Source organism: Vicugna pacos, chromosome 11, assembly GCF_048564905.1.
Source record: "Vicugna pacos chromosome 11, VicPac4, whole genome shotgun sequence".
Taxonomy (NCBI): Eukaryota; Metazoa; Chordata; class Mammalia; order Artiodactyla; family Camelidae; genus Vicugna; species Vicugna pacos.
This window is the reverse complement of record NC_132997.1, coordinates 35,824,848-35,964,196: the sequence shown is the minus strand read 5'-3', so window position 1 is coordinate 35,964,196 and position 139,349 is coordinate 35,824,848. Positions and strand designations below refer to the sequence as shown.

At 51.3% G+C, this 139,349-nt stretch overlaps 6 protein-coding genes and 2 long non-coding RNA genes across 10 annotated transcripts in view; 3 read left to right on the top strand and 5 right to left on the bottom strand.

The window, feature by feature from the left end:
- Nucleotides 1–19,286: 19,286 nt before the first annotated feature.
- LOC140699748 (ral guanine nucleotide dissociation stimulator-like) lies at nucleotides 19,287–23,794 on the bottom strand. Its single transcript, XM_072972291.1, has 8 exons — nucleotides 23,614–23,794; nucleotides 23,103–23,213; nucleotides 22,273–22,466; nucleotides 21,579–21,638; nucleotides 20,435–20,628; nucleotides 20,099–20,234; nucleotides 19,737–19,830; nucleotides 19,287–19,412 (listed from the first exon to the last, which is right to left on the bottom strand). Exons 1-8 carry the CDS (start codon nucleotides 23,749–23,751, stop codon nucleotides 19,407–19,409), a joined length of 933 nt encoding a protein of 310 aa, XP_072828392.1. The 5' UTR covers nucleotides 23,752–23,794; the 3' UTR covers nucleotides 19,287–19,406.
- Nucleotides 23,795–41,471: 17,677 nt separating this feature from the next.
- Nucleotides 41,472–52,466, top strand: LOC140699276 (uncharacterized). Its single transcript, XR_012077321.1, has 3 exons — nucleotides 41,472–41,840; nucleotides 43,307–43,415; nucleotides 52,163–52,466. It is a non-coding gene; the product is annotated as an uncharacterized lncRNA (long non-coding RNA).
- On the bottom strand, nucleotides 43,569–48,187 carry LOC140699747 (ral guanine nucleotide dissociation stimulator-like). The gene is made up of 8 exons (XM_072972290.1): nucleotides 47,955–48,187; nucleotides 47,444–47,554; nucleotides 46,614–46,807; nucleotides 45,920–45,979; nucleotides 44,776–44,969; nucleotides 44,446–44,575; nucleotides 44,084–44,177; nucleotides 43,569–43,726 (listed from the first exon to the last, which is right to left on the bottom strand). The coding sequence occupies exons 1-8, from the start codon at nucleotides 48,090–48,092 to the stop codon at nucleotides 43,712–43,714; spliced, it is 936 nt and encodes a 311-aa protein (XP_072828391.1). The 5' UTR covers nucleotides 48,093–48,187; the 3' UTR covers nucleotides 43,569–43,711.
- A 5,551-nt stretch (nucleotides 52,467–58,017) lies between the features above and the next one.
- Nucleotides 58,018–62,598, bottom strand: ZNF22 (zinc finger protein 22). Of its 2 annotated transcripts, XM_072971118.1 has the most exons (3): nucleotides 62,465–62,598; nucleotides 61,768–62,029; nucleotides 58,018–60,027 (listed from the first exon to the last, which is right to left on the bottom strand). In XM_072971118.1, the coding sequence occupies exon 3, from the start codon at nucleotides 59,936–59,938 to the stop codon at nucleotides 59,261–59,263; it is 678 nt and encodes a 225-aa protein (XP_072827219.1). In that variant the 5' UTR covers nucleotides 59,939–60,027; nucleotides 61,768–62,029; nucleotides 62,465–62,598; the 3' UTR covers nucleotides 58,018–59,260. The 2 variants fall into 2 exon arrangements, with proteins under 2 accessions (XP_072827219.1, XP_072827218.1); XM_072971117.1 differs by lacking the exon at nucleotides 61,768–62,029.
- Nucleotides 62,599–62,683: 85 nt separating this feature from the next.
- LOC140699275 (uncharacterized) lies at nucleotides 62,684–65,209 on the top strand. The gene is made up of 2 exons (XR_012077320.1): nucleotides 62,684–62,850; nucleotides 63,107–65,209. It is a non-coding gene; the product is annotated as an uncharacterized lncRNA (long non-coding RNA).
- A 4,123-nt stretch (nucleotides 65,210–69,332) lies between these two features.
- On the bottom strand, nucleotides 69,333–102,677 carry RASSF4 (Ras association domain family member 4). Of its 2 annotated transcripts, XM_006217638.4 has the most exons (11): nucleotides 102,552–102,677; nucleotides 93,378–93,471; nucleotides 91,159–91,234; nucleotides 80,042–80,184; nucleotides 78,574–78,665; nucleotides 77,748–77,905; nucleotides 74,096–74,197; nucleotides 73,776–73,827; nucleotides 73,036–73,157; nucleotides 72,080–72,177; nucleotides 69,333–70,858 (listed from the first exon to the last, which is right to left on the bottom strand). In XM_006217638.4, exons 2-11 carry the CDS (start codon nucleotides 93,437–93,439, stop codon nucleotides 70,798–70,800), a joined length of 966 nt encoding a protein of 321 aa, XP_006217700.1. In that variant the 5' UTR covers nucleotides 93,440–93,471; nucleotides 102,552–102,677; the 3' UTR covers nucleotides 69,333–70,797. The 2 variants fall into 2 exon arrangements, with proteins under 2 accessions (XP_006217700.1, XP_015106172.1); XM_015250686.3 differs by lacking the exon at nucleotides 72,080–72,177.
- Nucleotides 83,836–86,817, top strand: DEPP1 (DEPP autophagy regulator 1). The gene is made up of 2 exons (XM_006217637.4): nucleotides 83,836–84,364; nucleotides 84,888–86,817. The coding sequence occupies exon 2, from the start codon at nucleotides 84,915–84,917 to the stop codon at nucleotides 85,539–85,541; it is 627 nt and encodes a 208-aa protein (XP_006217699.1). The 5' UTR covers nucleotides 83,836–84,364; nucleotides 84,888–84,914; the 3' UTR covers nucleotides 85,542–86,817.
- Nucleotides 102,678–127,202: 24,525 nt separating the features above from the next.
- Nucleotides 127,203–139,349, bottom strand: part of TMEM72 (transmembrane protein 72) — a 23,454-nt gene continuing 11,307 nt past the window's right edge. The window contains exons 2-5 of the mRNA XM_006217636.4: nucleotides 135,300–135,366; nucleotides 130,830–130,901; nucleotides 129,122–129,261; nucleotides 127,203–127,681 (exon numbers count right to left, since the gene is read on the bottom strand). Of these exons, the coding sequence (XP_006217698.1) occupies nucleotides 127,203–127,681; nucleotides 129,122–129,261; nucleotides 130,830–130,901; nucleotides 135,300–135,366 (758 nt within the window). The remainder of the gene's footprint in view (nucleotides 127,682–129,121; nucleotides 129,262–130,829; nucleotides 130,902–135,299; nucleotides 135,367–139,349) is intronic.

The following is a 139,349-nucleotide window of genomic DNA, read 5'->3' as shown; positions in this document are numbered from 1 at the left end:
TGTGTGTGTGTGTGTGTGTGTGTGTGTGTGTGTGTCTTTGTAAACCAGTGCTCACACTCTGTGTCGCCAGCAGGAAACTGTCCCCACACAGGAGAAATGGGCAATAGCATCCTGAGGTCTGAGGGTTTCGGTTTTCTAAAGCAAACCGAGTGAGAAAGTCTGAGGCCCTTGCTGGAAGGTTAGAGCTCATGAGTCAAGGCCACGCAGGTAGCAGGGCTGGAACTGGGATCAGAGACAGCCTGTGTCCACTGTGCACACTCAGTAGCACAGTCCTGGGAGCAGGAAAACTGTCCGCTTCTCTGATTACACAGTCTGGCAGGCTGAACTTCTCCAGCTGGATATGCAGTGACCCAGGGACAGATGGGCAGATGGTGGCTGACATCGGTAGAGTGACGTGACCATCTCATAGGCTGCTTCCCTGCATTCAGGGAGCTTCCGTCCAGGTAGGAGGAAGGCCAGCGAGTAAACTGAACGACAAGGAAGGATGTGATCAGGAAGTAATCTTTGTTCTGATGGACTACAATGGGGACGTGAGAGAGAGCAAGGCCACGGGCAGCATGGCATGGAGGAAATGACAGTAGGGGCCTCATGACCGGGGGGCCCAAGATTCTCAACTCGGCATCAGAGATAGCAAGGTCAGGGCGAGAGGGTGCCCACCCACAGGGAGCTGGCCTCTACCTCTAGCTCCGTGTGGCGGTCTGGCCTAGCTGCTTACCAAGGTCACTTCCTCCTGTTCGTGGGCACAGATGCGGCTGGACTCCATTTCCCGGCCTCCCTCACAGTCGGGCACGCTCAGCTGTTGAGGTCTGACGGTGGCATGTGAACTTCAGCACAGCCCATAAAAACCTCCTACACGTTCTCCTTCACGTCCTTGAGACCTGAGAAGCCATACGTCGAAATGATAGATTCAGTGGATAAAAAGAACCTGGATCCCTGAACTCTGGCTAGGAGAAGAGCTACCCACCAAGGAAGATAAGCCCCTTTTGGACGTTACGCAAGTGAAGAAAAGCCCGGGATTGTATTAAGCCACTGAGATATTGGGGGTTCCATGTTCAGGCAGCTCCCACGAGACCGATTCACTGAAGTCACTGTGTCATTGCCACGGCTGCTCATTTGGCCCTTTCTCAGCCTTATCATATTACCACTTACCTTTTGACTTTCAGGTCACTTTTCCTTCCTATAGGTCCCACTCCCTCAAGTGGGATGGCAACAGGGCAGTCAGAGGTCTGCCCTTGTAAGGTGAGTGCTTTCTCTGTTCTCTGCTCCTTAAAGTGGATTCTGCCTTCACTGCTGTAGCATGTCAATGGATGCTCTTAGGGCCCTTGAAGCCATTTGTACTCTTAGGTGCTTTCTCTTTCAGTTCGCTTAGACGACATGCTTTCTGGACTAGCACGAATACAGTCCTTATCTCAGGCCTTCCCCAAATTGTGATCATGTCTGAACTAGCGGGGCCCGGCTGAGTAGGACAGAACTGCCCAGACGCTGCTGTAGCTGCTTATTTCCATGTCCGACTGTATGCTTTTTCAGGACAAGGAGTATTTCTTGGGCACCAGGCACAGTATCAGGCACACAGGAGGCGTTCAACGAACGCTCGCTGAAGGAACGAATAGGGTCACTCCATGTCGTCAAACACACCGGGATGCTATGGAAAGAATCCGCAGCTTTTGTTTTCCCCCTCCACTTTTTGGTATTTTACTTAAAAAGGTTGATTTATATAGACAGGCATTTGGGCAATTGATTAATCTTTCTTCATCATTTTGTCAATTTCCCGTGGAGAGCACAACTTGTCAGTGATACGTGAACATGCATTTATTCTTTGGAACAATGTCTTTGGCTGTGAGCTACCACAAGATCTCGTATGTATTTCCCTGTGCCATACAGTATAATCTTGTTCATCTATTCTGCATCTGCCTGTCAGTATCTGCACATTTCCAACTCCCAGTCTGTCCCGTCCCACGCCCCTGCCCCTTGGCAACCACAAGTTTGTTTTCTATTTCTATGAGTGTGTCTGTTTTGTATTTATGTTCTTTTCTGTTTTTCCTTTTTTTCCCCTTCAAAACCATCTTTAAAGCAGCAGCCTAGGGAAGCCTGCTTCCAAGATGTCGAAGGCGTGGCCTGGGCCGCGCGCAGAATTGGGGCGGGGAGAGTGGCGGTATGGGCTGTGCGGGAAGGGCCAGAACAGGACGGGAGAAATCTGCGGAGCAGGGGCAGGGGAAGGGCTGGGCCAGGAGCGGAGAGCCCGGTTGGGGCGGTCTCGGCTGGGCGGGGTGAGCCGGGGCTGGGGGCGGCGTCGGCTGCGCGGGGAGAGCCGGGGCGGGGGTCGTTCTCGGCCGCGCCGGGAAAGCCGGGGCTTAGGGCGGGGGGCGATCTCGGCTGCGCCGGGACAGCTGGGGTGGGGGGCGTCCTCGGGCGCGCGGGGAGAGCCGGGGTCGGGGTCGGTCTAGGCCTCGCCGGTAAAGCCGGGGCATGTGGCGTGGGGCGATCTCGGCTGCGGCGTGACAGCTGTGGTGGGGGGCGGCCTTGGCCGCGCGGGGAAAGCCGGGGCGCGGGGAGAGCCGGGGCGGGGGTCGGTCTCGGCCGCGCCGGGAAAGCCGTGGTTGGGGCGTGGCGCGATCACGGCTGCGGCTGGACGGTCTGGTCCGGAGGCGTCCTTTGCCGTGTGAGGAGAGCCGCGGCGCTGGGAGAGCCGGGGTCGGGGTCGGTCTAGGCCTCGCCGGTAAAGCCGGGGCATGGGGCGTGGGGCGATCTCCGCTGCGGCGGGACAGCTGGGGTGTGGCGCGAACTTGGCGTGGCGGGGAGAGATGGGGCGGGGAGAGCCGGGGCGGGGGTCGTTCTCGGCCGCGGCGGGAAAGCCGGGTTTGGGGCAGGGCGCGATCTCGGCTGTGGCTGGACAGTCTGGTCCGGAGGTGGCCTCTGCCGCGCGGGCAGAGCCGGGGCGCGGGGAGAGCCGGGGCGGGGGTCGGTCTCCGCTGCGCAGATCATGGCGGGTGGGGCCTGCGGGCGGGCGGGATCCTGTGGACAGCGCTGAGACGCCTGCCGAGACTGTTGAGAGGCGCGCGCCTCCCGGATGCTTGGCCTGAGGTGGCGGCTGGGGGCTCGGTGCCTGCCTGGAGGCCGCAGGGTGAAGGCGGGCCTGGGGCTGGGGCTGGGGCTGGCGTCCCTCCAGCTCTGAGAAGGGACCCGCGCCCGCGCACTACCAGCTAGTCATCACCTGCAATGTCTCTGGGACTAGGTCCTCCAAGCATATCTCCAAGCTTGCCTATCACCAGGGTGTGGTCATTGTGACCTGTCCTGGCTGCCAGACACACCACACCATCCCCGACAACCTAGGGTGGTTCTCGGACCTGGATGGGAAGAGGAATATTAAAGAAATGCTGGCAGCCAGAAGGGAGAAGGTATGCCAAGTGGCTGGCAAGGGGGTCCAGGAGCTTCTTTTAGAGGCTGCGGGGTCCCCCAAACCCACCAGTGCTGTGGCAGGGGCTGAGGACCAGGATCCCACCCTACCTGGCAGGAAGGAGGCCAGCTGACCCACCTTCTGCCTTCAAGGAGGATACTCTGGCCCTGGGACGCTCTGGACGTGACTTGTTGTTGTTGTTGTTGTTGTTGTTGTTGTTGTTGTTGTTGTTGTTGTTGTTGTTGTTATCAATAGCTATCAGTTGCAGATGTGGGGCCTGGGAGTCTCCTGCTTTCCCTGGCTCTGGAGTCAAAATGACTCCCGAGAACACTCTGAGGGCTGCAGCTGGGGCCTTCTGCAGCTGCAGGCCATGTCCCAGTGGGAAGGGGCTGGACATGGAGTCTGAGCCCCTCCTGGCTGCGGCTGTGTGGCCTTGGGCAGGTCACTTTGCCCCTGTGAGACTCTGTCTTCCTGTCTCGAGATGAAAATGCTCAGAGCGCCACCTTGTCAGGAGGACAGGCAGAAAGACAAGACTCAGAAGAGACATGGGGTGGCTCAGTCCTGTCCCAAATGTCAAGGCGCCCATCTTGCTGGCTCTCAGGGATTCCAGGAAAGGATGGCCAGTTAGCCAGTGAACTTCCTGGGTGCAGGACCAGCACCCCCACAACCCTCTGCAGATCTTGTCCCTCTGGCCAGACGCAAGGAGGCCCCACAGATCCTTCTGTGGCACCTGCTGTCCCCTGGACAGCCCTGGTGAACAAGTGCCAACCTCAGCCCTGACTTTTGGCCACTGGGCAAGCGGTCAGGAAACCAGGCCTCTCGCTGTCTCCACTGACAGGCCAGGCAGCCGTGGTGACAAAGGGAGTGGGTGCGAGGGGTGCTGTCTGATGGGCGGTGGGCCGCGTGCCCTGCATTTGTCTCCCAGCCTTGTTTGACTGTCTTCTCAGGATGTTCCTGTGTTTATGAGAGCGTGTTTACTTCCAGAAGCCTTCTGGGCAGTGTGAGCTTCAGCATTAAACAGCAGCCACCATCTTACAGGGTCCTGGCAGGATGCGCGCTCCCGGTTGCCGACCCCGTCGGCCCTGGGCCTCAGCATGGTTCTCCAGGCACTGGCAGTCTGTGCTCTGACCCGGTTACCCCTGTCCTTCCCCTTGACGAACAAGCCTGCATTATTCCAGCCCAGAGCCCCCCGTTCCATTTGTGAAGTCCAACCTGGAAGCTGAGCCAGCAGCCCCACCACGGCCTGCTCTCCCACAGAGGCCCCAGGCGACCCACTGGCCTTGAAATGCCTGAGCTGCAGGGCTGGGTAGTGGCTTGGCTGCCTAGCTGACCCCAGACGCTTAGGACCAGAATTTGGGGAGGTCCTGGGAGCTGGCTGGACTCTGAGAGTGCAGGGCTGGGCCTTGGAGGGCCACTGAGACCAATCCCGCCCTCCACGGATGTGGAAACGGAGGCCTGTGGTTTGGATAGGTATGCTAGCTGTTTTTTATTGTCTGTTTTCTGACACTTTGACACCTGGGTCCCACTGAGCCTGGAGGGGCTGCCCCTCCCAGCGCTAGTCAGTTCCTAGAGACAGTAGAAGATGCCAGTGAGCACACCCGGGGGGGGGGACAGACAAGTAGGGGCAGCCCCTCCACCCAGAGATGCTGATTCCTCCCACCTGCTAGTCCTGCCTCCCTGTTGCTCCCCATGGAAACCACAGGAGAGGCTCTTGCCACTGTTTCACCTCCCCTGCCTCCTGACCCGCGAGGACCCTGCTGATGCCCCTCCAAGGACAATGCCCCATCTGCACGGATGCTTCTCAGCCCAGCCAGGGCCCAGTGGTCCAAGTGAGCCTACTTTGTGCGAGGCCAGGCTGCCACTGATTTCAAGACTTCAGAAGGACATCTCGGATGCGAAGGGACACATCACAGGAAGGTCCATATATTTTTCCTTCTAAGCCATGACTCAGGAGTAAAAGCAAAATAACATTGTGTTCAGATCCAAGAGACTCAGAGAGTTTGCCGCTCTCAGGCTGTCACTGAGAGTGAGGACGGGTGGTTTGAAGGAAGAAGTGAATGAATCCGAGAAGGAACGAGTGGAGAGTGAGACATGAGGGTGGGAAATGGGTGAGTGCAGGTCTGTCTGACAGTCATGACTGTGTAAATCAAGCATCGGGGGTTAGTAAGAACAATTATCATGACTAATGAGAAGGCAAAAACCTCTGTGGTTCAGTGTTGTGTCCTGGCCATCACCGGCCACCCTACCAGGGCTCAGGAAGCCTGAGCTGAGGTAGAAAGGGCAGAAAAAGTCTATACACTAGTCATTCCTATCCATCTGTGTAAGAAGAATTGCACACCATGAGCAAGTGGGAATGATTCCTGGAATGCAGGATGGCTTCACCCTAGCAAAATGCATGACAGTGTGAGGAGAAAAAACAGGATCATCTCAATGAATGCTGAGAAAGGAATGGATGAATTCACCAGCATCTTCTGAATTTCATGGAAACATGAGAAATTTAAAGGGTCATATTCACACAATGTTTTTTTTTTTCAATAACTCTAGCCCAACTGGATAATAACAATTTTTAGAAGTATCACAGCATTCTATACCACGTTATAGCACAATATCACTTCACTCTGTTCCTCATGCTATGGGTCGGTCTTTTAGAGCCTCATCAGAGAAATGGCTCAATTTAGTAGGGATGCTCATTGCAAGAAAAACATGCTTCTTTTATGCCATCGACTTAACATGGATTGTTGAAGAGAAACCCCCACCCCCATTATGACAGTCATGCAGAGCGGTATTTCTGCATGTGGTGACTGATTCATAAATTCAGTCCCATCGTGAAACTTCAGGTCCGTAGGATCTAATATTCTGACTTTGGATCCCTGAGGGAGTCAGAGGTGTCCCCTGAGACCTAGAGAGCAGAGCCACACAGTAGGAGAGTCAAGGGGGCCAAAATGAGAACAGAAGTGAGAGCAGATGGCGAGATGTGATGTGGGAGAGCCCTGGGATCATGTGGGTCCTGGCTGAGGGGCTCTGTGGGAAGGTCTTCAGGAGTAAAGGGCCTGGCAGGGGAGGAAGGTGCCTAGGTATGATGACCTCCTGTCAGGAAAGCTCCAGGAGAGCCCGCATTTCAAATACATTCCCCTGGCCTGTCCTATCTTCCCTCCCAACTCTATACATTCAGCAATACACGTCCATCTTCTTGGCCAAGTGCTGGGCTAGAGACCTGTAATTTGCTCAAGTCCAAGGTGTAGACTCTGCTCCCAGGTGGCTGAGCGTTCCTTATAATAAAGTCAAGGGTAAGCCATTGTAGGTAGAGGAGCAGGTAATTAAAATCAAAACCTGTCCCTCTCCCACAGTTCTTATCATCACTGTTCTTTCTTCTGACACTTTAGGATACACGGGATTGTAGCAAAGCTCCCCAGGGGAAAGCAGATTCAGTGCTCTGGGGATAGAAGTCGATGAGGACCCACCTTGGCTGTGCTGAGCAGGAGAACTTCCCTGGTGAGTGACTCCCACTGAGACCTACTGCCCCGCTTCAACTGTCTCCTAGGGATTCAGGGACAACCCCACTGTCCTGTGAGCAGACCGCTTTCTACCCAAGTCTACATCACACGCACACAAGGCAACATGAATTACAATATCTCTTGTACATTGCACTGATTGTCAAAGTCTTTTATTTAAGTAGATATTTACAAACGCAGACGGTTGGAGGGAGAGAGGAAGGGACAGAGGTGGACACAGATGGGGGCTGGACACAGAAGAACACACGTCTGTGTATCCCAAGTGACGACTTCCACTCAGTGGCTCAATTTCTGTTTGTGAATTAAAGTGTATTGAGATTAGAGCTGAAACGAGATTGAAGAAAAAAACCAAACCTCTATAGCTTAAAGAAATCCTCACTTTCTAAAACATGTTCTGAGGAGGGCTAAATTGGGAAGGAGCACTTTGGAATGGAACAGTGTTTCTCAGAAGCAGTGACATCCCTCCCTCTGGTGGCCGTACGGGGAATGGCATGTGAGCTGCTGGCTCCATGGATGTCGGACAAACAGGCAACATTCACACAAACACAAAATCAGTCTCACTGCTGGAAGAAAACAAATCCTCTAAGGTCAAAATTTGGGCTTGCCTTCTAAGTCCTTGTCTTGATCATGCCATGAGCGGCCACTTACCAAGGGTGGGGTCTCAGGGAGTGTTGATGGAGGCCCTGAGCTGGGCCCTGGGTCCACAGCAGACAAGAGGGAGGAGGCCGCTGCCTCACAGGACCTGCAGGGAGAGGGTGGGAACGTGTTGGGGCCACTTGTCCACATCCCCGCCCTGTGTGTCTGGTGCAGAGAAGTGAGTCTATCCAAACAGAGACATGTAGGGCACTTTGAAGTTTCTATTAACCATAAAACACAGACACAACAGGCCGCAAGGAATATGTTATCACCTCTAAGAATAATCCGGAATTGTAAATCACAGACACCTCAGGAAGAGTGGGCGGCCCGGCCCTGAAGGCGGCGGGAGGCAGCCGAGCCAGACGGATACTTACAGCGCGTCCCTCTGCTCTGGCTCTGGCTCTGGCTCTGGCTCTGGCTCTGGCTCTGGCTCTGGCTCTGGTGCTGTCGCAGGCAGGAGAGCTGGAGCTGGCGCTCCACCCAGAGGGGTTTCCCCAGCGGGTTCTGGAGCTGGTGCTGTAGCTCCAAGAAGGGAAACTCTCATCAATAGGACTGCTTTCCCACGTGTCTCCCAAAGCCAGGGGAGCCCTCACTGCTACTCAATCAAATCTCACTCCAGGATTCCACCCCCAGGGAGTCTTCCCAGGCTCTGCTCTGTGGGGTCCAGTGCCGTCCCCTCCCCACCCACCAGATCCCCCACCCTGCATCCTCCTCACCATCACTGTCTGCCTCTGGGAGTTCCAGTTGCTCCAGCTGTGCCAGGAGGAGGTGGGCCTGCTGCTCCAGGTCTGAGCCAGGCATGCTGAGCTCTACGTAAGCTACAACGGTCTTCAGGCATGGGAATTCTGGAGGCTGGTGGAAGTCGTCTGGGTACTGGAACAGCCAGGTGCCCAGGATGGAGGCCATGGCCCTGGGTGCAGTCAGGGGGACACCAGAGTCAGAGGCTTAGCCTTTCCTACCACATTGGGCTCCCAGGGTAGCCCTGCAGGGACCGGGGACTTTTTGCCTTTGGCTCCTGCCCATCCAGAGGCCGGCTCTGCTCCATGTCCCATCTCAGCTGGCAGTGTGGGCAGAGGCGGGCTTGGACACAGAGGAGGGGCTGCTACAAGCCTTCTGAAGGGACAGCACTGGCTCAATGGCGTGACCACCTGTCCACTGCTTCAGGGACACCTGTCACACTGCTATGTCCCTCTCCCTGCCCCTCCCCACTGGATGGCACGTCTGTGAGGACAGGCAGGCTGTGTGCTCTGCGCACTGCCCTCTAAGGGACACAGGAGCTGCTCTATGAGTGCCTGAGCCAGGAGGGAACAGACAGGCTGTGTCGGCCATCCAGGCTGCCCACGGGCCTCCTCACTCCTCAGACTTTAGCTCCTGCACCTGCTGGCTGCACAATCCTCCAGGGACCCTGCCTGGGTCTCCTTCTGCCCCTGCCACTCAGCATCATCAGGATGGGCTCAGCTGTCCCCTGAGGCTCCCTGGGTCCCCTGAGCACCAGCTGAGTCCCCACCATTGAGGCTACACTAGTTGGTGGGCACGATGCTCTCTACCCCTTGTGGTCTGTGTCTCCCAAAGGGCGTGTGGGCAGGGATGGGATGGATAGGGGATGCTTGTGGGTTTTCTTCACTTTTGACTCTGTCCTCTGACCTCCCAGATGCCCCTCACAGTGCCACAGTCGCATCCACAGCTCTCTGGGTCTTGTCTCTTCTTTGCCAGGGGAAGCCCTAGGACTTCTGCTCTCAAGCCAGACTCACAGGATATGCGGGATCCAGGATCCCGCCCACCTCTGCCCAACCAGAGAGCCCATAGCTTCACACACTATTTGGGGAAGGAGTCCTTCCCGCTTCAATCCAAGAGACTCACTGCTTCAGCTGGTGCAGGGGTCCCCCGTCCTCTTCCGTAACAGGGAGGACGCATCCGTATCTAGAGGAGAGCAGGAAGGCGTCACATGGACTGTCCCGAACACACTAGCTGGATGTGCTGTCTAGTGTGACAGTGTGACACCCGAGAGAATGGAAGCCCTGGAGGGCAGAGCTGATGTCTGCTCGATGTATTAAATGATGGTTGTTCCTAGAAAAGCCCCTGTCCCTGGGGGCCCTTTCTATACATTTGAGGAATGAGTGAGTGAGCCCACCTGGCCCCAAGGCGCACATCTCAGTGGGCCTGGGACCCCACTTGTCCCTCCCAGGGATCACTGTTCTCACTCTCCCAGGACAGGGACAGCTAATGGCGTCACCGATCCCCTTTGAAATGGGAAAACAGTTCCACCCGTGGCCAAAGTCCCAGTGACACAGGAGGCAGACGCTAGCTCTTGGGCAGGAGGACAATGAAATTCGCACAACCACAGCCCCGCCAGCTGCCCTTTCCGTGAGCCAGGTCCCCGGAGAGCACCTTCCATGAAGATCTCCCTCTGTTCCTACCCTCCTAGGGCCTGATCCTCTCTTGACCCCAGCGTGCAGGGGGGACACTGAGGCTCAGAGAGGTAGAGGAACAATGCCTCATGGCTCTGATGGTAGGTGGCCAGGTCCCCAATGTCCCATGAAGACACAGTGCTCACCTTTGGAACAGATGGTCCAGCACCTGCTGGGCGGTGGCAAGAGCTCGATAATTGCCCAGAAATGTGTTCACGTAAGAGGGGTGCCCGCCCAGGACGGCAGGCACCAGCTTTGCCACCAGCTTCTCCAGCCTGTGTCGCTGGAGGCTCCAAGCCCTGTAGGCCTCATCCCCGCTCCCTGATGGTCCAGCTCCCCCCTGGGGTGGAAAGAGGAAAGACATGGATCAGAGGCAGCACCGGGGACCCCCAGGCACTTGGGGCTGGAGATTAGACCGAATCCTCAAGCCTCAAGCTCTTGTGCCTGAGGTGGAACAGGGGAGCCCTGAAGCAGATCCTAGGTTCTCGGCATCACCAGTACCTGGGGCGAAGGGCGATGATGAAATGCATCAGTGTCTCAGATCCCTGTGTCGGCACCACAGTGCCGGCCCCTCCCTGCATGGACCACATCATCCCCGTGACTGCTGTCACAGCATCCCATTCTAGGGATGAGAACACAGCGGCTGAGCCTGGGGTGGGAGGGCTCAGGATCTTCAGGTTAATGTGGACACGTGGGGATGGAGAAGAAACAGGACAACGTGTAGAAAAATGCAGAAATACCCTTGACTTCACATAGACTGAAGTTCTGTCCGAGTCTCTTTCTGAGATTCGGACTCATATGTGGGCACTGACTTTGCGTCTGGCCAAGGCAGGGCCTGGGTTGTGACGGCAGATGGGGGAGACGGGGCATCAGATGCCTTTGCCAGCAGCTCTCTTAAGAGGCAGCCCAGGGGAGTAGCGGGGCAGCAGCGGGGCCCGGGGCTTCCTGGGTGTGGAGTCTCCTCGCTCGCACTCACCCTGAGCGCGTCCTGGGCTCTGCTGCTCTCGTGGGGCACCTGCGCCTCCTGCAGGGAGGTGGAGCGGGGATCTCCGTGGACCAGGTCCTGTCCCGTCCCGTGTGTGGAGTCCTGTAAATACAGTGCCCAGAGGCCAGGCAGGAGCCTCAGAGCCCTGTCTGGTTCTCCGACCCACTAGACATCTCCAGTCCTGACACACATCCACCACTGTCTGCACAGACCTCCTTCAGGGGCAGAAAAGCTGACAAAGTGGGTGCCTTGTATTCCCGTTGACCCAGAGATGATGCCCCTCAGGAGTCCTCTTTCCCCCTTATCAGCCCTGTCCTTGGGTGCGGCCATGACAGGACCACCGGGTCACCAAGTGTTCAACAAGCCATTCCTGCCCAGAGGGGACACCTCCTCTCAAGTCCCCCTTCAGCGACATGGAGATGAGGGAAAGTGGGCCTGCCCAGGGAGGGCCCCCCATGGAGGCCGGTCCCAGACTGGCCTTCTCCAGGCCACCCAGCGTTACCTTAGGTGACCTCCTCAAAATAGGCCACAGGCGCCTGGGTGGAGGGTTCCACAGACGCCTACAGCCACCGAAGAACCTCGCAGTCCAGGGTTTCCTGGCGGAGAAGCCCCGGGAGACCGGGAAACAAGAGGAGAACATCCTGTGTCTTCAACTGTCTCCAGCCAAGTGCGCTGGCTCTGGAGCTGTTGTCCAAATGTGGGTGCCTGGTAACCAGGTTCCATTTCGGTTGGGGTCTGTTAAGGAGGTGATGTCACTTCCTGGGGTCCACTTCCTGGAACCCCCTCCTCAGAAGACACCTCCACATGAGCCCTCTGGGCTGCTTGCCTGCTCACGCCCTTCTCCACGCAAACCCGCACCTTGCACAGTTAGAGCAGCCCCGCCGTCTCTATAGCTGCCGGGGGAGGTTCTGCAGGCAGCTTTGAGGAGACGCCCTGGCTTCCAGAATCCACTCCTCATCCTTACCTGTTCTCCATCCTGGGGAAGTCCTGGTGTGTGTCCAGGCCGGTGTGTCTCCCCAGCTGCCCAGTGGGAATGATTCTAGAAAGTACTTCTAGGGATGTCCTCAGGTGCAAGTGGAATAAGGCCTAAAAAATTGGAGAGTCATGTCACCTGTAGGTGTTGCCTGCAACCCAAGTTATCTTCCTCTGACTTCCTCCTCCACGTCTGTTCCTCTTATGATGGGATGCGATAATTCTTATTCAATGTCATTGTACACGGGTGTCTATGTGTGTGTCTTTGTATATGTGTGTGTGTGTGTGTGTGTGTGTGTGTGTGTGTGTGTCTTTGTAAACCAGTGCTCACACTCTGTGTCGCCAGCAGGAAACTGTCCCCACACAGGAGAAATGGGCAATAGCATCCTGAGGTCTGAGGGTTTCGGTTTTCTAAAGCAAACCGAGTGAGAAAGTCTGAGGCCCTTGCTGGAAGGTTAGAGCTCATGAGTCAAGGCCACGCAGGTAGCAGGGCTGGAACTGGGATCAGAGACAGCCTGTGTCCACTGTGCACACTCAGTAGCACAGTCCTGGGAGCAGGAAAACTGTCCGCTTCTCTGATTACACAGTCTGGCAGGCTGAACTTCTCCAGCTGGATATGCAGTGACCCAGGGACAGATGGGCAGATGGTGGCTGACATCGGTAGAGTGACGTGACCATCTCATAGGCTGCTTCCCTGCATTCAGGGAGCTTCCGTCCAGGTAGGAGGAAGGCCAGCGAGTAAACTGAACGACAAGGAAGGATGTGATCAGGAAGTAATCTTTGTTCTGATGGACTACAATGGGGACGTGAGAGAGAGCAAGGCCACGGGCAGCATGGCATGGAGGAAATGACAGTAGGGGCCTCATGACCGGGGGGCCCAAGATTCTCAACTCGGCATCAGAGATAGCAAGGTCAGGGCGAGAGGGTGCCCACCCACAGGGAGCTGGCCTCTACCTCTAGCTCCGTGTGGCGGTCTGGCCTAGCTGCTTACCAAGGTCACTTCCTCCTGTTCGTGGGCACAGATGCGGCTGGACTCCATTTCCCGGCCTCCCTCGCAGTCGGGCACGCTCAGCTGTTGAGGTCTGACGGTGGCATGTGAACTTCAGCACAGCCCATAAAAACCTCCTACACGTTCTCCTTCACGTCCTTGAGACCTGAGAAGCCATACGTCGAAATGATAGATTCAGTGGATAAAAAGAACCTGGATCCCTGAACTCTGGCTAGGAGAAGAGCTACCCACCAAGGAAGATAAGCCCCTTTTGGACGTTACGCAAGTGAAGAAAAGCCCGGGATTGTATTAAGCCACTGAGATATTGGGGGTTCCATGTTCAGGCAGCTCCCACGAGACCGATTCACTGAAGTCACTGTGTCATTGCCACGGCTGCTCATTTGGCCCTTTCTCAGCCTTATCATATTACCACTTACCTTTTGACTTTCAGGTCACTTTTCCTTCCTATAGGTCCCACTCCCTCAAGTGGGATGGCAACAGGGCAGTCAGAGGTCTGCCCTTGTAAGGTGAGTGCTTTCTCTGTTCTCTGCTCCTTAAAGTGGATTCTGCCTTCACTGCTGTAGCATGTCAATGGATGCTCTTAGGGCCCTTGAAGCCATTTGTACTCTTAGGTGCTTTCTCTTTCAGTTCGCTTAGACGACATGCTTTCTGGACTAGCACGAATACAGTCCTTATCTCAGGCCTTCCCCAAATTGTGATCATGTCTGAACTAGCGGGGCCCGGCTGAGTAGGACAGAACTGCCCAGACGCTGCTGTAGCTGCTTATTTCCATGTCCGACTGTATGCTTTTTCAGGACAAGGAGTATTTCTTGGGCACCAGGCACAGTATCAGGCACACAGGAGGCGTTCAACGAACGCTCGCTGAAGGAACGAATAGGGTCACTCCATGTCGTCAAACACACCGGGATGCTATGGAAAGAATCCGCAGCTTTTGTTTTCCCCCTCCACTTTTTGGTATTTTACTTAAAAAGGTTGATTTATATAGACAGGCATTTGGGCAATTGATTAATCTTTCTTCATCATTTTGTCAATTTCCCGTGGAGAGCACAACTTGTCAGTGATACGTGAACATGCATTTATTCTTTGGAACAATGTCTTTGGCTGTGAGCTACCACAAGATCTCGTATGTATTTCCCTGTGCCATACAGTATAATCTTGTTCATCTATTCTGCATCTGCCTGTCAGTATCTGCACATTTCCAACTCCCAGTCTGTCCCGTCCCACGCCCCTGCCCCTTGGCAACCACAAGTTTGTTTTCTATTTCTATGAGTGTGTCTGTTTTGTATTTATGTTCTTTTCTGTTTTTCCTTTTTTTCCCCTTCAAAACCATCTTTAAAGCAGCAGCCTAGGGAAGCCTGCTTCCAAGATGTCGAAGGCGTGGCCTGGGCCGCGCGCAGAATTGGGGCGGGGAGAGTGGCGGTATGGGCTGTGCGGGAAGGGCCAGAACAGGACGGGAGAAATCTGCGGAGCAGGGGCAGGGGAAGGGCTGGGCCAGGAGCGGAGAGCCCGGTTGGGGCGGTCTCGGCTGGGCGGGGTGAGCCGGGGCTGGGGGCGGCGTCGGCTGCGCGGGGAGAGCCGGGGCGGGGGTCGTTCTCGGCCGCGCCGGGAAAGCCGGGGCTTAGGGCGGGGGGCGATCTCGGCTGCGCCGGGACAGCTGGGGTGGGGGGCGTCCTCGGGCGCGCGGGGAGAGCCGGGGTCGGGGTCGGTCTAGGCCTCGCCGGTAAAGCCGGGGCATGTGGCGTGGGGCGATCTCGGCTGCGGCGTGACAGCTGTGGTGGGGGGCGGCCTTGGCCGCGCGGGGAAAGCCGGGGCGCGGGGAGAGCCGGGGCGGGGGTCGGTCTCGGCCGCGCCGGGAAAGCCGTGGTTGGGGCGTGGCGCGATCACGGCTGCGGCTGGACGGTCTGGTCCGGAGGCGTCCTTTGCCGTGTGAGGAGAGCCGCGGCGCTGGGAGAGCCGGGGTCGGGGTCGGTCTAGGCCTCGCCGGTAAAGCCGGGGCATGGGGCGTGGGGCGATCTCCGCTGCGGCGGGACAGCTGGGGTGTGGCGCGAACTTGGCGTGGCGGGGAGAGATGGGGCGGGGAGAGCCGGGGCGGGGGTCGTTCTCGGCCGCGGCGGGAAAGCCGGGTTTGGGGCAGGGCGCGATCTCGGCTGTGGCTGGACAGTCTGGTCCGGAGGTGGCCTCTGCCGCGCGGGCAGAGCCGGGGCGCGGGGAGAGCCGGGGCGGGGGTCGGTCTCCGCTGCGCAGATCATGGCGGGTGGGGCCTGCGGGCGGGCGGGATCCTGTGGACAGCGCTGAGACGCCTGCCGAGACTGTTGAGAGGCGCGCGCCTCCCGGATGCTTGGCCTGAGGTGGCGGCTGGGGGCTCGGTGCCTGCCTGGAGGCCGCAGGGTGAAGGCGGGCCTGGGGCTGGGGCTGGGGCTGGCGTCCCTCCAGCTCTGAGAAGGGACCCGCGCCCGCGCACTACCAGCTAGTCATCACCTGCAATGTCTCTGGGACTAGGTCCTCCAAGCATATCTCCAAGCTTGCCTATCACCAGGGTGTGGTCATTGTGACCTGTCCTGGCTGCCAGACACACCACACCATCCCCGACAACCTAGGGTGGTTCTCGGACCTGGATGGGAAGAGGAATATTAAAGAAATGCTGGCAGCCAGAAGGGAGAAGGTATGCCAAGTGGCTGGCAAGGGGGTCCAGGAGCTTCTTTTAGAGGCTGCGGGGTCCCCCAAACCCACCAGTGCTGTGGCAGGGGCTGAGGACCAGGATCCCACCCTACCTGGCAGGAAGGAGGCCAGCTGACCCACCTTCTGCCTTCAAGGAGGATACTCTGGCCCTGGGACGCTCTGGACGTGACTTGTTGTTGTTGTTGTTGTTGTTGTTGTTGTTGTTGTTGTTGTTGTTGTTGTTGTTATCAATAGCTATCAGTTGCAGATGTGGGGCCTGGGAGTCTCCTGCTTTCCCTGGCTCTGGAGTCAAAATGACTCCCGAGAACACTCTGAGGGCTGCAGCTGGGGCCTTCTGCAGCTGCAGGCCATGTCCCAGTGGGAAGGGGCTGGACATGGAGTCTGAGCCCCTCCTGGCTGCGGCTGTGTGGCCTTGGGCAGGTCACTTTGCCCCTGTGAGACTCTGTCTTCCTGTCTCGAGATGAAAATGCTCAGAGCGCCACCTTGTCAGGAGGACAGGCAGAAAGACAAGACTCAGAAGAGACATGGGGTGGCTCAGTCCTGTCCCAAATGTCAAGGCGCCCATCTTGCTGGCTCTCAGGGATTCCAGGAAAGGATGGCCAGTTAGCCAGTGAACTTCCTGGGTGCAGGACCAGCACCCCCACAACCCTCTGCAGATCTTGTCCCTCTGGCCAGACGCAAGGAGGCCCCACAGATCCTTCTGTGGCACCTGCTGTCCCCTGGACAGCCCTGGTGAACAAGTGCCAACCTCAGCCCTGACTTTTGGCCACTGGGCAAGCGGTCAGGAAACCAGGCCTCTCGCTGTCTCCACTGACAGGCCAGGCAGCCGTGGTGACAAAGGGAGTGGGTGCGAGGGGTGCTGTCTGATGGGCGGTGGGCCGCGTGCCCTGCATTTGTCTCCCAGCCTTGTTTGACTGTCTTCTCAGGATGTTCCTGTGTTTATGAGAGCGTGTTTACTTCCAGAAGCCTTCTGGGCAGTGTGAGCTTCAGCATTAAACAGCAGCCACCATCTTACAGGGTCCTGGCAGGATGCGCGCTCCCGGTTGCCGACCCCGTCGGCCCTGGGCCTCAGCATGGTTCTCCAGGCACTGGCAGTCTGTGCTCTGACCCGGTTACCCCTGTCCTTCCCCTTGACGAACAAGCCTGCATTATTCCAGCCCAGAGCCCCCCGTTCCATTTGTGAAGTCCAACCTGGAAGCTGAGCCAGCAGCCCCACCACGGCCTGCTCTCCCACAGAGGCCCCAGGCGACCCACTGGCCTTGAAATGCCTGAGCTGCAGGGCTGGGTAGTGGCTTGGCTGCCTAGCTGACCCCAGACGCTTAGGACCAGAATTTGGGGAGGTCCTGGGAGCTGGCTGGACTCTGAGAGTGCAGGGCTGGGCCTTGGAGGGCCACTGAGACCAATCCCGCCCTCCACGGATGTGGAAACGGAGGCCTGTGGTTTGGATAGGTATGCTAGCTGTTTTTTATTGTCTGTTTTCTGACACTTTGACACCTGGGTCCCACTGAGCCTGGAGGGGCTGCCCCTCCCAGCGCTAGTCAGTTCCTAGAGACAGTAGAAGATGCCAGTGAGCACACCCGGGGGGGGGGGGACAGACAAGTAGGGGCAGCCCCTCCACCCAGAGATGCTGATTCCTCCCACCTGCTAGTCCTGCCTCCCTGTTGCTCCCCATGGAAACCACAGGAGAGGCTCTTGCCACTGTTTCACCTCCCCTGCCTCCTGACCCGCGAGGACCCTGCTGATGCCCCTCCAAGGACAATGCCCCATCTGCACGGATGCTTCTCAGCCCAGCCAGGGCCCAGTGGTCCAAGTGAGCCTACTTTGTGCGAGGCCAGGCTGCCACTGATTTCAAGACTTCAGAAGGACATCTCGGATGCGAAGGGACACATCACAGGAAGGTCCATATATTTTTCCTTCTAAGCCATGACTCAGGAGTAAAAGCAAAATAACATTGTGTTCAGATCCAAGAGACTCAGAGAGTTTGCCGCTCTCAGGCTGTCACTGAGAGTGAGGACGGGTGGTTTGAAGGAAGAAGTGAATGAATCCGAGAAGGAACGAGTGGAGAGTGAGACATGAGGGTGGGAAATGGGTGAGTGCAGGTCTGTCTGACAGTCATGACTGTGTAAATCAAGCATCGGGGGTTAGTAAGAACAATTATCATGACTAATGAGAAGGCAAAAACCTCTGTGGTTCAGTGTTGTGTCCTGGCCATCACCGGCCACCCTACCAGGGCTCAGGAAGCCTGAGCTGAGGTAGAAAGGGCAGAAAAAGTCTATACACTAGTCATTCCTATCCATCTGTGTAAGAAGAATTGCACACCATGAGCAAGTGGGAATGATTCCTGGAATGCAGGATGGCTTCACCCTAGCAAAATGCATGACAGTGTGAGGAGAAAAAACAGGATCATCTCAATGAATGCTGAGAAAGGAATGGATGAATTCACCAGCATCTTCTGAATTTCATGGAAACATGAGAAATTTAAAGGGTCATATTCACACAATGTTTTTTTTTTTCAATAACTCTAGCCCAACTGGATAATAACAATTTTTAGAAGTATCACAGCATTCTATACCACGTTATAGCACAATATCACTTCACTCTGTTCCTCATGCTATGGGTCGGTCTTTTAGAGCCTCATCAGAGAAATGGCTCAATTTAGTAGGGATGCTCATTGCAAGAAAAACATGCTTCTTTTATGCCATCGACTTAACATGGATTGTTGAAGAGAAACCCCCACCCCCATTATGACAGTCATGCAGAGCGGTATTTCTGCATGTGGTGACTGATTCATAAATTCAGTCCCATCGTGAAACTTCAGGTCCGTAGGATCTAATATTCTGACTTTGGATCCCTGAGGGAGTCAGAGGTGTCCCCTGAGACCTAGAGAGCAGAGCCACACAGTAGGAGAGTCAAGGGGGCCAAAATGAGAACAGAAGTGAGAGCAGATGGCGAGATGTGATGTGGGAGAGCCCTGGGATCATGTGGGTCCTGGCTGAGGGGCTCTGTGGGAAGGTCTTCAGGAGTAAAGGGCCTGGCAGGGGAGGAAGGTGCCTAGGTATGATGACCTCCTGTCAGGAAAGCTCCAGGAGAGCCCGCATTTCAAATACATTCCCCTGGCCTGTCCTATCTTCCCTCCCAACTCTATACATTCAGCAATACACGTCCATCTTCTTGGCCAAGTGCTGGGCTAGAGACCTGTAATTTGCTCAAGTCCAAGGTGTAGACTCTGCTCCCAGGTGGCTGAGCGTTCCTTATAATAAAGTCAAGGGTAAGCCATTGTAGGTAGAGGAGCAGGTAATTAAAATCAAAACCTGTCCCTCTCCCACAGTTCTTATCATCACTGTTCTTTCTTCTGACACTTTAGGATACACGGGATTGTAGCAAAGCTCCCCAGGGGAAAGCAGATTCAGTGCTCTGGGGATAGAAGTCGATGAGGACCCACCTTGGCTGTGCTGAGCAGGAGAACTTCCCTGGTGAGTGACTCCCACTGAGACCTACTGCCCCGCTTCAACTGTCTCCTAGGGATTCAGGGACAACCCCACTGTCCTGTGAGCAGACCGCTTTCTACCCAAGTCTACATCACACGCACACAAGGCAACATGAATTACAATATCTCTTGTACATTGCACTGATTGTCAAAGTCTTTTATTTAAGTAGATATTTACAAACGCAGACGGTTGGAGGGAGAGAGGAAGGGACAGAGGTGGACACAGATGGGGGCTGGACACAGAAGAACACACGTCTGTGTATCCCAAGTGACGACTTCCACTCAGTGGCTCAATTTCTGTTTGTGAATTAAAGTGTATTGAGATTAGAGCTGAAACGAGATTGAAGAAAAAAACCAAACCTCTATAGCTTAAAGAAATCCTCACTTTCTAAAACATGTTCTGAGGAGGGCTAAATTGGGAAGGAGCACTTTGGAATGGAACAGTGTTTCTCAGAAGCAGTGACATCCCTCCCTCTGGTGGCCGTACGGGGAATGGCATGTGAGCTGCTGGCTCCATGGATGTCGGACAAACAGGCAACATTCACACAAACACAAAATCAGTCTCACTGCTGGAAGAAAACAAATCCTCTAAGGTCAAAATTTGGGCTTGCCTTCTAAGTCCTTGTCTTGATCATGCCATGAGCGGCCACTTACCAAGGGTGGGGTCTCAGGGAGTGTTGATGGAGGCCCTGAGCTGGGCCCTGGGTCCACAGCAGACAAGAGGGAGGAGGCCGCTGCCTCACAGGACCTGCAGGGAGAGGGTGGGAACGTGTTGGGGCCACTTGTCCACATCCCCGCCCTGTGTGTCTGGTGCAGAGAAGTGAGTCTATCCAAACAGAGACATGTAGGGCACTTTGAAGTTTCTATTAACCATAAAACACAGACACAACAGGCCGCAAGGAATATGTTATCACCTCTAAGAATAATCCGGAATTGTAAATCACAGACACCTCAGGAAGAGTGGGCGGCCCGGCCCTGAAGGCGGCGGGAGGCAGCCGAGCCAGACGGATACTTACAGCGCGTCCCTCTGCTCTGGCTCTGGCTCTGGCTCTGGCTCTGGCTCTGGCTCTGGCTCTGGTGCTGTCGCAGGCAGGAGAGCTGGAGCTGGCGCTCCACCCAGAGGGGTTTCCCCAGCGGGTTCTGGAGCTGGTGCTGTAGCTCCAAGAAGGGAAACTCTCATCAATAGGACTGCTTTCCCACGTGTCTCCCAAAGCCAGGGGAGCCCTCACTGCTACTCAATCAAATCTCACTCCAGGATTCCACCCCCAGGGAGTCTTCCCAGGCTCTGCTCTGTGGGGTCCAGTGCCGTCCCCTCCCCACCCACCAGATCCCCCACCCTGCATCCTCCTCACCATCACTGTCTGCCTCTGGGAGTTCCAGTTGCTCCAGCTGTGCCAGGAGGAGGTGGGCCTGCTGCTCCAGGTCTGAGCCAGGCATGCTGAGCTCTACGTAAGCTACAACGGTCTTCAGGCATGGGAATTCTGGAGGCTGGTGGAAGTCGTCTGGGTACTGGAACAGCCAGGTGCCCAGGATGGAGGCCATGGCCCTGGGTGCAGTCAGGGGGACACCAGAGTCAGAGGCTTAGCCTTTCCTACCACATTGGGCTCCCAGGGTAGCCCTGCAGGGACCGGGGACTTTTTGCCTTTGGCTCCTGCCCATCCAGAGGCCGGCTCTGCTCCATGTCCCATCTCAGCTGGCAGTGTGGGCAGAGGCGGGCTTGGACACAGAGGAGGGGCTGCTACAAGCCTTCTGAAGGGACAGCACTGGCTCAATGGCGTGACCACCTGTCCACTGCTTCAGGGACACCTGTCACACTGCTATGTCCCTCTCCCTGCCCCTCCCCACTGGATGGCACGTCTGTGAGGACAGGCAGGCTGTGTGCTCTGCGCACTGCCCTCTAAGGGACACAGGAGCTGCTCTATGAGTGCCTGAGCCAGGAGGGAACAGACAGGCTGTGTCGGCCATCCAGGCTGCCCACGGGCCTCCTCACTCCTCAGACTTTAGCTCCTGCACCTGCTGGCTGCACAATCCTCCAGGGACCCTGCCTGGGTCTCCTTCTGCCCCTGCCACTCAGCATCATCAGGATGGGCTCAGCTGTCCCCTGAGGCTCCCTGGGTCCCCTGAGCACCAGCTGAGTCCCCACCATTGAGGCTACACTAGTTGGTGGGCACGATGCTCTCTACCCCTTGTGGTCTGTGTCTCCCAAAGGGCGTGTGGGCAGGGATGGGATGGATAGGGGATGCTTGTGGGTTTTCTTCACTTTTGACTCTGTCCTCTGACCTCCCAGATGCCCCTCACAGTGCCACAGTCGCATCCACAGCTCTCTGGGTCTTGTCTCTTCTTTGCCAGGGGAAGCCCTAGGACTTCTGCTCTCAAGCCAGACTCACAGGATATGCGGGATCCAGGATCCCGCCCACCTCTGCCCAACCAGAGAGCCCATAGCTTCACACACTATTTGGGGAAGGAGTCCTTCCCGCTTCAATCCAAGAGACTCACTGCTTCAGCTGGTGCAGGGGTCCCCCGTCCTCTTCCGTAACAGGGAGGACGCATCCGTATCTAGAGGAGAGCAGGAAGGCGTCACATGGACTGTCCCGAACACACTAGCTGGATGTGCTGTCTAGTGTGACAGTGTGACACCCGAGAGAATGGAAGCCCTGGAGGGCAGAGCTGATGTCTGCTCGATGTATTAAATGATGGTTGTTCCTAGAAAAGCCCCTGTCCCTGGGGGCCCTTTCTATACATTTGAGGAATGAGTGAGTGAGCCCACCTGGCCCCAAGGCGCACATCTCAGTGGGCCTGGGACCCCACTTGTCCCTCCCAGGGATCACTGTTCTCACTCTCCCAGGACAGGGACAGCTAATGGCGTCACCGATCCCCTTTGAAATGGGAAAACAGTTCCACCCGTGGCCAAAGTCCCAGTGACACAGGAGGCAGACGCTAGCTCTTGGGCAGGAGGACAATGAAATTCGCACAACCACAGCCCCGCCAGCTGCCCTTTCCGTGAGCCAGGTCCCCGGAGAGCACCTTCCATGAAGATCTCCCTCTGTTCCTACCCTCCTAGGGCCTGATCCTCTCTTGACCCCAGCGTGCAGGGGGGACACTGAGGCTCAGAGAGGTAGAGGAACAATGCCTCATGGCTCTGATGGTAGGTGGCCAGGTCCCCAATGTCCCATGAAGACACAGTGCTCACCTTTGGAACAGATGGTCCAGCACCTGCTGGGCGGTGGCAAGAGCTCGATAATTGCCCAGAAATGTGTTCACGTAAGAGGGGTGCCCGCCCAGGACGGCAGGCACCAGCTTTGCCACCAGCTTCTCCAGCCTGTGTCGCTGGAGGCTCCAAGCCCTGTAGGCCTCATCCCCGCTCCCTGATGGTCCAGCTCCCCCCTGGGGTGGAAAGAGGAAAGACATGGATCAGAGGCAGCACCGGGGACCCCCAGGCACTTGGGGCTGGAGATTAGACCGAATCCTCAAGCCTCAAGCTCTTGTGCCTGAGGTGGAACAGGGGAGCCCTGAAGCAGATCCTAGGTTCTCGGCATCACCAGTACCTGGGGCGAAGGGCGATGATGAAATGCATCAGTGTCTCAGATCCCTGTGTCGGCACCACAGTGCCGGCCCCTCCCTGCATGGACCACATCATCCCCGTGACTGCTGTCACAGCATCCCATTCTAGGGATGAGAACACAGCGGCTGAGCCTGGGGTGGGAGGGCTCAGGATCTTCAGGTTAATGTGGACACGTGGGGATGGAGAAGAAACAGGACAACGTGTAGAAAAATGCAGAAATACCCTTGACTTCACATAGACTGAAGTTCTGTCCGAGTCTCTTTCTGAGATTCGGACTCATATGTGGGCACTGACTTTGCGTCTGGCCAAGGCAGGGCCTGGGTTGTGACGGCAGATGGGGGAGACGGGGCATCAGATGCCTTTGCCAGCAGCTCTCTTAAGAGGCAGCCCAGGGGAGTAGCGGGGCAGCAGCGGGGCCCGGGGCTTCCTGGGTGTGGAGTCTCCTCGCTCGCACTCACCCTGAGCGCGTCCTGGGCTCTGCTGCTCTCGTGGGGCACCTGCGCCTCCTGCAGGGAGGTGGAGCGGGGATCTCCGTGGACCAGGTCCTGTCCCGTCCCGTGTGTGGAGTCCTGTAAATACAGTGCCCAGAGGCCAGGCAGGAGCCTCAGAGCCCTGTCTGGTTCTCCGACCCACTAGACATCTCCAGTCCTGACACACATCCACCACTGTCTGCACAGACCTCCTTCAGGGGCAGAAAAGCTGACAAAGTGGGTGCCTTGTATTCCCGTTGACCCAGAGATGATGCCCCTCAGGAGTCCTCTTTCCCCCTTATCAGCCCTGTCCTTGGGTGCGGCCATGACAGGACCACCGGGTCACCAAGTGTTCAACAAGCCATTCCTGCCCAGAGGGGACACCTCCTCTCAAGTCCCCCTTCAGCGACATGGAGATGAGGGAAAGTGGGCCTGCCCAGGGAGGGCCCCCCATGGAGGCCGGTCCCAGACTGGCCTTCTCCAGGCCACCCAGCGTTACCTTAGGTGACCTCCTCAAAATAGGCCACAGGCGCCTGGGTGGAGGGTTCCACAGACGCCTACAGCCACCGAAGAACCTCGCAGTCCAGGGTTTCCTGGCGGAGAAGCCCCGGGAGACCGGGAAACAAGAGGAGAACATCCTGTGTCTTCAACTGTCTCCAGCCAAGTGCGCTGGCTCTGGAGCTGTTGTCCAAATGTGGGTGCCTGGTAACCAGGTTCCATTTCGGTTGGGGTCTGTTAAGGAGGTGATGTCACTTCCTGGGGTCCACTTCCTGGAACCCCCTCCTCAGAAGACACCTCCACATGAGCCCTCTGGGCTGCTTGCCTGCTCACGCCCTTCTCCACGCAAACCCGCACCTTGCACAGTTAGAGCAGCCCCGCCGTCTCTATAGCTGCCGGGGGAGGTTCTGCAGGCAGCTTTGAGGAGACGCCCTGGCTTCCAGAATCCACTCCTCATCCTTACCTGTTCTCCATCCTGGGGAAGTCCTGGTGTGTGTCCAGGCCGGTGTGTCTCCCCAGCTGCCCAGTGGGAATGATTCTAGAAAGTACTTCTAGGGATGTCCTCAGGTGCAAGTGGAATAAGGCCTAAAAAATTGGAGAGTCATGTCACCTGTAGGTGTTGCCTGCAACCCAAGTTATCTTCCTCTGACTTCCTCCTCCACGTCTGTTCCTCTTATGATGGGATGCGATAATTCTTATTCAATGTCATTGTACACGGGTGTCTATGTGTGTGTCTTTGTATATGTGTGTGTGTGTGTGTGTGTGTGTGTGTGTGTGTGTGTGTGTGTGTGTCTTTGTAAACCAGTGCTCACACTCTGTGTCGCCAGCAGGAAACTGTCCCCACACAGGAGAAATGGGCAATAGCATCCTGAGGTCTGAGGGTTTCGGTTTTCTAAAGCAAACCGAGTGAGAAAGTCTGAGGCCCTTGCTGGAAGGTTAGAGCTCATGAGTCAAGGCCACGCAGGTAGCAGGGCTGGAACTGGGATCAGAGACAGCCTGTGTCCACTGTGCACACTCAGTAGCACAGTCCTGGGAGCAGGAAAACTGTCCGCTTCTCTGATTACACAGTCTGGCAGGCTGAACTTCTCCAGCTGGATATGCAGTGACCCAGGGACAGATGGGCAGGTGGTGGCTGACATCGGTAGAGTGACGTGACCATCTCATAGGCTGCTTCCCTGCATTCAGGGAGCTTCCGTCCAGGTAGGAGGAAGGCCAGCGAGTAAACTGAACGACAAGGAAGGATGTGATCAGGAAGTAATCTTTGTTCTGATGGACTACAATGGGGACGTGAGAGAGAGCAAGGCCACGGGCAGCATGGCATGGAGGAAATGACAGTAGGGGCCTCATGACCGGGGGGCCCAAGATTCTCAACTCGGCATCAGAGATAGCAAGGTCAGGGCGAGAGGGTGCCCACCCACAGGGAGCTGGCCTCTACCTCTAGCTCCGTGTGGCGGTCTGGCCTAGCTGCTTACCAAGGTCACTTCCTCCTGTTCGTGGGCACAGATGCGGCTGGACTCCATTTCCCGGCCTCCCTCACAGTCGGGCACGCTCAGCTGTTGAGGTCTGACGGTGGCATGTGAACTTCAGCACAGCCCATAAAAACCTCCTACACGTTCTCCTTCACGTCCTTGAGACCTGAGAAGCCATACGTCGAAATGATAGATTCAGTGGATAAAAAGAACCTGGATCCCTGAACTCTGGCTAGGAGAAGAGCTACCCACCAAGGAAGATAAGCCCCTTTTGGACGTTACGCAAGTGAAGAAAAGCCCGGGATTGTATTAAGCCACTGAGATATTGGGGGTTCCATGTTCAGGCAGCTCCCACGAGACCGATTCACTGAAGTCACTGTGTCATTGCCACGGCTGCTCATTTGGCCCTTTCTCAGCCTTATCATATTACCACTTACCTTTTGACTTTCAGGTCACTTTTCCTTCCTATAGGTCCCACTCCCTCAAGTGGGATGGCAACAGGGCAGTCAGAGGTCTGCCCTTGTAAGGTGAGTGCTTTCTCTGTTCTCTGCTCCTTAAAGTGGATTCTGCCTTCACTGCTGTAGCATGTCAATGGATGCTCTTAGGGCCCTTGAAGCCATTTGTACTCTTAGGTGCTTTCTCTTTCAGTTCGCTTAGACGACATGCTTTCTGGACTAGCACGAATACAGTCCTTATCTCAGGCCTTCCCCAAATTGTGATCATGTCTGAACTAGCGGGGCCCGGCTGAGTAGGACAGAACTGCCCAGACGCTGCTGTAGCTGCTTATTTCCATGTCCGACTGTATGCTTTTTCAGGACAAGGAGTATTTCTTGGGCACCAGGCACAGTATCAGGCACACAGGAGGCGTTCAACGAACGCTCGCTGAAGGAACGAATAGGGTCACTCCATGTCGTCAAACACACCGGGATGCTATGGAAAGAATCCGCAGCTTTTGTTTTCCCCCTCCACTTTTTGGTATTTTACTTAAAAAGGTTGATTTATATAGACAGGCATTTGGGCAATTGATTAATCTTTCTTCATCATTTTGTCAATTTCCCGTGGAGAGCACAACTTGTCAGTGATACGTGAACATGCATTTATTCTTTGGAACAATGTCTTTGGCTGTGAGCTACCACAAGATCTCGTATGTATTTCCCTGTGCCATACAGTATAATCTTGTTCATCTATTCTGCATCTGCCTGTCAGTATCTGCACATTTCCAACTCCCAGTCTGTCCCGTCCCACGCCCCTGCCCCTTGGCAACCACAAGTTTGTTTTCTATTTCTATGAGTGTGTCTGTTTTGTATTTATGTTCTTTTCTGTTTTTCCTTTTTTTCCCCTTCAAAACCATCTTTAAAGCAGCAGCCTAGGGAAGCCTGCTTCCAAGATGTCGAAGGCGTGGCCTGGGCCGCGCGCAGAATTGGGGCGGGGAGAGTGGCGGTATGGGCTGTGCGGGAAGGGCCAGAACAGGACGGGAGAAATCTGCGGAGCAGGGGCAGGGGAAGGGCTGGGCCAGGAGCGGAGAGCCCGGTTGGGGCGGTCTCGGCTGGGCGGGGTGAGCCGGGGCTGGGGGCGGCGTCGGCTGCGCGGGGAGAGCCGGGGCGGGGGTCGTTCTCGGCCGCGCCGGGAAAGCCGGGGCTTAGGGCGGGGGGCGATCTCGGCTGCGCCGGGACAGCTGGGGTGGGGGGCGTCCTCGGGCGCGCGGGGAGAGCCGGGGTCGGGGTCGGTCTAGGCCTCGCCGGTAAAGCCGGGGCATGTGGCGTGGGGCGATCTCGGCTGCGGCGTGACAGCTGTGGTGGGGGGCGGCCTTGGCCGCGCGGGGAAAGCCGGGGCGCGGGGAGAGCCGGGGCGGGGGTCGGTCTCGGCCGCGCCGGGAAAGCCGTGGTTGGGGCGTGGCGCGATCACGGCTGCGGCTGGACGGTCTGGTCCGGAGGCGTCCTTTGCCGTGTGAGGAGAGCCGCGGCGCGGGGAGAGCCGGGGTCGGGGTCGGTCTCGGCCGCGCCGGGCGAGCCGGGGCATGGGGCGTGGGGCGATCTCCGCTGCGGCGGGACAGCTGGGGTGTGGCGCGAACTTGGCGTGGCGGGGAGAGATGGGGCGGGGAGAGCCGGGGCGGGGGTCGTTCTCGGCCGCGGCGGGAAAGCCGGGTTTGGGGCAGGGCGCGATCTCGGCTGTGGCTGGACAGTCTGGTCCGGAGGTGGCCTCTGCCGCGCGGGCAGAGCCGGGGCGCGGGGAGAGCCGGGGCGGGGGTCGGTCTCCGCTGCGCAGATCATGGCGGGTGGGGCCTGCGGGCGGGCGGGATCCTGTGGACAGCGCTGAGACGCCTGCCGAGACTGTTGAGAGGCGCGCGCCTCCCGGATGCTTGGCCTGAGGTGGCGGCTGGGGGCTCGGTGCCTGCCTGGAGGCCGCAGGGTGAAGGCGGGCCTGGGGCTGGGGCTGGGGCTGGCGTCCCTCCAGCTCTGAGAAGGGACCCGCGCCCGCGCACTACCAGCTAGTCATCACCTGCAATGTCTCTGGGACTAGGTCCTCCAAGCATATCTCCAAGCTTGCCTATCACCAGGGTGTGGTCATTGTGACCTGTCCTGGCTGCCAGACACACCACACCATCCCCGACAACCTAGGGTGGTTCTCGGACCTGGATGGGAAGAGGAATATTAAAGAAATGCTGGCAGCCAGAAGGGAGAAGGTATGCCAAGTGGCTGGCAAGGGGGTCCAGGAGCTTCTTTTAGAGGCTGCGGGGTCCCCCAAACCCACCAGTGCTGTGGCAGGGGCTGAGGACCAGGATCCCACCCTACCTGGCAGGAAGGAGGCCAGCTGACCCACCTTCTGCCTTCAAGGAGGATACTCTGGCCCTGGGACGCTCTGGACGTGACTTGTTGTTGTTGTTGTTGTTGTTGTTGTTGTTGTTGTTGTTGTTATCAATAGCTATCAGTTGCAGATGTGGGGCCTGGGAGTCTCCTGCTTTCCCTGGCTCTGGAGTCAAAATGACTCCCGAGAACACTCTGAGGGCTGCAGCTGGGGCCTTCTGCAGCTGCAGGCCATGTCCCAGTGGGAAGGGGCTGGACATGGAGTCTGAGCCCCTCCTGGCTGCGGCTGTGTGGCCTTGGGCAGGTCACTTTGCCCCTGTGAGACTCTGTCTTCCTGTCTCGAGATGAAAATGCTCAGAGCGCCACCTTGTCAGGAGGACAGGCAGAAAGACAAGACTCAGAAGAGACATGGGGTGGCTCAGTCCTGTCCCAAATGTCAAGGCGCCCATCTTGCTGGCTCTCAGGGATTCCAGGAAAGGATGGCCAGTTAGCCAGTGAACTTCCTGGGTGCAGGACCAGCACCCCCACAACCCTCTGCAGATCTTGTCCCTCTGGCCAGACGCAAGGAGGCCCCACAGATCCTTCTGTGGCACCTGCTGTCCCCTGGACAGCCCTGGTGAACAAGTGCCAACCTCAGCCCTGACTTTTGGCCACTGGGCAAGCGGTCAGGAAACCAGGCCTCTCGCTGTCTCCACTGACAGGCCAGGCAGCCGTGGTGACAAAGGGAGTGGGTGCGAGGGGTGCTGTCTGATGGGCGGTGGGCCGCGTGCCCTGCATTTGTCTCCCAGCCTTGTTTGACTGTCTTCTCAGGATGTTCCTGTGTTTATGAGAGCGTGTTTACTTCCAGAAGCCTTCTGGGCAGTGTGAGCTTCAGCATTAAACAGCAGCCACCATCTTACAGGGTCCTGGCAGGATGCGCGCTCCCGGTTGCCGACCCCGTCGGCCCTGGGCCTCAGCATGGTTCTCCAGGCACTGGCAGTCTGTGCTCTGACCCGGTTACCCCTGTCCTTCCCCTTGACGAACAAGCCTGCATTATTCCAGCCCAGAGCCCCCCGTTCCATTTGTGAAGTCCAACCTGGAAGCTGAGCCAGCAGCCCCACCACGGCCTGCTCTCCCACAGAGGCCCCAGGCGACCCACTGGCCTTGAAATGCCTGAGCTGCAGGGCTGGGTAGTGGCTTGGCTGCCTAGCTGACCCCAGACGCTTAGGACCAGAATTTGGGGAGGTCCTGGGAGCTGGCTGGACTCTGAGAGTGCAGGGCTGGGCCTTGGAGGGCCACTGAGACCAATCCCGCCCTCCACGGATGTGGAAACGGAGGCCTGTGGTTTGGATAGGTATGCTAGCTGTTTTTTATTGTCTGTTTTCTGACACTTTGACACCTGGGTCCCACTGAGCCTGGAGGGGCTGCCCCTCCCAGCGCTAGTCAGTTCCTAGAGACAGTAGAAGATGCCAGTGAGCACACCCGGGGGGGGGGGACAGACAAGTAGGGGCAGCCCCTCCACCCAGAGATGCTGATTCCTCCCACCTGCTAGTCCTGCCTCCCTGTTGCTCCCCATGGAAACCACAGGAGAGGCTCTTGCCACTGTTTCACCTCCCCTGCCTCCTGACCCGCGAGGACCCTGCTGATGCCCCTCCAAGGACAATGCCCCATCTGCACGGATGCTTCTCAGCCCAGCCAGGGCCCAGTGGTCCAAGTGAGCCTACTTTGTGCGAGGCCAGGCTGCCACTGATTTCAAGACTTCAGAAGGACATCTCGGATGCGAAGGGACACATCACAGGAAGGTCCATATATTTTTCCTTCTAAGCCATGACTCAGGAGTAAAAGCAAAATAACATTGTGTTCAGATCCAAGAGACTCAGAGAGTTTGCCGCTCTCAGGCTGTCACTGAGAGTGAGGACGGGTGGTTTGAAGGAAGAAGTGAATGAATCCGAGAAGGAACGAGTGGAGAGTGAGACATGAGGGTGGGAAATGGGTGAGTGCAGGTCTGTCTGACAGTCATGACTGTGTAAATCAAGCATCGGGGGTTAGTAAGAACAATTATCATGACTAATGAGAAGGCAAAAACCTCTGTGGTTCAGTGTTGTGTCCTGGCCATCACCGGCCACCCTACCAGGGCTCAGGAAGCCTGAGCTGAGGTAGAAAGGGCAGAAAAAGTCTATACACTAGTCATTCCTATCCATCTGTGTAAGAAGAATTGCACACCATGAGCAAGTGGGAATGATTCCTGGAATGCAGGATGGCTTCACCCTAGCAAAATGCATGACAGTGTGAGGAGAAAAAACAGGATCATCTCAATGAATGCTGAGAAAGGAATGGATGAATTCACCAGCATCTTCTGAATTTCATGGAAACATGAGAAATTTAAAGGGTCATATTCACACAATGTTTTTTTTTTTCAATAACTCTAGCCCAACTGGATAATAACAATTTTTAGAAGTATCACAGCATTCTATACCACGTTATAGCACAATATCACTTCACTCTGTTCCTCATGCTATGGGTCGGTCTTTTAGAGCCTCATCAGAGAAATGGCTCAATTTAGTAGGGATGCTCATTGCAAGAAAAACATGCTTCTTTTATGCCATCGACTTAACATGGATTGTTGAAGAGAAACCCCCACCCCCATTATGACAGTCATGCAGAGCGGTATTTCTGCATGTGGTGACTGATTCATAAATTCAGTCCCATCGTGAAACTTCAGGTCCGTAGGATCTAATATTCTGACTTTGGATCCCTGAGGGAGTCAGAGGTGTCCCCTGAGACCTAGAGAGCAGAGCCACACAGTAGGAGAGTCAAGGGGGCCAAAATGAGAACAGAAGTGAGAGCAGATGGCGAGATGTGATGTGGGAGAGCCCTGGGATCATGTGGGTCCTGGCTGAGGGGCTCTGTGGGAAGGTCTTCAGGAGTAAAGGGCCTGGCAGGGGAGGAAGGTGCCTAGGTATGATGACCTCCTGTCAGGAAAGCTCCAGGAGAGCCCGCATTTCAAATACATTCCCCTGGCCTGTCCTATCTTCCCTCCCAACTCTATACATTCAGCAATACACGTCCATCTTCTTGGCCAAGTGCTGGGCTAGAGACCTGTAATTTGCTCAAGTCCAAGGTGTAGACTCTGCTCCCAGGTGGCTGAGCGTTCCTTATAATAAAGTCAAGGGTAAGCCATTGTAGGTAGAGGAGCAGGTAATTAAAATCAAAACCTGTCCCTCTCCCACAGTTCTTATCATCACTGTTCTTTCTTCTGACACTTTAGGATACACGGGATTGTAGCAAAGCTCCCCAGGGGAAAGCAGATTCAGTGCTCTGGGGATAGAAGTCGATGAGGACCCACCTTGGCTGTGCTGAGCAGGAGAACTTCCCTGGTGAGTGACTCCCACTGAGACCTACTGCCCCGCTTCAACTGTCTCCTAGGGATTCAGGGACAACCCCACTGTCCTGTGAGCAGACCGCTTTCTACCCAAGTCTACATCACACGCACACAAGGCAACATGAATTACAATATCTCTTGTACATTGCACTGATTGTCAAAGTCTTTTATTTAAGTAGATATTTACAAACGCAGACGGTTGGAGGGAGAGAGGAAGGGACAGAGGTGGACACAGATGGGGGCTGGACACAGAAGAACACACGTCTGTGTATCCCAAGTGACGACTTCCACTCAGTGGCTCAATTTCTGTTTGTGAATTAAAGTGTATTGAGATTAGAGCTGAAACGAGATTGAAGAAAAAAACCAAACCTCTATAGCTTAAAGAAATCCTCACTTTCTAAAACATGTTCTGAGGAGGGCTAAATTGGGAAGGAGCACTTTGGAATGGAACAGTGTTTCTCAGAAGCAGTGACATCCCTCCCTCTGGTGGCCGTACGGGGAATGGCATGTGAGCTGCTGGCTCCATGGATGTCGGACAAACAGGCAACATTCACACAAACACAAAATCAGTCTCACTGCTGGAAGAAAACAAATCCTCTAAGGTCAAAATTTGGGCTTGCCTTCTAAGTCCTTGTCTTGATCATGCCATGAGCGGCCACTTACCAAGGGTGGGGTCTCAGGGAGTGTTGATGGAGGCCCTGAGCTGGGCCCTGGGTCCACAGCAGACAAGAGGGAGGAGGCCGCTGCCTCACAGGACCTGCAGGGAGAGGGTGGGAACGTGTTGGGGCCACTTGTCCACATCCCCGCCCTGTGTGTCTGGTGCAGAGAAGTGAGTCTATCCAAACAGAGACATGTAGGGCACTTTGAAGTTTCTATTAACCATAAAACACAGACACAACAGGCCGCAAGGAATATGTTATCACCTCTAAGAATAATCCGGAATTGTAAATCACAGACACCTCAGGAAGAGTGGGCGGCCCGGCCCTGAAGGCGGCGGGAGGCAGCCGAGCCAGACGGATACTTACAGCGCGTCCCTCTGCTCTGGCTCTGGCTCTGGCTCTGGCTCTGGCTCTGGCTCTGGCTCTGGCTCTGGTGCTGTCGCAGGCAGGAGAGCTGGAGCTGGCGCTCCACCCAGAGGGGTTTCCCCAGCGGGTTCTGGAGCTGGTGCTGTAGCTCCAAGAAGGGAAACTCTCATCAATAGGACTGCTTTCCCACGTGTCTCCCAAAGCCAGGGGAGCCCTCACTGCTACTCAATCAAATCTCACTCCAGGATTCCACCCCCAGGGAGTCTTCCCAGGCTCTGCTCTGTGGGGTCCAGTGCCGTCCCCTCCCCACCCACCAGATCCCCCACCCTGCATCCTCCTCACCATCACTGTCTGCCTCTGGGAGTTCCAGTTGCTCCAGCTGTGCCAGGAGGAGGTGGGCCTGCTGCTCCAGGTCTGAGCCAGGCATGCTGAGCTCTACGTAAGCTACAACGGTCTTCAGGCATGGGAATTCTGGAGGCTGGTGGAAGTCGTCTGGGTACTGGAACAGCCAGGTGCCCAGGATGGAGGCCATGGCCCTGGGTGCAGTCAGGGGGACACCAGAGTCAGAGGCTTAGCCTTTCCTACCACATTGGGCTCCCAGGGTAGCCCTGCAGGGACCGGGGACTTTTTGCCTTTGGCTCCTGCCCATCCAGAGGCCGGCTCTGCTCCATGTCCCATCTCAGCTGGCAGTGTGGGCAGAGGCGGGCTTGGACACAGAGGAGGGGCTGCTACAAGCCTTCTGAAGGGACAGCACTGGCTCAATGGCGTGACCACCTGTCCACTGCTTCAGGGACACCTGTCACACTGCTATGTCCCTCTCCCTGCCCCTCCCCACTGGATGGCACGTCTGTGAGGACAGGCAGGCTGTGTGCTCTGCGCACTGCCCTCTAAGGGACACAGGAGCTGCTCTATGAGTGCCTGAGCCAGGAGGGAACAGACAGGCTGTGTCGGCCATCCAGGCTGCCCACGGGCCTCCTCACTCCTCAGACTTTAGCTCCTGCACCTGCTGGCTGCACAATCCTCCAGGGACCCTGCCTGGGTCTCCTTCTGCCCCTGCCACTCAGCATCATCAGGATGGGCTCAGCTGTCCCCTGAGGCTCCCTGGGTCCCCTGAGCACCAGCTGAGTCCCCACCATTGAGGCTACACTAGTTGGTGGGCACGATGCTCTCTACCCCTTGTGGTCTGTGTCTCCCAAAGGGCGTGTGGGCAGGGATGGGATGGATAGGGGATGCTTGTGGGTTTTCTTCACTTTTGACTCTGTCCTCTGACCTCCCAGATGCCCCTCACAGTGCCACAGTCGCATCCACAGCTCTCTGGGTCTTGTCTCTTCTTTGCCAGGGGAAGCCCTAGGACTTCTGCTCTCAAGCCAGACTCACAGGATATGCGGGATCCAGGATTCCGCCCACCTCTGCCCAACCAGAGAGCCCATAGCTTCACACACTATTTGGGGAAGGAGTCCTTCCCGCTTCAATCCAAGAGACTCACTGCTTCAGCTGGTGCAGGGGTCCCCCGTCCTCTTCCGTAACAGGGAGGACGCATCCGTATCTAGAGGAGAGCAGGAAGGCGTCACATGGACTGTCCCGAACACACTAGCTGGATGTGCTGTCTAGTGTGACAGTGTGACACCCGAGAGAATGGAAGCCCTGGAGGGCAGAGCTGATGTCTGCTCGATGTATTAAATGATGGTTGTTCCTAGAAAAGCCCCTGTCCCTGGGGGCCCTTTCTATACATTTGAGGAATGAGTGAGTGAGCCCACCTGGCCCCAAGGCGCACATCTCAGTGGGCCTGGGACCCCACTTGTCCCTCCCAGGGATCACTGTTCTCACTCTCCCAGGACAGGGACAGCTAATGGCGTCACCGATCCCCTTTGAAATGGGAAAACAGTTCCACCCGTGGCCAAAGTCCCAGTGACACAGGAGGCAGACGCTAGCTCTTGGGCAGGAGGACAATGAAATTCGCACAACCACAGCCCCGCCAGCTGCCCTTTCCGTGAGCCAGGTCCCCGGAGAGCACCTTCCATGAAGGTCTCCCTCTGTTCCTACCCTCCTAGGGCCTGATCCTCTCTTGACCCCAGCGTGCAGGGGGGACACTGAGGCTCAGAGAGGTAGAGGAACAATGCCTCATGGCTCTGATGGTAGGTGGCCAGGTCCCCAATGTCCCATGAAGACACAGTGCTCACCTTTGGAACAGATGGTCCAGCACCTGCTGGGCGGTGGCAAGAGCTCGATAATTGCCCAGAAATGTGTTCACGTAAGAGGGGTGCCCGCCCAGGACGGCAGGCACCAGCTTTGCCACCAGCTTCTCCAGCCTGTGTCGCTGGAGGCTCCAAGCCCTGTAGGCCTCATCCCCGCTCCCTGATGGTCCAGCTCCCCCCTGGGGTGGAAAGAGGAAAGACATGGATCAGAGGCAGCACCGGGGACCCCCAGGCACTTGGGGCTGGAGATTAGACCGAATCCTCAAGCCTCAAGCTCTTGTGCCTGAGGTGGAACAGGGGAGCCCTGAAGCAGATCCTAGGTTCTCGGCATCACCAGTACCTGGGGCGAAGGGCGATGATGAAATGCATCAGTGTCTCAGATCCCTGTGTCGGCACCACAGTGCCGGCCCCTCCCTGCATGGACCACATCATCCCCGTGACTGCTGTCACAGCATCCCATTCTAGGGATGAGAACACAGCGGCTGAGCCTGGGGTGGGAGGGCTCAGGATCTTCAGGTTAATGTGGACACGTGGGGATGGAGAAGAAACAGGACAACGTGTAGAAAAATGCAGAAATACCCTTGACTTCACATAGACTGAAGTTCTGTCCGAGTCTCTTTCTGAGATTCGGACTCATATGTGGGCACTGACTTTGCGTCTGGCCAAGGCAGGGCCTGGGTTGTGACGGCAGATGGGGGAGACGGGGCATCAGATGCCTTTGCCAGCAGCTCTCTTAAGAGGCAGCCCAGGGGAGTAGCGGGGCAGCAGCGGGGCCCGGGGCTTCCTGGGTGTGGAGTCTCCTCGCTCGCACTCACCCTGAGCGCGTCCTGGGCTCTGCTGCTCTCGTGGGGCACCTGCGCCTCCTGCAGGGAGGTGGAGCGGGGATCTCCGTGGACCAGGTCCTGTCCCGTCCCGTGTGTGGAGTCCTGTAAATACAGTGCCCAGAGGCCAGGCAGGAGCCTCAGAGCCCTGTCTGGTTCTCCGACCCACTAGACATCTCCAGTCCTGACACACATCCACCACTGTCTGCACAGACCTCCTTCAGGGGCAGAAAAGCTGACAAAGTGGGTGCCTTGTATTCCCGTTGACCCAGAGATGATGCCCCTCAGGAGTCCTCTTTCCCCCTTATCAGCCCTGTCCTTGGGTGCGGCCATGACAGGACCACCGGGTCACCAAGTGTTCAACAAGCCATTCCTGCCCAGAGGGGACACCTCCTCTCAAGTCCCCCTTCAGCGACATGGAGATGAGGGAAAGTGGGCCTGCCCAGGGAGGGCCCCCCATGGAGGCCGGTCCCAGACTGGCCTTCTCCAGGCCACCCAGCGTTACCTTAGGTGACCTCCTCAAAATAGGCCACAGGCGCCTGGGTGGAGGGTTCCACAGACGCCTACAGCCACCGAAGAACCTCGCAGTCCAGGGTTTCCTGGCGGAGAAGCCCCGGGAGACCGGGAAACAAGAGGAGAACATCCTGTGTCTTCAACTGTCTCCAGCCAAGTGCGCTGGCTCTGGAGCTGTTGTCCAAATGTGGGTGCCTGGTAACCAGGTTCCATTTCGGTTGGGGTCTGTTAAGGAGGTGATGTCACTTCCTGGGGTCCACTTCCTGGAACCCCCTCCTCAGAAGACACCTCCACATGAGCCCTCTGGGCTGCTTGCCTGCTCACGCCCTTCTCCACACAAACCCGCACCTTGCACAGTTAGAGCAGCCCCGCCGTCTCTATAGCTGCCGGGGGAGGTTCTGCAGGCAGCTTTGAGGAGACGCCCTGGCTTCCAGAATCCACTCCTCATCCTTACCTGTTCTCCATCCTGGGGAAGTCCTGGTGTGTGTCCAGGCCGGTGTGTCTCCCCAGCTGCCCAGTGGGAATGATTCTAGAAAGTACTTCTAGGGATGTCCTCAGGTGCAAGTGGAATAAGGCCTAAAAAATTGGAGAGTCATGTCACCTGTAGGTGTTGCCTGCAACCCAAGTTATCTTCCTCTGACTTCCTCCTCCACGTCTGTTCCTCTTATGATGGGATGCGATAATTCTTATTCAATGTCATTGTACACGGGTGTCTATGTGTGTGTCTTTGTATATGTGTGTGTGTGTGTGTGTGTGTGTGTGTGTGTGTGTGTGTGTGTCTTTGTAAACCAGTGCTCACACTCTGTGTCGCCAGCAGGAAACTGTCCCCACACAGGAGAAATGGGCAATAGCATCCTGAGGTCTGAGGGTTTCGGTTTTCTAAAGCAAACCGAGTGAGAAAGTCTGAGGCCCTTGCTGGAAGGTTAGAGCTCATGAGTCAAGGCCACGCAGGTAGCAGGGCTGGAACTGGGATCAGAGACAGCCTGTGTCCACTGTGCACACTCAGTAGCACAGTCCTGGGAGCAGGAAAACTGTCCGCTTCTCTGATTACACAGTCTGGCAGGCTGAACTTCTCCAGCTGGATATGCAGTGACCCAGGGACAGATGGGCAGATGGTGGCTGACATCGGTAGAGTGACGTGACCATCTCATAGGCTGCTTCCCTGCATTCAGGGAGCTTCCGTCCAGGTAGGAGGAAGGCCAGCGAGTAAACTGAACGACAAGGAAGGATGTGATCAGGAAGTAATCTTTGTTCTGATGGACTACAATGGGGACGTGAGAGAGAGCAAGGCCACGGGCAGCATGGCATGGAGGAAATGACAGTAGGGGCCTCATGACCGGGGGGCCCAAGATTCTCAACTCGGCATCAGAGATAGCAAGGTCAGGGCGAGAGGGTGCCCACCCACAGGGAGCTGGCCTCTACCTCTAGCTCCGTGTGGCGGTCTGGCCTAGCTGCTTACCAAGGTCACTTCCTCCTGTTCGTGGGCACAGATGCGGCTGGACTCCATTTCCCGGCCTCCCTCGCAGTCGGGCACGCTCAGCTGTTGAGGTCTGACGGTGGCATGTGAACTTCAGCACAGCCCATAAAAACCTCCTACACGTTCTCCTTCACGTCCTTGAGACCTGAGAAGCCATACGTCGAAATGATAGATTCAGTGGATAAAAAGAACCTGGATCCCTGAACTCTGGCTAGGAGAAGAGCTACCCACCAAGGAAGATAAGCCCCTTTTGGACGTTACGCAAGTGAAGAAAAGCCCGGGATTGTATTAAGCCACTGAGATATTGGGGGTTCCATGTTCAGGCAGCTCCCACGAGACCGATTCACTGAAGTCACTGTGTCATTGCCACGGCTGCTCATTTGGCCCTTTCTCAGCCTTATCATATTACCACTTACCTTTTGACTTTCAGGTCACTTTTCCTTCCTATAGGTCCCACTCCCTCAAGTGGGATGGCAACAGGGCAGTCAGAGGTCTGCCCTTGTAAGGTGAGTGCTTTCTCTGTTCTCTGCTCCTTAAAGTGGATTCTGCCTTCACTGCTGTAGCATGTCAATGGATGCTCTTAGGGCCCTTGAAGCCATTTGTACTCTTAGGTGCTTTCTCTTTCAGTTCGCTTAGACGACATGCTTTCTGGACTAGCACGAATACAGTCCTTATCTCAGGCCTTCCCCAAATTGTGATCATGTCTGAACTAGCGGGGCCCGGCTGAGTAGGACAGAACTGCCCAGACGCTGCTGTAGCTGCTTATTTCCATGTCCGACTGTATGCTTTTTCAGGACAAGGAGTATTTCTTGGGCACCAGGCACAGTATCAGGCACACAGGAGGCGTTCAACGAACGCTCGCTGAAGGAACGAATAGGGTCACTCCATGTCGTCAAACACACCGGGATGCTATGGAAAGAATCCGCAGCTTTTGTTTTCCCCCTCCACTTTTTGGTATTTTACTTAAAAAGGTTGATTTATATAGACAGGCATTTGGGCAATTGATTAATCTTTCTTCATCATTTTGTCAATTTCCCGTGGAGAGCACAACTTGTCAGTGATACGTGAACATGCATTTATTCTTTGGAACAATGTCTTTGGCTGTGAGCTACCACAAGATCTCGTATGTATTTCCCTGTGCCATACAGTATAATCTTGTTCATCTATTCTGCATCTGCCTGTCAGTATCTGCACATTTCCAACTCCCAGTCTGTCCCGTCCCACGCCCCTGCCCCTTGGCAACCACAAGTTTGTTTTCTATTTCTATGAGTGTGTCTGTTTTGTATTTATGTTCTTTTCTGTTTTTCCTTTTTTTCCCCTTCAAAACCATCTTTAAAGCAGCAGCCTAGGGAAGCCTGCTTCCAAGATGTCGAAGGCGTGGCCTGGGCCGCGCGCAGAATTGGGGCGGGGAGAGTGGCGGTATGGGCTGTGCGGGAAGGGCCAGAACAGGACGGGAGAAATCTGCGGAGCAGGGGCAGGGGAAGGGCTGGGCCAGGAGCGGAGAGCCCGGTTGGGGCGGTCTCGGCTGGGCGGGGTGAGCCGGGGCTGGGGGCGGCGTCGGCTGCGCGGGGAGAGCCGGGGCGGGGGTCGTTCTCGGCCGCGCCGGGAAAGCCGGGGCTTAGGGCGGGGGGCGATCTCGGCTGCGCCGGGACAGCTGGGGTGGGGGGCGTCCTCGGGCGCGCGGGGAGAGCCGGGGTCGGGGTCGGTCTAGGCCTCGCCGGTAAAGCCGGGGCATGTGGCGTGGGGCGATCTCGGCTGCGGCGTGACAGCTGTGGTGGGGGGCGGCCTTGGCCGCGCGGGGAAAGCCGGGGCGCGGGGAGAGCCGGGGCGGGGGTCGGTCTCGGCCGCGCCGGGAAAGCCGTGGTTGGGGCGTGGCGCGATCACGGCTGCGGCTGGACGGTCTGGTCCGGAGGCGTCCTTTGCCGTGTGAGGAGAGCCGCGGCGCGGGGAGAGCCGGGCGTGGGTCGGTCTCGGCCGCGCCGGGCGAGCCGGGGCATGGGGCGTGGGGCGATCTCCGCTGTGGCGGGACAGCTGGGGTGTGGCGCGAACTTGGCGTGGCGGGGAGAGATGGGGCGGGGAGAGCCGGGGCGGGGGTCGTTCTCGGCCGCGGCGGGAAAGCCGGGTTTGGGGCAGGGCGCGATCTCGGCTGTGGCTGGACAGTCTGGTCCGGAGGTGGCCTCTGCCGCGCGGGCAGAGCCGGGGCGCGGGGAGAGCCGGGGCGGGGGTCGGTCTCCGCTGCGCAGATCATGGCGGGTGGGGCCTGCGGGCGGGCGGGATCCTGTGGACAGCGCTGAGACGCCTGCCGAGACTGTTGAGAGGCGCGCGCCTCCCGGATGCTTGGCCTGAGGTGGCGGCTGGGGGCTCGGTGCCTGCCTGGAGGCCGCAGGGTGAAGGCGGGCCTGGGGCTGGGGCTGGGGCTGGCGTCCCTCCAGCTCTGAGAAGGGACCCGCGCCCGCGCACTACCAGCTAGTCATCACCTGCAATGTCTCTGGGACTAGGTCCTCCAAGCATATCTCCAAGCTTGCCTATCACCAGGGTGTGGTCATTGTGACCTGTCCTGGCTGCCAGACACACCACACCATCCCCGACAACCTAGGGTGGTTCTCGGACCTGGATGGGAAGAGGAATATTAAAGAAATGCTGGCAGCCAGAAGGGAGAAGGTATGCCAAGTGGCTGGCAAGGGGGTCCAGGAGCTTCTTTTAGAGGCTGCGGGGTCCCCCAAACCCACCAGTGCTGTGGCAGGGGCTGAGGACCAGGATCCCACCCTACCTGGCAGGAAGGAGGCCAGCTGACCCACCTTCTGCCTTCAAGGAGGATACTCTGGCCCTGGGACGCTCTGGACGTGACTTGTTGTTGTTGTTGTTGTTGTTGTTGTTGTTGTTGTTGTTGTTATCAATAGCTATCAGTTGCAGATGTGGGGCCTGGGAGTCTCCTGCTTTCCCTGGCTCTGGAGTCAAAATGACTCCCGAGAACACTCTGAGGGCTGCAGCTGGGGCCTTCTGCAGCTGCAGGCCATGTCCCAGTGGGAAGGGGCTGGACATGGAGTCTGAGCCCCTCCTGGCTGCGGCTGTGTGGCCTTGGGCAGGTCACTTTGCCCCTGTGAGACTCTGTCTTCCTGTCTCGAGATGAAAATGCTCAGAGCGCCACCTTGTCAGGAGGACAGGCAGAAAGACAAGACTCAGAAGAGACATGGGGTGGCTCAGTCCTGTCCCAAATGTCAAGGCGCCCATCTTGCTGGCTCTCAGGGATTCCAGGAAAGGATGGCCAGTTAGCCAGTGAACTTCCTGGGTGCAGGACCAGCACCCCCACAACCCTCTGCAGATCTTGTCCCTCTGGCCAGACGCAAGGAGGCCCCACAGATCCTTCTGTGGCACCTGCTGTCCCCTGGACAGCCCTGGTGAACAAGTGCCAACCTCAGCCCTGACTTTTGGCCACTGGGCAAGCGGTCAGGAAACCAGGCCTCTCGCTGTCTCCACTGACAGGCCAGGCAGCCGTGGTGACAAAGGGAGTGGGTGCGAGGGGTGCTGTCTGATGGGCGGTGGGCCGCGTGCCCTGCATTTGTCTCCCAGCCTTGTTTGACTGTCTTCTCAGGATGTTCCTGTGTTTATGAGAGCGTGTTTACTTCCAGAAGCCTTCTGGGCAGTGTGAGCTTCAGCATTAAACAGCAGCCACCATCTTACAGGGTCCTGGCAGGATGCGCGCTCCCGGTTGCCGACCCCGTCGGCCCTGGGCCTCAGCATGGTTCTCCAGGCACTGGCAGTCTGTGCTCTGACCCGGTTACCCCTGTCCTTCCCCTTGACGAACAAGCCTGCATTATTCCAGCCCAGAGCCCCCCGTTCCATTTGTGAAGTCCAACCTGGAAGCTGAGCCAGCAGCCCCACCACGGCCTGCTCTCCCACAGAGGCCCCAGGCGACCCACTGGCCTTGAAATGCCTGAGCTGCAGGGCTGGGTAGTGGCTTGGCTGCCTAGCTGACCCCAGACGCTTAGGACCAGAATTTGGGGAGGTCCTGGGAGCTGGCTGGACTCTGAGAGTGCAGGGCTGGGCCTTGGAGGGCCACTGAGACCAATCCCGCCCTCCACGGATGTGGAAACGGAGGCCTGTGGTTTGGATAGGTATGCTAGCTGTTTTTTATTGTCTGTTTTCTGACACTTTGACACCTGGGTCCCACTGAGCCTGGAGGGGCTGCCCCTCCCAGCGCTAGTCAGTTCCTAGAGACAGTAGAAGATGCCAGTGAGCACACCCGGGGGGGGGGGACAGACAAGTAGGGGCAGCCCCTCCACCCAGAGATGCTGATTCCTCCCACCTGCTAGTCCTGCCTCCCTGTTGCTCCCCATGGAAACCACAGGAGAGGCTCTTGCCACTGTTTCACCTCCCCTGCCTCCTGACCCGCGAGGACCCTGCTGATGCCCCTCCAAGGACAATGCCCCATCTGCACGGATGCTTCTCAGCCCAGCCAGGGCCCAGTGGTCCAAGTGAGCCTACTTTGTGCGAGGCCAGGCTGCCACTGATTTCAAGACTTCAGAAGGACATCTCGGATGCGAAGGGACACATCACAGGAAGGTCCATATATTTTTCCTTCTAAGCCATGACTCAGGAGTAAAAGCAAAATAACATTGTGTTCAGATCCAAGAGACTCAGAGAGTTTGCCGCTCTCAGGCTGTCACTGAGAGTGAGGACGGGTGGTTTGAAGGAAGAAGTGAATGAATCCGAGAAGGAACGAGTGGAGAGTGAGACATGAGGGTGGGAAATGGGTGAGTGCAGGTCTGTCTGACAGTCATGACTGTGTAAATCAAGCATCGGGGGTTAGTAAGAACAATTATCATGACTAATGAGAAGGCAAAAACCTCTGTGGTTCAGTGTTGTGTCCTGGCCATCACCGGCCACCCTACCAGGGCTCAGGAAGCCTGAGCTGAGGTAGAAAGGGCAGAAAAAGTCTATACACTAGTCATTCCTATCCATCTGTGTAAGAAGAATTGCACACCATGAGCAAGTGGGAATGATTCCTGGAATGCAGGATGGCTTCACCCTAGCAAAATGCATGACAGTGTGAGGAGAAAAAACAGGATCATCTCAATGAATGCTGAGAAAGGAATGGATGAATTCACCAGCATCTTCTGAATTTCATGGAAACATGAGAAATTTAAAGGGTCATATTCACACAATGTTTTTTTTTTTCAATAACTCTAGCCCAACTGGATAATAACAATTTTTAGAAGTATCACAGCATTCTATACCACGTTATAGCACAATATCACTTCACTCTGTTCCTCATGCTATGGGTCGGTCTTTTAGAGCCTCATCAGAGAAATGGCTCAATTTAGTAGGGATGCTCATTGCAAGAAAAACATGCTTCTTTTATGCCATCGACTTAACATGGATTGTTGAAGAGAAACCCCCACCCCCATTATGACAGTCATGCAGAGCGGTATTTCTGCATGTGGTGACTGATTCATAAATTCAGTCCCATCGTGAAACTTCAGGTCCGTAGGATCTAATATTCTGACTTTGGATCCCTGAGGGAGTCAGAGGTGTCCCCTGAGACCTAGAGAGCAGAGCCACACAGTAGGAGAGTCAAGGGGGCCAAAATGAGAACAGAAGTGAGAGCAGATGGCGAGATGTGATGTGGGAGAGCCCTGGGATCATGTGGGTCCTGGCTGAGGGGCTCTGTGGGAAGGTCTTCAGGAGTAAAGGGCCTGGCAGGGGAGGAAGGTGCCTAGGTATGATGACCTCCTGTCAGGAAAGCTCCAGGAGAGCCCGCATTTCAAATACATTCCCCTGGCCTGTCCTATCTTCCCTCCCAACTCTATACATTCAGCAATACACGTCCATCTTCTTGGCCAAGTGCTGGGCTAGAGACCTGTAATTTGCTCAAGTCCAAGGTGTAGACTCTGCTCCCAGGTGGCTGAGCGTTCCTTATAATAAAGTCAAGGGTAAGCCATTGTAGGTAGAGGAGCAGGTAATTAAAATCAAAACCTGTCCCTCTCCCACAGTTCTTATCATCACTGTTCTTTCTTCTGACACTTTAGGATACACGGGATTGTAGCAAAGCTCCCCAGGGGAAAGCAGATTCAGTGCTCTGGGGATAGAAGTCGATGAGGACCCACCTTGGCTGTGCTGAGCAGGAGAACTTCCCTGGTGAGTGACTCCCACTGAGACCTACTGCCCCGCTTCAACTGTCTCCTAGGGATTCAGGGACAACCCCACTGTCCTGTGAGCAGACCGCTTTCTACCCAAGTCTACATCACACGCACACAAGGCAACATGAATTACAATATCTCTTGTACATTGCACTGATTGTCAAAGTCTTTTATTTAAGTAGATATTTACAAACGCAGACGGTTGGAGGGAGAGAGGAAGGGACAGAGGTGGACACAGATGGGGGCTGGACACAGAAGAACACACGTCTGTGTATCCCAAGTGACGACTTCCACTCAGTGGCTCAATTTCTGTTTGTGAATTAAAGTGTATTGAGATTAGAGCTGAAACGAGATTGAAGAAAAAAACCAAACCTCTATAGCTTAAAGAAATCCTCACTTTCTAAAACATGTTCTGAGGAGGGCTAAATTGGGAAGGAGCACTTTGGAATGGAACAGTGTTTCTCAGAAGCAGTGACATCCCTCCCTCTGGTGGCCGTACGGGGAATGGCATGTGAGCCGCTGGCTCCATGGATGTCGGACAAACAGGCAACATTCACACAAACACAAAATCAGTCTCACTGCTGGAAGAAAACAAATCCTCTAAGGTCAAAATTTGGGCTTGCCTTCTAAGTCCTTGTCTTGATCATGCCATGAGCGGCCACTTACCAAGGGTGGGGTCTCAGGGAGTGTTGATGGAGGCCCTGAGCTGGGCCCTGGGTCCACAGCAGACAAGAGGGAGGAGGCCGCTGCCTCACAGGACCTGCAGGGAGAGGGTGGGAACGTGTTGGGGCCACTTGTCCACATCCCCGCCCTGTGTGTCTGGTGCAGAGAAGTGAGTCTATCCAAACAGAGACATGTAGGGCACTTTGAAGTTTCTATTAACCATAAAACACAGACACAACAGGCCGCAAGGAATATGTTATCACCTCTAAGAATAATCCGGAATTGTAAATCACAGACACCTCAGGAAGAGTGGGCGGCCCGGCCCTGAAGGCGGCGGGAGGCAGCCGAGCCAGACGGATACTTACAGCGCGTCCCTCTGCTCTGGCTCTGGCTCTGGCTCTGGCTCTGGCTCTGGCTCTGGCGCTGTCGCAGGCAGGAGAGCTGGAGCTGGCGCTCCACCCAGAGGGGTTTCCCCAGCGGGTTCTGGAGCTGGTGCTGTAGCTCCAAGAAGGGAAACTCTCATCAATAGGACTGCTTTCCCACGTGTCTCCCAAAGCCAGGGGAGCCCTCACTGCTACTCAATCAAATCTCACTCCAGGATTCCACCCCCAGGGAGTCTTCCCAGGCTCTGCTCTGTGGGGTCCAGTGCCGTCCCCTCCCCACCCACCAGATCCCCCACCCTGCATCCTCCTCACCATCACTGTCTGCCTCTGGGAGTTCCAGTTGCTCCAGCTGTGCCAGGAGGAGGTGGGCCTGCTGCTCCAGGTCTGAGCCAGGCATGCTGAGCTCTACGTAAGCTACAACGGTCTTCAGGCATGGGAATTCTGGAGGCTGGTGGAAGTCGTCTGGGTACTGGAACAGCCAGGTGCCCAGGATGGAGGCCATGGCCCTGGGTGCAGTCAGGGGGACACCAGAGTCAGAGGCTTAGCCTTTCCTACCACATTGGGCTCCCAGGGTAGCCCTGCAGGGACCGGGGACTTTTTGCCTTTGGCTCCTGCCCATCCAGAGGCCGGCTCTGCTCCATGTCCCATCTCAGCTGGCAGTGTGGGCAGAGGCGGGCTTGGACACAGAGGAGGGGCTGCTACAAGCCTTCTGAAGGGACAGCACTGGCTCAATGGCGTGACCACCTGTCCACTGCTTCAGGGACACCTGTCACACTGCTATGTCCCTCTCCCTGCCCCTCCCCACTGGATGGCACGTCTGTGAGGACAGGCAGGCTGTGTGCTCTGCGCACTGCCCTCTAAGGGACACAGGAGCTGCTCTATGAGTGCCTGAGCCAGGAGGGAACAGACAGGCTGTGTCGGCCATCCAGGCTGCCCACGGGCCTCCTCACTCCTCAGACTTTAGCTCCTGCACCTGCTGGCTGCACAATCCTCCAGGGACCCTGCCTGGGTCTCCTTCTGCCCCTGCCACTCAGCATCATCAGGATGGGCTCAGCTGTCCCCTGAGGCTCCCTGGGTCCCCTGAGCACCAGCTGAGTCCCCACCATTGAGGCTACACTAGTTGGTGGGCACGATGCTCTCTACCCCTTGTGGTCTGTGTCTCCCAAAGGGCGTGTGGGCAGGGATGGGATGGATAGGGGATGCTTGTGGGTTTTCTTCACTTTTGACTCTGTCCTCTGACCTCCCAGATGCCCCTCACAGTGCCACAGTCGCATCCACAGCTCTCTGGGTCTTGTCTCTTCTTTGCCAGGGGAAGCCCTAGGACTTCTGCTCTCAAGCCAGACTCACAGGATATGCGGGATCCAGGATCCCGCCCACCTCTGCCCAACCAGAGAGCCCATAGCTTCACACACTATTTGGGGAAGGAGTCCTTCCCGCTTCAATCCAAGAGACTCACTGCTTCAGCTGGTGCAGGGGTCCCCCGTCCTCTTCCGTAACAGGGAGGACGCATCCGTATCTAGAGGAGAGCAGGAAGGCGTCACATGGACTGTCCCGAACACACTAGCTGGATGTGCTGTCTAGTGTGACAATGTGACACCCGAGAGAATGGAAGCCCTGGAGGGCAGAGCTGATGTCTGCTCGATGTATTAAATGATGGTTGTTCCTAGAAAAGCCCCTGTCCCTGGGGGCCCTTTCTATACATTTGAGGAATGAGTGAGTGAGCCCACCTGGCCCCAAGGCGCACATCTCAGTGGGCCTGGGACCCCACTTGTCCCTCCCAGGGATCACTGTTCTCACTCTCCCAGGACAGGGACAGCTAATGGCGTCACCGATCCCCTTTGAAATGGGAAAACAGTTCCACCCGTGGCCAAAGTCCCAGTGACACAGGAGGCAGACGCTAGCTCTTGGGCAGGAGGACAATGAAATTCGCACAACCACAGCCCCGCCAGCTGCCCTTTCCGTGAGCCAGGTCCCCGGAGAGCACCTTCCATGAAGGTCTCCCTCTGTTCCTACCCTCCTAGGGCCTGATCCTCTCTTGACCCCAGCGTGCAGGGGGGACACTGAGGCTCAGAGAGGTAGAGGAACAATGCCTCATGGCTCTGATGGTAGGTGGCCAGGTCCCCAATGTCCCATGAAGACACAGTGCTCACCTTTGGAACAGATGGTCCAGCACCTGCTGGGCGGTGGCAAAAGCTCGATAATTGCCCAGAAATGTGTTCACGTAAGAGGGGTGCCCGCCCAGGACGGCAGGCACCAGCTTTGCCACCAGCTTCTCCAGCCTGTGTCGCTGGAGGCTCCAAGCCCTGTAGGCCTCATCCCCGCTCCCTGATGGTCCAGCTCCCCCCTGGGGTGGAAAGAGGAAAGACATGGATCAGAGGCAGCACCGGGGACCCCCAGGCACTTGGGGCTGGAGATTAGACCGAATCCTCAAGCCTCAAGCTCTTGTGCCTGAGGTGGAACAGGGGAGCCCTGAAGCAGATCCTAGGTTCTCGGCATCACCAGTACCTGGGGCGAAGGGCGATGATGAAATGCATCAGTGTCTCAGATCCCTGTGTCGGCACCACAGTGCCGGCCCCTCCCTGCATGGACCACATCATCCCCGTGACTGCTGTCACAGCATCCCATTCTAGGGATGAGAACACAGCGGCTGAGCCTGGGGTGGGAGGGCTCAGGATCTTCAGGTTAATGTGGACACGTGGGGATGGAGAAGAAACAGGACAACGTGTAGAAAAATGCAGAAATACCCTTGACTTCACATAGACTGAAGTTCTGTCCGAGTCTCTTTCTGAGATTCGGACTCATATGTGGGCACTGACTTTGCGTCTGGCCAAGGCAGGGCCTGGGTTGTGACGGCAGATGGGGGAGACGGGGCATCAGATGCCTTTGCCAGCAGCTCTCTTAAGAGGCAGCCCAGGGGAGAAGCGGGGCAGCAGCGGGGCCCGGGGCTTCCTGGGTGTGGAGTCTCCTCGCTCGCACTCACCCTGAGCGCGTCCTGGGCTCTGCTGCTCTCGTGGGGCACCTGCGCCTCCTGCAGGGAGGTGGAGCGGGGATCTCCGTGGACCAGGTCCTGTCCCGTCCCGTGTGTGGAGTCCTGTAAATACAGTGCCCAGAGGCCAGGCAGGAGCCTCAGAGCCCTGTCTGGTTCTCCGACCCACTAGACATCTCCAGTCCTGACACACATCCACCACTGTCTGCACAGACCTCCTTCAGGGGCAGAAAAGCTGACAAAGTGGGTGCCTTGTATTCCCGTTGACCCAGAGATGATGCCCCTCAGGAGTCCTCTTTCCCCCTTATCAGCCCTGTCCTTGGGTGCGGCCATGACAGGACCACCGGGTCACCAAGTGTTCAACAAGCCATTCCTGCCCAGAGGGGACACCTCCTCTCAAGTCCCCCTTCAGCGACATGGAGATGAGGGAAAGTGGGCCTGCCCAGGGAGGGCCCCCCATGGAGGCCGGTCCCAGACTGGCCTTCTCCAGGCCACCCAGCGTTACCTTAGGTGACCTCCTCAAAATAGGCCACAGGCGCCTGGGTGGAGGGTTCCACAGACGCCTACAGCCACCGAAGAACCTCGCAGTCCAGGGTTTCCTGGCGGAGAAGCCCCGGGAGACCGGGAAACAAGAGGAGAACATCCTGTGTCTTCAACTGTCTCCAGCCAAGTGCGCTGGCTCTGGAGCTGTTGTCCGAATGTGGGTGCCTGGTAACCAGGTTCCATTTCGGTTGGGGTCTGTTAAGGATGTGATGTCACTTCCTGGGGTCCACTTCCTGGAACCCCCTCCTCAGACGACACCTCCACATGAGCCCTCTGGGCTGCTTGCCTGCTCACGCCCTTCTCCACGCAAACCCGCACCTTGCACAGTTAGAGCAGCCCCGCCGTCTCTATAGCTGCCGGGGGAGGTTCTGCAGGCAGCTTTGAGGAGACGCCCTGGCTTCCAGAATCCACTCCTCATCCTTACCTGTTCTCCATCCTGGGGAAGTCCTGGTGTGTGTCCAGGCCGGTGTGTCTCCCCAGCTGCCCAGTGGGAATGATTCTAGAAAGTACTTCTAGGGATGTCCTCAGGTGCAAGTGGAATAAGGCCTAAAAAATTGGAGAGTCATGTCACCTGTAGGCGTTGCCTGCAACCCAAGTTATCTTCCTCTGACTTCCTCCTCCATGTCTGTTCCTCTTATGATCCCCCCATCCTCCTTATTGAATTTACAGTGTTTCACGTGTGTGTGTGTGTCTTTTTGATTGTGTCCATGTGTGTATTGTGTGATAAATCCAGTGCTCACAGTCTGTGTGACCAGCAGAAAACTTCCCCCACACAGGTGGGATGGACAAGAGCACCCTGAGGTCTTAGGGTGTCTAATTTCCAGAGGAAACTCGAGAGGGGCTGCGGCCCTGGCTAAGAGGTCAGAGTTCATGCCTCAAGGCCTTGCATGTAGCAGGGCTGGAGCTGAGATCAAACAGTGTCTGGCTTCACTGTCCACACTCAGTGCCAGTGTGCTGGAGGCAGGAGACTGTCCCTTTTAGCAGTCACTCAGTCTGTCTGGCTCAGTTTCTCTGGCTGTACCCACAGTGGCCCAGGGACTGACAGATGATGGCTGCCTTCACCATTTTGCTGTCAATGTTATTTTCTCCTTCCTTCATGTTCCTGCTCTTAAATGACTCTCCCCAAGAGTCAGGCTTGCTGTCAGGTTTTATCCAGTTTCAACTGCAGTAAAAACAGCGTCTGGGTCATCATGAACAGAGTATTTTTCATCAGCCGTGTAATGCTGCTTGCTTGAAACCCCCTGGGAAGCAGTTTTCCCACTGGTTTCATTATAAAGTCATATTAGTTTTGTCATTTGTTTAGATTCCTCATATTATTTATATCACATATAATTTGTCTTTGCATGACTTACTTCACATAATATGATAATTTCTCGGTTTCTCAGACATACTCAATGTTTACAGCAGCTTTATTTACAACAGCCAAGATGTGGAAGCAAGGTACATGTCCATCGACTGATGAATGGATAAGGAAGATGTGGCCTATACACACCATGGCCAGTAACTTGTAATAACTTATAATGGAATAGAATATGAGAAAGAATATATATACATGTATAACTGAAGCATTATTTTGTACACCAGGAACGTGTATACAACATTGTAAATCAAATATACTTCCAAGAAAAAATAAAGTGTATCAGAACTGATCTAATCTCATAAGCATCCAAGGTTTAAGTGGCTCCAAGCTGCCTTCTCGAACTCTCTTCCCACCCCTCCCCATATCCTTGCAGCAGCTCCATCTCCCAATGGGCTCAAACCAGAACCTGGGACTCTGTCTGCTCCCTCTTTCTTCCTCACTCCACATGCGGTTGGCTCCTCCTCTGTCCCTGGGTCCCAACTTCAAATGCTTTCATCAGCTCTCTGAATCTCCCTCCCCCTCCCTGTCCAGGCCACCACCGACACTGTCCCAGATTCATGCTCTTTTCTTCCATTTCTCACTCCCTTTGATCCAATACAGGGATATTGAAAAGATACATATGTTTGGGTCTCTGTGCTAACACACAAGAAATCTCTCGGGGCATTTAGGGACAAGACCCGATCCTCAGCCAGACCTGAAGGCCCACCTCCTGCCAGCAGCCCACCTGGCCTTGCTCCCCTTGGTTCAGCCACGCTGGACTCTATCTGTTCTTCCCAGGACAATCTCCTTCCCCATCTTCAAAATCCCTAGGTTGGGAGCCCATTGAGCTCTTTACCTGGATGACTCCTTGAGGTGTACCTCAAATGCTGGAGGTTGCTCTGCCCTGGGCCCTCAGTTCCTCCCCCAGGGCTCTTTCCATAGCTCAAGGAGATGCAGTCTGGCCACATATGCCTCAGTATTTGCCTGGGAAGTGGCAGGAAGCTGGAACTCTAGGAAACCTCAGGTCCCCAGTCCCATGTCTTGTCCTGCAACTGGCTTGCAGTGAGCCCAGCTGGCTCTATAGCCCCTTGTCAACTCCAGAAAAAGGGCCCACAGCCCTTGGGGGCTCTGCCCCACTGCTGGTTTTCCAGGTGGTATTTAGAGAAGAAGAAAGCAAGCCAAAAATGTAGTGACCCAAAGGTATTGACATATAAACAGATATACAGATCAATGGAACAGAATACAGAGCCCAGAAATAAATCCTCACATATATGGTCAAGAAATTTGCAAGAAAGAAGCCTAAAATGCACAGTAGGGGAAAAGACAGTCTCTACAATAAATCGTGTGGGGAAACTGGACAGCTACATGCAAAAGGATCCCACTGGACTGCTATCTTATATCATATATAGAAAGGAAGTCAAAATGGGTTAAAGCCTTGAATAGAAGACCTGAAACCATATAACCCCAAGAAAGACTAGGCAGTGAGCTCCTTAACATCAGATTTAGTTTTAAATTGTTGGCGCTGACTCCAAAATGCAGAAGAGATGAAAGGAAAAATGAACAACTGAGACTACATCAAGCTGAAAATCTCCTGCACAGCAAAGGAAACAATGTACAATCTGAAAAGGTGAGGAATGAAATGGGAGAAAATATCTGCAATTCAGATCTGATTAGGGGTAATTTCCAAAATATATAAAGAGCTCACACAACTCAATAACAAACAAATCCTCATTAAAAAATGGGCACAGGGTCTGAATAGACATTTTTTCCGAAAATGACCTCCAGATGGCCAATAGACACATGAACAGGTGCTCAACATCATTAATCATCTGGGAAATGCATCTCAAAACCCCAATGAGATATCACATTACAGTTGCCAGAATGGCCATCATCAAAAAGATCACAAATAACAAATGTTTGTGAGGAAGTGGAAAAAGGGGAACCCTTGCACACTGTTGGTGGGAATGTAAATTGTTGCAGCCAGTATGGAAAACAATATGAAGATTCCTCAAACACTAAATATAAACCTATCATATGATCCAGAAATCCCAATCTGGATATATATTTGAAGAAAAGAAAAACACCAATTCAAAAAGATAGTTGCATCCCAATGTTTATGACAGTACTATTTAGAATAGCCCCAAAATGGAAGCAATCTAGTAAGTGTCCAGGAATAGATGAATAAATAAAAACATATATATATGTATTTTATATGTGTATATATACAACTATACACACACACACACACACACACATACATATATATATACAGGATGGACTACTAATCAACCATAAAAAAAGCTGACATTTTTCATTTGAAACAACATGGAATAACCTGAAGGATATTCTGCTTAGAGGAATAGGTCAGACAGAGAAGACAAATACTGGATGTTATCACTTACATGTGGAATCTGAAATATAAAACAAGTGAACATATATAATAAAACCAAAATAGCCTCACAGATACAGAGAACAAACTAGTTCTTACTTGTGGTGAGAGGGAAGGGGGGACGGCCAAGAAGGGGTAAAGGATTAAGAGACACAAACTACTAAGTATGAAATAAATAAGCTCTGTGTCTACAGGAATGTTTACTTGTGTGTTTTAAACTTAAACAAGCCCCAGTTTCATCCTGGGTGTTGGTGGATGCTGGGGTGGGGTGAAGCTACCTTTCTAAAACAGTTGCCAAGCTTTCAAACAACTCAAAAGAATCAGCATCTCAGGCCACTCTGAGGTGGATGTGTGACCAACTTTCTCAATTCTTTCAAGAAAGACAACTGTTCACAGAGTTTTATATTTTCTAGATTTAATTTTGGTAACTTTTGTTTTCCAGAAAATTATTCATGTAGCCCTTGTTGAAAGCAAGTTCACCTGGTGCTTCCTGGAGGGCTCAGCAGCAGGACCAGGAGTATGGACTTTCCACAGCACCAGGGGCTTCTTAACACCAGCAAAGATGGGAGAAATACTGCTTCACATCATTCAGTCTGTGCTTCTTTATTCACAAGTTCATGGACAGACAAATGAGGTACAAAACAGTGCACATATTTAAAGTGTATATTTCACTCAGTTTTCACGTATGTATATACCCAGAAAAATCAACCTAATTAAGATTAAAAACATACCCATTGCCCCCTGAAGTTTCCTCATGCCTCTTTGTAATCCACACCTCCCTCCTTCCCTCCAGTCATTAGGCAAACAGTAATCTGCTTTCTTCCACTATAGATAACACAGTATTTAATATGAATGACATCTTTCTGTACTGCAGAAAGCATCTGGCTGCTTTTACTGAGCATAAATATTTTGAGATTTAAAAATAAATTTAAAAGTAAATAAATAAGCTACAAGGGTACACTGTACAACACAGGGAATATAGCCAATATTTTAAATAACTTTAAATGGAGTATAATCTGTAAGATTCTGAATTCCTATGTTGAACACTTGAAACTACTATAATATTGTATATCAACTATACCTCATTAAAAAAAAAAAACACTCTTGTAACCACCATCCAGGCCAATCAACCGTACTTTTCCAGCCAAGCCAGCACACCCTCCCTGTGCCCCATCCCAATCTCAACCAGCTCCCTCCTCCCAAAAGTACTCACTGTCCTGATTTTTATAGTTATTACTCTCCTTGAGTTTCTTTATTGTTCCTATCACCCAGGTGTGCCTCTCTAGCTCCTATAGATTAGGCTTGCTCATCGTGCTGATGTCTTTAAATCTCTTTTAGCCTGTAAGTTCCTTCTCCATCCCTTGCTCTTTCTTATCCTGTATCCATGGACGAGCCTGAGCCCTTTCCCCATAGGACTTTCCAGTATGGACTTTGCAGACTGTGTTCTCAAGATGCAGTTCAATCCATCCCTCTCTTATTTCCATTTCCTGCAGATTTTCAGCTGTATTTAGAGGCTTGATCAGACTCAGGATCAAGATGTGTGATAAGACCCTATATATTGATGTGCTTTTTCATCAAGGAACAAATAATGTCAGGTTACCTGCCTATTTTTGAGATGTTAGCAGCAATGATGTTCAGTGCTTACACTGGTTAATCCATTTCGGTTGAAGAATGATGATTATTCTAATTATATCATTCCTTTTTCATTTATCAGCTGGTTTAATAATGTAAAGGGACACTTTCCTTCATCTACTATTTGGTCACCCATTGAAACAGTTCATGGAGGAAAGGCTGTTTAGATGCTTCTTTCTTTTCATTTATTCATCCATCATCAAGATAATGAATTGCTACCCCAATAGCCTGCAAAGATGATGAATTAGTTTTAAAAACCAAGATGAAGTCAAAGATTAAAAGCTATGCCTCAGTCACTGGTGGCGTGAACCAAGTTCCTCTACAATTTAGTGGCAAGTCCTTGCCTGACTTCTGCATTGAACAATTTCAAGGCACTTCTGTTGGTCCTTATTAGGCCTCTGTACCACGCATGAGTGGGGCTCTCCTGGGAAGTGGGGGGATGCTGTTTTTGCTACTGTACTGAGCACACACAGGGCCGTCAGGCATCCGTTTACTTGCTAAGTTTACTTTGCTCAGACTTATGAGATATCGGGCAGGACTCATGGCTGTTATCCACCCACTTGTATTTTGTGGTAACGGGGGAATACCTTGTAATCTAAACTTGTTATCAATATTTCCCACGGGTTTTGGTTTTAATACATTATGCTCTGTGTTTATGTGGAGATTCTGGAAGACAAAAACTATGTGTCCATGACCATGGCCATCTTCCCAGAATTCTTAAATTTATTTTATTTTAAAATTTTATTTTATTATACTTTAAAATACAATAATAGAGAAGCAGAATTATTTTTCATGTATAGAAAGCATGAAAAAATACTGCACTAAAAAAACCCACAAAAGATTATTGTTTGCTCAATGCCTATGCGTTTTCTCACTGTTAACAAAGCAAGTTGCAACTGCTAAGGATATGACAGCTCCTGGTCCAGACAAAATGTAGACCACAAAGTCCAAACACCCTTGTTCTGCAAACACCCGGACGTGGGACGGTCTGGCCAGACTCAGGAGAGAGAAAAGGAGAGGCCTCAGAGTGAAGAGGAAGTTGCGAACAGGGCTCCACTTTGTGATCCAATGTGTCAGCTGTGGGGGAGGGGGCCCTGCTATTGGTCCACAGAGCCAGGTGAGCATCTTTCCAAGCTTCACTCCTTTTGATGCGAGAAGAGGAAGGATCAGGCATGCAAACATAAACGCACATAAAGCCAGGTCTGTGGATGGATTATGCCCCTAATAGAAGGTTGAGTAGAAAACATTTTACTCACTAAGGAAGCTCTGTTGTCTGGATGCTGGGTGAGATGAGATACTCCTCTGAGGGGAATAATTACTAGGCCTGTGCTGAGGACTGAATATTTATTTCCCCCCAAATTCATAAGCTGGCATCTGAATCTCTAAGGTGATGGCATTAGGAGGTGGGGCCTTAGGGAGCTGATTAGGTCAGAAGGCAGAGGCCTCCTAAATGAGATGAATGCCCTTGTGACAGAGGCCTGAGAGAGGCCCCTTGCCCCTTCTGATGGGTGAGAACACAGAGAAAGATGGCCTCCTATGAACCAGAACATGCGTCTCACCAGACACGGAAGCTGTGCACACTGTGATCTTGGACTTCTCAGCATTGAAAACTGGCAGAATTAAATTTCTGGTGTTTATATATTATACATACATACATACATACACACACACATGCACACACACCTGGCACAAATGCAATTACTTTCCTTCTTCAGTATCTTCTACATTTCAGACACAGATATTCAATTTCCTGTCATACTTTTTTCACCCAGATACTCCAAGCATCTCCAAATCCACATTTCCTAAAGCAAATTAATCATCTTCTCCCCCAACCCTCCCAGTCACTGAAGCCGGAAGCCTCCATTATCTTCTTTCCTGCCTTGCTTGCACCTCAAATCTGCGGTGCCTCCAGGCCTGGCCCCCAGTACAACAGTATCTCTTACTTCTGCTCCTCCTTGGACTCTCCACTCTACAACCCTGCTTTACACATTTCTTCCTCCTTGGACTGCCCTAAGAGTACTCTTGATGCTCATTGACACCAAGTGGTCTCCTTGAGCCAAGTGTCTACCTTTCAAATCATAAAGAGTGTCTTCAAGTCACCAACTTAACACCTCTTCCCAAAAACTTCATTGACTTTTGAAGGATCTGGAATTGCTTGTTCACAAACTTGACAGTCAAAAAAAAAAATCTGTGTGTAATTCAAAATCTGCCAAGTCCTAAAGATGCTCCAGTTTGAAAGTTGAAAATGATACCAGTTTTATAGAACTATATAGATCCTGTGTGTATGTATTTTATAATGCAAAGAGTATAAAAGAATTGTCTGGTCATTACAAAATCATCATCCACTTTAGGGGAGGGTGAGGTAAGTGGTCTTCCCAGGTTCCTCAGACCATGAAAATCTGATTGCTTAAAATTTGATGGCGTTGTATACATTTGTTCTTTCATCACCCACTTAAAGAGAAGTGCCAGGTGTGCCTCTCCAGCTAGGTAGGCGTGATAGCTGACAGCCAGGCTGGAAACTTTCCAGAACTTCTTACTCTTTCTCTAACTTTCTTTCAGTACTTCTTCTTGGCCTTTCTTCATTAAAACTTTCAGTTGAATGACTACTGTAAGCCAGGAGTTCACTGCCTAGGTCAGAGGGAGAACAAGAGAGAGATTGGAACATGATCATTACAATTTCCAATTAAAGGAAGAACACCTAAGGAAGGTTCAAAGCCTACTTTCTGGAGGCCTCTCAGAATAGATATTCATCAAAGCAGAACAAGCAAAGGTACAGAGCAGTTTGGAGTTACTGCCATTAGGCATGAGGGAGGGAATGAAAGGAGGTAAGACTTGAGGTTCAAGGCAGGAGGTGAAGCCTTTTAGGTCCAGTTACCCAAGTGGGCCTTACAGATTTTTCTTCTGGCTGGTTATTTCCCATTGGACCATCCATCACCTTCTAACCTATGCTCTGGGAAACTTCATACTGCCCATCTTATCAAACTGTTTCACTCTCAAGGGATATTTAAGGCTCTCCTAGAGGCCCACTCTCACCCTCCCTCTCTCACAACCCTTGGATGAAACTGGACTGTCAATAAAGCAGCTACTTGCTGCTCTTTTGAGCAGATTGCTCTGTGCTACACAGCTTCCACTCCATCATGTACCTCTGCCTCTCACCACACTAGGCACTCTCCCCCCGCCACTCCTCCTCCAACACAGGAACAAGTTACGGAGCCTTCAAAACAGTTCTGGTGTGACAAACTGGTAAGACGTGTTGTGAATTTTACAATCTGGATTTCTAGCGTCTCTTGAAAAATCAAGAGCCGGTGTACCTGGGCCAGAATCTCTGCGTGGCAGCAATCGGCTGAGACTGACTCAGCGTTATCCTCTCACGTGGGGCTGTGCACTTCAGCTGACAGCACTCACACCCCACCTCATTCACAGCAGCTGCCTGGCTCTGACACTTTGGGTTTCTATTCCCTAACCTAAGTGTCGTCTCTTCCAAGATCTTGTCCTTCTTCCCTGTACCAGGTGTAGATTCTCCCAGTATGAATGGCAATCATACTGTGTATTCATGACTTACTTTGGTATTATTTTTATAAAGGGTACCTTTGCTTTTTGTTTACCAGTCTTTTACACATGCCCAGTGTTTAACAAGTATTTTTTTTTAAACAAAATGAGAGCACTTTGCTTCCTTAACATTGGGAATAAATGCTATCTGTGGCTATGTATTTCCATTTTGAAGAGGTACTCCCACCACCTGTCAAAAAAATTCATACAAATTCTTAAAATTTCTCTTAGAAACTTGTTAGATGGTTCTTGCCCTTTATATGTATCTCTCAAGTGAAAATCAGTGAAAATAAAATTGAACTCACCTTTAAATTTATGGGAGTAATACTTTTGCCACTGAGAATTTCAGATGACTCAATGGCTTCTCTACCTCTGACAACCTCATAAATCAGAGTAAAATCTAAACAATGGCTTTTGTAAAAGATAACTGTGATCACTTCATAAGGCATACCTTGTTTCACTGTGCTTTTACTGATTTTTTTTTCAACAAATTGAAGGTTTGTGACAACCCTGTGTTGAGCATGTGTGTCAGCGCCATTTTTTCCAACAGCACTTGTTCACTTGGTGTTTTGTGTCCCATTTTGGCAATTCTTGCAATATTTCAAATTTTCTTCAATATTATTATATTTGTTATGGTAACCTGTGATCAGTGATCTTTGATGTTATTGCTATGACTCACTGGAGGCTCAGATGATAGCATATTTTTAGCAATAATTTTAATTAAGGTGTATACGTTGTTTTTTAGGCATAATGCTGTTGCTGTTAACAGACTACAGTATACTGTAAACATAACTTCCATATGCACTGGGAAACCAAAAAATTCATGTGACTCACTTTATTGAGATTATTTCCTTTATTGTGGTGGTCTGGACCTGGGCCCACATCTCCAAGACATGCCTGTATGGACAAAACACTTTGTGGATAACCTACTGGATGAAATAGCTGTCAATAGGGCCATCTTCTATGACCTTGCACTCAAATGCAGGGCCAGAAGGGAGGCAAAGTTCAAGTCTGAGGCAATCAAAGACAGGCAAAACAAGTGATTCTTCAGGAGGCTGTGATTTTAGATGTTGCCTACATCATGAAAACAATTTCCCAGGAGAAAAATTAATAGAAGGTAGTATGCAAAATAGTCCTTTTTTTATTTTTATGGATAACTGTCATTAATACAGCAGGAACAGATATGATTATAAAAGATATAAAATCAGAAGAATGTTAGCATTCAACAGAAATTAAAACCTGAGCTGAAGGCTGATCAGAATGTTTAACACTTGGCACTGTTCTGATGAAAGATAAGAAACTTGTTTGGGTTTGTAAATAACTCATATAACTCAGAAAAAAACTTAGGTTTCAAAGGAACTACAATGCACTGACATGACTTTTCAAAAACCTTACGTCTGCTGCTGGCAAACACTTAAGGTAAACAGAGTTATCTGAAGCTCTCAAAAGGGAAGGCAGGGAGGCATGGAAATTGTAGATTTTTAATTCACAAGTTGAGACTGTTTTGGAAAAATAATTTTGGTTATTTATTCATGTAGCTCTAAAAGGCTAGCTCAGTTTGTCAGAGCACAAGAGAATCCTGAAAGTAGTAAAAAAACACGGTGATGGACTAACATAAATCCATTCCAACTTCTGGAAAACAAGTGACAGAGTGTAACATCACCAGAAAGACCAGAACTAGGAGAAGCAGGAGATTTGTGGTCTAATTCAGTTCTCTCTTTGGCTTCTAGAGCATCTTACTAAGAATTTAGAGAAAAAGAGGGGAATTCTTTTCCTTTAATTAGTACTGTCCATAAGCAGCAGAAAAGAAACAAAAGAAAACCAACAGAGTGGTGGACCTTATTGATTAAAAAAATCTGTGAACATGAATTAATTTTAATATGTTGAATCTTGAGTCATACTAACAAACCAATGGTTAATATACTACAAAACTATACAAACATAAACTCTCATCTATTGCAGAACTCCAAAACTAATGGAATTAATTTCTTCTCCCTTTTAATTACTCCTTCCACAGAAAGTCCTAAAACTGAGTAGTCATTGGAATTCCTACACTTTTACACAAGTGTCATCAAAACATGATGATTGTTTGTCAAAATGATGCAGGAAGCAACTTCAAATGAGATCAAGGAACTTACATTCTCTCAAAACATATTTTCAGTTCTTTGTATTCCAGATTACATAAGAAATGAGGAAGGCTGGACTCAATGTAATTCCTCTCAGCCAACTATCATTAAACTCCCAACCTCTCCATGCTAGAAAAGGATACAGTATTTAAGAGAATTTTTATAAAGTGTCTCCAGTTCTAAAAGAAATGCTTCTTATTTTTTTAAGAGAGAACTGAAGCAGTGCCTTTTACTTAGCGGAGACCAGCCACTGACTTCCTTCCTTTACCAGCTTTCCAAGATGATACTAAGTGAGTTTTTGCCCTAATATTTTTGCCCCGGGTTTTACGAGGCTTCTCTTCCTTGTGCACTTTCATGTGCTGCCTGAGATGAGAACTCTGGCTGAAGCATTTGCCACATTCACTGCACTGGTAGGGTTTCTCCCCCGTGTGGGTTCTCTGATGCTGAATGAGGTGGGAACTCTGGCTGAAACATCTGCCACATTCATCGCACTGATAGGGTTTTTCTCCAGTATGAATTCTCTGGTGCTGAATGAGGTTTGAGCTCTGTTTAAACCGTTCTCCACACTCATCACATTTATAGGGCTTTTCACCAGTATGGATCCGTCGATGCTGAATGAGATTAGAACTCTGAAAGAAACTTTTCCCACAATCTGCACATTTATGGGATTTCTTTCCGGTATGGATCTTCTGGTGCTGAAAAAGAGTTGAGCTCTGGCTGAAACTCTTTTCGCATTCAGTACATTTGTAAGGCTTCTCATCCAAGCTTCTTCTCAGTCTGCTCAAGCCTGAGTCAAATCGAACAGTCACTCCCCATTTTGGCCGCTGCCGGCCTGATTTGCGCTGACTCTCATAGGCTCTTCCTTGGCTTGAGCTCCGAGAAATTCCTCCTTTAGGTTTTCCTAGCCGCATGGTGAAGAGCCAAATGTATTCTTAAGAGAGTCTATGCTCTTCTTCTGAATGAATATTTCACTTTCTAGAGCTATGCAGCTCAGAATTTTCTATGTACAGAAGAAAAGAATAAAAAACAAATTATAAATGACTTGTTAATTATTCAACTTTAATACCTCTTCAACCCATCAAAATTTCATCCATTTTAAAATTTAAAATGTATTAAATATATATATGAAAACAAAGACAATTCTGGGGAAAAATATACTCGCAAAATAATTCTAGTCATTCCAGAGTTTAAACTTCATTAAATACCACCAAATTTTAAACAAATTTACCTTTGGGGTTTTTCTGTGTTGGAACAACAACAACAAAAAAGTGATAGTATGAAATATAAATTATTATTGGGCAATAACAAATAAGTATATAATTCTGAAGGATTAAAAAGTAGAGACAATACATTTTAATGGGAATAAAAGAAATAACTCCAAAAGACAATCAAAATTTGGGTGATAAATTATCATTATTTAAAAAAAAGAAAGAAAAAACAATTTCACATAGGTTCAAGTAGGTATTATTGGTTGCTATTGTGTTTTAACATTTATTCCCATGTTAAACTTACACTCACTCACTGGTGACTAACTAAGGTGCCCAAATTAGAAAGAAACGACAAATCATATTACTTTATTAAATATTCCTGCTTATCCTTATTTGTTTAGCCACTCTACTTTCACTGCTATAGAGAATAACTTAGCTCTAATTTTGTAGCATAAACTGTTTTGAATGTAGGAACTACTCTAAAAGGAGTGGAAAGCTTATGTGAGTCTACTCAATAAATACTGGATGAAGAAAACGTCAATGAAAAGATGTTTCATTATTATTTCTTCTAGATTCCCATGATCCAAGAAAGACAATTCTTGGAAAACTTGAAACATGAGGATTTTTTCTTTTTTTTTTTTGGACAAAGAAAAATCTCAGAAGAACTTTTACTTGATAGTGGAATGAAACAGTAGAATAAAAGGTACTGGGTTGGGGAGAGGGTAGAGCACAGCAGTAGAGAGCATGCCTTAGCATGCACATGCATGAGGTCCTGGGTTCAATCCCCAGTACCTCCGTTAAAAATAAAAACATAAGCGAACCTAATTAACCACCTACCCCCAAAACTGTGGTGGGTAGAATATAAGAAAAGGAGAAGAAAGTAAGTTTACATGTAAAAATAGGAAGGAATTTTCAAAACACCCAAATGCTGCAAAAATTCAAATTTTCAAATTAATTTCATTTAATTACATACAAGGTTACCTAAAACAAGGGCCATAAGCAAACGTGCACAAACTCCAAATAGGTGACAATGTGGGAGAACCTAGGTCTGCAAAGGTAATACAATTATTAGAACTAATTTCCACATCTTGTGTCAGGAAGCAGACTTTAAAATGGGAGTAACTACCCTGGGTCTCTTGCATACAAGCTTATAAAGTAAATAACTGAAAACAAAAATTACATCACTGTTCTTGCCTTTTCTGCAACTTACTGTGTAACTGAGACGCCAGGCCTCATAGTGCTGAGATTTTATCTGGATATTTAATAATTATATCTACCATAGTTAAGTATCAGAAAGAGCAAACTGCATACAACACAACACTGAGAGCAGTACTCATTTCTTAACTTCAGTAAATATTTATAGGACATTTATTACAAGGAGATATTTGTGAGAAACATGTCGGTGTTTTAAAAACAGCTGTACTGGTAATAATACGTTGAAAAAAATTTACTTTTTCATACTATCGAAGTCAGTTCTGGCAGGAAACTCAAAGACTAACCCAGCTAGAACACTACAGATGAAGAAATCATACCAACAGGGAGGCTGTGTGCCAGTCACTGGGCGATCTCATTTCTTTCCAGAGCAGGTTTATGGGATTATCTTCATTTTACAGCTAAGGAAAGGCAGGTATACTCTGGCCGGGTTCCCTTCTCCTAGCGACCTGACCATAGAACTTCCAATGCCAAGTACAGCGCTCTGGTCATCAGCGCAATTCCACAGCAGGCGCGGGTTATTAAGGTAAACCTGAGTGATGGGAAACTGGAACGTGCTTGTTTGCTTCCTCATACATAAAACTGGAATGGCAATAAAGCTTCTGCATTATTAGGGAGTTACAAGTTTCAATGTCTGTAAATCGCTCAGAACAGCCCCGTGCCACCCAGGCGTTGGTTCAGTCTGTTCAATGCTGACACGCGTCTGGTGACTGGCATAAGGAAGGCGAATTCAGGGGCCTGGGCCCTTCCTCCTCTGGCCTCAACTCGCCGGGGCTCCCATGAAGGCCTCCGCCTTCCCGAGGCCTCCGACTGCCGCTCCCACAGGCCAGGCCCGCCCCGCTCCCTCCGCCCCAGGACCCCCGGCCCCGGCGGGCGCGCAGCCATCGCGGGCAGCCCGGGAGCGGAGGCCCGAAGCCGCGCCCGCCACGCCGTTGCCCGGTCCGCGCCGCCCCGCCGCGTCCACCTCGCGCCGGTGCGGCTCCCAAGCCCCGAGCCGCGCGCCCCGGGCCAACTCACCGCGCCCACCGGCCGCAGCCTGCGATGGCTCGCTCTCCTGGCGACCCTCGCGCCGCCGGAAGTGCGGGCCGCGCCGTTCGTCAGCGCCGCTGCCGCCGCCGCCGCTCTAGGAACTTGGCGGAGCCACCCTCTATGGTCCCGGGCCTACCGGAAAAAATGAACTCCTTTCTTCCCGTTGTTTTGTTTTCCACTCCTACTCCTCGGAAGGCGTCCTGGGGCCCCCGGGACCACAAGATCTGTGATCATCTCCCTTTGTGATGGGGGAGCGGCCTTCAGGGCAGGCGAGCCGCATCCTGTGTGTCAGGGCTTTTCGAACGCAACCAGCCCGTCTGATCCCGAGGCTTAGTTCTTTCCACAAGTATCGAGCACTTACTAATTATATGCAGGTACTTTTGTTTTTCATGAGTCACCTTATTTAATTATTACCAAAAAAGCCCCTACAAGATGGGAATGATCATACTCATCTTACAGTTAAAGAAACCAAGGCTTAGAGTAGAAGTTTGCACAAGTTCACACAGTGTGTAAGTGGATAACCCAGGCTTGAAACCGGTCTTTCAGCTCCAAAGCCCCGTCGTTTTCAACACCCCGCCCCCACCTTGTTTCTCCTTAGTCATGATCTCTCCTGGTCCTCATCTCTTACAGGGTCCTCCTCCCCAGCCAGCCTGGCCTGGGCCGGGTCATGTGACCTCTCCTCTCCTGGGCCCTCCCTGGCCTTCAGAACTCCTCCAGTCTAACGGCTCCAGATATCATCTGTATGTGCTGAAGACGCGCGTTCTGGTAACTCCAGTCCGACCTTGGGAGGCAGATCTTAACTGAACTCTGGGACTTGTATATCCAGCTGATTACTCAGTGCCATTTGCATGTGTGACGGACATCCTGTACCTAACAAACCCCAGAGGAACTTCTGGTATTCACCTAACCTGTTCCCCTCAACCATTGATGGCAACTCCATCTTTCCAGTTGCTCACGTCAAAAATCTTGATGTCTCTGTGGTCTCTTTTTTCACCCCAAACCCAAATCCAAGACATCAGTAAGTCTGTTGGCTCTATCTTCAAAATATATCAAGAAATGAGCCACTCTCACACCTCCACTGCTATACCCTCCAGGAAGCTGCTCTTATCTCCTGTCTGGATTATTGCATTGGCTTCCTCACTGGTCTCCCTATGGTCTACTCACAGCTGCAGAATGATCCTCTTAAAACCCAAGTCAGATCATGTCATTCATTTTGTTCAAAACCCTCCAAAGACTTCTCATATTATTAGCATGAAAGCTCATGGCCTCACAGTGGTGCAAAAAGCTGTTACAATCCAACATTTGTTCTTTGTTGTAAGTGTTAAAAACAGTGCTCAGAAGGTAGCAGGCACTAAGCAAGTGTTTGTTGAATGAATGAATTTATAAGATGCCTCATTGTTTACAAAGGGCTTTTACATCTATTCTCTGGTCATTCATCTTCATTTCACTGTGGTCTCATGAAGCAGGGATCCTCATATCAGTCTTGCAGAGTAGTGAAACGAGGCTGAGAGGGAAACTTGCCCAAAGTGACACAGGGAGTTCATGGCAGAGGCCAGACTAGATCAGAGGCTCAGATCTCAAGCTGGAACTTCTTGCTCTGCAGATGGCAAAGCATGAAACCGACTGAGGCCTGGACAAGGAATGTCAGCTCAGTAATGGAGCAGGGCTGTTGTAAAGATGAAATGAGATCATGTTAGGCACTTAGCACAATGCCTAACACATAAGAAACATGAGACATTGCTATTTTATTATTAAATTGTGATTACAGTTTGTTGATGCTAGTGGCTGGTGGGGGCTGAGGTAGGGGACAGTGGCCACAAGATAGTTCAGGAAGAGTTTCAAAAATAAGAAAGAACTGCTGGGACTGATTGCTTTATGTCCAGTAAAATAATAAGAAAATATTTTTCAAAAATTTTCTGAGTAAGAGAGTCACGAATTAAAAATAATATAGTGTCCCAGATAAAGGTGGGTTATCTCTTTTTCCTGTACCTGAGAACAGTTGGGCCAGCTACAGAAGGCCCAGAGAGGTGTAGATTAGAGAAGAAGAGAATTGGCTAAAGAAAGGTGAATTTTTAAGAGAGAGAGAAAAGCCAGGAAATAAAGGGCTGTGAGTGGCCAAGTGTGGACAGAGTAGGAGGTAAGGATGGAGAAAGGCAAGAGACAGAAAAAAAATAAGGGATGGGGAGGAGGAGGAAGAATAAAGGGGAAAAGAGGAAAAAGAAAGAGAGAAAACAGGCAGGGTTTTATGCCCTCCATTTCTTTGTTAGTATAATAATAGTCAACACTAACTGAGTGCTAATTAGGTTCCAGGTACTGTTGGAAGTGCTGGCAGTACTTCCTTCACTATTCCTGTGGTATGATAGTTCCTGAGTGTTTGCTCTGCCCTTCTTGGATTTTATATCCCTGCTTAATGGTATGTGACTTTTACTGCCTCCTAGTGAATAATATCCCACCCTGCTGATGTTGACTTGACACGTGACTAGTGTTGGCCAACTCCAGGTGTGTGGAGGCAAAGTGTAACCCATCCCGGAAGCAGCTTTGGGTCACTGTGTTTCTGCCACCACTCTGTTCTTTCCCTCCGCCTTGAGAATAATATGTCCCAAGTAGGGGCTGTGCCTTCAGCCTTCAACCCAGGATGAGAAGACATGTGGAGCAGAGCCCCATAAGCCCAGCTGCAGCCCCCTGCACTCACCTGTAACATGTCAGAGAAATAAATGCAGTTGTAGCCACTGAGATTTTGGTTGTCATTTGTTACTATAGCAAAGCTGACGCATATACCTTCCACAACTCTCACGTATAGGAATTGTTAGAATCCTCATCTTACAGATGAGAAAATGGAGGCAGGTAACTTGCCCAAGGCCACATGTTCATAAATGGCAGAGCCAGGCTTTGAAGCCAGAGGGTTTGGCTCTGGAGCCAATGCAAGAACTAGGTTAAGAAACCTCTACCTAGCAGTGTCTCTCCAACGGAATCCCACGTTATTTTAAAGCAAATTTAAATGATTGAAATTGGTTGCACTGGATATTTACAAAACACAAAGATATAAAGAGGGGAGGGGTGGAAGGGATGGACGGTCAGGGGAGCAAAAATACGCTATGTTCTCCAAACAGTACTTCTTTCTAGGAAAAGTGGGCCACAAGTTAATGGCTGGAGCTCCTCTGGGAAATTGCACCCAGCGGGGGCCAGTGTGTCCCTGAGCCCCTGAGTTGTGTTGGCTCATTCTAGGAGGAAACGGCTTCTGGGCTGAGAATAGGCTTGGCAAGACAGCTTCCTTTTACTATAGCTTTGTCCTTTGCACCCCTACTCCCTTGCAGACAGACAGACACACACACGCGCGCGCCAAAAAAGTACTGTCTCAACAGAGAGGGCTGCTGTCATGTGTCTGCATTTGGCAGCAATGCAAAAGAGGCTGGTCCCACCTGTGGCCCAAGGCCCGGGTGCAGTGACAAGAGTGGTCTATCTCCCTTCAAGGGACCCTAAACAATGGTTCTGTCCACCAAGCCTGAGACTTTGCTTTCTGTTTCCTCTGGGTTCTCTGGGAAAGGAAACTCTGGGAATTCCCATTCCTGAGTTTGCAGAAAACATCTCCATTAAAAGTCCAGCCAGGGCAGGGAGCAGAGCCCCACCCACATGCTGGGAGGCCAGTGCGGGTGAGCAGCTGGCTCTCTCCCAGACAATCACAGCTCCCTCTTGCGGGGCCTAACTACAGCATGTGCATTTGCTGTTTTTACATTTGGAAAGGCTTGAATCTGACTGCCTTTCCTGCCTGATCAGGGCTGAGGGACTGAGGGGCAGGGCGGCTGCTGCCTACCAGGGCTTTGCAGCTTCGGGGCACCTGTGTCCCGCCCACACAGGCACCTAGTGTATTGCCAGCTTCTCCACAAATCACCTGGTCTGACCGGATAAGCCTCTTGTTCGTTACCCTAAGACTAAGGGGCCAGCTGTATCCTGGGTGAACGAATGGCTTTATTTTAACAGTGGGAAGGTCTTTAATCTATTTTCTGGTAAACATTGCAAGCAGGTAGCATGTGGTTATTACTATGGGAAAAACAAGCTGTTTTTTGATTCCTTCTGGTAATTTGTTCTGGGCAACTCACCCTGTTTTTCCTGAGTCCAGGCCTTCTTTTGCAGTCATGTTGATTTTATCCTGTGTTTATTATTTTCTCTGGTTCCTGAGGCCTGATCTGGGAGGACAGTCCTGTTTTAGGAGAGGACACGCCATCACAGGCATCTTCCCTGTATCTTTAGATCCATTTACTACCTGAGATATCAGTGAGTGAAGGGACATATAACAAATACCGTAAGATCTATGGAGAGAGGAACCCAGAACTCTCAAGGAAACCAGCAGGAAACCACAGAACCTAAGAGAAAGTCTGAAATTGTGGTGTCATGCATGGTGAGCTGAATTAGCAGCTTTTCAAATTGCCTCTGAAAAGCAAATAACACTGATAAAAAAAATTTTGTAACCCCTCAGATGATTGTAGAAGTATACAGGCAGACCTCATTTTATTGTGCTTTGCAGATACTGTATTTTTTTTTTTAAACGGAAGGTTTGTGGCAAACATGCGTTAAGTCTTCTGGTGCTATTTTTCCAATAGCCTTTGCTCACTGGGTGTGTGCGTCGCATTTTGCTAATTCTTATCGCTGACAAAAATTGTTGCCTGCCATTTCAGTAAACAATGAACATTGCCCGCTATCAAGCCATCAGCCACTGCAGCTGCAATCCCCAATGGTGCACCTGGAGGGTAATTCCGATGGAGAAAAACAGGATACTGGCCCTAGATAGTTAAGATGCATATCTAAGGAGTAATTTCAGTTAGCCCAGACTCTTACATCTTCCCAAGAACAACAAAAAAAAGCACTAAATTATTAACTTGAGATGTCTGGTTTTTTGTGATTAGCAGTAATCCTTTGATGTTCAGGTCCATGTTTTGTTTTATGTATTTATTTTCAGCAAAACTCCTATCTATCCTGGCTCCTCCCTTACCTCTTTGGAACAGTTCCTCAGAGCTATCTGAGAGGCTGTCTCCTGGACTGTGGTCCTCAGTAAGGTCCCCAAATAAAACCCAACTCACAATCTTTAGGTTGCGTTTTTTTTTTTTAAGTCAACATAACAAATTTTTAGTCTTTCATTATTATATTTATTATGGTGATCGATGATCAATAATCTTTGATGTTGCTATTGTAAAAAGATTATGACTTGCTGAAGGCTCAGAGGATGGTTAGCTTTTTTTTATCAAGAAAGTATTTTTTATTTAAGGTGTGTACTTTTCTTTAGACATAAAGCTATTTATTGTACACTGAATAGACTACAGCATGGCATAAACGTATCTTTTATATGCACCTGGAAACCAAACAATTTGGGTGATTCACTTTGCTGTGATATTCTGGGTGGTCCGGAACCACACCTGCAATCTCTCTGAGGTATGCCTGTATAAGTCACCCCTTTTTGTGCAACTTGTTAGGGTTTTTTCTTAACTATGTTATTCAGAAGCTAGTTTTGATAATTCTGTTTTGCAAGTGACACTTATCAAGACAGGCCTTAAATGAAGTAATATTGTAATAACTGGAAGAAAAAAAAAACACCCAAACCAAACTAAACAAACAAACAAAAACTAGCGAATGTTCACAAAAGGTCTCCTCATCTGATGGCTTCCTGTGTGCCAAGCCCTGTCTTCTCCAGGGCTGACAGGTGTCTTCAGGCTGGAACGTCACACGCACTGTCTTAGCTTCTGGGGACCCTTCTCTCTGCCCTTCTGGTCCCGGGACCTTGCAGGGTGTGTGGCCTGCTTCCCCCAGTTAGGAGACCCCTGAACACAGGGTGCACCATGGCTCTGTCTTTGTCCCCCCAGGGCTGAGCACAGGTCTGGCATGAAGCAGGCACTCAGTTACTGCTGAACAATGGACAACGGTTGTCCTTGACCCGAGGTTGTAAATACAGTCTGGGTGTTGCCGGCGGATAGGTTCTTGTCTCGAGCAGGAAAGAATTCAAGAGCAAGCGGTGGTAAAGTGAAAGCAGATTTATTCAGGGAGATAAACACTCCGTAGACAGAGTGCAGGCTGTCTCCGAAGGCAAGAGAGGTGGGCCCGAGGCTGTGGGTGTGGTTAGTTTTTATGGGCTGGGTAACTTCATATGCTAATAAGTGCGAGGATTATTCCAACTATTTTGGGGAAGGGGCCGGAGTCTCCAGGAATTGCACCCCTACCCACTTTTTGGCTTTTTATGGTCAGCCTGGGAACAGTCATGGTGCCCGTAGGTGTGTCATTTAGCATGCTAATGTATTACAATAAATGTCTAATGAGGCCCAAGGCTTACTGGAAGTTGCATCTCCTGCCACCTTGGGCTAGGTGGCTCTAATCAGTTTATGTCGCACCCTCAATTGCTTTGCCGTTCTTTTAGTGGTTGTGCTCTGCCCCCTTCCTTCCTGTCTCATGTGGAGTTATTTTACTACTTCATGGAGGAGCCCTGTTTGAGTCATTTTCTGTCCTCTCCTGGACCCTGCCACCATCCCACCTGAGCCCCTTCTAGAAGATTCCTGAGGTCCTCCTGATGTTGAGACTCTGCCATTTGGGGTGACCCTATCACTTACTGGCCAGACTACTCCCAACCCCCACCAATGCCTCCTCCTCTGTGCCCTTCAGCTCCCTCAGTCCTCAGGCCCCACACCCATCCCAAGGATGTGCACAGAAAGGAAGGGGTCACGTCATTGTCAAGGGCAGCGGACCGTGGCTCAGCTCTGGCTCTTCTGCCAAACTTGGCCACATGTACTATAGGATAGGAGTTTCAGAAGTTAGAGCCAAGGGTCAGGATGGACACAGACAAGTGAAAAAAAAAGTTTAGTCCTAACTCCTTCAGTTCAGTACAGCATACCTTTATTGAGTACCTAAGAAACGATGCTGCCGAAGATGAGCAGAGACAAGAGAAACTGCAGCAGCCTCCCCTGGCATCTCTGTGCGTGCTTATGCGATAGCGGTGCTAGGTCGGGGCAGTCCTGGTGTGAAGTAACAGTGGGTTCAAATGGCATGGCTGCTCCCAAACTCCGCTCCCAAGCTCTGCTCTTTACAAGAGCTGCTGCATGAGGCAGAGATGGAACCTCTCCTATATTTGGGAGACTTTATAGTTTTTCCCTTTAAATTCATTATCCACAGGCCCCAGTGGGAGAACTGGGTCTCCAGTTTGAGGTTTTGGACACACACTTCACATGACTGATGTAAACTGTTGCATAACTTTGCAAAGGACTTCTTGTACATTCCAGAAATTCCCCATCAGCTGAAAAACCCAAATTATTCAGTGTCTGGCCCTAGGGAATTCAAAGCCCTTTATCCTCAAACAGACATTTTTTTTCCCTCATGGTGCTCCTTTGATGGGAAGTATTGAGAGAGAGGAACACAAACCCAGAGAGGTCAAGAGGCACACAGGTGTCCGAGGGAGGGCAGCGATGGGGCTGAGTGTGGCCTCCCCAAGCTGCTGCCTGGCAGTCCCCAGACAGCTCCTGGATTCTCTCCCATTTGGGCAGCATCCTTTCAGTGCCACATGGGTCACCTCCTCAATGTGATCAAATTGACATGTTTCTTGCAGTGAGCGCCTTCTAGGAATTCCTTCAGGTCCTGCTGAGGAAATTCAGAGTAAGTGCTGCAGAGAGGAAATGGGCTGCTGGTGGTCATATTCCTGATCTGACCTCTGCCACCAGGGTGCTGGGCTATGTGAGGCTCACGGAGTGACACCGGAGACTGGAGGCTCGAGGGCCAAGATCGCCATGGTGAAGTGATGGCTTGGAGCAGGGCATGTCCTCTACCTGCTGGCTGCCCTTGCTTCTCCCAGCAGAGTTTCTGAGTGGCAGCATGAGGTGACGGCAGGTGGGGGTCCAGTGGTTCACGTGTCTGATGAGGACAAGGGCTTGTGGTTCTGCAGGAACCCTGGGCCAGGCACTGGGGAGGTAGCTGAAGCCCATGCCCTGGAAGCTAGGTCATGTTCTGCTCTCCTGAGCAAGAGAGGTGTGGAGTGAACAGTGAATAGACCATGCCATCCAGCCACATGACACGGCCCAAGTCATAGCTTCAGGGCTGCTCACTGCTCAGGCCAGTCTCCCATGCAGACCCCAATGAGCAAGTTTCTGGCTCCTCAGGCTTGGGTCTGCGTCCTGTGAGTGCTCACCTTGGAGCCAAGCACCAGGGACATGCGACTCATGGCACCTCAGCGGGTGGACAGATGGAAACACAGGTGCTGGATTCCTCAGCTGGTGCAACCAATCAGGGCCTGGCCACCAGCACTCAGTGTGCACCGGCTGCTGGGGGCTCCGGAAGAGGCTGGTGCTGGTGGACTACTTGGCCGCCACCAGCTGCTCCAGGCGCTGTAGCATTGTCAGACGCAGAGCTTGGAACCTGGAAGGAGACACAGCCCAGAGGGCTCACTGATACAGGAGGGAACAGGGAGGGGAAAGCAGAGGGAGAGAGCACCCAGATGCCTGGGCCCGGAGACCCATGGCTCCCCGACCAGTGGATTAGCAGCCACCATCTCTCCTCTGCCCAGGAGAGGGAGGAGCCACGCCCGCATCCTGGGAGGCCAGTGGCTTCTAGGAACAGTCAAACAGGGCTGCGGACCCTGTCAAGCTTCAAAGCAGAATGCTGCCGTTTCTATTGCAAGATTCTCCAGTACGTATGGGAGTGTGTGGGAGTAGACAGGCCCTGGCTCTGCGGTCACGGGGTGCTGCCTCCTTCCTCATCTCAGGCTGTTTCTTCTCTGTACACTGACCAGACTGACCCAGTGGCCCCCAGGTCTTTTCCAGCTCGAGTGACACTGCTGACTGCATGTGGACTGTTTCCTCTGATTGAGGTCTCTGCGGACTACCTGAATGGGACCTGATGGCACTGATAGAAGCCTTGGGGTGGGGGTGGTTGGGGGGCTGTGGCTTTCCAAGAATTATTCAGCCAGAAGCAGAATCTGAACCAGCCCGCTGGCCAGAGGCCCTGATAGTGAGCAGCCTCCCTCATTCCCTCCCTAAGAGGAACTCTGGGGCTGGGCTTTGCCCTGCAGATGGAGAGACTGGTCACTGGTACGAGCAACCTGGCTGACACAGCCGGGCTCTGATGTAGCTTCCCCAGGAGCCAGCCCGGGACAGCTGCTCACCTGTCCATTGAACTGGTCCCCTGCACCTGAAAACATCGGCTGGTTCAGGGAGTCCCACTAACAGCTGCTTTTTGGCAGGTTCAGAACTCCCGCAAGGATGAAAGGCCCAGACCAGGCTGAACATGCAGCAAGCAGGCCCCCTCCTCAGTCGCTCCTCCAGAACAGTGTCACCAGCAGAGATCACAACCCTGGTCCAGTGCCCACCGTGCTCCTGTCTAACTCTCCTGCCCAGTTCTCACAGCTTGTGCCTGCCCCGTGCTGGTGAGATGCCGAGGCTAGATGGCCAGCTGTCACCCCAGCTTGGTGTCCATTTCAAGCCAGGGGCCAGAGGGCGGTTAGCAGGCCTCCCCGAGCCGCATGAGGGCACCTGGCACTCTGGGAGGGGAGAGCTCTCCCAGCCCCGGGCCCGGGGCCTCTGCCCTGCAGACTTGCCCTGATGGGCAGGACCCACGACTGGCTCTTTAAGTGCTGCTTACTTCATGGTCAGTTTGATTATTTCTCTTTCCTCCTCTTCTTTTAATTTTTCAACAAAACTGTCCAGCACCGGCATTTCAAACTTAATGTACTGAGCGACCTAGAAAATCCAAGAACATTTTAACGTGCTTTAAATTAGAAGCCAAACATACGTTTTCTTTTCCTCATGGCTTCCAGAGCCAATGGCATGGCCAACTCGGCAACGTCTCGTATCCAAGGAAGAGGCTGCCCTCTAGTCTCCCACCCGCAACGCTGTTCTGTGTGTGCCAGGACGCGAGGATGGAGCCCATTCTGACCTCAGAGGGAACTCTGAACACTGGGAGGAAAGATCCAGCTGAATTTTAGGAAAAGCATTCAATCGTGAGCAGAGTCACACTGGGTATTCTCTGTGGGGAGGGGAGGAGATGGTGGGAACGCATTGTTTCCAACAATGGAATGAAACTACACTAGTCTGTGAATGCACAGGGACACAGGGTCACCAGGCCTGTTCCTTTGGGTCCACACCCTGTCGGCTTTTCTGTGCTGGGGAGTCTGGAAATGTGCTCATCGCCCAGCCAGGACCCCGGTTGTCCTTAGACACAGAGACCCTTAGGTTCCTTTCCATAAGCCCCCATCAGGCCCTAGTTAAGGAACCTTTAACCAGGCCACATCTTTAATGTTATAACAACAGAACACACTTCAGTGAAACCAGAGACTACCTGCCTGAGAGAGGAAAAGGCCAGGCCATGATTTTCTAAGACCCAACATCTTTTTTCCCTAAGCCAGCGGATGGATCTGGTGATGTCTCACAGGAAGAAGGGCTGGAACCAGCACTGCGCTGGTCCTTCAGGACGGCCGTGGGGCCCCTGGAAACACCACCCAAGAGGGCTCTGCCCGAGGTCACTGTAAGAGTCCTTGGGAGTCCCCACGCTGTCACCCAGCCCCTCCCTCAGGAGAAAGTCCCCCAGCCCCCACTCACATCATGGGGGACTTCCTCGCCCAAGTCAGCCTCCATCAGGAATATCTTGGCGATCTTCTCACATGGCCCATGCAGGATTCTGGAAATCAGCGGGTACTCACAGTCTTTTAATTTTGTCCGCTCTGAAAAACGAGGTTGTAGACAAAATTCATGGGAAATTAGGAACACTTGTCTTTGTTCCAGGACCGGAATGAGATGGAAGACAGATGTCCAGGGGTCCTGGCAACACCACCAGGTGTTGTGTGATAGACAGTGCCCTGAGGATGTGTGATCATGTCATTCTGCAAAGGCCCAGCTTGGGGAGGAACAGAGGCCGAAGGAGCGGGGGATGGGAAGTGGACCTGGGGAGGCCAGGCCCACTCAGTGATCAGACCTGGGCTGTGCACAGAGGGTCGTGCAGTGCGGGCTCTGCAACAGCAGGTGTCAGTGGGCGAGGGGCTTCAGATCCACCTCGGAAGACCCAGATGCCCCTCCTCCCCACTCCCCGCTGAATCTACTGGAGACAGCGGCTTCCCATGTGGTTTTGCTGGGATTCTGAAAGGGATGACAAGTGTGCCTGGATTTGGGCCTGGGAGGAGCGATCAATGTGGGGGCACAGCGTGCCCTTAGGCCAGGAGGGCCAGCTGCCCCAGGCCTGCCGCAGAAGTCAGCCCAGCCCTCGGAGAAGGAGCACACAGAGTGAGCTTGCCAAATGGACAGACTTTTGTTTTCCTGATGAAGAAGGAAAGGCAGACACTTACCCCCAGACTCATGGACCATGTAGAGAGCAAACTCACTGGGGCCATTTTCCACCTGCACAGGCAGGGACAGAAAGTCAGGCCATGGCTTTTTCAATACAGGAGAGATAGAAAGGGACCCCTGGCAGTAATCACATCCCCAGTGTCACACACACAAATCCCAGGGACCCTCCCCTCCTTCTGCTTAAATTCCAGAGATGCCAGCTCAGCAGAGGAAACCTCCCTGCTTCTACCCAAAGAGCCAAGGGCTCTCACCAGCCCCTCCCCCCATGAAATAGCAAACCACCAGCATCTGGGGCAAGGCCGCGGGAGGCCAGACTTACTCGGAACTTGTTCAGCAGCAGGGTGAGCACCTGCAGGGTGGTCATGGTGCTGTTGACTCTCACGTTGGTCATGGACCCATAGGCAGGAGTGAACACGGAGGTCTGCACAGGAAGGGGGAGGCAGTTCAGGGCAAGGCCAGTGGGGACACGGGGCTGATGTTACGTGGGGCTGGGCATCCTGTCGGCCAGATGCTACCAAGCAGACTGAAGCAGCAGGTGAACTTGGGTCCTGGGAACACCTGCATCTGTCCATTCACACAGATCTGTACCCAAGCTGTGCCCAGATCTGGGCAGTTGTAATAGCTCACATCTTACGAGCTCACATCTTGGCATCTAAGAAAGATGCCAAGAAAGCTGTAAGCGTGAGCTCTCTGGATTCTAGGTAACCAGGGCCCTGGATGAAATTCCCAGGGGTCTGAGGGACCAGTCTCTCCTTCACTCTTTCTATCCATCAAATCACCAAGTGTCTGCTGATTCGAAGGCTGAAAGTTCTCAAAGCTGTCCCTTCCTCTCCATCCTCCCAAAGTAGAGGCCCTCGATTTATACTGCATCAGCCTCCCAACATTTCCCCTTCCCGTCTCAGCCCTTTCAATCCATTTTCCACACTGTTGCCCGAAGGAGCGATCTTTCAAAAATTTTACAACTTAAAGGGTGTTCTGGACCAGCTGCATAAAGCCTCTGGTGCCGCCGGCCCAGACTTCTGAGTCAAAGTCTGCACTTGAGGAAAATGGCCCGAGATGCTAACGGTACAGTATGATTTGAGGGGTACTGTCTTAGAGCACATCCCACAGCCTAAACAATGCCATCATGGCTCCTCTGACATCATGCCCATGTGGTACCATGGTTCCCGCCCACGCACCCTGTGTTCCAGCCACACATCTTCTGCACCCCAGTTTGGGGGCCCGTGATATTCTTGAAGGCATCTTGCCTTTGTTCATGAGACACCGTATGTGAAGTCAGCCAGGGCATTGCCTGAGGCTAAGCAAGTCCTCAGTGAACACAAGCCAGGTAGTAAGCCTGCGAAATACTTTACATATAATCTTGCATTTAATCCTCGTAACAGCCCTGAGAAGTACCTGCCACGAGTCTCCTTTTCTTAGGAAAGACATGGGGACTTGGAGAGGTTAAGTAGCAGGTCGGCATCACCCATCTAGAAAGGACAGAGCCATCCCAAACCTCAGGCTTTACCACCGAAGCACAGGGGGGCCTCCCTGCGTGCACGGCTCCCCTGTGGGCAAGCTCCTCCCCACTTTCCAAAATGGAATTCCAGTTCACACATTCCTCCTACAGGGTCCTAGCCCTGCTTTTCCCAGGATGTAACTGGGGCTCGGGATGTGTGAGGGCCTTGTTCAGTGTCCCCAGCTGGTCCCCAAGTACTAGAGCCAGACTCAAACCCAGACCTGCCTTCTCCACAGTGGAGACGTGGAATGACTCTGGGTTATACAGAAAGGTAGATGAGGCTTTCAGTTTCCAGGAAATGTGGACTAGAGGAGTCCAGCTATTTCTAGGAGGAGAGAGGTCATGTCAACAAGACATTGTTAGCGTTTCTTCTGCCTGAAGTCCTTTCTCAAGCTGATACCAACCGGCTCCCAGTAGGAACAAAGGTCCCCTGGCTGTTTTCCCATCTCTGACCACTGTGATTTCTCCCTCAAAGAACACACTGAGTTTAACAGGTCAGGGACAAGCAGTGAAAACAGGTACCAAGCTTTACCCAATCTGGAAACTAAGCCGACATTATTGTGAATAAGAACAGTTTTGGAAAATAATTGAGTGTAGCAGTAGTATACAGTTCTAAGAAATAAAACCTGGAATAACCACCAAGGAAATTAATTCTAGGAATTTCTTTCTTTCTTTCTTAAAATTGTTGCCCATGACTGAGTACTTTGTTACCTGATTTCTAAGGACACTGATTCTGAAAGGATGTAGATCAAGGTGAAAAAGAGGGGGCCCCTCACTCATCCAGGAGATGAGTCCACTGTCCAACATGCCTGAGATACAAGTTCATGTCCTGGAAGGTACTCTGTTTGCCTGGAAGAACGGAATCACATTTCGCAGTTAAAGCTGTGAGTGGGGGGAAAGCTGCCTTGACCAGGTGACAGGCTAGTGTGTCTAGCGTGGGGCTGGCTAGGAAGCCCTTCTTGGGAGGATGGCTCCAACGGATGTGAAAGGCTGTGATGAAAGCCCCCACTGTTCATTTCTGTTCATTTCTGTTCATTTCAAAGGCTACAGAGCACTCAGACATCTCCACGTCCTCGTGACACTTGTAATGACTAACGTAAGGTTTATTGTGTCCAACACACCTCTTAGAGATGAATGGCTCCCTTAGAGGAGGAGTCAATGTACTGAAAACAAACCCACTATTCAGTACCTTGAGTCATGGAGCAAAAGCCTCCATTTTTAGAAATGCAGAACTAGAAAGAGCTTAAACCTGTGAAAATAGCCTTTCAAAGTTTTTGAAAAATCCCTTAAAATAGCGTATCAATATATATTCAAATACCAGCAGGTGGTGCTTACTTAACACTTTACAGACCAAACCCCTTTGGAACAAGATGCAAAGACTACTCAAATCCGATGGCCGGGTCCTTGGGCTAATTTAAACACTCTTAATCTTGGTGTAACTTCAGCTCTCCCTCACTCAGGAAACTCTACTCTCAAATAGTCCTGAGTTTTCCTGGATTTAGCAGAGATACCCTCTCATCACTCATTATCACACGCTGCAAACTTAGCAGGGAGTGGAGGGAGGGCTTGTTAGTAAAGCAGGGTGCCTTCAGCTCATTTTGTTGCATTCTTCATCCTCCAGTGCAGGGCACCCCCAGAGCAGCTTGACTGGCTCCTGGCAGACCTCCCCTGTGCGACTGTCCTTCACATCTGACCCTGGCCCCCTCCTCCTCCCATGAGTCATCACCTATCAAGAAGGGCAGCTGCTTAACCTGGAAACCTTGGCTTCCAATTTCTCAGTGCTGCAGGATGTGGCCCTGTTACAGGACACTCCATCCAGGGCCTCACCCAAACTGCCACTCACGCCATTTATAGTAACAATCAACTTCTCTTTTTACAGTTTGGTTTGTTTATGGAATGATGTCATCTGGGGAAGGAGATCTTTTTTCCTGAGGTCAGTACAATACATCCTTGGACAAAAGGCTAAGTGCTGGGAATCGGGAGCAGTGTGGGTTCTCTGGGACCCAGACTCACGTGCTCCTGGGCTCACCCCAACCGAGTTGGCTTAATCTACTGCGTGACATGACAGTAGGGTACATGACGTTCCCGTGAAAATCTCAGCTGAGCTCGTGGAAACCTCTGAGAAAACTGCCTGGTTAAAGATGAATTTGGCATCATGTTCCAAAACTCCCTGCAACTCATGGGAATGAACTGACAGAGTGTGTGTGGCGGAAAAAATACAGGCTTTGGAGTCATGAACTGGAACATTGTTTCGATGTGACTTTGGGCAAGAGATTTCCCCTCCTGAGCCCGTTTCTCCATCAGGACAGGGGCACGACCACATCTGCACACACGGTCATGGTGAGGGTGAATTCTGGCATGACTATCACTGGACCCAGCCTGCAGAAGGCCCAACGACTGCACGCTTGCTTGGGGCAGGTTCCCTGTGGCCTCAGCTTCAGGGTCCAGAGGAGAGGCCGGGCTGGGACATCACCTTGTGGTTGTAAAAGTGCCCGTTGATGGAGAAGCGGTGTCGCCGGATCTTCTGGGCCTCCCCGGGTGCGCGGCACCTGGGCCTTCTCTGGACCACACAGGCTGCATCGCTCTTGGTCCGCATCAGCTGTGGGGTCTCCTCGTCTTCCTCCAGGGGCTCTGCAGCGGGAAATGGACTGGAGGGTCAGGCCTGGGGGCACACTGGTGACAGCACTGCTCCTGTGGCCGTGCTCCGTGTGGGGCAGCAGACAGTAACGTTAACGCTGTCCCTGCGCCAGAGGCCGGGCTCCAGCTTGAGTGATGTCCGCCTTGCAGACAGGAAAGGTGACCCCCAGACGGGATAACCCGTGTCACGGCAGAGGGCCATAGGCCTCTGGGCCTCTGTCTCCGGGCACCCAGGGCAGGTCTTTGACAGCCCCCATCCCTGTCCTCTGGGACAAGCGCTTCACTGAATGTGAGTGGGGGCCACAGGGGGACAGACACATGGTCATGGGTCCCAGTATGGAGGGAAGAGTCCCAGGGGGCCTGCAAGGCCCTCTGCTGATGTTCTCTTGTTTCTGTAAGACAGCACAGTGCAGGGACTCAGGCAAACGACATCAAACAATGTCACCTCTGCAAGCCTCTGCTTCCTTGTCCCTAAGCGAGGAGTCAAGGAGACTGCCACAGATGGAGGAAAGATTTAGCAAGGGCTGCTCCTGAAGGCAAATAAAGCCACTCTTTGCTACTCCACAAAGCTGGTCTTCAGAGACGGTGGACATGAGCCAACCCTGCCTCTCCTACCCCAGACGAGTGGGACAGGGTCCCACATAGCTCGAGGGCCCCCTTACCTGAGCCGTCTCTAGAACTCTCCTCCCTGTGTCCAGCCTGAGCACTTGGTTCCTGGGCTGTGACCCCACCATCCTGAAGAGGTGGCTTCTTCCTAAAAGAAGACAGTCATGGTTCTCAGAGGGCTGTTGGCAGAGGAAAGTAGCTCTGGCCAAAGAGAAGAGGCCCAGCTGACTCTACACAGAGCACAGAGAGGCAGGGCAGGCAGAGTCGAGGCCAGGATTTCCCACCAAGTCTATGTCAAAGATGCAAAGGAAAGCAGAGGATTGTCACAGTGTCTGCTGGGAGGAGAGGGAGTCTGCCCTGCAGACCTGAGTGGCCTGTGCTGGGCCCCACTGCACGGACACAGGGACACACACAGCGCCTGCGCTCCTGGGCACCGGGCAGAAGTGGCTGGCCTCTGCAGCCACGTGCCGAGCGCGCTCTCTGGGCTGCCCTCAGGCCTGGGGGAGTCGGGCAGGAGCGACCTGGAGGGGGCCGACCTCCAGGCCACTGAGCAGAGTGAACCCCAAGCCAGGGCAGCCGGTGCGGGGCTGGAGGACTGGGTGTGATAGGACCTAACCGTGCAGAGAGAGTGAGCCGGGGAGGAGCCTGGCCAACGCTGAGAGGCCTCTGCGTCCTTGTCTGAGACTGCTCGTGTGACCAGTTTTACCTTGGGGAGGGGGAAACACGAGTCATCCTGGCGGCCTCTCTGAGGAGCCTATCCGCACTTGATCAGGGACACCTGGGGCTGCCAGGGGTGTCAGCCTGCTAAGTAAGGGCCCTCAGTGCAGCAACTTTACTTGAATTTTTGAAGGGGAAAACGTTTTGAATTTCTGAATTTCAGAAAGATTTAGCACACACGGAAGCAAGCAAAACTCAGCAGCCAACTGCCTGTCTTTGTGGCTGGGGTGGGACAAGGCAAACGTCCATTAAACGGCAAGACCTGTGGAAAATCATTTTGTCCTGATCAAAACATTCCTCTGATGTTAAAAGAAATCTGATAGTAAATTCTGAAAAAATTATAAAACGAAGTTCTGATATTGAAATAAAAGCAGAGCAGTAGGAGGCTAAATGTGTACGTATTTTTAAAGATTGAAGAGGAGATGCTGCGATACTGAGCTTGCAAAAGGTGTTGGGAGCTCCCCACCTACAGCCTGCTCTCTCTTACAGACAAGGAATGTTTGAGAAACACAACTGGAAGTGAAGGGATCCTGGACCCTTCTCCAGGAGGGCGGTGACTTGGTTGTCATGAAGGACTATCGGGGGTGAGGCTGCAGGTTGGCGGGTGAGGTCGTGGTCTGAGGCAGTCGTGGGGGTGACAGGGAGGAGGCTGGGTTATGCTCCCAGACCTGTGCCCCAAACCAGAATGGGGCTTTCCCCTGAAGCTGAGATCAATTTCCCCCGCCCCCAACACCCCGAACAGTACTTTTGGGTTGAACAGGTGTCCTGGAGACCACCTGGCCCCGCCCCTCCCAGCCTGGCACTCACGGGTGGCAGCTGGATTGTCCGGGCATCCAGGAGGTAGAGGAGAGGTGTACTCGCTCTCTGTCATCCTGTATCTGCAGCCGGATGGGCCGCCTCAGTCCCCAGGAGATGCTGAGGAGCCCCTCGATGACCAGAGCCCCTTCTTCCTGTGGGGACCCACACAGGTCAGCCTCTTCCCCGAGAGCAGCTGCCCTCAGGGGTCACTGTCCCCCTTCCTCATCCCCGTCAGGACTTAGCCCGTCCATGGGACTCACTGTGTGCTCAGGGCCCCCAAACACACCCTCCCTGGGGTCCTGACCTCCTCCAGGGGAAGGCCCGCAAACTTCTATGTGCTCCAAGGCATGAGGCCACGGGCCCGAGAGGAAGCCTGAGGCGTGCCCTTCCACTGCTTGGCTGCTCGGTCCGGGCCAGCAGCTGAGTCAGGTGTCCCACGGGAACGCAGCTGCTGTTTGGCCGGCACGTTCACACAGCAGCGAGGAAACATGTTCCAGGGAAACATGGCCGTGCTGACACCAGTGCCACACAAGATGCCTCTCCACCCATCACTGCCTGGACAGGGGGTCCCAGGATCACCTGGTCCTCTGGGACTGTGCCAAGGGCACTCACGCCGACTCCAGCAGAGACGGCTGCTCCTCGGAGCTGGGTCTCAGCCTCACCCTTCTCCCTACACTGTTCCCATTAATGGGCAGAACCCACCCCCAGATTTCCAAGCTGGCTTCTTTCCTGAGGGCCATTCTTGCTTTTCTCACCACCTGGGACACAGCCAGCCCCACGGCCCACCACTGGCACACACACATAGAATATCTATGACAGTTCCCATCCCGTGTCCCCAGCCAGCCTTCATATCACTAGGTCTGCAGATGGCATGGCTATTCCCCTGCCGCCAAACCCTGAGGTCTTAATGGACAGAGCCCTCCAGAGGCACCCTCGGCCAGCTTCCACTCATTCCCCTCAGGTCCTTGATTCTGTTTCTCTGACCTATTTCCAGCTCCTGTCTGCGCATGACCACCTCTGGGCTCTCCGCGCTCAGCCCAGTCACCCCAACGTGTGGGCCTGGCCAGGCTGCCTTGTCTGCGCCCTCAGAGCACCTGCCAGAAACCTTCTCAGCCTCACTCTTCCCCAGAACCCAGATCTTCCCAGCGCTGTGCTACAAATCTGCTTTGATATTCATCTTTTGGCAATGAACTTAAAACATCACTCTCCCAATGCGATCTCAAGCACCATTTTAGATTCACAAATTCCATTTTTTAATTGGGAGTTTGGGATTTGCAGATACTGACTGGTATATATAAAATACCATTAAAAGCTTATACTGTATACTACAGGGAAATATATTCAATATCTTATAGTAGCTTACGGTGAAAAAGAATATGAAAACGAATATATGTATATTCATGTATGACTGAAGCATTGTGCTGTATACCAGAAATTGACACAACATTGTAAACTGACTATATATACTTCAATAAAAAATAAATAAAAATAAAAATAACAAATTCCATTTCTTTCTCCTGGCTGGCACTGGAAACACTGTGAGAACAGAGACCTTCTGGAAAGCTTTATGTCCCTGGCAGTGCTTACAGAGGTGTCCTGCAGTGTCAATTTCACGGTTAGTTAGTAAGAGTTTAAAACACCCTGCTATCCACAGAGAAAACAGTTCTCTGTTCAAGGGTATCAAAAACACACATCGCTTTCTGGAATGGCCTTGCACTATTTGTGAAAAAAGAAAACAAACAACAAAAAGACCCTAGAGCTATTTTTGATAACCTCTGATGCTCCATGGGCACAGATACGTAACTAACCTTCCCTGGAAAGGAAAGACTAGATCGATCCAATGGAGTTAAAGGTCTCGTGGGAAGAGTTAAAAAACCCAAAGTGGGGCTCAGTTCTTTATCAATCTGGGTTTCAGACACCTCTGTCAGATGTCGATACATCGCTGGAGACAGCCTCTGCCCCACCAGGAACATCTCGCCGTGTTCATTCACATGTTTGTTCATAGACACCAGCCCCATGATGGACTCTGGGTGGAGGGAGAAGCAGCAGACACCGCTCCAGGCCATTTGATGTTTCAGGGGGAGGAAAAGGGGGCACCTCTGGGGCAGGGGCAGTGAGGCTGCACATGCTGAGGCCAGGCTTCAAAGATACCATGTGAAGGTTCTGGGGGCTGTGCAGGGAGGAAGGAGGCAGGAAGACTTGCTCTGGGACTGGGAGCTGCTGCCTCCAAGGCCAGGGCTGAGCTGTGCTGGGGATCGGCTGGCCTGATGTGACTCAGCATGGGTGCCCCTAATCTGAGCCCCCTACTGCTGCTCTGGCACCCCTCAGCCTGCCCTCATAGGAATGGAGGGGCTGCCCTGTCTGCCTGTAGCTTTCCCTGGTGGAATCAGAGGAGGCCCAAGGTAGAGGAGAGGCACCCCCAGGCTACTGGGCAGCCCTTACCCTCCAGGTGGGAAAGGACATGACAAAAACACAGGTCCTGGAAATCCTACACGTTAGCCAATCATCCTGGGCCCTCTAATTCACTGACCCAGCCAACACTTTCCTCCTCCACGCAGTCTGCTGGCTCACTTGCTTGTTGCTAATGAATCAAAGAGAGCCAGAGAAACAGATGCAGGCTGCACAGAAGCTTCCAGATAGAAGAGCCATCAAGGTAGGAATTTCACATCTAACGGAAATCCCCATCACTGGTTGGCCCCATCCTTGGCCCATCAGGAAGACCTTGTCCAGAAGGCACGCACGTGGGACTGCCAGCCCCTCCTGCTTTGCCTCGGCACGTGGGGTCTGCTCAGCAGTCAGACCTCAGGCTCGGATTGCTGTCTTGGGGACTGCTTTCTGTCCGCTGCCTGCAGAGGCAAGACAGACATGTCCTGGGTGGTCTCATGCTGGGCAGATGATGATCTGAGGTCTGTCTGAGAAGTGCATAGTGCTGGCTTTTACAAGAGCTTTCCAGGGTTGCCCAGTTCGGCCTCAGCCGCCTCCTGTGCTGACACACTCATCCCAGACATTGGCAGTGGCTGCCTAACACAGCCCAGGTGTTTCCCAGTCTCCCTGTTAGCTGCCCCTTTTAGCCCATGCACAGCAGCTAAGTCCCAATCCTTTGAAGCAGACGCTAGATTCTTGCATCCTTGTTTGAACCCTGCAGTGTCCTTCCAGCCCCTTCAGAGGGAGACCCAGTGTCCACGCCAAGACACACTGACTACTCCTTACGTGGGCCCATCATGCGGGCCCTTTGCTGTCCCCCGAGCATGCCCAGGACACTCTCATCACAGTGGCTTTGAACATGCTGACCCCTCCACGGGGAACACACGACCCTCATTTGCTCAGATCTCTGCTCAATGTCCCCTCTTAGCGCAGACACTCCTGACCTGTCCACCACAGGGCAGCTGTCCTTCCCTTTGCAGCTGTGGTTGGTACCCAACATTACAGCACCGAGCCACTGAGTACTTAATCCTCTTCCTCACTAAAAGCTGAGCTCTAGGATGCAGTGACTTCATTCACTGCTTCGTTCTCCGTGCCTAGAACAGTCACGGGTGCACAGGAGTCCTAATTAGACACCTGGGAAGCAAATAAACAAAGCAGCTCTCATCTGAAAGCACCACATCTGGAAAGGAGTGAGACCAGGATCCCGCAAGCTGCCCTTGGTCCCAGACGAAGGTGGGTATATCTCGATTCCCAGTAGGCCCGGGAGCCCGGCCTCCTCCGCCCCCAGGCTGAGCCCTGCATTACCCTGTCTGGCAAAGTCCCTTTCAGGTGCAGGCCCAGGCCTCTGCCACAGCTCACACCCGGCCCGGGTGTCCTGGGGTTGCAGGCTGCTGGTGTAAGATGTAGTGGGGAACCCTTCTAGGTGACGGTGGCAGACCCCGAGGCTGCTTGGGGGAGCCCGGTGGAGCTCCCGCCTCTCCCAGTGGCCTGAGGTGGCAGGAGTTGTGGCCACCCCACCCCCACTCTGCAGAGTAAACATTCCCAGAACCTCCCACAGGCACAAACACTTGCTCCAAGCTGGCAGCTGGACCAGGCCCCGCCCACCAAGCTGTTTTCTTCTGAGAGCCTTCCTGAGCACTGCTATTTTTGGCCCTCGTGACAGTAACTGATTGTGGGTGGAAATGTATAAAAGCAACTGCCAGGTCCCGGGATTCGTCAGACAGCTCAGGGAGGAGTCCGCCCTGGGCCCCAGCACATCTGACAGAGGTTACATCCTCGCCCTCCTCCCAGAAATCCGACGTCAGACCCAGCGCTCCAGCTCCCGGACCCTATCCCTCTCCTCTGAGTTTCCTGGGACTTCCTTGCTCATCCAGCTTCCCGGCTACCCCCAGACCTCCTCCGCTACAGGTAAGAGAACTTTGAGGGCAGTTCTCAACGTTGGATGTGCACAGCCTCACTGCAGGTTAGAGACCAGAATACAGCTAAAAGCTACAGAGGGCTTTATATTTATAAAGGGTTTTCACATGAGGTATCATTCCATATGTTTCTACGAGCACCCCCGAGAGGTGGGGATTTATAACCTCATTTTATGGACGAGTAAGCAGAGGCTTGGAGACGGAACTTTGCCAAAGGACCCCAGGTCAGGAAGTGCAGAGCTTGGTTTTAAAGGCAGATTTCCTCTGACTCCTGTCCCTTAGGCTGGGTTCTCTTATTTGAACAGGGTCTTAAACTTGAACAGTAATGATTGAGCCTTAAGTAATGTTGGCAGGAAGGAAGAGCCCAGGAGTTCGAGACTGGTCTTGGATCTGTAGACTTTAAACCGCTCTCAGGCATATGTTTCCCCCAGACAGCTCAGATAGGGGAGGGGACACAGGAGGGGAGTCAGGATGGTACGGCTGTCCCTCACCCCTGGTTCCCTGTCAATCAACAGGTTGCTGCTTCCCCGTTGCCGGCAGCCATGAGGTCCCGGCTTTTGCTTTCTGTGGCCCACCTGCCCACGATTCGGGAGACCTCGGAAGAGATGCTGCCCGGGGGGCCTGGAGAGGAGCCCCCTGCCTCCCCCAGCCTGGACGACTACGTGAGGTCCATCTGTCAGCTAGCCCAGCCCACCTCGGTGCTGGATGAGGCCGCAGCCAGGGTCCGACCCAGCAGACCCCACCGGCCAGCCCGTTCCTGTGACAAGAGCCGCCCCACTGGGTCCCTACGGGACATCACCACCCGTTTCAGCGGCCAGCAGCCCGCACTGCCCGGGGCTAGCCCTGCTGACCCCCTGGACTGGCTCTTTGGGGAGTCTCAGGAAAAGCGGCCAAGTAGGAGGGACCTGCCAAGGAGAACGGGACCCTCGGCTGACCCCTGGGCTTCATGCAGACAGATGGACAGTGGCAAGGCCCAGGGGGCCCCCCGCGGAAGGCTCTGTGATGCCAGGGCACCAGGGCACTCTCTGGGGAGACCATCGAGGAACTGGCGTCAGTGTTCCCAGGCATCCGGGCAATGTGGCCAGGATGCAGCCTCCCCCAGCAGCCCTCGTCCCAGCAGCGTCCTCAGAACTCTCTACTTGCACCTCCCGGTGATCCATGAACTGTGACCCCTCCCCAGTAAAGGCTTCTGTAAATCGCACCCAGGCCTGTGTCAGCTCCCCACCCTCCCGTCGAGGTGGGCACTGCTCCTGGCGGGGCTCTGGGAGAGAACTGCCTCTCTGCAAGGGCTGTTATTTGGCAATTCGTAGGGAGACCCCTACTCTGAGTGATGTCGTTATCTCATATGATGTGGTGTTAATTAGCTACTCATCCCATCTGCGCTGTCCCTGACCAGCTGACCACCTTGGGCGAGTAATTTAATGTCTCTGTTCCTAGGTTTTCTCATGGGTAAAACGGGGATAATGAATGGGACCTGCCTCCTAGGCTGTGCCGACGAGTAAATGGGCTAAAACCCACACACATCGTGGGGCGCTTGTTGGGAGCCCAGACATAGAGTAGTGATTGTCTGCGTGGTTGTGTCACAGGCGGGGAAACGAGGTAAGCATGGGGAGAGGCGAATCGAAGGTCTCAGCCCCCAGGATCAGAGCAAAGCCCTGGGCGCCCCCAAGTCAACCTCTTGGCCTCACTCCCATGAGCCCCTGAGAAAACCTGGGGTCTCAGCAAAATTCCTCTGCCATCTTTTGGGGGGCCTGTCACTGGGGCAACCTTGGGCACCTCCATGGCTCCGGCTCACAAGTTCTGTTGCATCATTGGGAGAGTTCCCCATGCTGGAGGCCGAGACAGACCCTGCACCAGCTCAGCCTGCAAGGTACCACACAGCGGACCCGTCCTCACCCATCCCCCTCCGCACCTGCCTCCACCCTCTCAGCCATGGGGCAAAGTGCAGGCTGTGGTCCAGGGGCCCTGCTCTTGGGCAAGTTTGGGTGCTAGGGCCTCACTCCATATGTTCATGGGTCCTCCAGAGCCCTGGATCCCCACATCCTGACAAACCCCGGTTCCCAGAGGCATCTGGCAAGCAGGGAGTTGTGGAGTAGGGAGGGGGTGGGTTTCCTTCCTCAGAGAGGCAGGTGAGGCAGGTGAGACATCAGAGAATTGAGTCAGACCTGAGACCTGTCACTCTGTTCTCCTGGGCCAAGTCTTTCTCTCTTTCTGTGTTTCTCTCCTTTTCTCCTTTCCTTCTTTCCTTTCCTTCCTTCCTTCCCTTTCCTTCCTTCCTTCCTCCCTCCCTCCCTCTCTCTCTCTCTCTCTCTCTCTCTTTCTTTCTATTTAAAATATTCTAAAAACTGCTTTGGACTTTTGCAGTGTTTACTTGTCCTCTTTTATGTGTGCTTTGTGAGGAGGCAGAATGTAAACTGTACATTGAAAAGACAAGGTTTCAGACAAGCAATGTACTCAGCTTCCTGATCTGTAAAATGGGGACACCAACGCTTGTTTTTCGTACTCTACAGTGGTTGGGGAAACTGGACAGATGAACTTGGAGATGGAGTTAAAAGCACTGTACACAAATTTGCCAGCTGTCACAAACTGCTGTACCTTTCTGGTCAGCTCAAACCTGTGGGGTCCTGACCTTCTCCAGCAAATACGTGTGGGGCAGGCTTTGGCCAGAATATCCTTAGGAGGTGGTGAGGAGGGCTGACCTACTGAGCTGGCACCCGGCTGGTGACTGGAAGGGCCAGGCTTACTGGGCCAGCCTCACAGAGAAACAGTGCAAAACTACGATGACGTTGGCCAAGCTCAGAAATCACACACTTGCATTTGGGGATCCCTGGGCTCTGGGTTCCTCTGCTAATATCCCTCCTGTGAAAGAAGCTAATAGCACTTTCAGAAGGTATCCTAAAAAAGAGAGAGAATGAAGGGCTGGGGGAGGGGCTTCTGGCAGTGTCCCAGGCTCCCGAGGACAGAACAGCCTAGCAGAAAGTCCTCGTGGCGGGGCCCTGTGGAGCAGTCTCGTTCTCCTCCCACCCACCACTGAGTATGAGAAGAGACACAAGTGCCCCTCCTGCCTGGAACGGCAGCTGGAAAGCACGCTGCAACTTCCAGGGAACACACCCCAGCACTCACCCGTGGGCCAGTGGTCTGTCAGCCCCGTCACTCCTGCCTTCAGGCCTTACAAGAAGGGTGGTCATTACACTAGGGGAGGGGATCCTGACTTTCCGGCCCCGAGGAGAGACAGAGACCCCGGCAGAGGGAAGCTCCGCTCCTTACACTGTGCCTGGGGCTGAGGTCCAGGACTGAGGTCCAGGTGTAGTGTGTGTTTGGGCCACCAGGGGGAGCCTTGAGCCCGCTGAGAACTGAGTGCAGGGCAGGGTGGGAGGTTGGCCTCGGGAGGGGCCACACATCACACACCAGGGTCCTACTGCCTCTTGCTCACACAATTAGGCAACAGTGATATATTTACCACCCCCCACCCCAACGCATCTCTACATGTCCATTATTCTCTCCAGTCGCCAAACCAGCCTGGTTAAAATGCTTTGCTATCTTCAAAAGGCATGGCTTGCTCCCAGTCGCTCACACTTTTCATTGTAAAACAAGCAAAATTATCTCAAAGGCCAGGTTTACAATGAAGGATACTGGTGCTTTGGCCTCCCGAGCCAGGAATCCCTGGCATCTAGCCCTTTAGAGGCTGAGGGAAAGTTCACAGGGAAACGCTTTCCCTGGGACACATGTCCTCTCTGTTCTGTGGACCCCAGAGGAGACAGTGGAGGAGAAGGGGCCCAAACTGCGGCAGACTGACTGCTGACGGCCGTCCATGACAACGGGGCGGTGTTGGGGGGTTACTTGCAGGGCCCTGTGTGGCTCTGGGAGGGCGCACCCAGTGCCGAGCCCCCTGTGCTTAGCTTGGGGATCATTAGGGATCGAGGGTGACAGACAGCCCTCTGTGTCCCTGAGGCCTGTTGAGTCACCATAGCCAAGACCTCCAAAGCTTAATGGTGGCCGCGGTATCGCTGTATTTGTCACACGTCTCTGCCTGGGCCTTGGAGCCACGCTAGTGTCTTTCACTTCCGGCAGTGCCATCTTGGAGCAGAGACCTTAAAAAGTCTCAGTTTCTGTTTGGAAAATGGTTGCTCCTCCATCAAAAAGCTCTTGTATTACAATAAATAAAAAGAGGCACAGCTCCTCCTGTGTGCCCAGCCCTCAGGGCCTGCAGTGCCCCAGGAGAGGCGAGTCTGGGGCTGCCCTGCCGCAAGTGCCCAGAACTGTGAGTCTCCCAGGCCCAGGGAGCCCCAGGTCAGCAATCGGGGGAACTGCAGAGGCCCGGACGCTGGGTGGCGGGTGGGTCACCCAGAGACGTGGGGCCCCAGGAACCAGTCATACATTTTGGCCTGAGAGTTCCCTGACTCCCAAGCTGGTGGCCTGTCTCTGTGGCAGTGGTCACCTCCCAAAGACACACAGTCCCTCAGGCTGGCACACTTTGGCTGTTCAAGCTGCAGAAGTTTCTTGAAAAGTGCTTTTGGGCTCCAAGAAGATCAAGTCAGACCTTCACACCTCCTCTAGGGATGGGAACATGAATATCCCTGCCTGTGGGATGTCAGCCTCCTCCCACTGGGGGCTGCTGGGAACACTCCTCTGGGCTGCACGGTCCTCCCCTCTTCCGTGTGGACTGTCCCATCGCACAAACAGGTTTGGGGCTTCCCGGTGCCTCTCCCCACATGGCTGTTCCTACAGAGGGGATTGTTTTGGGGAATCCCAAGTGCCAAGTTCAAGCTCTTAGACTCGCAGTTCTCAAACTTGGCCTTCAACAGAATCCCCTGGAAGGCTTGTTCAAACACAGCTGGGAGAATGAAGAGTTTCTGATTCAACAGGCCTGGGGGAAGGAACGTGATAAGACTCGCAGTTCTAACCAGTTCCCAGGTGACGCTGAAGCTGCTGGTGTGGGGACCACAGGTTGAGAACCACCAAGGCCTTACATCAATCCCTGAATGGCCCAGACCTGAGGAGCAGGGTCCACCCAGAAGACCCCACCCCATGTCTCCAGCTCAGGATGGGAAGTGAGCCAAGCTCCTCACTTAGCAGCACAGATCAAAACTGCCCAGCTCACTGGAGCTCAGGCCTCATCCCCGCTGCCCCAGGCTTGCACCTGCTGGTTAGTTATCCAACACCTATGCATGGGCATTGTGCCCAGCCCTGGGGATGTGGAACCCGGAGGGCACTCAGGCCTGGCTCCAGGGGCTTATCACTCATGTAAGAAGAGAGACAGCGAAGTCAGAGACAGTAGGATAGCAGGATGAGAGTCCTGCTGGCAGCAGTAAGAAGCTGGGACAGGGCGGGCGGGTGAGACAGGCATCAGAGAGGCTGCCCTGCAGAGAGAAGTACGTTGTCAGGGATAGTCCCATGGCCCCATGCAGGGTGGGCGGGTCAAGGGCAGGCAGAGGTGAGGTCTGTGCCATTCCAGGATGTCACAGGCAGCCCAGCACTGCCTGGGCCAGGAGCTAGCAGACCCCCTCCTACCCAGGCTCTCGAGCTGCGTGGCACTGGCCTGGCTGACGGAGGTCGTCTGGTGGGTGGATTCCCATCGGCTCTCCTTCCTGTCGCTGACTGGTGACCCCTCTGCTGCCCAGAGCTGCCTAGACAGGGCTAACCCTCCGGTCTGCTAATGCCACAAGGACGGGTGGCTGTTTGAGGAACTAAAGGAAGCGAGATCAGTGAGCGGAGTGGTCTCTGCCTGCGGGAGGCCTCTGCGGGTTGCCAGTGCTTGAAATGCCCATTTCCACATTCAACAGCAGAAGGGGAACTCAGAGGCCGCTGGCCCTGGCCAGACCCTGATGGGCTGGAGAGAGTCCAAGAGCCAACCTGATTGCAACCATGGAAATCCCCCAAATAAAACCTGACCATGAATAAGAACTCCCCATTTGGCTTTCCAAATGCCCGACCAGGGTTCCCATGGGAAAGGTCTGCAGGTTCTGGATGGTGGCAAGACCATGCCTCCACGTGCTCTGTCTGGGCTCCGAGCTTGGGTCCTCTCGGCCACTCCCTAGGGTCCAGCTGGTGCCCATGGGCTGTGTTTGGCTTACAGACAGGTTACATTTAGCCCACCTGATATTTGGAGGCTTGGGAAATTCCACATCAAACACTAGATATCTAGCTTCTTTAGAAAAACCAGAAAGGGTCTGGGTGTACTGAGCCCAGATTCCTGCAAAGCTGCCCTGGGTTTGATCGGACAGGCAGCAGTGGGCTGCAGAAGGGACCTGGGCTCTCTGATGACCTCCACTCCCCACGCCCACCCTGCTGCTTCTGTTTGGCACCGCCTGGCCCCAGGAGAATCTTTCGGGGAGCCCTCCTCTATCGCAATGTTTTCCTCTTGGTTGACAATCACAGAGGCTCTGCTTTCGCTCCTAGATTGCCCTGTGAGCTTGTGCTGAATTCCTTATTTGTTCCGTGGGATGAGCAGAAGGACTGGGCTGTGCAGCCTCAAAGATTCAAACTTCAGTGTCCTGGCCTTCACCTGGACAAAGTCTCAGGTGGAAGGGGAAGGCCCACAAGGTGATTTCCACCTGCTCTGCACAGGGATGGTCCAACCCTCAGCACCTCTTGCAGGAACCTTAAAGGAGATACCCTGGCGGCTGGTAACCTGACTTTAAAATTCATTATCCAAACTGGGACACTTCTGAGAGTGAAGGGGATAGTCTTACGAATTACCCTTGATTAATGGGTGTAACACAGGAGTCTTTTCAGCAAGCCAGGATAAATGGTGACCCTAAGAAAAAGAAGAGAAATAGGCCTTACTTCTCGGTGTCTCAGCTGAAAGCTTCTGCCCTCGTGGTAGCAGTTGTAGGTTTTCAGCAGGCTTAACAGCTCCGACCTAAAAAGGTAGAGACACATACAGGCTTTTGGAATGTGGGGGCTTTTGGCTAAGGCGTTTGGCCTTGCTGGCCTCAGTTTCCTCATTCGTAAAGTGGGTATAATGGAGATGTCCTTCCAGCCACGTATAAGCCATTGAGGGACTAGACTTTGCCATCGGGCACCCGCCCTTTAGGCTTCCAGAGGGTTTTGCTTATCAGTGCCTCTGGAAGGCGTAGGGGTGGGGCTGGGAAGGAAGTGAAATTCACAGAGGGGCCCCCATCATTGTACATCTAGGGTGTTTGCACACTTTCACAATTACAGATAAGACTTCCCGACAATCTCCCTGTACTTTACTTCTGAGTCACTGCCTTGGGCTTGGATAATTGGCACTTTAAAGACTTTTGCTTTTTTCCCCATATTACTTCATACAAGGGTCTGGGGTGACTGCTGGTGGGAGGTGGGTGCCACCAGAGGTACCAGAGGTACCAGAGGTGCCTGCCTCTTCCCCATCCTGACTTTCTGGAGGTGTGATCAAGGGATGAGGGTGACAGCCCTGAGAGTAAGATCCTGAGGGCCCTGGGGAGGACACTCTGCCCAAACGCTTTCTCTCAGAATAAAGGGAAAGCCACCGTGTGTGCCTTGGCTGAGGTGTGGCAGAGAGAAGATGAGGACAGTTCCCTGCATGCAAGCTGGGCTCTGCAGGGCAGTGCGGTCCCACAGACATGAAATGCAAGCTACACATGTCATTTCAAATGTTCTAGTAGCCACATGACAAAGGAAAATGACAGGAGAAATTAGTTTTAATAACACATTTTACTGCACCCAGTATATCTAAAATATTATCATGTCAACATGTAACCTATGTGAAAGTTATTAATGAGGTCTTGTTCATTATTTCATTTTGTAAGAAATGTTTACACTTGGAGCATCTTTTATATTCACCACACGTCTCTAGGCACAAGTCACGTGCCCGGCAGCCACACGTGGCTGGTGGCTCCCCTACTAGACAGAGAGGCTCTAGAAACTCCTCAGGCAGTGCTCTGACCCACATTCAGCAACCCAGGGACTGGGTGAGCAAAACGCGCTCTGGTGCTCTGGTGTGCGGCCCTGTGTGACGTGGGATGATGGTAACTGACGAGGGAAGTGATTTTACAACTTAATGGCATTAACAATGCAGGAGTCAACATTGCACGTTTACTGTGCTTATAGGTGTGAGTATAAAATTGTTAGGACACAGATACATTAAATTAATCACATTATGGTTATTATTATGGCTTTTTATCAAAACTGTTCTTATTATCAAATCTAAATAAGGAAAATGATGGCGTGGGCAGTATTGTCTGTTTTCTCAGGGTCTCTGCTGGGAGGACCCCGGGGGCAGGACCTCAGCCAAGCCCAGTCCCGTTCAAGCAGGCTTGGCTTGTCTTCATGTTGGCAGACACGGGCTGCCCAGAGCCAGAAAATATTTGGACTCAGGACTCGAAAAGCAAGATAAAACGAAAAACATACTTTTCTTTAGTTCAGAAATGAATTTGGGAAAGGATCCCAAACAGTTTTTTATGATGAGACAGGGAGTAAATAAAAAAAAAATAGACAAGAGTTAAAAATCATTATGTCAATAAAGTATACTTTTTTTTTATTAAAAACTCCAAACCAGTTTTGAGGGTTTTTTACCCTCTCTGAACCGTTTAATGAAATAAGAGCGTGTTAATATTGCTCTAGTTTTTTGTTTTATTTTATTTTTTGGTGGTGGGGTAATTAGGTTTGTTTGTTTGTTTGTTTATTTTTAATAGAGCTACTGGGGATTGAACCCAGGACCTCATGCATGCTAAGCATGCACTCTACCACTAAGCTATACCCACCTCCCTTAGTTTTTAAATAAATTAAATGCCATCTCTGCAGAGTCCCAGAAGGCACTGTCACACTTTTCTGCTTCTGTGGACTCAAGGAGGCAGGGGTCAAACTCATAGCTTGATCCTTGATCTCCAAAGAGAAAGGCTTCAGAAAGAAGAGCCCATCACTGTCCCTGGGGCAGGCATAGGCACACCATCATATCCATCAAAAGTGCCCACAATCCCTCCACCCAAAGGCTGCCCAGGGCGGGGAAATGGCCACAGGAGACGTCAGGCATGGAGCGCCCCACTCTGTGCACAATCGCTTACTTCAGGATGAACTTGCTGTCGCTGACGGGCACGTGAGAACTGGGTGGACAGTCTTCCTTCATCTTGTCCTATTGTCTGCAGATTCGGAAGTTACCTGCCCGGAACACAAGGAAGGGCCCACAGACAGGTAAGCCGGGAGGAGAGATGGCCAGTGCCTCGTCCAGAGCTTTGGTGTAGAGGCTGGAGTCCCTGCCTCACCTCCCACCTCCCCTGCCTTCTCACTCATAGCCTCTTCCATCCCCTACCTCACTCCCTACCCTACCCACCCCCCCCCCACAGGGTGGCTGAGACTGAAGGGTCAGTCCCAGAGGACTTACTGGGACCTGGGACCCCACGCCCACACGTGTCAGCCTGGCAGGGCCAGGCCAGAGCTGCCCTATCAGTGTCCCTCCCGAAACCTCTTCGTAATCCCTAGGAGTCCGACCAGTCTCCTCCGGGTTTCAGACTCTGTGCTCTTTCCTTGCTAGGACACCGTGAACGATGGTTTCTGCCTCAATCGCTCTCCCGAATCTCCAAATCGCCCCGGGACTTTCTCCTCCATTCCTACTGAGCCTGAGGAGATCGCCCCGTCACTGCCTTTGGAGCCAGCATCCCTGGGCCAGCTCCCCTAGGGACAGGCTAATCGGCACCACATTCACTACGTGCTGGAGACTATGAGTTATCTTACTTATTCCTGACAGCACCATTACGAAGTAAGTACCGTCCTATTCCCGTTTCACAGATGAGAAAACAAGGACAGAAGTTAGATGCTTTGCCCGAGATGCCCAGTGGAAAAATGGCAAACTCACTGTTTGAACACAAGCATCTAGGCCCTAGATTTAGGTCTTTTGACCCCTTCTCTATACTGATCTTGGACAGTGACTTAAACCCCCGGGCTGTTCATGGTCTCACCTGTACAATGGAGTAACCTCTACCCTATGGTGTAGTTAGTGGATTTACACGTGCAGTGGTCTCTATCTCTTCTCATTCACAACGTGGAAAGATCTGGGGAGCTTCTTCAGCCCTCCTGAATTCTTTCATGAAAGCTAAATCTGCAGAGCTTTCTCTATCCTGTTGGCATCTTACATACAGATTTCTACCCCTCTCTCTCTCCGCATTGTCCTGGCCAAGTACTCTCTTGTCAAGGTCCCCGGGCATCGGGCACTGAGTCACAGCTTCACACACACACACACACACACACACACACACTCTAACCTTGACCCTGCCTCTACTCCTTCCTCCCAAGTTGCAGCCAAGAACTGGAGGGGCTCCATTGCACTGGGAGGTGGCACGGACATGGCGCGTGGTGTGTCTTTCACACCATGGCGCTGGGCTCCTTCACATAGCCCCAACATCTGTTCACACAGTCATGTGTACCTACCTTGTGTGTGTGCCAGTGCTACTGTGGGGGGAGTTGGGGTCAGGTCCAAGTGCTATCATATCAGTGGCGCCTGTCACCCCAGAGTGGAGCCTGTCACCGCAGAGCGCCTGTCCCCTTGGGCACTGACTCCCACCAGCCCTGCACGCTCTTTCTCTGCTTGCTTGATACCACCCACAGACAAGAGCCTGCCTTCTGCATTGACATCGGCCCTGAATGAGTGTTTGACTCCGGAGGCAGGGGATACACGGTTGGCATGGAGAGGGGGAATGATTTGAGGGAGGTGGGCTTCCCAGTGACATCAGGGTCATCCCATAAATTACTTCCCTTATGCCTTGGTCTCCAGTGAGGCAAACTGGCCTGCAGAGAGGATGGGCCCCCGGGGGTGGCCAGCAGCCAGGCCCTCTCCACAGGGCACAGGGTTCTGGCACCTTGGGGGCCTGGACCTGGGGACCTCCAGCTGCATTCTTCTGAGCCTATTTCAAAATAGGGTTTCAGTTCCTTAGCACCTCAGCTCTCCTATGGAAAAAGCTATCTGCCCGCCTCTCTCTCTGGGCAGTTCCTCCAATGCTTCCGCTGCAGAAGCTGGCTTCAGCCCAGGGCAAGGCTAGGTTTCTCCATCCACCCTGTTTCTGTGGGTCCGTGACAACCATGTCTTGCTTTACACAAGCTCATTAGAGGAAGGGCTAGATTTACCCCGAAATAACAGGAGGTGGTTTTTTCTCTGGCCTTCCTCTGTCGCCACCAGCTCCCGCTTCGGGCTCTGAGCTGCTCCAGCCTTTCTGAGCTGCTCCCAGTTCCCCTAATGGCTTCTGTGCTTTTGCCTGCCTTTCGGCTTTCACAGCCATTCTCTGCTAAGAACATGGCCTCCTCCCCATCCTATACCCTTATGTCAGCATCTCCAGGAAGCCCTCCGCCAGGCAGCAGCCCCTCCTGCAGCATCAGCAGCACCTGCCCCAGGCTCTCCAGTGCAGGGCCTGCCTCTTTGGATGCTCCCAGGAGAAGAGAAGCGTGGTGTGGCAGGGCTGCTGCCTTTCTGCCTCACCACTTGCTTCTAGCATGGGGTGTGAGCCCAGCACCCTGCCGGAGGCCCATACATGGCTGTTAAATTATTGGATGGATACAAGAAGCCTCATGGCACCCCCCAAAGCCAGCTTTCTCAGACTTGTGCACAGACAGCTGGAATAAATCATGTAAGAGTCTCCAGGGGCCAGGGAAGTGACCAGGCTGAAGGACACCAGGCAGTGGAATCTGTGGGGAACTGGGGACACAGTCCTCCTCCAGAAGGGAAGCTCTTCTCATGTTTCATGAGAAGCCAGAAATCTGGATTTTTATAGGCTATGTTTCACTGGTTAAAGTTGGGGGACTGTGGTGGAGACAGTTACTACCCCTGGAATGACCACAGGGCAGCTCACCTCCCCCAGACCTCTGCAGCTCTGGGCCGTGTGACTAGCTCCGCTGACAGCAGTGTTGTGTGTCACTCCCAGGCCAGCGCACTTGAGTCAATGCGTGACTCTGAAGCAATCTTGTTCCCATCCGTGGTGACCCAGAAAGCCCCATGTCCTAATTAGGACAGATTCTTGATGGCCAGCCAGGGCCCCCAAGTGTCTCTGTGGACTGAAACCCCCTGCCAATCCACAGCAGATGTGGACTGGGAAAGAGAAATGAACCCCGTCGTGTTTCAGGGATTTGTTACTGCAGCATAACCTAGACTATCCTGACTAATGCAATAAATAATTCAATTAAAATGAACACATATACATATATACACATAAAACTGCTGATTCATGACATGACTCAGTTTTCAGTACTTTCATTCTCCCACAGCATGTGGGGACTTTGCCCACTTTGCTCTATTTAGTAGGGACATTTACAAGTGGAATTCTCTATAATCAAGCAGGGATTAGTTATTAACAGAAGATGCTTCCTAAAGTGCTCTGGGCTGTCTGGGAGATGCTCAAGACCTGAGGAGCTTTAGCTGCATGCTTTTTCCTCTCTGAGACTTGATTTCCCCATCTGTGAAATGAAAATATTGTTCTCCAAGGGGTTAGAAATTTTCTCAGCTGTAGAACTCTTGGTTCAACTGGGATTTTTATGCAAATCAGATGAAAGGGAGCTGCTCTGGTTAAAGGTGAGGGGGGTGGCGGCGGGGAACCCCATCCACTGCTTTGCCTAGGGCTCTGGATAATACTGTTTGCAAAGCACTGTGCTGAGTAACACAGCTGAGGAGTGCCTTACCCTCGAGAGACTGCTTATTTAAAGGACATGACCAACGTGCTGAGTGTCTCTAGCTGGAGTTGAGTGACATTAGCTGCTCAGAGGAGGAAATCAGGAGCAAAGTGGAGCAGGGTCCTGGATTGCAGATAGCAAAGTGAAAAGAGAAAGGGGAAGGCAGCTGGTATGGTATACAGCTTATGGGGCAGAGAAAGAGACTGGGGTACACTATCCCAGGGAAGGAATGAAGGAAGTGAGCAAGGCTGGGGAAGGCAACAAAGGGCCCACAAATGGGGGCTCTTCCAACTTGCAGAGCTGGCTGTAAGCCTTGTGGGGTAGGAACCTCTGCCCCATAGAAAAACAATCTCTTCTTTGAGAGAACCACATACTTCTGTGTCCTCTGACATGCATCATAGGTGTGGCCCAAAGCAAGTCACATGGTCACTGGTTCTTCCATGTCCCATCCCCTCATCCCAAGTAGGCAACACCTTCATCTCCTGGCTTTTCCAGACCTGAGTTCTGGGGTAGCTCACAGAATTGCACTCCAAACGCCAACACTGCCTTTGTGTGCCCTTTACCAGACTGAAGGTCGAAGGGGTTTTCATTCATTTTGATATCCGCAGTGTCTGGTCCAATTCTAGAGAGAGCTGCACGTGTACCTAAGAGGCATCGTCGAGGTAACTTGAATGAGAGAGCTCGGTGGGGCGGGGAGAGTGAGCACACCTGCTCCAGGAAGAAAGCCAACGGAGATTGCTCTCCATTTGGAACATGTTCCAGAAACTGCCCCTTAAACACTGACTCTCCTTGTACACTGGGCATTCATCCTTAGTGAATCTCCAACAGAGTGTGTTTCTACCTTTATAAAAAGCACAGTCTTCTCTGTAAATAAAACCCTAGGAGAAGCTTAATCTGCACATGAATTTAAGCAAGGCTGCTTTGGTTGAAGCAGGGATCAGGAGAGGATGGGAGGGCCTGGCCTGCCATCCTGGCATCTGCAAAGCCCAGAGTGACAGATGCAGCGGGGCAGGCCAAGCCCTGTGGCTCTTCGAAGTCCAGCCCTCTTTGTCCTGCCTGCTCCCCTCCCCCCAGGCCTCAGGGCACACAGCTCAGGCCTCCACACTGACTTCCCTGACTGGAGGAGGCTCTGTCCCTAACCAGAGGTCCCGAGTGGCAGCCAGGGCTCTCTGTCCCCCTGAGGAGGGGCCCCAGGGCGGCATGCCAGCCACAGTCACCTGTCCCCAGCGAACAGGCAGTGAACTGTTTTGCTTTCCACTTCAGTGGCTGCTCTGCCAACCGTGAGGGGGTGCTGCTGGGGACAGTGGGCCCCGCTGTCTGCCCTCGCTATTGTCCCTGGCCTTAGGTCTGGGACAAAGGACACTGAAGCCTTTACAACTGCCTGGCTTGGCCCATCTTCCCCCTTTTGTGGCTGTGGAGCCGGGGATCACAGGAGAAGGCAGCTCTGTGGCTCCTCAGGCCATGACTACAGCCCGATGCCTAGTGGCCAGCGGCAAAAGCAGGGAAGGAAGGCTACGGAGGTGGCATTTTCATGAAGCTCAATCAACTGCACTTGAAAGCCTTTTATTTCAAGACGATGTGCTGCCTACATTCCAGTCCCTCAATGTCCTCACTGGGCAAAATGGAAAAGGTATCGGAATCCCAATTAAAACGTTCTGAGGATGTCTGTGTAATCTGAGCACTTGGTAAACCTCTGTTCTCACATCTTAAAAAATTCAGACTCGGATGCTCTTATTTCAGCATGATTAAAGTCAAATCTGTAAAGAAAGTGACATGAGGGAGAAAAAAAAAGGGGGACAGAGTATGTGGGGCACAGCTGGGAGCCTCCCAGCCCAGGCTGCTCAGACTAGAAGGAGGTAGGAGGTTGGGAGGGAGAGGGCAGGTGCTGGCCGCACTACCAGGCGTTCCCAGGAAGCCTGAGGCCTCTGCTCTGCAGCCCTTGGCTACAACTTTTAAATGCCAGCCTTGGCCAGGCCAGCAGGAAGGCGGGGAAAACAATGAACCTTTAAGTGGGCCCTCCCTAGCACCTGTTCACCAGCAAATGGCAGAAGCGTGGCTGGGGAGGAAGGTGCAGTGCCTGCTGGTACCAGCTGCCTGTGCGAGGGGGTCTGGCCAGACATAGGCCAACCCTCGGCAACACATTTTTGCTGAGGAAGCCAGCTGTTGGGATGTGCATGGCAGGCAGTGACCCAGCAGCTGTGGCTCCCACCTCTGCCACCCCCCCTCCCTCCTCCACCATCACGCACTCTGGCTTGGCCACACCTCCCTTCTCCAGCCTTGGAGGCTCAGGGCTCCTGGCTACGCGCTTGCTTGGGAGCCCAGGGAAGACACTATGCACAGTCCATTGGGAGGGAGAGCCACTAGGCACCTCCAGCCACCGCTTTCCCTTGGGTCCACCTCCTGGCTGTATACTGTATCCTCCCCCCACCCCTCCCCCGAGGTCCTGCGCTTCCACCAACTCCTCTCCCTGAGCCCCCTCCAGCAACCAGGCCTCTCTGACAACGCTGCTCTTCCTCTGAAGAGCCTGCCTTCTGCACCCATGCAGGCTGGCTTTCCTCCCAAACTTCCTGACAGCCTCCACCTAGAAGCCCTCTTGCACTCAGACCCCTGCAGCCAGATCTCAGTTTCCGCCCTTGCTTCAGGGCAAGGGCAACCTGAGGCAAGAAAGTGTTTCCAATTCTCTGGCTTCTCCCTGACCCCGCCCTGACACACACTCCCTGGCCCTGTGGGCCTCTCCCTACCCAGATGGGCTCCCCTCTTGCCATGGAGGAAGGGATCTGTGGAAAGAGGAATACTCCCACGCTTTTTGGGCCAAACAGGGATTCAGAATGAAGACCGGCCAATATCCTGATTGCCTGGGGCCAGAGGTGCAGGCCCTCTGCATGCTAGGGGTCAGCTGTCCCAGGGCTGCACTGGGTGCTCTGCACAGCTGTCCCCCATCTCATACCCCCAAGCCAGTGCTCCCCGCTGCACCAGCGGGAGCTGGTTTCCTGTGAGACACAGTTCGGTTCAGAATCTTCTTGGCCATGGAGCCCTTTGGAGTCTCTTGAAAGCTTAACACACTTTCCCCAGAAAAATGCCTGTGTGTGCACACAGGCACACGCTGAATTTGCACACCATTGCGGTAGGGTCAGGAAGCCCCTGTTCTTGTGCCCTGGATCCACAGATCCCAGGTAAAGGGCTTCTGCTGAAACTCATCACAGCAAGAGAGAAGAGGCAAAGGGGCACCCTAGAGAGAAGTCTGGGTGTGAGTTCTGCCAGGGTATCAACTTGGCCTGCGACTTCAGCCTGCTGCGCCATTTCTTGGGTCTCAGTTTAGCCAGGATTGTACTGGCAGTTGGTTTAGGGTATCTTTGGGTCTCTTCCAGCTCTGTGGCTATGGGGCTGTATGACCCCTCATTATCACCCCACAAGGTCAGGCCAGGCAAAGGGAGGGTGTTCCAAATCTCTCTCAGCAGTGCATCCTGGGGAAGGAGGTCAGCCAGCCAGAAAAGGAGACTGAGCAAACTGCAAGTTCCCCTTTAACAAGAGTGAAAAAACTCCAGAAGCTTTGGGAAGTGTAGCCACTTCCTATTTGATCTTTAATTTACTGTAAAACAATCCGAAATCATTTTTTCCAGTGTACTCTGTCATAGGATCACCATCAGCCTTGGCAAGGATCTGGGTTTAAAGCTCTGCTCTGTGATTCTTTACCTGTGTGACCTTAGGCAAGTCCCTTGCCCTCTCTGAACCTCAGACTCCTCATTAGTTGAATCATTGACTTCTGTAAAGGTGAAGGAGGAAACAGGCAAGAAGAACCTTATTTGGGGTTCCCCTATAATGAATAGAAATTCCCAGGAGAGGTCACAATGGGAGTCAGGGGCTCCAGAGAGACAGTGAGGATGTTGGGATGGGAACGTGGGACTCAGAGAGGTTGACAGACCTCAGCAGGAGTGTCTGTGAGCCATGGCACCTGGCTGAGTTCACTCTCAAAACCAGGGCCCAGGCCAGAGTACTTTCTGGTCGACCATATGGTTGGGGTCTCCCCTTTAAGACTTTCCATTTACAGGATCTGAACTGTAACACACGCTGGAGTTCTGTTCATGCTCTATCATCACAGGTCATTTTCCAACTGACTCTGACCCAGGGGCACCCGGGACCTTCACTCTGTTCTCCACCTCCAGGCCACCTGCTGGAATCTCCTGGTGGAGATGGGGCCCCACCTCCCCGCTCTCACAATGACACTTTAATTTCTCTTTCATTGCAAAGTCTTGAACCACCTGCACTACACACAGACGGAATCATGACAAAAACTGATGAAAATGTACTGACGGTATCGAAACACACCCCAAGACAACTTCCAGCCAGAAATTTTTTAACCTGAGTTAAAGGCATTCATCTTTTCTCTCCTTCCTCCTCCTCCCCTCTCCCTCCCCAGCCTCTCCCTCCTCAGCCCCTCCTTCCTCCCTCCCTTCCCCCAGCCCCTCTGGCCTGCTGGCAGCGGTTAAGGAATTACTCAGGGGAGCAGAAGGCAGGCAGATCGTGTTTTCTTCCTTGTGGTTATTGTTTACTCATGGCTTCTGGCAACAAATCTAGATTGTGCTATGAGCAGTTAAACTACAGAGAAGCTAGTCAGGGTTTTTTCTGCAAGTGCGAGTGTATGGCTTTGGAATCCCACCAGCTTGGGCTCAAATTCCAGAATCCCAGCCCTCACCTGTTGTGACTCTATTTAATTCCTCTGTGCAGTGGGGTTACTAAAGCTCTCTTTATGGTGTTTGAAGAAAACAGTGGCACTGGCCTGGCACTGATCCTGATGTGAGAGAAGGCCCTCCCTCCCCCAGGGCTGTGCCTGACTGATAAAACAAAGGCATCTCTCCAGAGTGGGAAGAAGGACTAAGAGTCAGGAGCCCGAGGGCGAGGGAGAGCAGGGTGGCAGGCAGGGTGAGCGCTGAAGTCAGTGGGCGAAACGAATGAGAGCTGCCACAACAAAACCTGGGTTAAAATCCTGACTCCACCACTGACTCATCTGGGTAAAACTGGACAATTCCATAACCCTTTAAGCCTCAGTTTTCTCGTCTGAAAATGGGAATAATGAAAGTATCAAGGCTGTGAGAAGTAGGTGGCATATTGTGCTAAGGCTCTTAACACAGGTCTGGCAACAAGGTGAATCCTCTATAAACAATTGTGAGGCCCTGCTATTATTTCGGTGTTGGTCTTCCATTCATGAAATCTGAGAATTGTGTCAGAGGCGCTACGAGCCTCTCCCCGTAATTCTAAGATCCATGCTTCTATGATACTGGTTAAGAAGAGAGACAAGGTGGGCAAAGATGTGGCCTGTGGCCCTGCACACCTGCCATGCTCAGACTGTAGCTTCCAAAGTGCCATCTCCTTGGAAGAGGTACCTGGCGCAGTGCCCACTCTCAGCATTGGGCCCAAGGCACAGAATGCGCCAGGCTGGCAGAGGGAGGAGACTTTGCACGCGGCAGCCAAGGGGCAGCGGTGCCCAGACTCCAGAGCCCCTGGCTGGGGAAGGTCCTCAGCCTGGGGGTGATGGGAGAGGGTCTGTGCTCCGTAGACGCCCCGAACTCTCCCGCCGGTGCATCACTCACCGTCCACTCATCGCGCTGTCCAGAAGCTGCTGACGGTGCTGTGCCCTCGCTGTCACCCGAGATGCCGCCGCAGCGCCTACTGCCCGTGTCCTCCTGGACTCGGCGCGCCGGGCCCGCCCCTCCCCGCCCCTCGACCCACGCCGGCCAATCGTGGCGCCCCGTCCCTCCCTTTCCGCCCCGCCCCTCCTCTCCTCTTCCCGCCCCTCGCCCCACGCCGGCCAATGGAGTCACGTCACCTTGTTCGGCCAGCTCAGCCCAGGGCGCACGAGGGAGGGTTGGCTCCCTGCGGTGCCTAAGGGGCCGCGGGGAAGGTTTGGGGCGCTGGCTTTGCGAGGTGTCCCCGGACAACCCCGAGAGCGCCCGGAAGCGCGCACAATTAATTCTGTCTGGAGAGTCTGGGATGCGGGCTAAGGTCAGGGACCTTGGGAGTACATACCGTTAGTTTCCAACAAAGGTCGCTGTGCGGGCCCCGCAATTACTAGTGTGCGTGTTAGGAGGTAGGATTATCAAGAGAGCCCCGAGCGATGTTAGTTATTGCTCGAGGGCCACCTGTGCGCAGTCCGGCTGTTTGCTTGGCGTGGCTTCTCAGAGCTCCACTGCATTTAAGAAATCAGATCCTCCGATGATTAAGAGGAGATAAACTTCTCTCCCAGTCATCGCCTCAGCAGAAGGATTTGCCTCCGCGGAGGCAGAGAGGACAGAAGACCACAGGCCTTCTGGGAAACTAGGAATAGTTCAGTGACTCGGATGTGAGGTAGCAAGGAAGGGGAAGGGATTGAGGGAAACATTTGCAAATTCTGTTTTTTTTTTTTTATCACTGTTTCCAGTCCTGACCTCGGGACTGCGCCTCCTGTCCCCCCAAGATAAATCATTTCACTTTCATTCAGTCTGTGTTTCCTAATCTTTTTAGTCATGGCCTTCTAGAAAAATGGAGGGGACCATATAGACAAAAATCACTCGGACTGGGATTTGAGTCTATGGGCCCCTGAACCCCAGTTGAGGGAGGCTGTGCTAACCATTGTTAGGGCTGCTGGATTAAGGGTAAAGAGATCAGCTTCTGCCATCTACTTCCTGCCTTGAATTTGCCATGTTGCCATCACAGCGGGCCTCAGTTTCCCCACCTGTAAAAAGGAGGGAGCTAAAGATGAGTAGGCTGGGGATCTTCCAGCTCTGACTTTTGCAAGAATTCATGAAGAATGGCCCATCCTCTGCCAGCTCAGTGCATCCCCGTGGTCAGGGACCTCCACTACTGCACAGCCCAAGGGCCTGATCATCAAAGCTGAGGGCAATATTTGGGTGCTTCCAAAAGATTTAAAATTAAACAGAGCCCTCAACCACTGAGCATTCATTCAACCCAATAGGATGAGTGCACATCGCTCTGGGGTAACATACAATTTCCCGGGGGCCTTCCCTGACTTGAGACTGCTAATGTAGCTGATGCTATGTCTCCAGGGCCATGACTAGCCTGGAACGATGACTGACTTTGATGAAGCAACCTGATGGGTCCTGCACTCCCACTGTGTGTCAGGCACTCTGCTAGGTGCTTTCCATCAGGGGTCTCATACAAGCCCCTCAATATTCCTGGGGAGTGGGTGTTACTACCTGCATTTTACATCAGACACAAGTGTCCATCGTCAGGGTCCTCAGTTCCTGCAGAAGAAGGATCACTTTTCCCTTGACTATTCGATGGAACTGTATTTGGCCTTAGGATGACTTATGGTGAGTGTCGTGTATACTGTTAGTTGCCAATCCAGTACACATTCCTTTCTTTGGAAAAAAGAAGGAGAGGAAGGAAGGAAAGGGAAAGAAAGGAAGGTTGAGAGAGAGACAAAGAGAGAGGAAGCGAGCAAGAACAAGCAACTTATCTGGAGCAGCAACGTGCCAGCCACTAGTGATGGGTCATGACAACTTGTATTTTTCATACTGTACTCACAGCCCAGCAGTGTGTCATGAAATTAAATTTGACTAGCATTTTAAAAACTAGAAAATAGCAGTGTATAGCACACATAGTAAATGTAAGTTGTGTCTCATGAAACGTGTATGCATTGCTCTAGTTATGTGTATTAGGCTGTGATATAAAGTGTGTTTCTCACTGTGGGCCACAGTCAAAGAAGTTTGAAAGCCATTAAGTCAGTCTTGACAATCTTTTTCATGGATTCCTCAGCTTCCTTTGAAGCTAGGATTGGTCATATGACATACTTCTGGGCCAAGAGATAGGGAAAAGTGTGCTGGAGGAGGGGAGTTGAAGGGAGGGTAGAGACAGCTTTTGCTTTCCTTTTAGGAGGAACAGATGGATACCCCTTTTCACTGCTTTTCTGTCTCAATTGTGGATATAATGTGTAATGCCTGGAGCATTGGCAGCCATTTTGAGATTATGATACATGTCCACATACTAAAGCTGGTGGAGCCCAAAAACAAAAGAAGTGTGGATCTTCATTAACATTATGGAGCTGCTGCACAATGCCTTCACCACCTACTCTAGACTTCCTGCCATGGAGGAAAATAAACCTCTGTTTGTTTAAGCAGAGGTTGATAAATCTTTTCTATAAAGGGCCAGAGAGTAAGTATTTTAGACTTTGTGGGCTAAATGGTCAGTATTGCAACTACTGAGCTCTGCTATTGTAGTTTGACAGCATCCATAGACAATACATAAATCACCGGGCATGGCTGAGGTTCCAATAAAACTATTTACAAAACAGGCAGCAGGCCACATGTGATCCACGGGCTGTAGTGTGCTAACTCTTTCCATAGATGATCTTGCCTCTATTATTACCTCTCTGACCTCATCTCCTCCTACTTTCCCTCCTTCTCTCTGTTCTGGTCGCACTCTTCTTCCTATTTACCAGCCCACTCCCACCTCAGGGCCTTTGTACATGCTCTTCCCTCAGCCTGGAAGGCTCTTCCCCTAAATGTCTACAGGACCCACTTGTTCACCTCCTTTAGGGTTTACACACAAATTACTTTTTCTCTGAGGTCTTCCCTGGCCCACCATCTAAAATGCCCCTCCCTGGCGCACACATACTACTCTCTAGCATGCTGTGTATTTCACTCCTTCAGCATGATCTCCTTGAGGGAGGGAGATGGTTTCTCTTCCCTTAGACATTGACTCTGCCTGGAATGTCAAGGTGTTTAATCAAAATTTAGTATATGATTGATTATTTTTTCCTTTCTTCCAGATTCACGTAATTACTCTGTCCAAGTGGACAAAATGAATAAAGTGGCAGAATCTAGGTTTGTCCCCCCAGTGGCCCTGGCAGTCATGTTTGTGTCACCAGCAGATGAGGGTAAAGCAGCATCTGCCTCAATTGGAAGATCAGGCCTCAGGGGAACTGGGGCCACCCAGAAGTTTCTGCAAGTCTTTTTCCTCCAGACCTTTGGGAGTCCATTAAGGGAACAGGGCATTATCCTTGGTCCATCTCCCTTATTACAGCATTCCTGCATCAGAAAGTCTTTAGAACAGTCGTTATTTTGTGAACAGTCCACAATGACTTGTATGATCCATAAAAAGTCAATTGGAAGCACTCACGAGCCAAAGTTTTTAGCCAAGAAAGAGCAACAGAGAATAAATCTACATTTGATTTGTTAGCTTGGAAACGTAAAGAAGCCTGAATCTGATAAAACACGTGTGACTTCTTGCATCAGTTAAGGCTGCCCCGGGGTGCTCTGCTCAGATTTTCCTTGAAGCTTCTCGGCACCAGGGCACCGTTCCCAGAAGAGTGAGAAATTACCTCCTTCCCCCGATGCTTCAAGAGGCAAGTCGTAAAAATGCCTGGGTGTCATCGCCTGCAGTTGAGATGTAACTGAGATTTCTCCGAGTCTTGAAAAATAGGTTTACATATTTTAACACCAATAATATTAATAATGAAGATCATTTTCGAGGCCATTCCCTTCAAAGAGTAAATGAGAATTTGAATTAAAATGACTGGTTAATTACCTAAGGCCTCTAATGGGTGACTTTGTATGATTTTTTTTCCCCTTTACTCTCACTGACATAAGATTCTGAACAAGTGAGTTTTTAAAGCAATTTTTCAAAAAGTCTGCAGATTCCAAGTGTATATTCTTTAGATAACAATTAGATGATTGCGCTCCATTGAGAGCTGTAAGATTCAGTTTAAAGCAAGCAGCTTTTCTTTGCCTTTAATGGGCTCTACTTTATTAAGCCCACCAGCAGGAAGGGGGCACTTACAGAATGCTTCTTACACCATTCACTTTGGTGGAATCCTTGAGTAGTGAGGTCATCCCATTGCATAGTCTTAACAGGCAGCAGTGTTTGCCATCAGTTTTCAGATGATTTCTCAAATAATCTGCATACCATCTACCCTTCCTTCCTATGTGACATGGTTTTCATTAACTCTGTTTGTTAGCATGTAAATAATGGCTTCGGGTTAATAATACTTGGAACTCTGCAACCCATTTCAGAGGCAGGCTGAAAATGAGAATTTATTCTCTAAATGGACATAAATTTCAATGATAAATATCACATTAAGTGCCTTCTTGTTAAACCTGCGCATGAGCACGCATGCACGCACACTTAATGTATCACTTTTCTTTCAGGTTGTGCTTTGGATAAGTTTTTGTAGCCCAAGCTGTAGAGCTAAAAAGTGCTTAGACACAGTGTTTCCTAGGAGAGAGAGAGCTTGCTTTAAAAGGGGACGTAGCTAAAGATTGCTGCTGAAACTTCCTTTTGGGGAAAAATAACTGCTTAGCTCAAGCTCTCTGTCCACTTGGTGCTGAGAAAAGGATGTCCCCAGATCTGCTCCAAAAAAAAAAAAAATCTGAGGACAGGGATGGCATGAACAGCTATAGGCAGAGTATAAACAAGCCAGATTTGTTGATGAGTCAAAGATCTTTCTCTTCACTCCCTCCCTCCTGTCCTTCTGATGCTGAACACATATACTTTTTTTTTTTTGGTTCGTCTAACAGTACAAATCAGACAGCTAAGGAGGGGACATGCCTTCACTTCCTTGGATTTTCCCTGCCTTCCCAAGCCTCCCCAGACCTGTCATCTCCCCACCCACATCTCATACTTCCTTTCACCTTCTATGTGGCTGTGTTCCTGGAGGATGCTGACAGTGTGGGGCTGCTGGGAAATTGATTATCATGAAAGGATATTGTAATGGCTGTGAGTTGATAACTTCTTAAAAACAAGACGAAAATAACTCTGGCAATGCAAGACTCCTGAGCAAACTACATTTTCATTGTAGCTATAATTTTAATAATATAAAATGACTTTATGTTGTTCAGTATTTGGATTCATTTAACAAATAGCAAGACACAGACAAGACACAGAGTCTGGTGTGGACTGGGAGCCAGAATTTCTATGAATAGCAAGATACTGACTGATAGTCAAGCCTGAGAACTCCTAAGTGATTAGGACATTCCCTCAAGCCAGGATATTGAGCAGCCAAAGGAAGTGGAGACCTTCCAGATGGAAAATAAAGGAATCTTGAGAGAGCACAGAGCATTAGACAAACAAGGGCCATTTGTCCAGCTCCTGGGTTGTGAATTTCAAAACAGATCATCCTCAGACACTTTGGGGAGACTCATAAGCTAGAGAATGTGGCTTGCCTCCTGGAGGGAAGAGCAACCTCCTGTACTTCTTCTAAGCACGCAGCTTCCCAGGAAATGTTGAACATCCTCAACGGGAAGGGGCAATCTGGCCAGATTTTAAAAGATAGTTTAAAAAGATGGCTCAGCTGAGTTGACTTTACCTCTGAATCTACCATCAAAGCCACTTCTGGTTAGCCCCTGGTGTGACAGAAGCTGCCCATCCCCAAGTTCCCTTCCCAAACTTCGTAACTATAAACTGAGGACCTGGGTGTTTAAGAAAGGATAGCACTCACCTTCTTAAATTTTGTGCCCACTTGGGAATCGTTCCTGGCCCTTTCACTTTGAAAACTCTCATTGTAACAATAAGATGTTGATCTTACAACTGAGACAGAATTAGAAAGCTCAGTGTAATAGGGTTTTCGAGAGCAACATGTTTATATCCTACTGAGACAGAGATGAGAGATTGATTGATTGGTTGATTGATTTTAAGGAATTGGCTCATGTGACTGTGGAGGCTGACATATCCAAAATCTTTTGGGCAAGCCAGTACGCTGGGGATTCAGGTAAGAGTTGATGTAACAGCCTTGAGTCTGAAATCTGTAGGCCTGAAGGCTGGAAACTCAGGGTTTCTATGTTACAACCCTGAGGCAGAATTACTTCTTCCTTGGGAAACCTCAGTCTTTGCTCTGAAGGTCTCCAAATGATTGGATGAAACCTACCCACCTCATGGAGGGTGGTTTGCTTTACTCAAATATACTGATTTAAATGTTAATCACATCTTTAAAAAAAAATCTTCACAGCAACATTTAGACTTGTGTTTGAACAGCTGGGCACCATGACTTAGCTAAGTGGACACCTAAAGTTAACCATCATGACCAGTGAGTTTGACCTACAGTTTGTACCCCATCATGTCCCTCTCTGGTGTGGCCTGATACTCAGCATTTCAAGACACTTCAGGGTGTGACAGTGCCTTCTTTCCCAAGGATTTCATGTTTTAGTGTACCTGTATAATCTGTGGAAATTTTGGAGGAACTTTTGTACCTCTGTTGGCCTACTGAGTTTAAATTAGCAGTTGGCCAGATAGTACACATTTTTTTAAATTGAAGTATAGTCAGTTACAATGTGTCAATTTCTGGTGTACAGCATAATGTTCCAGTCATACATATATATACATATATTCATTTTCATTAAAGATTATTACAAGATATTGAACATAGTTCCCTGTGCTATACAGAGGGAATCTGTTTTTTATCTATTTTTATATAAAGTGGTTAACATTTGCAAATCTCAAACTCCCAAATTTATCCCTTCCCTCCCTCTTTCCCCTGGTAACCATAAGACTGTTTACTATGTCTGCGAGTCTGTTTCTGTTTTGTGGATGAATTCATTAGTGTCCTCCTTTTTCTTTTCATTTTTTTAAATCCTACATAGGAGTGATATCATATGGTATTTTTCGTTCTCTTTCTGGCTTACTTCCCTTAGAATGATAGTCTCCAGGTCCATTCATATTTTGTTACTTGTAGACTATACCATATCAATACTCAAGCCAAAGCAGTCATAGACAATCTGTATACAAATGGCATGTCTGTGTTCCAATAAAACTTTCTTTACAAAAACAAGCAGAGGGTCTGATTTGGTCCAGGGGTAAAGAAAGAATCTGAGTTGATATTGGACCTTTTCCTTAAGGCAAAATCTGGTAAAGAGGGTGGGTAAATTACACTGTAGGATGGCATGATTTCAGCTGTGAGGAATAAAAAATCAAAACATAGGAAGGTTGGCAGGGGAGGGTATGACTTAGTGGTAGAGTGTGCACTTAGCATGTATGAGGTCCTGGGTCCAGTCCCTGGTACCACCCTTAAAATAAGGAAATAAATGAATAAACCTAATTACCTCCCCCATCAACTAAGAAAAGCCAAATATAAAAAAATAAAAAATACATAATAATAATTTTTTAAAAACATAAGAAGTTTATTATCTCACAGAGCTCAAAAGTCCCCGGAATGAGTAGTTCCACAGGTGGTTAAGTCAGTGTCTTACACATTTTCAAGGACCAGGTTCTTTCCATCTCTGCACTCTGTTATCTTCAGCACAGTGGCTTGGTTCCCCCTCACATCTTCAGATGGTTCCTAAATTTCTCAGCAGACACGGCCACATTCAGTGGAAGAAGAGGAAGGGTGCACTCCAGTGAGGCTCATTTTAACACAAGGAAACCTTTTCAAGCAGGTGCCGGACCATCTCCCCTTACTTCTCATTGTCCAGAAGTATCATATGGGTGAGCCACAGAGGATGCACCCACTGTGACCGGCTGGGTGAAGCACATGACCTGCCGAGGGCGGGGAAGGTAAATCTGCTGTGAAAATTCAGGCTCTACCAGCAAGCGAGGGATCAACTGTGCCCCTGGGAAGAAGCTGGGGAATCCCTGCCCGAACTGCATAGTCCCAGCAGTTGGGGTGGGAGGGGGGCCCACTCCAGGGGGCAAAGTCACCACCTTGTGATGAATGAGCTGGGTCTGAAGGAGAAGAAGCGGGGAACAGGTAGAGAGAAGTTCAGGAGAGCAGTGTCCTCTGTTGAGTACAGTGTGTGCAGGGTGGAGGCTCTGGGTAACTGGGAGAGGACCCTGGCTAGAGAAAAGCGGTCTGATTGTGAGCACAGGGAGCGGCCCAAGGCAGAGAAATGGGAACTGAAACTTGTGGTTACCAGAGGGGAAAGGGGATGGGAAGAGATCAAGTGGGAGTTCGAGACTTGCAGACACCAACTACTATATATAAAACAGATAAACGAGAAGAGGCAAGATGGCGGAGTAGAAGGATGCTTGTAAGTCACCCTCTCCCACAAATACACCAAGACCCACATCTACAGACCCACTCAGCCAACCAGAGCACCTGCGGAACTCCAACAGATCATAGCCCTCTTCAAAAGATAAAGACGCCAAAAATCTGGTAGGAGAAAAGGAAAAAAGAAAGAACAAAAGGCAAAGCAGCGCAGGACAGGTCCTGCGGGGAGGGAGCGGCAAAGGAGGACTGGTGCTTGCTCGCTGGGTCTCCCCTCTCCAACTGAGAGGCCAGCGGGATGGAGGGGGAGCCTCTGAGGCTCGGATCTGTACAGAGCAGCCCTTGTCTGACAGAACTAAGTTAAATGGGCACAGAGCATCCCCCCAACACCCAGACTGAGACACGGGCCGGCAGCGGCGGGCAGGGCCAGGCTGCACAAGCCGGGCGGAGGACGGGGGCGGCTGCACAGAGGCAGCTCCGGGGGACTGCAAGGGGCTGGGCGCCGTGGCTGTGGGTGTACAGGACAGAACAACCTGGGCCCTCCATAAAACAGCAAGGTTGATGTGCTCTCGGGGGAAGAGCACATACCCCCATCTCTGAAAACCCGCGTAAGCTTTTCAGGGGAAGAGAGGCGGGGCCCAGGCACAGCCGCCATATTCTCCGGCGCTGAGCACCCAGGCGGGGGCGGAGGCGAGACCTGCATCTGCACCGAAGGGCTTGGCAGCCTCAAGGGCCAGACTGGGACGGGCCTGCAGCCCGGGGCAGATGGGATCCTTCCATCCTGGTCCCTCGGAGAACTTGCTCCACAAAGACAAACAGGGAGCTGGTCTTGGCTCGGAGCAGGGAGGAGGCTGCCCCTCAGTCTTCCCCGAGCCCACCCGCGGAGCGCGACCAGGGTGGAGCCCCGACCAGGGCTGAGCGCACAGCCGCACAGAGCAGCGGAGCTACTGGCGGCGCAGGCAGAGGGAGAGCGGCCCCCCGCCTGTCGGGCAGGAACACAGCCCCTGACCGAGGTGCTGGGAGGGGGCACGACCCGCCCTCCTGCCTGGCCAGTCTGCAACATCTGACTGCGGCATCCGGAGGGGCAGTGACCCGCCCGCCCGCAGCAGAGGAGAGCTGCATCTGACCCCGTGTTAGGAGGAGGCGCGATCTGCTTGCCGACAAGTGCTGGGAGCAGCACAGAAGAGGGCGCCAACGGAGGGCCTATGAAAACAAGCTGAGCTTCCAAAACAGGACGAAGACAGAAGGACTTCACATTAAAAGCACACAGACTCCAGGAGAACACCTACAAACCCTTTTTTTCCTTTGGTTTTTTGTTTTTGTTTTTTTGGTTTTTTAAAAATCTGTTTTTACCTGTTCTATTTCCAATTACTCTTTTAATTTTTACTTCTTAATTCATTTCTATTTCTCTTGGGTTTTGATGTCCTGTTATTGATTAGACACAGGCTTCAAATACATCTATTCATCTCCCCACCCCCCCCTTTTTTTAAAGGTTTTAAAAGGACGTCTCAACCCGATTAATACTCTGCTTCAACTCGCTCTTCTATTATTCATTATACACTGTTTTCAAACCCTCTTTCTCCCTTCTTTTAAAAATCTTTCTCTCTCTCTCATTTTTTTCTTTTTTTCTTTCTTTCTTTCTTTTTTTCCCCTAAGTTCTATTCCTAAATAGGCATTAGATAGATAAAATCCTTAAGATCCAAAATAGACAACTGATACTCCATAAACCACAGTGCCAGAGAGGTATGAGCAAGATGAAGAAGCAGAGAAACCTTTCCCAATTAAAAGAACAAGAGGAATCCCCTGAAAGAAAGATCAATGAAATAGACATCGATAGCCTACTAGATCAAGATTTCAAAAAAGGAGTGATCAAATTGCTGAAGGAATTAAAAGAGATAGTGCTTAGAAATATAAAATATGTCAAAAATGAAATTGAAGCTATAAAGAAGAGCCAAGCAGAATGGGTAAACTCATTGACAGAGATGAGGAATGATCTAATATAATAGCTGTGCAAAGCCGACTAGTTAATGCAGAGGAACGAATCAGTGATCTACAAGACAGGGCAATAGAAAGCACCCATTCAGAAGAACTATAAGATAAGCAAATAAAAAATAATGATAATAGCATAAGGGACCTATGGGATAATATAAAGCATCCCAATCTTCGCATAATAGGGGTCCCAGAAGGGGAAGAAGGATCAAAGGGGATTGAAAAGGTTTTTGAAGAAATCATGACTGAAAACTTCCCAAACTTAAAGAAGGAATCAGATATCCAAGTACAGGAAGCTCAGAGGGTCCCAAACAGGAAGAATCCAAATAGACCCACACCAAGACATATCATAATCAAGATGGCCAGAGTCAAGGATAAAGAAATGATTCTAAAGGCAGCAAGAGAAAAGCAAAGAGTGAATTACAAGGGAACCCCCATAAGGCTCTCAGCTGATTTCTCTACACAAACACTACAGGCCAGAAGGGAGTGGCAAGATATATTCAAAGCCCTGAATGAAAAAAAGATGCAGCCTAGGATACTTTATCCAGCAAGGCTATCCTTTAGGATAGAAGGAGAAATAAAGAGTTTCACAGACAAAAAGAAGCTGCAGGAGTTTAGCAACACTAAACCCATGCTAAAAGAAATATTGAAAGGGCTATTCTAAATAGAAAAGCAGCAGGATGCTACAGAAATGAGAAACTCACAACTGGAAAGGTGATAACTCATGAATTACAAATAAAGAAAACACGAAATTATAAAAGAAGACACAAATCACTGAGAGTGGGAGAGGGAGGCAGGGAAATATAGAATTTTCTTTCTTTCTTTTTTTAAATTTTTTTAACAGTAGGATGGGTTTGAGATCATGTTATTATCAGTTTAATAAAAACGGGTATAGGTTAATAGGTTTACAAAAAAGGGTAACCACAAGTCAAAAATTTACAAAGGAGTCACAAAAATTAAATAAAATCCATGATAATACAAAGGAAAATTACCAAACCACAAAAGGAAGAAGAAAGGAACAAAGAGGATATACCAATTCAACTGCAAAGATAAGTTCAAAATGGCAATAAACACACATCTATCATTAATTACTGTAAATGTTAATGGACTAAATGCTCCAGTCAAAAGACATAGAGTGGCAGACTGGATAATAAAGCAAGAACCTTCAATATGCTGCATACAAGAGACCCACTTTAGGGAGAAGGACACATATAGATTGAGAGTGAAAGGATGGAAAAGGATATTCCATGCAAATGGAAAAGCCAAAAAAGCAGGTGTTGCAGTACTGATTTCAGACAAAATAGACTTTAAAACAAAGGCCATAAAGAAAGATAAAGAGGGACATTTTATAATGATTAAAGGAGTGATACAAGATGAAGATATTACACTCGTTAATATATATGCACCCAATATAGGAGCACCTAAGTACATACAAGAATTACTAACAGAGATAAAGGGCAATACTGATGGGAATACAATCATAGTTGGAGATTTTAACACTGCATTAACATCACTAGACAGATCTTCCAGACAGAAAATAAACAAAGTAACAGAGAAATTAAATACTACAATAGAAAAACTAGATTTGGTGGATATTTTCAGAACATTACACCCCCCAAAAATAGAATATACATTCTTTTCAAGTGCACATGGAACATTTTCCAGGATCGATCATGTACTTGGACACAAAAGAAACCTCAACAAATTTAAGAAGATAGAAATTATCCCAAGCATCTTTACTGACCACAATGCCATGAAACTGGAAATCAACAACAGAGAAACAAAGGAGAAAAAAAGAAAAGCATGGAGATTAAACAATATGTTATTGGAAAAACAATGGATCAATGAGGAAATCAAAGCTGAAATTAAAAAATACCTTGAGACAAATGATAATGAAAGCACAACCACTCAAAACCTATGGGACACAGCAAAGGCAGTGCTAAGAGGGAAGTTGATAGCGATACAGGCCTTCCTCAAAAAAGAAGAACAATCTCAAATAAACAAGTTAACCCACCACCTGAATCAATTAGAAAAAGAAGAACAAAAAGCCCCCAAAAGCAGCAGAAGGAAGGAAATAATAAAGATCAGAGAGGAATTAAATACAATAGAGATTAACAAGACCATAGAAAAAATCAACCAAACCAAAATTGGTTTTTTGAAAAAGTAAATAAAATCGACAAACCTCTGGCCAAACTCACAAAGAAGAAAAAAGGGAGAGCACAAATTAGCAAAGTAAGAAAGGAAAATGGAGAAATTACAACAAACAAAATAGAAATACAGAATATCATACGAGAATATTATGAAAAACTATATGGAACCAAACTGGATAACCTAGAGGAGATGGACAAGTTTCTGGAAACATACTGTCCACCAAAACTGAATCAAGAAGAAACTGAACACTTGAACAATCTGATCACTAGAAAGGAAATAGAAATAGCAATTAAAAACCTCCCTACAAATAAAAGTCCAGGACCACACGGCTTCACCGGGGAATTCCACCAAACATACAAAGAACTCATACCAGTCCTTCTCAAACTCTTCCAGACGATTGAAAAGGAGGGAATACTCCCAAACTCATTCTATGAAGCCACCATCACCCTGATACCAAAACCAGGCAAAGACACTACAAAAAAAGAGAATTATAGGCCAATATAACTGATGAACATAGACGCCAAAATCCTCACCAAAATTTTAGCAAATAGAATCCAACAACACATAAAAAAGATTATACACCATGACCACGTGGGGCTCATCCCAGGGACACAAGGCTGGTTCAACATATGCAAATCAATCAATGTAATACACCACATCAACAAGAGAAAGGACGAAAACCACATGATCATCTCAATAGATGCAGAAAAAGCATTTGATAAAATTCAAGACCCATTTATGATAAAGACTCTCGCCAAAGTGGGTATAGAGGGAACATATCTCAACATAATAAAAGCTATATATGACAAACCTACAGCCAGCATAGTTCTCAACGGTGAAAAACTCAAAAGCTTCCCACTAAAATCTGGGACAAGACAAGGATGCCCACTATCACCACTCCTATTCAACATAGTCCTGGAAATCCTAGCCACAGCAGTCAGGCAAGAAAAAGAAATAAAAGGGATCCAAATTGGAAAAGAAGAGGTAAAAGTGTCATTATATGCTGACGACATGTTACTATATATAGAAAACCCTAAAAAGTCCACACAAAAGCTACTAGACCTGATTGAAGAATTCAGCAAGGTAGCAGGTTACAAAATTAACGTTCAAAAATCAGTTGCATTTCTTTACACTAACGATAAATCAACAGAAAAAGAAAGTAAAGAAACAATCCCCTTTAAAATAGCACCCAAACTAATAAAATATCTGGGAATAAATCTAACCAAGGAGGTGAAAGAATTATACACAGAAAACTATAAACCATTGATGAAGGAAATTAAAGAAGACTTTAAAAAATGGAAAGATATTCCATGCTCTTGGATTGGAAGAATCAATATTGTTAAAATGGTTACACTGTCCAAGGCAATCTACAGATTTAATGTAATCCCTATCCAATTACCCAGGACATATTTCACAGAACTAGAACAAATCATAATAAAATTTATATGGAACCATCAAAGACCTAGAATTGCTAAAGCATTACTGAAGAGAAAGAAAGAGGCTGGAGGAATAACTCTCCCAGACTTCAGACAATACTATAGAGGTACAGTCATCAAGACAGCATGGTATTAGTACCAAAACAGACATATAGACCAATGGAACAGAATAGAGAGCCCAGAAATGAACCCACAAACTTTTGGTCAACTCATCTTCGACAAAGGAGGCAAGAATATACAATGGAATAGAGACAGTCTCTTCAGCAAATGGTGTTGGGAAAACTGGACAGCAGCATGTAAAACAATGAAGCTAGAACACACCCTTACACCATATACAAAAATCAACTCAAAATGGATTAAAGACTTAAACATAAGACAAGATACAATAAACCTCCTAGAGGAAAACATAGGCAAAACATTATCTGAAATATACATTTCAAAAATTTTCTCCTAGAAGAAATAAAAGCAAGAATAAACAAATGGGACCTAATGAAACTTACAAGCTCTACACAGCAAAGGAAACCAGAAATAAAACAAGAAGAAAACCTACGGAATGGGAGAAAATTTTTGCAAGTGAAACCGACAAAGGCTTGATCTCCAAAATATATAAGCAGCTCATATGACTCAATAAGAAAAAAATAAACAACCCAATCCAAAAATGGGCAGAAGACCTAAACAAACAATTCTCCAAGGAAGACATGCAAATGATCAAAAAGCACATGAAAAAATGTTCAATATCACTAATTATCAGAGAAATGCAAATCAAAACTACAATGAGGTATCACCTCACACCAGTCAGAATGGCTATCATTCAAAAATCCACAAATGACAAATGCTGGAGAGGCTGTGGAGAAAGGGGAACCCTCCTACACTGCTGGTGGGAATGCAGTTTGGTGCAGCCACTGTGGAAAACAGTGTGGAGATTCCTCAAAAGACTAGGAATAGACTTACCATATGACCCAGGAATCCCACTCCTGGGCTTGAATCCAGAAGGAAATCTACTTCAGGATGACACCTGCACTCCAATGTTCATAGCAGCACTATTTACAATAGCCAAAACATGGAAACAGCCTAAATGTCCATCAACAGGTGACTGGATAAAGAAGAGGTGGTATATTTCTACAATGGAGTACTACTCAGCCATAAAAACTGACAACATAACGCCATTTGCAGCAACATGGATGCTCCTAGAGAATATCATTCTAAGTGAAGTAAGCCAGAAAGAGAAAGAAAAATACCATATGAGATTGCTCATATGTGGAATCTAAAAAACAAAAACAAACAAACAAACAAAAACAAAGCATAAATACAGGACAGAAATAGACTCATGGACAGAGAATACAGACTTGTGGTTATGGGGGGGGTAGAGGGTGGGAAGGGATAGACTGGGATTTCAAAATTGTACAATAGATAAACAAGATTACACTGTATAGCACAGGGAAATATACACAAAATGTTATGATAAATCACAGAGAAAAAAATGTGACAATGAGTGTGTATATGTCCATGAATGACTGAAAAATTGTGCTGAACACTGGAATTTGACACAACATTGTAAAGTGATTATAAATCAATAAAAAATGTTAAAAAAAAAACAGATAAACAAGTTTCTCCTGCATAGCACAGGGAGCTATATTCAATATCTTGTAGTGGCCTGTAATGAAAAAGCATATGAAAACGGATATCTATATGTATATGAATGACTGAAACATTGTGCTGTACACCAGAAATTGACACAACATTGTAAACTGACTATGCTTCAATAGAAACACACACAAAAAGTTAAAAAACAAAAATCTTAAAAAAAAATAATAAAGGGCTGGTGGAGAAATGAAGTGTGGCAGTGGGGACCTGAATTCAGAAAGGACCCCCACTGGCTGCTGGGAGGCCTTAGTGGGGTGGGGGGGGCTCTGGGCTCAGGGGAGCAAGAGGCTTGTTGGGAGGCTGTGCTGGCTGGCCCCTTTCTGCTGACCTTCCTTATAAGGGCCTGGAGCGCAGCAAGCAGGGGCAGCAGGGGACCTGGGCCACTGGAAGGAAACCAGAGGGTAGCTTGGGAGTTGATGCTGTCTTCTGAAGTGTCAAAGAGATGTATGCTTAGTCACTTCTCACCTGCATAGGGCAGGGGAGACCCTGCTGAGGCTGGGGGTTTAGTCCTGGGACTGAGGGGCAGGCTTGGCAACTTCCAGTCTTTGTTCAGACCCACCAGCCACCAGGGGAATCGCAAAGGTGCCAGGCCTCTGGCTGTGTGACCGCACAGCACTGACTGCGCTGGGGGCAGGAGAGCCAGTCAGGCCCTGCTCAGGCTCTCTGTGTGTTGGGATGGGAGTGTTGAGTGTTTAGTGCTCAGAATAGAAACCGCCCCCGGGCATCCAAGAGAGGGGTGAAAAGTGAGGTAAACAGTCACAGCCACAGTGGGGAACTGGCCTTCTGCCTCGTCCTTCCTAAATTAGCTCTCCCCATTCGCCTTTGTCTTTCCTTCCTCCTTATTCCGTTCTGCCTCTCCATCCACCCCTGAGGAAAAATGTCTCCGATGACTTAGATGGAAGGGAACTTAGGGTCTTCTGGTCAACACTCTTCTCATTCAAAAAGAGGGGAGAGAGGCCCAGGGGAAGGCGGTGTGGTCAAGGCTATGGGCTGCTGAGGTCTGTGGCCAATCTAAGACTTTCTTCTCGTGATCATGTTAAGAGTCCCATCTCTGGAGCCTGGAATGAATACTGACTGTACTGCTTTGCAGCTGCATGCCAGTGTGCAAGTTACTAAATTCTCTGTGCTGTGATTACCCATTCATAACATGTAATTGTAAAAGACCCTGCCTCATAGGTGGTATGAATGAAGAATATCACCAGCTGTATCAGTAAACAAAGGATGCTGTGGCCATCAAGTCATCAGCCACTACCGGTCACCCCCGACAGAGCAGAAGGAGCGCAGGATGCCAACAAGCAGGCAGCCCAGCTGGTGCTGCCACCCCCAACGGTGCCCCCTGAGGGAACTCAGGATGTGGACAGGATACTGGCCCTAGACAGCTAGGTGACTATAAAAAGAATGATTTCAATGAGCCCTGACCTTTGCACCTTCCCATACAGAGAAGAGCGCTAAATTCCTTAACTTGAGATATCTCATTTTCTTTAATTAACAGTAATCTTTTGATGTTCCAACAACCTGGTCTTTGCTGCAATAACTCCTATATGTCCTGGCTTCTCCCTTGCCTCAGCGAAACAGTCTCTTAGAGCGATCTGAGAGGCTGCCTCCCAGGATCGAGTCCTCAGAAAGTCTACTGATTAAAACATAAATCTCAGCTTATAGGTTGTGCAATTTATTTCAGTTGACAGTGGTGAGGACTAGAGGAGATGGAATATGCAAAGCACCGAATGCCCTGCACACACTCAGGTCTCAATTCTGTCCATGGTCATGGTCATTGTCATTGTTGTTGGTGGGGCTCTTTGCCTTATGCTCTTTCTCCTGCACACACATCTTTGTTATATATTGGAAACAAATCTACTGACTTCAGATTCCAATGGATTTGGCCAAACTTCCCTTGTCCCAGGATAGACAATTCCATACCTGGTGATATTCTAGTCCTTCTGAAGCTCAATACAAATCTACCTTCTTAGATTTCCCTCTAAATTCATCTCCCATGGCACATTGTCTGCAGTTTCACCTCTGCCTCATGTCGGCCACATTCACCCCTTTAGTCCAGCACCTGGCCCACCAGTAAGTGCTTCATGAGTATTTGTTGAGTTAAATGGTCTCCTGTCCTTAGCAACCTACTCTCTAAGTTTATACCGGTGCTGCTGGTTTAGAAATGTATTCCACTTTGGAAAGAGGAACCTGAGACACGGGACCTGCAAACATCTCACCGAGTTTCCTGGAAACTGGAAACTGAAGTGATCGTGGGCTTGTGGGCCCTCACCCCCACTCTGGGCCATGCCCAGCCTCAGGCACAAGCTGCTGTTTAGGGACAAATGAATCATCACAGGCACTGCCCATTTACTTTACTTGTCATCTTCTCTTTAAAGTGAAATTTGATTTGAGACTCACAAAGGCTTTCAATATCCATTAGGCGGTAAACATTTCATTGGATGGGTTCTTGCACCTGCCCCAGTATCTTTCGGTATACTTCTGCAGCGCTCATGCTCCCCACTGCCCCAGATCCCTGTCCTAAGAGACTATACAAATCTCCTGGAAACTCATGCTGTAAAAAAAAATCACACAGCCTATCTTTCGCCTCAGTATTGAATTTTCCTTGGGACTGCTCTGAGGTCTGGGGAACTGCTCCCTGTTAATGGGCCCAGCTGGGCGTTCCTGAGGCTTGGAGCTAGCAGGATCTTTAGAAATGACCTCATTCCCTCATGTTACATATGAGGAAGGACCAAAGACCCCAAATCTCAGCAGAGCCAAGTGGGACCATACTCCTGGCTTCCTGGAAGCTTCAATCTGAAAGCCTTTTAGTTCTCATTCTTGCCTAATTTCCCTGGCTACAACCACTAGTACAACATTGAATAGAACCAGAGCAGACATCCTTATCCTGCTCCTGATTCCCAGGGAAAGCATTCCGTCTTTCACCACTGAGCATGACGCTAGCTAGGTTTTTTTTGGTAGATGCCTTTTAAGAGGTTGAGGAAATTTCTATTTCCAACTTGTTGAGTGATTTTATCATGAAAGGTTATTGGAATGCTTTTTCTGCATCTTTTGAGATGATCGTATTTTTTTGTCCTTTATTTTATTGATATGGTTTATTACATTCACTAATTTTCAAATGCTTAACCAACCTTATATTCCTGGGATAAATCCCGCTCATGATAAACAAGCCTTTTCATATGTTGTTGGGTTGTTTTACAGTTGCTGTGTTTTGTTGAGGACTTTTGTGTCTATATTCATGAGGACTATTGATCTTGATAAATAGTTTTTTATTCTTGTGATGTCCACGAGCCACCAATATTCATTAAGCACTTACTGGTGTATGTACATAGATGATGGATGTAAATTAAGCTTATTGTGGTAATTATCTCACAATATATGCAAGTCAAATCATTATGTTATACACCTTAAACTTACAGAGTGCTGTTTGCCTCCCACTTTGTAATCCTGAATCTCAATAAAGGTGAAAGAATAAAAAGACAAGAGATAACAGTTGGCGAGGACGTCGAGAAAAGGAAACCCTTGAGCACTATTGGTTGCAATGTAAATTGGTGCAGCCACTATAGAAAACTACCTGGGATTTCCTCTCAGCAATCTCACTTCTGGGTATATATCCAAAGGGAATAAAAACAGGATCTTGAAGAGATATCTGTATTCCCACATTCATTGTACTGTTATTCATAATAGGCAAGACATGTAAACAAATTAAGTGTCCATCAAATAAATGGATAAAAAGATGTGATATATAATACATATATAATATATATGATGTTATATATATAAGATGTGATGATATGATATATAAATACATATGTGTATGTATATATACATGTGTGTATATATATGTGTGTGTGTGTATATATATTATATACACATATATAAAATGGAATATTATTTATGAGAAAGAAGGAAATCTTGCCATTTGCAACAACATAAATGGACCTTGAGGGGATTATAGTAAGTAAAATGTCACATAGAAAAAGACAAATGCTGCATAGTGTCACTTATATTTGGGGCTGAGGGGTGGGGTAAATAGGAAGAAGTTGGTAAGGATATAAACTTTCAGTTATAAGAGGAGTAAAGTCTGAGGATCTAATGTAAAACACAGTAACCACAGCTGATAAACTATATTATATAATTGAAATAAAAAAATAAATAAGTAAATAAATTTGTTCAGTAAGTTTGCAAGAGATAAGATCAATACACAAAAACCATTCATCTTTCTACATACTAGCAATTGAAAATAAAATTTAACAAGAGGTGACAGGTGATACATTTGTTAATTAACTTGACTGGAAATCATTTCACAATGTATATATATATATATCAAATCATCACATTATACACTTAAATATATATTTTTATTTGTCAATTATACCTCAATAAAGCTGGGGAAAAAAGGAAAATAATTCCACTTTAAAAAAACATGAGAAAGAATAAAACACTTAAAATAAAATAAAATTGCACGTTGGAAACTGTAAAACAATATTGAAAGAAATTAAAGAAGATCTAAATAAGTGGAAAGATACCCCATATTCATCAGTTGGAAGACTTAACGTTGTGAAGATGGGAGCACTCTCAAAATTGATCTGCACAGTCAGTAAAATCCTTATTAAAACTCCAGCTTGCTTTCTTGCAGAAATTGATAAGCTGATTCTAAAATTCATATGGAAGCATGAGAGACCTTGAATAGCCAAAATGATCTTGAAAAAGAACAAAGTAGGGTGCTCATGCTTCCTGGTTTCAAAACGTACTTACTGCAAAGTGACAGGGATCAAAACAGTGTAGTAATATTAGAAGGATAGACACACAGGTCAGTGGAATAGAGTTGCAAGTCCAGAAATAAACCCTTTATGGTCTATAAATTTTTGCCAAGACAATTCAACTCAACAAATGGTGACAAAACAAATGGATAAATACATGTAAAACAATTAAATTAGATTCTGTCTCATGCCGTACACAAATATTACCTTATAATTAATCATATTTCTCAATTTAAGAACTAAAACTATAAAACTCTTAGAAGAAAATATAGGAATAAATCTTCATAACCTTTGGTTAGACAACAGTTTCTTAGATTTGACCACAAAAGAATAAGCAACAAAAGAAAAAAAAATAGATAAATTGGACTTCGCCAAAACTAAATCTTTTGTGCTTCAAAGGATTTTATCAAGAAAGTAAAAAGGCAACTCACAGAATGGGAGAAAATGTTCTCAAATAATATACTTGGTAAAAGTCTAGTATCCAAAATATATTTTTAAAAAACTCTTACATTCGAAGTAAAAAGCCAATTAACCCAATTTAAAAAAAGGCAAAGCACTTGAATGGTCATTTGTCAAAGAAGATATATAAGTGGACAATGATCACATAAAAAGTTGCTCAAAACCATTAGGCATTAGGGAAATGTGTATCAAAACCATAATTAATTAAAAAAATAATTAATGGGTGACTATAATAAAAAAAATCAGACGATACCAAATATTGATGAGGATGTGGAGAAATCAGAACCCTCACACACCGTTGATGGTAATGTAAAATGGTGCAGCCCCTTTGGTATACAGTTTGGCAGTTTCTCAAGAAGTTGAATATTGAGTTACCACTTGATCAAAGCAATGCCACTTGAAATGAAAATATATGTCCACCTAAAAACTTGTACATGAAAATGTTCATAGCAGCATCATTTATAATAGCCACATAATGGATACAACACAAATGCCTATCAACTGATGAATGGATAAACACAAGTAGTGTATTCATATAAGTGAATTCTATTCAGCCATGGAAAGCAGTAACATAAAGATGCATGTTACAACATGGATGTACCTTGACAACATTATGCTAAGTGAACAAAGCAAGTCTCAAAAGACCACACATTGTATGATTCAATTTCCATGAAGTGTCCAGAATAGGAAAATCTATAAATACACAAAGTAGATTAGTGGTTGTCAGGGTAGGAGTGAAGTGGGATGGGGGAATAATTGCTAATGGGTAACAAACTGTTTTAGGGGTGATGAAGATATTGTGATCTTAGACTGTGATGAACTTGAATATGAATCTAACAAAGAACACTTTATTACACACTTTAAATTGGTGAATTTTATGATACTCAAATTGTATCTCAGTAAAGGTATTTTAAAAACTAAAAAAAAAAAAAATTCCTTTAGGATGGATGGGAGAGATTTTGGAATACTGGATGACCCCCAGGACATGGCTCCTCATGACTGGGGATCTGTTATGATGGTTCTGTCTAAGCTGGAGGATGGGGTCTACACCAGCCCCAGCCTCAAGCCCTGGAGTCTGGAGTTGAGACCTGCATTGGCCTTGCCCTAGAGACAAGCCTTGGCGATGTGTCCTCAGTGCTTCTTTACTTTGGGGCTTCCTCCCACTGAGGCCCCCACAGTAAGAGGTACACGCACTCACACCAAGTTGGGTGATTTGTCTTCTGAAAAGCACTTTCTTCATTTTTCTTGCAAGACTTAATGCGCCAGTCCAGAGAGAAGTGCTGTTATTCCCAGTTAACAGAAGAACCTGAAACCAGAGTGGTGAAGGGCATTGGTCAAGGTCAATCAGCCTGTTAAGATCAGATTTAATGATCTTCAGCCCGGTGGTCTCCCTCCAATAGCTCTGTTCTCCATCCACGTAACATCTGCTGTGTCTCCGACTGAGGAGGGAGGCAGGCTACAACAGGGTCAGCCCTTCTGGTCTTCGGGTCCCACTGAGGATGGGGGTCGTTACATCTTCGCAGGGATAGCAGTAGATAAGGATGTAGTTGTAGGGTCTGGGGCTGAGAATCAAATGGAGACGTGGTGTTCACCTGCTTGTAAGGAAGGAGCCACTTTCTTGCCTGGTCTACTGACAGAGATGAAGACTCTGGTCTATTTAATGATCTCATCCTAGCCTCTTTTGGGGGGCAGGTCGGCAATAAGAGTGTTGAAGAACTTTACTTGCTAACCTAGGTAAGTTTGCAATCACCTACGTCTCTAATGCACTCAGTAGACACCCAGCAGGTGCCCTTAACTGATGACAGGCTCCAGGAAGCCTAGATGTCTCCAAATCACATGCATATCACCTGAACTCCCAGCGCCCACCTCACCCTGAAGACACATCCAGACTGGTGCTGTAGCACTTGGGTTTACAGAGGGATTTATTAAATGGGGTCTGAAAACTCTGAAAATTACACTTTCAAGTTGGCTTCTTGAGACCTTGTCATCCTCCCAGCTCTGCTGACTTGGGCTGAGAATGGAGCAGGACCATCAGGTTCCCCAGGGAACCTGTGCCGTGAGGGTGTCTGTGCCAATCACATTCCCCTCCCCATGTGACAGGTGGGGACCCTGGCTCCTCCCCACTTGGCTCCTTCTGTGCAGACACCTGGCCCCTGAGGAATTGGGCACAATCCCTGCCTACCCACGCCCACGTTCCACACTGTTTCTTCTCTTCCAGCTGTGACTCTCAGACCCTGACGTCCCTCCTTGGTGGCAGCTACAGAAACAGCTCTACTACTTCCACCTTTGAGGGCTTATGAGAACATGTTTGTCTTTTCTCACTTGGGTTCATGGGAGATCTGGGTTACTGCCGGGAGAAGTCTGCTCGTTTGGTGCACCTGCTGCATTCAGGCACCAAACTGACACTAGCTGCTGGTTGCTATTTCCACATATTTGCAAAATAACCTGTAGGGAGTGTTGAAAAGTGTATGAGAATGAGAATGAGGACACATTTCTTATCGAGACCTTGAAGCATGTGCTCTAAGGCTTTTTCTGCAGAACCCTGGCGTTTGCTCACACACACACGAATGGGCAGCAATATAACAGTTTCTTCAGATTGTTCATGAATTAGGATTGCCCGTGGAGAACAATGTATCTGTTCCGCCTTGCAACAATCCCATGGACCGAACACTTTAAAAAATATATATACTTAACTAAGGAATATCTGATTTAACTTTCTTTGCTCATTCTGGGTTTGCTCTTTTTTTTTTTTTTATGGAGTTACTGGGGATTGAACCCAGGACCTCATGCATGCTAAGCATGCACTCTACCACTGAGCTACACCCTCCCCCTCATTCTGGGTTAACTGTCACTTTCAAAGCCCCATAGCAGAGGGGTAGGCAGCTGCCTGCCTACTTTCCTATCTTCCCTCTTCTCCCCTTTTCCTTCCTTCGCTCCCATCTTGAACAGACACATTTATCACCTATTCTGCTACCAGTCACCGAAGCGTGGCAGAGGCCCTTCTCCGCGCTACGTGAGTTTCCAGGTTGCCGCCTCTGTGGTCCCTGCTCACAGCAGGCGCCTTGTCCTGTGTGCTGGCCTGCACTGCCAGACTGTCACCGGCTTTCAGTATCTCTAGTTTACATCATCTACTTGGAATCTTGAGAGCCCATGTGGTGGGGATGCAGGGGGCCCTCAGAGATGCTTCTGGAATGAACATCATTTATCTGGCCTGGCTTTCCCAGTAGCAAGCACAGAGCAGCATTGTTTCCCCGAGTCGCCCTGTGACTCCTATTGCCAGGCGCCAGCCCTAGAGCACGCAGAGAATGCTGCCCCCGGCTTGGGGCTGCTCCTACCCCGAGGGCTTGCAGCCCTGCCTTCCCTCCCCACTCCTCATCCTCAACAATCTCAGTTGGTTGGAGTTCCGGACCCACGGGCACCGTCGACACCTGCGTTTGTGATACGTAAGTGGCCGAAGCATCTCTGGGCCTTCAGAGGTGAAATGTCACATCAAGATGAGCTGGGCCATGAGTCCTTGTGAGTGCTAGGCCCTGTGTCAGGAGCAAGAGAAGACCTCTGGCTTCTCCTGGGCTGAGGCAGCCTTGTGCTATGCTCTCTTTGGGGGAAAACACAAGGATTTCTCCACTCGATGTCCAGAAGGGACAAACCTGTGTGGGCTCGAGGCAGCATGAGCGTCATCTGTGCTGCCCTCAAGGTCTCCAAAGGATCTGTCATGCCACTCGATGGCCCCAGAGGCCCAGCCACCGCAGGGATGTCAGGTCACCCTTTGAACAGCTGACCTGTGAAGACCCTGAGCTCCCTGGGGGGCCCTTTGACATCAGGAAATTCCAGGCAGGGCTGCCATCTGTCTCTGCAGACACTTTGCTGAGCACCCCTCAGCCTGGAACAAGCTGCTCAGAAGAGGCCGGTGCTCGTGAGGGAAGAGAGGAAGAGGGGGGCCTCGGGGGGAGGGATGATGGGGGTGGTGTCAGAGGTGGTCTCCTCTGGTTCGCTGTCCCCATTGTCCAGGCCCTCGGCTAGAGCTGGGATGATTCTGACCACACTGTCTTCAAAGTGCACCTGCTTCTTCTTGGCCAGTGAGTCAGCGGGCTCCAACATCAGCTCCGTCAGGGCATCTGGACGCGGGAGGGTGCTGGGCTTCTTGGTCCGCTTCAGGATGCTCTTCATGTGGGTGAAGAGGGAGCCGGGCCCCTCCCTGAGGGCCCCGTGGAAGGTGTAGGTCTGCTCTGTGTCCCCAGAGCGAGTGGTGCTCACAGCACTGCCGGAGGGGTCTGTGTATTGCTCCGGGGGGGCCAGCGCTTCGGGGGCAGATTTGTTCTTTTTCCGTTTGCTCAGCAGGAAGTAGGCCAGGCCAGTGATGATGAGCATAGAGCCTGGAAGAGATCTGGGAGGTCAGGATGCTGGATGTGCACCGGAGAAAAGCCAGGGGCTGTCCACACCCACTGTTCCAGAGGGCCACTGTGGCACGCCTGTATGGCCACACTCAGGCCCCCGGAGCTCCAGCCCTCAGGCCTAACTTCTCCTCACATACCCACATCAGACTCGTGTGGCAGGCCTGACGCCTGGCCAAGGGATGTCAGTGGGGCCAGTGCTATGCTGCGGCCCTCATCCTGACCAATGGCCAGGAGACCCTGTGCTGGAGGCCTCCTTCTTCTGGTCAGCTGATCCTTGTGCCACCCACCTGTCCTACCATCTCCACACTCAGCCTCCTTCTCAGGGATGGCTTGTTGGGGCTAGATCTGCAGTGCTTTCAACAGACCTGGACTCTGTGTTGGGTACCAGGCCCCTACTGCCGAACGGGGCTTCCTTCCATTCCCAGGAAGCGGGGAGGTCGTCCTCACTGCAGCCTGCCTGATAAACACAGAGGAAACTGCAAATCCCTTTGGGTGCAGCTAGCAGAGCGTGGACTCCCCTTCTGGCCCCTCATTCAGCCCTCAGCCCAGATGCACCCCCTGCCCCTGCCCTGCCCCAAGCCTTGCCCAGAGGAAGGGCTGAAGGTGGCTGCCCCGCCTGCCAGGGCCAGAGCCTCCTGTGCATCTCAGGCTCTCTGAGGAGTGGGAGGTGGTGGCTGCTCTGGCTTTGGCTGCGCTGAGTCCTACTCGGGAGTCCACTGACAGCTGCTTGGAGTGGCCCTGGGAGGCCATGACAGGTACTTTAAGGGAAACTGCAGGAAGAAAGAGGCGACTGTCTCTCAGCCTCATGTCCGTGGGCAGTCGGCTTCCTGGCATTTTATTTAGATGGGAGCGGGAAGAGGGGTGCAATTTTCACAGCCAGGGAGGAGGGGAGAGAATGTCCTAGCAGAAAAGGTCATGGTCAAAATTCAGGAGGTGGGAGCATCAAGTTCTGGCTTCTGACGTCAGATACGGGAATGATTAGCAGGGTCAGTGGAGTGTGAGAGGAGGGTGGGGGTACCAGAGTCTTTCAGGATCCCATCTTGGTGTGCTCTTCACACCAGGCTGGGGAGTTTGGACCTGAATGGATAGATGCTCGGGAGACACAGAAGGGTTTGGACAGAGAAGTGCCCCCTCTGAAAGCTCAGACCACACACAGTCATTGGAGGAAAGGTCATCTCCCTTTTGTGGGTACAGCCTCTGGACACCTATGTGAAAGATGTGTTTCTTGGGACTTTCCTGCCACGTGATCAGTTCCTCATCCCTGTGATCCATGCCAGGGAGGACAGTGGGGCCCATGGGGCCCGTGGGGCCCTGGAGCCAGCGTCACTGCCAGCCCATTCGAGGAGCATTCAGCCCCTCTGGCTCAGAGCCTACCCGCGGTGGGGGCTGCCAGCCTCCTCTACATCCTGGAGCTCCTACCTGGGATGGTCACGTGCCAGACCAGGACCGGGTGGAGGAAGCAGGCCACAGACAGCAGCATGTAGGCCAGGAACCTCTGGAAGCAGCCCAGCCAGTGGGCCTTCTCCCTTGCTTTGTGGGCCAGGGACCCTGGCTGACACCTAGGGGGAGGAAGTCCAGGATTGGCAGGAAGCAGGGAGTGACCAGAAACCCGTAGCAACAATACAAAGCCATCCGAGTGTGGGATGGGGTCTGACTGTGGCCACGTTATCTGCAGCGTCCCCTGGTTGAACACCTGCCAGGGGCTGAAGTCCTCACTGTGGGTTCCACAGTTAAGGATCTTGCCTGAGCCTCTCCAGAGGGTCTCTGACACTTTTCCTGAAAGGCCCCCCAGCCCTGCCTTTCTGGTTTAGAGGAGAGGAAGGTAAATGCTCAGGATGCTGCAAAGGCAGTGGGAAGGAGAGTAGGAGACTTGGGGGACACACTGGGAAGTCCACAGTGCAGTGAAGAAAGTGTGCAGTATAGGAGACACCTGGCTGGGCTGGTTGCAAGGATTGTGCACTGCACAAGGGGCCTGGCCACATGGGCGAGAGGGCTGGAATTCAGCTGCACGCTGCTCATAGGAACCTTGCCTAGGTGTGAGACGGCATTGCCCAGAGGGGCTTCTCTGTTAATTGGTACATAGGAACCACATATGGACCTGGCAGAGGCCTGATGCTGGGCAGGTTTCTTTAGGGAGCTGCCTCCAGGTTGCAAAGGAGGAAAATGCTTGCCTCCATCTCCTTCATCCTTTGAATTGGCCCTGGAGCAGCGCTCTGTACAGCTGCATCCTGTCCAGGCTAGCTTTGCGGGAGTGGTGTGGGCTGGAGAATGGCGGATGATATTGGCCCAGAGCACAGCCCTCCTCCCACATCCTGCTCCCATGGCTCATTGGTGCCCTCTGGTGGCCACTGTCTTGTGCCAAGACCCTGGCTTGGAGTGGAGGGAGTCCAGAGAGGGTAAAATGCCCCTTTAGGCTCAGGGCTCCTCCCTCTTCTGCCCTGAGAAGTTGCAAAGGTCCCTTGGCAGTGGCGTTCAGCAGATAGAGGAAGCCTGCTACCTACGGGATGGTGACCCTGGGAGGCAGCAGGTGCCCTTGCAAGATGCCAGGACAGCTGGGTTTGAAGCTTGGCTCTTTTGTTGACCATCTAGAGACCAGCTGTCTAGGTTCTGAGAAGGGTGGTCCAGGGCCAACCCTTGGCCACACGAATGACAGCTTCCATGAACTGAGCATGACTGGGCAGCAGGTACGGCCATTTGGCCTCCCGAGACCCTGCAAGGTCTGCCCTCCTGCCCTCACAAATAGGCCTGGAGGCTGACAACTCTGACTTGTCCTGGGGTCCCAGCAGGAGGCAGAGTCAGCTCTCAAGCCCCCTCTGCGCGCTCCAAGCCGCTCTTTGGTGGGGCCCTTACCCCATGGTGGGTGACTCAGAGGGCAGTCTGGAGGATGGGGATCGCCTCTGCAGGGGGATTCTGGGTGGGGTCAGGCTCTGAATAGCTGTGTCAGTTTACTCCGTTTGGGGGAAGGGAAAAAGGGACCATTGAGTCCCACGGACCTGAGCCCATAAGGGGGAACTCGTCCAGGGCTGCTTCAGAAACAGCACATCTCTGGGCCGTGGGCTCACGGGTGGCGGCATCTGGGGGTGTCTGGGGCAGGGGTGGGGTGGGGAGCACTCTGGAGGCTACTTACTGGAAGCAGATGGCCAGCAGCTGAGCCACAAAGTAGGCCCCTTCGCTCACGGAGACGGCGGCTCCTGTAAACCTGTGGTGGAGACAGGTGAGGGAGGCCTGGCAGCCTCTGATGCGCCCTTCACTTTCCTTTGGGTATCTTCTCACAGCACCTTGGCCTCCTGGGCATGCAGGTATAGGCAAATGACCACCCAGGAGCTTCTTGGCCTAACCCTGTAACTCAGCCAACACCCACCAGGAGCTGCTTGGAAGCCAGGGCCTGAGCTGAGTTGGGCAGTAGGGGTGGGGATCGGGGGAGGGAGCTGTAGGCCAGCAGGGGAGACTGCTTTGACCCCAGCACCACTGTGTCCCTGTGTGGACATTGGCAGGCTCATTCTTCTACCTGCTGTCACCAGAACTGAGGCCCACTGCCTGGCTGGCTGAGCCTTAAAGCTGAATCTACTCCCGAGCCCGTTCCTTCTGCATCATCCAAACAGTCACCAGGAGGGGCTGACTGTGTTCCTTAGACAGACTTAGAATTACTCCCCTCCTTTCTGGTCTCCCCTGTACAGCCTGAGTTTTGGTGCTGCCCCCTGAACCCTTCCACCAGCTTCCCCTCATGGCCTCCCTGACTCCCTGGACCTCACCTCCTCACCTCCTGCTCCTCCACTCTGTCACCACCAGGCTGCCCGAGGGCTCTTTCTGAATCTGCTCATATTCCTCCCCATCCAGACTGGGGCTCCTCAAGTGCCAAGTGTGGTCCAGGGGCCCTCCAATTAGAATCTCCTGGGGAACGTGTGAAATCAGAGATTCCTGGGCCAGCCCCAGACTGTGCATATCAGAATGTTTGGGAATGGAACTTACATTTTTCATTGGAGAGTCTCACTGGCTTATGGGATTGACATTTCTTAGCATGCTTTTTAAAGCTCTGCATGAAGGAAGCTGTTAGGTACCACATGACCTTTGCACATGCCAGTCCCTTATAGAGGGACCCCCCCCCTTCCTCCTCTTGTCTGTCTGGGGACCTCTGGCTTTTACATATTGTACTGTGTGACCAGAGCTACCAGTCTGTGAACTCCCTTAGGGAGTTCCTTGTCTAATTCCTCCACAGAGCCTGGGCCCACTCTGGAAACGCTTGTGTGAAGCCTTCCATAAACGTGTACCCGAGTGAAGGAATGAGTAAGAGGAGATGCTACTGTGCGGGGGGAGGTAGCTGGGTTTCCTCAGGGCCACAAGCATTGGCCCTGCCACTGTGTGACCAGAGGCAAGGCACTTGACCTCTCTGTGCCTGTTTCCTCATCTGCAAGCTGCAGGTAATCGTAGGGCTGCAACCATAAAATTGTCACAAAGACTACGTGAGTTGACATTTGCAAAGCCCTTCAGATGTGCTTGGCACCTCGCAATCATCATATACATGTGAGTTTTTTTTCCTCTCTCTCTCTCCCTTTCTCTCTCTCTCTCTCTCACCATTTAGTACCCATTCTCTACTTTCTCCCACTTTCTCTGCATCTCCCAGTGTCTGCCTAACTCTCATTCCCCAGCTTTTAAATGGTAATAACTAGCATTTATATGATGAATAAGTGCCAAATAGGTTCTAAGGGCTTTACAAACACCCATTCATCGGACCATTGTAACCATCTTACTGTTGAATGACTATAATTGTCCTCAGCTTACAGCTGAGGGAAGTTTGGCCAGAGAGGTCAAGCCCTTGGCTTTGGGTCACACAGCTCACCAGTAGCCGGGGCAAGGTTGGAACCTAGCGCTCAGACTCCAGAGCCTGTGTGCCTGACAAGCACCCCAGGGCACATGCTCTGACAAACAAGTGGCGTTGCCTTTTTCTGTGTCCTGATGCAGAGGGGGAAGCTAGAGTGAAGTGACTCATTCAGACTTCCCAACTGATGCTGCAGACGCTCTGCCTCTGACATCTGGGGAAGCCAGTCCCTCAGACGAGGCAGTGAATTCGAGCAGGGAGCCCTGACGCGGTAGCAACGTCCTCCACCCCAAGGCCTCTGCCAGGGCTCTGTCCTGGCCGCGTGGACCCCTGGGCCACCGTTTGTGGGTGTGAGGAAGGCTGTGAGGGGCCTCACTGGCAGGAGGGAGACAGGAAAGGCAGAGGGTGCAGAGGAGAAAGAGGAGAAAAGCAAGGAAAAAATCACTGACAGGTCAGCTCTTTGGTGCCTACTCTTGGCCCTGGATCCCGCTTGGCCCTGGGCACACAGGGCAGGATGTGACAGTCATATGGTGGTGGGGGGGACGGCTACAGTAGACAGACACTCCGAGTGTGAGGGACCACGGTGGCAGAAATCAGATCTGCAGGGGGGAAGGTTGTGTGTGTAAGGGGGGAGGACGGATGGAAGAAGGAGTGAAAAGGGGGAGGAGGGACATTTGGACCTTGGAGTGAGTGGAGTACACATGGCAGGAAAGATGGGCTGGTGGGCCGTGGGTGCCCATCCCACAGGGTGAGAGCGGGGCCCGGGTGGAGAATTAGACTAGTTCACAATAAAGGGCGGGGGCCTGAGGCTGGGAGGAATACCTTCTAGGACTGGACCACAGAGTGACCAGAGGGGCAGTGTCCCCTCAGGACAGGGACGGAATAGTCAGGAAGAGGCAGAGTTCTGGGTAGAACACAGTCTGCATTAACCAGCCACATAGCTGGCCTGTTATGTAGGGTAATACGCTCCACCTCTTACCCCAAGCTAATGTTTGCAGGGGACACAGGCAACTTGTGGCGAGGAGGAAGTCGCGCCCTGCTTGTGGGTTCCTGGGAGACAGTGCGACCAGGCACAGGCTCAGTAAGATGCGGAGGGCCTTCAGGGCAAGAAGTCACTTCCAGCCAGTGGGGCTCCGGGCTCGGGGCTTCCCAGGGTTGGCGGGGGGTTCGTGCAAGAAGGAGTGGCAGGCTTTGGGAATGCCGAGGAGGGTGGGAAGGCACCTGTGGGCTCTACAGGATGGAGCAACAGCTTAAAGGGGAGGAGACGTGGGTGTGTTTGAGAAAGACTCAGAAGCCGCCAGGGTGTGAAATTGAGAGACAAGAAATAAGGTGGAGGCCAGAAGATGGCAAAGGAGTGTAGGCTGGAGGGTGTGAGAGCTGGTGAAGGTGGTCGGAGGGACCTGGCTTCCAGGTAGCTGAAGTTGTGACCATGTGGAAGTGGAGCGGGTTGAGAGACGGTGGGTGTGATTCACCAAGGAGACTGCCCTGGGGCAGGAGGGCAGGGGGCTCCTTAGGAGGCAGACCAGGCCACCGTGATGAGGGTCAATGGAGCGGGGCGGAGGTGAGGGCAGGGGATGCAGCCTGGCGACCCTACAGGCAGACTGGGGCTCCCTCAGGGTGGGGCTGCTGAGAAGCTGGGTCATCAGAGCCTGTAGGGACTCCAGGCTCTCCTCACCCCTCTCGGTTACCAGTGCGCAGCGATCTTTTCCCCACTAGGGGGCGTTTGCAGAGGCAGCTGGCAGAGAGGAAAGGACAGGAGCTGAGAAACTGAAGGTACCCAGGTAGGTGAATCTGGGCCCTGCTGCTGTGGGCTTGGTGATGTGGGCTGAGCTACTTACTCCCTCTGAATTTTTTTTAATCTGTAAAACTATATACACATCTCCTGTAATACTGTCAGAGTTAAAAGATATAATGTAAACAAAACAATTTAACTGTGCTTGGCAGGTACAGGAGCTCAAATATATACATAGTCCTTTGAACTGATTCCATTCTCTCTAAAACAAAAGTTTGGTTAATGTTTGCTGAATAAAGAAATGATTGAAAAGATGGATGGATGGGTGGATGGATGGGCTGGATGTGTGGATAGATGGATGGGTGGAAGGATGGATGAATGGATGGATGGATGAATGGATGGATGGGTGAATGGATGAATGAATGGATGGATGGGTGGATGGGTTGGATGTGTGGATAGATGGGTGGGTGGATGGATGGATGAATGAATGGATGGGTGAATGGATGGATGGGTGAATGGATGAATGAATGGATGGGTGAATGGATGGATGGATGAATGAATGGATGGGTGAATGGATGAATGAATGGATGGATGGGTGGATGGGTTGGATGTGTGGATAGATGGGTGGGTGGATGGATGAATGGATGGGTGGGTGGATGGATGGATGGATGGGTGGATGGATGAATGAATGGATGGGTGGATGGATGAATGAATGGATGGGTGGATGGATGGGTGGATGGATGAATGAATGGATGGGTGGATGGATGAATGAATGGATGGGTGGATGGATGGGTGGGTGGGTGGGTGGATGGTTGGAATGCTAACTGGTTGATTTATTGGATAGTCTGACTAAACAAAGGGATGGTCCTTTCCCAAACAAAGGGGGTATTCCAGAAGCCCCTTCTACCCCTTTCACCTTTGGGATAGAATGGAGCTCATGTGGTTAAGGGGGGCGGTGCTGGGATGAGTCTCAGCAGATCGACTTGTGGACTTGGGGTGAGCTAGAGCAGAATGTGTGGGCAGGGAGGGGCACATGCACACATACTCACAGCAGATAGAAAGCCAAGCTTTTGAACTGTCCCTGGAGGAAGGTCTCAGTGCCCACGCCGATCAACACTAAAGGGGGAAGAAGAGGAGGGAAGAATGGGCCAGGTGCTCCAGCCACAGCACAGCCTGTGGAGGGCATCTTGGCAGTGGAGTGCGCCCTCTCCTGAGGACTGGGAGCCAGGATAGGCTCTCGTCCCTGTGGCACAGGGAGCTGTGTCTGGGAAGATGCGAGAGAGCAGAGAGCCTTCTGGGTTGGTCTCTGGAAACCAGAGGGGCTTCCTGCAGAACCCCAGAGTCCTTCTCATCCATTCTCTCTAGAGCAGATGCCAGTCCATCTCTGTCCACACTGGTCATGCTGCTACCCCTCTGTGCCCCGAAAAACAGCCTACTCTGACAGGCCACCAACTCTTGGGCTCCACAGCTGTCTGCCACGTGTAGTGGCTTCAAGGGCCCTCACCGTCCTGCAGGCCCACGTGTGCTGTGTCTGGGCTCCAGTGCTTGGCTGTGGGACCCGCCCCACGCCTGTTCCCTTGCCCAGATGAGCCCATAATGGGGAACTCGTCCAGGGCTGCTTCGGGAACAGCACATCTCTGGGCCGTGGGCTCACGGGTGGCCCTAAGTGAGTCACATTGCTTCTTTCTGTCCCAAGAACTTATTTTTACTTGCTGGTTTGGTGGCTATATCTCACGCTCTTGGCTCGTTTCTTTGGACCCAGTGCTGAGTAAGCCCCTAGGGTTTTACTTGGACACGAGATGCCTCATCTCTCCTCCTGTCTTCTTGGCAGCTGGTGTTTATGCTCAAATATCTGACCTTCCATTTGTCCGGGGTGAATCCTCTCTTGGACCCACCTTTGTGAACTTGCTGGGTCCCCATGTCTCCCTCCTCTCATGGCTTCAATCAACCAGCTTTGGCCCTGACCCATCTACCCACTGATGGAAATAGTCCACACACAGCAGGTGGCCATCCTGAGATGTTCCTCCCTCCATGGTGACCCACTCATCAGACCTCTTTCTTATTACAGCCCAGGCTGCTTGTATTTCTCTCTCTGGACTCCAGTGACCCACCCTGGTATTTGCCAGATTGTGACTTCACCTTGAATCTCTCCCAGAGAGTCAAAGATGGTAGGGCTGGGCTATTGTTCTTGGTGGCCCGTGTGTGGTCCTGCATCACTGCCACGCCAGGGCCTCCTTCCCTGGGCCTGATGCTCCCTGTTTTTTCCTGGCAGAGACACTCTGTAAGCTTCCATGCTCGGGCTACCTGAGCCCATTGTCCACTGTGGAGATGCTGAAATGCAGGGTGGAGCCCTTCAATCAGCTGCCAGCACCACCACACCTCACTTCCTGGGGTGATGTGGAAATACTTCAGGGAGAAGGGGACAGAACTCATCACTCTAGAAAGGGGGTGCTGCTATATTCCTGGGGGGTTCTAGTGCTCCCTGGGCTTGAGGGCCAGGGCGGTGGAGGACACTACCTCTGTCCTCCCCAGGCTCTAGCCGCTTGTCCCAGGTGAGGCCTCAGGGATGCTCTGCAGCCTCACACCCCTCTGCAGTGTTAACATAACCTGAAAAGCCCTTAATAGCTTATACACAGTGATCACAGATGTCTGGCTCCTCACAGCAGCCCCAGGACACAGGAAGTTCGATAGTCCCCATTATGCAGGCATGAAAATGAGGCTCAGTGACCTTGTGCAATGCTCTCAAGGACACGTGATAGAAAGCAAAGGACCTGCTGACTTAACTTGAGACTTCTGGTTCCAGGTGATGGGCCATTTCCTGGTTTGCACTGTTTACCTGTGTGTGTGTGTGTGTGTGTGTGTGTGTGTGTGTGATGCAGGCAAATATTCATGCATTTAGTTTTCACTGTATGTCCTGTCCTCTTCCCAGCACTTAGCATTCATTAACTTACTTAATCATCACAACAGTCCTATGTGAAAGTACTATGTTACCCTCATTTTACAGAAGAGGAAATGGAGGCACAGAGACTGTAAGTAAAACCAACCAACCCACAAACCAGTCATGGGAGCCTTGGTCAGGTCCTGCTTTTCAGTCTCACATTTGCCAGTGAATAGTTGAGCCAATCTCTCTGAGGTTTCAGTAAGTTAAAGGCCAGAAATATCACAGGTGCTCAATGAAATCACGAATTTTTGGTACAAGGATCCAGCCCAACTGGGGGAAAGGTCTTGCCTGGGGAAGGGGTCTTCTGCTCAAGGCTCGGTGCTTATGCTCATTCACTTCTCCTGGGAGGCAGGGCCTTCCTTCACCTGGGTGGTCTTTGTGGATTTGCATGCACTTCTGGCAGGTGACCAGCAGATGGCAGGAAAGGGTCTTGGGAACTCACTTTCCCTGATTTGTACCCCTTTGGTATATGGAGAGTTATTTTGATGTCTTTTGACTGAAACGAAGGGTCAATAGTCAAAGGGGCATTTCAGGAACACTCTAGAGGCAGTGCTGGTTTGCAGTTAAAAAGAACATAACAACAACAATCGAGAGTAACAGTAGGGAAAGAGAGCTGGATTGGAATCTCAGTTCTGTGTGTTACTACCTGGGTTGCTGTGGGTAAGTACGTAACTCATCTGAGTTGGCTTTACCATCTGTGGAATGGGGAGAAAATAATTACACCTCCCAGAGTTGTTGCTTGGCTTGGAGAAAATAATGCATCTGAAACACAGGGCTTTGTGCCTGACATGGGCTCCCTCCTCCCTCTGACTCCAGCATAGGCAAGTTTCCCAGCCTCCAAGGGAAGTGCGGTCACCCTCCCCAAAGCTCTCAGCCAACAATAAACATGCTGGCTTCCGCAAGCCCAGGGGACAGAGGGGTGCCCCGTGGTTGGAGGAGGAAAGCAGGGGGCATGGAGTCAGGGACCTGACTCTTCAGGCCAGGAGAGCCGTAGGGGATTCTCGCAGGAGGTCATAAGGCCCTTTGACACCAGGGCCAAGGGGATGACTTGTTTGACCCTCCCAGTCCTGGGGCTCATGTTCAGAGGCAGACCAGGCAACGTTGAGGCAATGGTGACCCATGTGAAGTCCTTCCTTCTGTCCCCTTTGTATCTGCCTGTCTGCCTGCTTCTGCCCAGCAGCTGCCTGCCCAGACTCCTTGCTGTCTCCTGGCTGCTTTTCTGAGACTGTTCTTTTTTCCTGACTCCTGCAGTTTCACAGGGTTCTAGCTCAGAGCAAAATGGGCCAACCTCCATCAGCCACTCACTGCAATAGATGACCCTGCGTCCCTTGCCCTGAGCTGGGCACGGGGCAGAGCAGCTGACAGTCTGACAATGAAGACAGGGGAACAAATACCATACATGTCCCCAGAATCAAGGTTTTCTTATAACAACTTCTCTATAAGAAAGAATTGCCCCTTGATTGTGGGCTGTATTGTTTTCCATGCTGCAGGCCAGCGGGGGGCGTGGGATGGGGGAGGGAGCTGGGTGGGGTCTGATGTACCACTTTGACACCCCGGTTGAGTGGCCTGTAGACTCCTTCCATCCCTCCCTGTTATCTGTCCCTTAGGATCCTTCTGCTCCTCGTCCTGGCCCAACAGAACATATCACAGGCCCACCCCAGCACAGTCAGCCCCGCCCCTCCCTCCATCTCACCTCCCCTCACAGTCCCCAGAAGGGCATCCTGCATGGGCGCCTGGTGGACAAGTCTGGCCTCCTCCTCTCGCCCCCTTTCCTTTAGTTTCTGTCCCTTCTGTCTGGGCTGCATCCAACCACGGCATAGTCTTTTCTTTCAGAGGACAGGGATTTTCTTCCGAGATGCCTTCCTGAGCTATTTGTTCTAATTCAGGCTTAGCAGGGATCAGAGTTTCTGGACCAAGAGCCCCTGGCGCAGGCCTGGGCCAGGCAGACACTGGAGCATCTTCCTGGGCATCCTGAAACTCTGGTCCAGAGTGTGGGTGGATGAAATCTGCATGAAATCCACAAGGGTGCTAGGCTGCAGCAGAGAGAACGTGAGGCTTGATCAGAAAAGCAGAGTCTTGGCTCCTCAGGCAGAGGAAAACTCCCCTGCCTGCTTCCTCTTCCAGAAAATGGGGATCATGAAACATGCATGACTGGCTT

What these genes read in the sequence shown, in the direction of transcription:
- DEPP1 (XM_006217637.4), top strand. Translation starts at nt 84,915, where the DNA reads ATGAGGTCCCGGCTTTTGCTTTCTGTGGCCCACCTGCCCACGATTCGG.
- LOC140699748 (XM_072972291.1), bottom strand. Translation starts at nt 23,751, where the DNA reads ATGTTCTCCTCTTGTTTCCCGGTCTCCCGGGGCTTCTCCGCCAGGAAA. An exon ending in CCCAGAGGCAGACAGTGATG is followed by an intron (nt 20,235 to 20,434) that starts GTGAGGAGGATG and finishes TTGGAGCTACAG; the next exon opens with CACCAGCTCCAGAACCCGCT. An exon ending in CCAGAGCAGAGGGACGCGCT is followed by an intron (nt 19,831 to 20,098) that starts GTAAGTATCCGT and finishes CTCTCCCTGCAG; the next exon opens with GTCCTGTGAGGCAGCGGCCT.
- RASSF4 (XM_006217638.4), bottom strand. Translation starts at nt 93,439, where the DNA reads ATGAAGGAAGACTGTCCACCCAGTTCTCACGTGCCCGTCAGCGACAGC. An exon ending in GACAGCAAGTTCATCCTGAA is followed by an intron (nt 91,235 to 93,377) that starts GTAAGCGATTGT and finishes CTACCTTTTTAG; the next exon opens with GTCGGAGCTGTTAAGCCTGC. An exon ending in TTCAGCTGAGACACCGAGAA is followed by an intron (nt 80,185 to 91,158) that starts GTAAGGCCTATT and finishes GGGTCCCCACAG; the next exon opens with GAAGAAGGGGCTCTGGTCAT.
- ZNF22 (XM_072971118.1), bottom strand. Translation starts at nt 59,938, where the DNA reads ATGCGGCTAGGAAAACCTAAAGGAGGAATTTCTCGGAGCTCAAGCCAA.
- LOC140699747 (XM_072972290.1), bottom strand. Translation starts at nt 48,092, where the DNA reads ATGTTCTCCTCTTGTTTCCCGGTCTCCCGGGGCTTCTCCGCCAGGAAA. An exon ending in TTTTGAGGAGGTCACCTAAG is followed by an intron (nt 47,555 to 47,954) that starts GTAACGCTGGGT and finishes CTGTATTTACAG; the next exon opens with GACTCCACACACGGGACGGG. An exon ending in GAGCCCAGGACGCGCTCAGG is followed by an intron (nt 46,808 to 47,443) that starts GTGAGTGCGAGC and finishes TTTCCACCCCAG; the next exon opens with GGGGGAGCTGGACCATCAGG.